This window comes from Hetaerina americana, unplaced genomic scaffold, assembly GCF_022747635.1.
Source record: "Hetaerina americana unplaced genomic scaffold, ioHetAmer1.1.p SCAF_5, whole genome shotgun sequence".
In the NCBI taxonomy this organism is placed as follows: Eukaryota; Metazoa; Arthropoda; class Insecta; order Odonata; family Calopterygidae; genus Hetaerina; species Hetaerina americana.
Genome location: NW_027287095.1, coordinates 2,342,579 through 2,486,757, shown reverse-complemented (window position 1 = coordinate 2,486,757; position 144,179 = coordinate 2,342,579). Strand labels below are relative to the sequence as shown.

At 36.8% G+C, this 144,179-nt stretch overlaps 4 protein-coding genes across 6 annotated transcripts; 2 read left to right on the top strand and 2 right to left on the bottom strand.

Annotated features, from left to right (window-relative positions):
- Positions 1 to 15,752: 15,752 nt before the first annotated feature.
- Positions 15,753 to 33,622, top strand: LOC139693695 (ATP-dependent RNA helicase DDX24). Of its 3 annotated transcripts, none has more exons than XM_071591942.1 (10): positions 15,753 to 15,991; positions 16,065 to 16,454; positions 16,655 to 16,799; positions 19,198 to 19,658; positions 21,298 to 21,443; positions 25,963 to 26,587; positions 26,771 to 26,888; positions 29,937 to 30,114; positions 33,111 to 33,265; positions 33,353 to 33,622. In XM_071591942.1, exons 1-10 carry the CDS (start codon positions 15,812 to 15,814, stop codon positions 33,445 to 33,447), a joined length of 2,493 nt encoding a protein of 830 aa, XP_071448043.1. In that variant the 5' UTR covers positions 15,753 to 15,811; the 3' UTR covers positions 33,448 to 33,622. The 3 variants fall into 3 exon arrangements, with proteins under 3 accessions (XP_071448043.1, XP_071448044.1, XP_071448042.1); XM_071591943.1 differs by having other exon boundaries at positions 19,195 to 19,658; positions 33,111 to 33,241; XM_071591941.1 differs by having other exon boundaries at positions 19,195 to 19,658.
- A 40,330-nt stretch (positions 33,623 to 73,952) lies between these two features.
- Positions 73,953 to 83,841, top strand: Vps28 (vacuolar protein sorting 28). Its single transcript, XM_071591955.1, has 6 exons — positions 73,953 to 74,141; positions 74,246 to 74,309; positions 74,383 to 74,578; positions 74,729 to 74,830; positions 74,953 to 75,150; positions 82,921 to 83,841. Exons 1-6 carry the CDS (start codon positions 74,111 to 74,113, stop codon positions 82,987 to 82,989), a joined length of 660 nt encoding a protein of 219 aa, XP_071448056.1. The 5' UTR covers positions 73,953 to 74,110; the 3' UTR covers positions 82,990 to 83,841.
- Positions 83,842 to 85,595: 1,754 nt separating this feature from the next.
- On the bottom strand, positions 85,596 to 121,858 carry VGAT (vesicular GABA transporter). The gene is made up of 4 exons (XM_071591661.1): positions 121,472 to 121,858; positions 96,199 to 97,386; positions 90,796 to 90,981; positions 85,596 to 88,143 (listed from the first exon to the last, which is right to left on the bottom strand). Exons 1-4 carry the CDS (start codon positions 121,856 to 121,858, stop codon positions 87,853 to 87,855), a joined length of 2,052 nt encoding a protein of 683 aa, XP_071447762.1. The 3' UTR covers positions 85,596 to 87,852.
- An 8,241-nt stretch (positions 121,859 to 130,099) lies between these two features.
- LOC139694260 (BSD domain-containing protein 1-like) lies at positions 130,100 to 142,157 on the bottom strand. The gene is made up of 8 exons (XM_071592716.1): positions 142,083 to 142,157; positions 141,810 to 141,855; positions 141,612 to 141,728; positions 141,171 to 141,326; positions 138,711 to 138,905; positions 135,800 to 135,959; positions 132,465 to 132,845; positions 130,100 to 130,860 (listed from the first exon to the last, which is right to left on the bottom strand). The coding sequence occupies exons 1-8, from the start codon at positions 142,091 to 142,093 to the stop codon at positions 130,736 to 130,738; spliced, it is 1,191 nt and encodes a 396-aa protein (XP_071448817.1). The 5' UTR covers positions 142,094 to 142,157; the 3' UTR covers positions 130,100 to 130,735.
- Between the last annotated feature and the right edge of the window lie 2,022 nt (positions 142,158 to 144,179).

Below are 144,179 nucleotides of genomic sequence, written 5' to 3'. Positions count from 1 at the left end.
GTGATATGCGCTATTTGACAACTTCGTACAGATACAAGTGCACTACAACAAGCTTTTGCTCATAACATAGAGAAAAAATTATTATAAAATAACTCCAATGATACCACTTAATTACCCATAGGGAAAAACAATACATTTCTTTTCAATTTATTCGTTAATGATCTTCCTTCCCGGCTCCTTTCCTCCCAAGTCCATGTCCTTCTCTAAGCTGATGATTGATTGCAAGAGTTACAAGCAAATTAATAATACTTCTGACTGTATTCACCTTCAACTTACCTTTAATCAAATTTCCCTATAGTGTGATACCTGGAAGCTTAACTTAAACCCTGGAAAATGCAGCATCATGACTCTTGCTCTGAGAAAAACCCCTGATATCCAACTACTCCCCTAACTCAACTCCCTTAAATAGAATAACAACCACGAAAGACCTTGGCGTTTTAACTGACCATAAACTAAATTACTCCGACCACATACAGACTGTAAAAAATAAAGCCATGTCCCTATTAGGCCTTCTTTATCGCTTCATAGAAATTAAAGATCCAATAGCACTCCATTCGTACTCCTCAACAATTGCCCTTCCCATGGTATCATATTGCTTCCTAATTTGGTTCACCTCATCCCCAACTAATCCTAAATCCCTCGATTGCATCTCTTATTTCTTTGCCAAAATAGTCAAACACTGAGCCCCACATTTCCGCAATATGTCCTCAAATGCTGTTCCGTCTTCTTTATCCATTTCCAGTCCCCAAAACCGCAGACTTAAATCTGATTTAATACTCCTTCACAACACCTATAACTCGACCATTGATTGTCCTGAACTGCTCGCTCTCTCTCTCTTCAACTTCAGGATACCAACTCTATCCACGCGCACCCACTCCCTACTCCATCTGCCTATTCATAGAATATCTCTCACCAAGCGCTCACCTTCACTATTTCGCCTCTCCTCCCTTCTAAATTCACTCCTTCACAATGTCCATCCTTTTAATTTATCATGCAATAATTTCACCACCCAAGCTTTATCCCACATTTCAACAAATTAAATTTTTCCCCGTTCCATGTTCGGTTCTCATTGTTTTTTTATGCTGTTATTGTATTTTGTCCTCTTTCATGTTTGTTATATTTTTCATTGTAAATAGGTGCTACTGCTGTATGTGAATAATGTTTTAAAATAAATAAATAAATGTTTAAAATTTTTATCGTAAATCGCTACTTCCGAAGGGCCGAGTTCAATTTTCAGAAGTCAGGGGACTTACTTTGATGGCTAGAGAAAATTTATGATTGTTATCAGCACTCGACAAATGGATATTTCTAATAAGCAACTCTTTTCTTGAAACTCATTTCCCCGACTGACCTGCCATCATCATCATCAGATGGACCACGTCTTTTCATCGGTCTTACCCGAATCAGAAACGAAATGTGGTTTCTAAAACGTCGATTAACACGATCCGCCTCGCCATAATAGAGTGGTCAATCAGTCATACAAAAGCTTTTGGTTACAAGCTTTTTCTTCAAAAGGTACATTGTAGTATTTAAAGCAGGTAACAAGCATAGTCTTCAATGAAGTATTACAATCAGCGGTCAACTCACTGAAATTACTAAATATCCCATAAAATTCAGACTATTTTGACAGACAGATATTGTCATGATAAAAGCACTCTTACTCCTTTAGGACTCTAACTACCAATTTTTCTACCATTCCTTAGGTCTGATGACTGAGAACACCAGAATATTCATTTAAATAACCTACATTAAGCAAGGAAGGTTGCTATTACACTAGCGGTAAATATGGTGTTCGATGATGCACAACCAGTGCTCCTTGATCTCAAACTCAAAATAAAATTAACTATAAAATCGATGCTACAAATATTTTTTCTCTATTCGTAAATAATAATTTATGCTAATTTATGTAATTTTTAATTTGTCATAATATCGTATTCCTTGTATAATTGCAGATATTTGGAACTATATATTCTGCACATTGGAATAATCTAAGATTATTTTTGACTTCCAAACTAACCGTTGTCCTTGTAATTGCATTGATTCTATTATGGCCAAATGGTTTGAGAATTTTCCGTTAAAATCAGTAACGCGCCCCCAGAATACCGTCGTTATAATTGAACCTGAAGTAAATTAACAAGGACTTTTTTTTTCTTTTTCGTCTACCGAGTGAAGACGTGCGAAATTGCATCTTATTGCAACGTGGGCAATCAAAGTCAATAAATTGCGAAAGATAATTTGGAAAAATAAGGCTGTACGTTCATCTTGTCAACTTTTATCTATCATCCGGGGTCTCCGAACAGCACATCCGTCCACTTCCCCGGCGTTTCCTCGGTGCGGGATATATCGCAGCGGGGCTGAGGACGGGGGGGGGAAGAGGGGGGAAGGTTGAGCGATGCGCACGAGTCCGGGCCGTGGATGGGCGGAGGTGAGGGTTGGGGGCGCGGACCTCGCGATGGCGGGGGTGCGGATGGGGGTGGAGGGAGGGTGTGGGAGTGACCGGTCGCACCCTTTCTCTCTTAAGAGGTAATTATCGGTTGGTCTGCGCATAAATACATCTCTCAATAGAAGCCCCTCCCCACCCCCCCTCCATGACGGCCGACGGAGATCTAACCTCGGCCGCCGCCACCCCTGCCCCGCCCCCCTCCCACCCACGCCTCCTCCTCCCCCTCGCGAGATAAGGAGTTCAAAGGAGGCGTCGGGTTGCACTCTTCCAGTCCGTCGTGACCGCAAGGGCCGCCTCCGGACACTCGCGGCAACGGACACTCAAACACACAAGGGGGAACGTGATTCCCTTCTAGTGTAATCTGCGTTCGAAGCACGTATATCACACATTAACGGAAACATTGGAGTCACAATGGCTAATAGTTGCCACGCAAAAGATTAAATAACTCTTGATGTACAATGAAACTAAATTTAAATAACATTACCGATAATCAGGAGTAAGTATTCGGCTTCTGTCTGGAGGATCCGGGTTGAAATCCTTGGCGATACCTATGGGTGACACAGTCTAAAACAATGGCGGAGAGGTCTCCAGAGCTCATAGGAAACCGAATGTTGGCACAGGTAAAAAGAACAGCCGCTCCCCAACTTGAATATGCCACTTTTACATATATTAAGGTTTATTTTGGGTGACCTATGATCTTCCCTACCAAAGCCAACTTTAAGTTGATTTCTTTGAATGATGGAATCGTATCAGCAACCGAATATGGGGGGAAAATATTCGAATGAGAAAGTGAATGTGAGTTGTTTTCACATGCGTGACATATCTCCGTGAACACCAGTATGCTCGGAGCATGTAAGGTCCAGCGCAGAAGAATTGTTATTTTAAACTAAAAATTTGCCAGAAAAAAACACCTTTTCCATTACAAATTGATATGAACAACGAATACGAGTATGAATTGCCATATGGTTATTAGAGAATATCATTTATAGCTCATTGCATGACATGTTTCTTACATGCGTATAACGCATGTAAGAAAATCAAGTGGAAATACGAGAGAAGGCTGAAAACTTATGCACACATCCGTGTAGACTACAAACAAAATGATCTTCAAAAGCACTCCTGGTGCATGTGGAAGTAACATTCCCCCTCAACATGTATGCGCAAGTTTGAGGTCGTTTCATTGTTCCAGTGTATTTCGAGAAGCGGAAGTGTGGAGACGTGTTCTAGTGCTATGTCAACGCGAGTTAAACAGCATGATGTTATCGAATTTTTAACTGTTGCTGAAAAAGTGACTCCTACTGAGATTCATCATTGTTTAAATGTTGTTAATGGTGACGATGCTGTTGTTAGGTCTTCTGTAAATCGACGGGCAGTAAAATTTTGTGGATGCGAACCTGGAAAAGCCATAGTTGTTGATGAAACACGCAGCGGACGTCCGATCACTACCACAGACGATATCCATCGCATACTCGTCGAAGATTTCATACAAAATGACTGGCGAATCACTCAAAAGCCTATCGCAAACCATATTGGAATATCCAAGTAATTAAGTTTGTCGTGCTTAAGGTAGCCTGGCGCCAATGATCTTGCAGCATGACAACGCTCGTCCGCACACCTCGCGCGCAACTGGAGAGACCGCGAAATCTGGAATTTGAACCGATTCTGCACCCACCTTATTCCCCCGATTTTATTCCTCAACTCAGGAGACACTTCAAGAGTAATCATTACAACTCGGACGATGAGGTGAAGGCAGCTGTCAAGTCCTGGATTCGAGAGAAGTGGGCGGAGTTTTTCATTGACGGAATAAAAAAACTTGTTACACGTTGGGAGAAATGTGTTAGCCTTAACGGTGACTATGTTCAAAAATAAATACTATATATGATTTTGAAACTTAATAATTGTACTTTAATGTACTTTTCGTCCAATCATGGTATTTGTTTTCGTTCGCATTCTACAAGCATGTGTGCATTACTTTTCAGCCTACCCTTGTATATTAGTCATACAAGAGACCTTCTTCACAACATAAATTGCTCAAATTTAGCGCTGATGAAGTAACAACAGCCCCATCTGACGTCTGACATCTGATGCATCTGCCTGAGTTCACGAGGGAATATATTTACGCACTAAGAGAAGGAACAGATTCTGTCGAGAAAACGATAGAAGAATTGCTTTTCCCATGCATAATTTGCAGTCACAATTGTGTAAAACTTTGAAAGCAATTAATCAATTCTTTCATACGTACAGACCCTTAAAACCGACCCTTTCTTGGTGTGCAAAGTCAAAAAATAAGAATTAAAGTTGCTTCAGGAAACTTAATTCCTTAAGCCAGTACGTTAGCCCCCGCACCATCTCGATCCCTCCATTTTCTCAGCATGACCAATCCAGCTAAGTATAACATTTTTCATTCAGGTCTATTATTGGTGAAGACAATCCACATTCTCTGCTTACCTACATTTCCCTCGCACTATCTCTCCTGGCGTTACTGAAAATGTTCTTCAGATTGCGGGAGAATGCCCTCCCGCATTCAGCCAAAATTCATGCTCATCCTGACATATCCAAGAGTGGCTTCTTTATACTAATGTGAGGAGAAGAATACTGACATACGATACCAGTATTACGGCCTTGAATAAATCATTTATTTGATATAATCTGAATACTTCCAGCATCCTCTCTGTCAGCATTCGCATTCCTTTCAATATCTTCAACTATCCTGTCATATTTCGATTGTATTTTTCCAAGCTATAGATACAAAATTATCCACTTGTTCAATTAAATCGAGGTTTACACTCACACTGCATTGTTCTTTCTATCCCCCTTATTGAGCACAAACACTTTAGTTTTTTTATGGTTGACCCCTCATTTGTGTATCCTCTGTTATCCCAATAAAATATCCAGGGCTTCCTGTGTCTCTTGTGACATTTAGGTCCGCAATAGGAGGGCAATCCCAGAAGTACCCGACCCAGCAAAGAAAACAAAAGTTTTGGAAAAAAATAAGTTCGATACCCTTTTTATAAAAAGAAATGTCTTGCTCCCCAAAAGAGCCATTAACTGTCGACATCACTACTTCACGGTTAAAAATCTTCGACCACCGAGCCATTTTTTCAAGTTTGCGAACAGAAAATAATCCGAGTGGGCTACATCTAGCGAATAGGGTGCATGAGGTAGCAATTCAAACTTTAATTCATAAACTTTGGCCATTGCAATAATAGGTTTGTGAGCTAGTGCATTGTCTTGATAAAACAACACTTTCTTCTTAGCCAAATGTGGCCACTTTTGCTTGATTTCTTCGCCCAAACGCTGCAATAAGTTCGCATAATACTCGCCGTTGATGGTTTTTCCTTTTTCAAGATAGTCAATGAAAATTATCCCACGCACATCCTAAAAAACCGACGTCTTGACCTTGCCTGCAGATTAAATGATTTTTGCCTTCTTTCGAGACGGTTCTCCCTTTTGAATCCATTGTTTTGATTGTTCTTTCGTCTCGGGTGTGAAGTAATGGACCCATGTTTCATCCATGGTTATGAAACGGCACAAAATTTCTGCTTTGTTGCTGTGAAACTTTGCTAAACACTCAATTGAAACATCTTCACAACACTGGTTTTGCTCGAGTGTGAGCAAGCGCGGCAGCCATCTTGTACACAGCTTTCTCATGTCCAAATTTTCAGTTAATATGTAATGTACCGCACTTTTTGAAATGCCTACTACATTTTATCAGCTATCTCGCACACTTTCAGTCGACGATCATCCAGCATCACTTTGTGGATTTTCTTCACTGTTTCTGGAGTCTTCACCTCATTTGGTCAACCAATGCAATGCTCGACAGCTCGTACGGCCTCGTTTAAACTCTACTACCCAATATTTTACTGTTATATATAAAGGAGCAGACTCACCCAGAGTGTAATCCAGTTCAGCTTTTATATTGTTCTGGCTGAGGCCTGTCAAATAAAAGCATTGTATCACATAACGATGACCAATTTTCTCCATTTTCACAAATTCACTGAAAACTATTGATGGCTCCCAAACAAATGCTAAACAATGCAGCGTCTTCAAACTTGAAACATATGCTTTATAAATTGCATACTTTCTGATACAGTGATATTTTTTTAAATAACTACCGCATCTCTAGGTCAGGCCGGGCATTTATGGGACCTCCCATGCACTGCGTCTTCGGCATGTAGATGAACGGGTCCATTCGCATCCCCATTCAATACAATTGCCTTATTCATATCTCACACATTTACCAATGAAAACATTTAACAGCAGTGGTACACGTAATTTTACGGTTCTTATTTCACATCATGCTTTTTTATGTCTTACACTCAAGGCTCCATTAAATCTTACATTCACCTCAATATTTTCATGTGTTACTTTAATAGCATTCAATAATTACTAACTTAAATTTTCTCAAAACCTACCACTACTTTCAAGTGGAAACAATGATTAGACACCATTTTTACGAATAATCGATTGCTATATTATTTTTTAGTTAATTCAAAAGAATTAGGGACATCGTAAATACTCTGGGCGACTATTATTTTTTTAAATAAATAATTACTAGCATAGACATTGTTCAAACACTAGCCGCTTGAATTCACTCGCCCTATATTCACGAATGCATAGATTTAATTGTTTTTTTTTCCACTTTTAAGCCATTGAAATGCTTTTTTCAGAATAATAAATAATATCAAACGGATGTAGAGTACCCCATAAGTACTTATACGGGCAAGAGTAAGGAAATTTATTTTTAATGTCAACTTATCGCCATTGTTTCTAATTTGTCATCTGATGCGCCTTGATGATTGAGTGACACAAAGAACATACATTTGTAAAGTAGCTTCAGTAATAGGTATATCGCCTGGATATGCGAAGCAATTAGCCTGTCGCTGCAGCCTTTGACTTCAGGGTTGGCTTCATAGGTGAAGGCAAAGCTTTAATATCTCTAAGACTTTTGAGGTTCACACTTTCAGGACAGGGGTGGCAGTCCCTTTTTCTGTGCTGCCTAAGGTTTCCAAGAGAGCACAAGTAGGCAGAAAATCACAAGCTTGGGTCTACCTGGCAGTGTCTAGAGACTTCACCCGAATTTGAACTCGGAATCCTTCGCTCAACCGCGAACTAATCTATCCATTGGGCTGAAAAAATAATTGAAGTATTAAAAAGTTTTTAATTTTCTTGGATTTATATTTATTTGTATACCACATCTTAATTGAACTCTCTCACACCTAGTCTTCCTTCCTTCTCCAATTACATATTCTTACTTGTCTTTACTTATTGTATGTTTGTCTTCATGCTTTTTATGTTTCAATCTTTCTTTTTCTTCACAAGTTTGTGGTGCCCTTTATTCCCATCCTGTTTCGCCGTGCATTCTCCAAACGATTGATTGCACCACTGCCCGAAGAACATTTCTATTCAAATACCATTTACAATACAGTTATTGTTAACAAATTGACCTGAGATAAATGAATGTACGCTGAATAGATGTACCTTATCTAAACAGTGGCAAAAAACTGGTTCTTTCACAGTCACTGCCAGACGTCCCGTGAAATACTTTGAGTAAACTGTGCCGTCTTTTAACGAATTTTATTCTTTGTGAATAATGATACCAATAAATATCACCAATAATTAATTTTCATATTGCAAATATTAGAGTCTAAAATAAAGTTAATATTCAGAATAGAAGCCAGACAAGGAATTGAGTTGATAACGATAATGGTGGAGATTATAGTGTGCTGAAGGAAGCTCTTGCATAGAGATAATCAGCCACCCATATATCTATTGATGTTGAGGCTACTGTTCCAGTGTATGGAATAATGTAATCACGACGAATACGTGGTCTGTACAATAAATGTGCGAATTGGGGCAATTTGGCGGCCATGATGAGAACTATAGGCGCCTATTAGCGGCTCTAGTTGCCTGAGACCCAATGAGCCGTCTGTGCTTGGCGGATCGTCGAGCTGTGCGCATGGTGCCGCTTATGTTAATTTCTGTTGTCTTTGTTTTTACTGTTTGCGAAAATGGAAATTGACGAATTCACGGAGCAACGAATCAACATCAAGTTTTTGGTGGAGTGTGGAAGAAGTTATCAAGATATTACTGAAATGTTGACAGCTGTTTGCCATGATAATGCTATGAAGAAAACATCCGTTTTCGAGTGGATTAAGCGATTAAAAGATGGCCGACAAGACGCCACGGATGACCCAAAGCCGGGACGACCTTCAACCACCTGTATTGACTACAACATTGATCGTGTGTGGACCCTTGTCCTTACCGATCGTCGACAAACTGACCGAATGATATCTAATGAACTGAATTTAGGAAAATCAACAGTGCACACTATTTTAACCGAGCATGATGGATGGATTCTTCACCATGACAATGCACCTGCTCATTCAGCATTGATTGTCCGCCAGTTTGTTAGCAAAAAATTCAATCACCATCCTTGATCATCCTCCTTATTCACTATACCTCGCCCTCTGCGACTTTTTCCTATTCCCAAAATGCAAAAATGTGATAAGGGTACATCGGTGGGAAGATGGGGGCACAATAAAGCGAGAAAACTAAAAAGCCTAACTGCCGAGGACTTCCAAGGGTGTTTAAGCAGTGGAAAAGAAGATGAAATAAGTGAATAGCAACGAATGGAGAGTACTTTGAAAAGGGACAAAATCGATGTAGATGAAATTTTGCAAAATAAAGTTTTTATGGCCTCAGTTCTTGTATTTATTGGACAGGGTAGTAGAGCATATGTTTCTTTCGATTTATGCAATGTGATTTAGTTTAATTATGCAATGTTCGCGTTAAAACAAAAATATCAATCGCCTGGGAGAGGCATTTCTTGCCTCATTGTCTATACACAACGCCCGTTAATCCCTCCCTGTTTATCGGACGTACGGCTTTGGGGCTTCAGGTGAGGGAGGGAGGGGAGCGAAAGGCTGGCGGGGAGGATAGCGAAGGAGAGTGGAGGGTCAGCGAGGGGGCGGGTCGAAAGAATGTAAATCTGCTGGAAGCAAATTGCGTGGGCATTAATTAGAGGCAGTTTCGGATATCGGAACAAAGAGATTATGATCGGGCTGTGACGTAATGGGTTTATTACCTGAGGTTGAATTAATATGTGTGTACACATGAAAATCCGTATAATATTAATATAGCAAGATTTCCCATTAGAGAGGGCGCCTTATCGATCAGAAAGCATTATCTTTCACGCAATTTTTTCCGAACTAAGAACGTTAGGTTATTCTCCTGACGATCTCCTGAGCATAATTTGTGTTTGATGATACAAGGTAATGACGGTATTGACCGTTGGTCATTGTTATTTTCAGTTCCTTGACCTCACAGTAATAGCCGTTGTCGGCCATCATTACCGTAACAGTGCAGAACTGAACGTGACATTTAGCATCCGTCTTGCTAACAGCACCGCAGAGACTTGGCTGACCGATGCTCCAGGTAATATTTTATGATTTTACTGTGTTTTTAATGGTATTCCTGTTCGTAATAGTGTTCGCAAAGAACAGCTCATGAAGCACAACACCAAAGAATAGCAATACCTTTTTGTCAATAATGGGTATGATTCAATATCTTGATCATCCAAGAATACAGTAAAGATTACAAGTGTGCGTGATAGGGCAACTCATGAAATACGAGCGAACTGCAACGTTTTCACTGATTTCTGTAACCATCGGAAAGAAGTCGTAGCAAAACTCATGCTAGAATACCAAAGATAATAGTGGAAATTATGAGTCGTCAGATTCAAGTGGATAAAAAAAGAAAGAAGGATGAACAAATGTAATGTAGAAGCATTTAATGGATCGAAAAGGTTGGAGTGCCAGAGGGCAGTTGAAAAATTAATGAGCGAGAACCGAGAGACGGGCTAAGTAGAAGTAAGATGAGAACATCTCCAAAAAGGGATATCGAAAGCTGGGAACGAAACTATAAGACAGATAAATACATAAAATGACAGCAAAACCATGGATTACCGATGAGATGATGAAGAAGGTAGATGAGAGAAGGAAATGAAAGAATGTAAACACAGAATTAGAAAGAATGAAGTGCAAAGAGTTGAAAAATAAACAAAATAAGGGGAAAGAAGCATGGAGCAGCTTGAGAATATGGAAAGTTTACAAAACAAAGGTGGAATGAATGCACTATATAGGGAGGTGAAAGAACTATTTGGAGATAAGAATAGAAAATCTGTGCAGACTGTCAAAGATAAAGTAGGACAATTAATTAATTGGTCAAGGGAAGATTCGAGGGAGATGGAAAGAATACAAAGAGGATCCATATAGCAAAGGTATTAGGCAAGTAAGTTTAGGCATATAATTGGAATATAACGGAAAGAGGGCAGCTTATGTCCAGAAATTCTAGATTGCGATATAAAAAGAAGATAAAGAGAATTTAAACCAATCTAGGCCATGATAAAAGATAACATCCCCGGGGGGCTGCTTACAGTTTTAGGGAAACGTGGAAAGAAGAGTTTTTTCTGGATTAATTTCTAGCATTTATGAAAGGGGCTTATGGCCGGAATATTTCATTTAGCTAGTGCCTAAAATCCTATTCCAAAACACGGAAAATCAGCGTATGTGATGGCTACAGAATAATGTCTTTTATTTCGCAAGCACCTAAAGTGGTTCTCAGGATCATCAACAAGAGATGATGATGAACAGGACAAATGATTACTTAAGGAATGATCAATTTGGGCTCAGGAAGTGGAGAAGCACACGTGCCATACTAATTATGGGATCACTAATAAAGAGGAACATCATAGAGTACAATCAGGACATATTTGTTTGTTTCCTAGATATACATGCGTTCGATGAAGTGAATTGGGTTGAATTAATGAATGTTTTAGAGAAGAGAGGAGTAATTATAGGGATGAGCGACTTATCAGCGAACTGTACATGTCTCAGACTGCTCAGTTGCGAGTGGCGGATGGAGAGCGGGAAAAGGCCGTGTTTAGAAGACGGTGAAGATAGGGGTGTCCATTATCCCCTGTCTTTCGACGTATAGGTGGAGGAAAAGGTAAAAGGGGCATGGGAAGAACTAGTAATAGGAATGAAAGTAGGCAGGGAATTATTGAAATCAGTTAGGTAAGCGATTGATCAAGCTTTAGTTAACCAGTTGGGCAAGAGCTTTCAAACGTTGAAGAGCACATTGAAAAGTCAGTGCAATAGGTATGGGATGACAATAAATATAAACAAAACAAAGGTTATGCGGTTTTTGAAAAAGATGAATGTTAAGTTAAATATTAAAGAAGCTGTTCATTGACTAGACCAGGTTGAACAGCTGATTGTGTTAGAAGTGTTCTGGTGCTCAAAGCAGGAGGACATAAGGAGAAGAATTGTGTTAGGCAAAGAAGCTATTACGTTGTTTTGTACGCAGGGAAAAAATGGTCGCTGAAGCAAGACGAAAGGCGTAGATTGGAGGAATTGAAATGTGGGTGTAGAGAAGGGTGGAATAGGTGAAACGAACAGAGAAGAAAATGAACAGGAAGTGCAACAATTTCAGAGTGTCAAAATTGTTGCATTGTAATGCACATTTAGCATTTGACTCCGGTAAAAGTTTCTGTCGCGGCATCTCCCGTAGTTTCTTGGCAAAAAAGAGTGCATGGGGAAGAAGGAGAGGGCAAGGTTGGGAGAAAACCAAAGGATGCAGGAAAGGCTGATGCAGAGTATTTTGATTGGTAATGGGATGCTTTGTCAACGATTTGAACCTCGAAGTGAAAAGTGAGATTAGGATGTTCAAGGGTGACTCGCGGATTTATCGGGAGATATTTGGGGATGAGAATCATGTAATACCAGAGAAGGATTTGGATTGCATTTCGAAATGGTGCACAAATGGGGGGTTTTCATTAAACCAAAACAAATGTTCTGAGGTGATTTTCTTTAAAATATCGACAGGATTTGTTTACAAACTAGCTGGAGTTGACTTAGAAGTAGTTACTACGGTAAAATACCTAGGTGCTACGTTCACCGAAGACTTAACTTGGGGGACCCACACACGTAAAATCTGGGGGCAAGCATATAAAAATTGGGATTTAATTGACCCATTATTGACAGAAGTGTTTCCAAGATCAAGGAACGTTGTCACCACGTTCTAGAAAGGCCTCATTTAGAATATGCATGTAGCGTGTGGGATCCGAGTGAAAAAGGCCTCATTCGGGAACTTGATAAGGTTTAACGCCGGGCAGCCCGTTTTGTTAAAAATTCTTACGATAAAAAGAAAAGCGTCACCAAAATGCTTATGGAGTTGGGTTGGGAATCATTAGAAGAGAGACGATCCAATGCAAGATTGAAATTATTAAATAAATTCAGTTCCGCATGTTTCAGCACCGAGGTCTCGCAAATTATTCGCACTCCAACATACATTTGTCGCTTGGATCGTGTATATAAAATTCGAGAAATGGATGCCAGAACTGACAGACTCAAGGACTCCTTCTTCCCACGGACAATACGGGATAGCAACTGCAGGGTTATAGATAACAAAAATTCCACTTGCCACCCACTGAGTCTAGGGAATAATTAGTTCTACTCAATTGCATGCACTTTCACTATCCTCGTGGGTTTTCTTGATAAAACCCTTCCCGCGTGATCGCATTGGATGTCATCAAAAAATGCAGTGCTCTTTACAGTATTGCTTGCTCTGCTTTGTTTGTTTTTAACTTTCCCCTTCCATCCCTCGTCTCTCTCTGTGGAGGGGGACCCTCCCACAGCCTGCAATGGTGTGTCCCCTACCTGCGTTCTTGGGGGAGGAGACCAGTGTATGTTGCATGTCTACGTGTCAGTGGAATTTCGCTTTCTTACTTTTTAAATTCTAGCTTGCACGTTATTTGATAAATGTTTGCCACTTTCTAAGGTGCATTCATTTCTTAGCTGATAGTATATGTATTTGCATGCGTGTAAGTTGAAAGGGTTTTTGCATGAATGTATGTGTAGGTGTAGGTTTTCCTGTAGGTGTAGGTTTGCATGGATGTGTTGATTTTGCATGTAGTTTTGTTCCTTTTTACGGGTAGTGACCGAACACCCACCGTCACTCGCCCTTACGGCGGCTTGCGGGGCATTATGTAGATGTACATAGATGTTGAATAATGCAGGGAAGGGAAGAAAATTAGGCAGGCGAGGTGAGAGGAGGTAAAGGATAGGCATATCGGATGGAACAGAGGGAGTTATAATGTTTGCGGAATTGAATACCACTTTAATATATTGTGGGGTGCCAGGTTTTGTCTTTTTGGGCGAAACTAAGAAATGTTGGGGTGTTAAATTTGTGTCCATTCAAAACCTACCTTACAAGGTGGACCACCAAACAATAAAATAGTTTTTTTAGATTGTTATCGTTAACATAACAACGTGTGCGAGGGCATCAAAGAGTCGTTTTTGAAATGGCTATGTCAGTATTACGATTATTCAGACAGAAATAAGATGCGATGTGGTGGATGTAACACCTTTTTAAAATGCAGTTTTCCGATAAATATATTTGTAATTTTTAATATTAGATTCTACTGTGAAGAATTATGAGCAATTTAATGAAAATATGACATCATTATTGTAAATAAATTGTCATATTTTTGAACGAATTCGTGAAAAGTTGGAAGTATACTCAATGAAAACTGGTATATTATTTTTTACATAATGTATATACACTTTGATTGCCTGCGTACGGTTATACTCACCGGGCCTCCCTACAACCATCACATAGATTAAGATATTGCATTTTCAAAAGAGATACAGGTTTTTGGAAAAAGGAGCTTGACCATTGTTGCTAAAATGTGTGTGCCGAGTAACCAATATAGAAGGAGTGGTCCCAAAGACTTTCAGTTTCCAATTGTGACTCCCCGGGGAAAGCCGTGACATCTGGAAAAAGTTTCTTTTCCCTACCCCTCATCCTCCACGGCACTCCACTAGTATCTGCCTTTCCCATCTACGGCGCATAGTCACCCTGACTTGATTTTTTTCGGAGACTGTCCTACTCTTCCATTTCTTCCCTTCCCTCCAACGACCTGAATTCCGTCTCTCCCCAGGGGATTTACTTCATTACTTCGTCATCCATTTCATGTATTGCCTCTTTCTAGTTACTTTATCCGCCACTTACTTTCATCAGGATTGAACCACGAAGATTTGTAAATACACTTTCTTCCACTGTCACCTAGACTTTTCTCTTCGTCCTTCGTATTTTTATTCCTGAAATTCCAAATGCCAATATTGCTCTCGGTTTTTGTTTTATTCATCTCTCGATACTTGCTCTAATGCAATAATTCCATGATACGATAAAGTTATATTATATTTCAGCTTCATAATTAACTTTACTGGGAACTAATGCATAGCATTTCTTATGTGAAAACACAAAACCACTCCAATATTTGACGCCTGTAACGCATGAAACGTAATTTATTCTTTGTGTATGCAACAATTTAGTCGCATTTAAGATTAAAAATTCACTTGAGGTGTATCTTAAGTTCCTCTGACATTACATACATCATTTTTATACACAACTAATAACAGAATAACATCCATGCACAACATGGCAATGTTAAGGTGTTAAACATACAGTGTATCGTCAACGCCTGGAGTAAATTCAGGTAAAAACACATTCTTAAGTTAATCTTCACAGCACTGACTCCCAGAAGTAAGTCAAGACTAAGCGACATAAAACTTTTATTTCTTTATTCCGCTAGTATCAATACTAGTAAACAATTTGTTATTTAAATAGGTTTTATTCTATGAAGGATATAAGAAGAATGCAAAAACTAAAATTGCATAGCTCCAGTTTACCATACTATTTCAGTTCTTTCGGTAATAATTAGTTGGTAGCATTAAAATTATGATTCTAAGCAGCGTTACGGTACCTAAATTCTTTGCATGTCTTAGAATGTCTTAGAATGTCTCAGAACTCTACTCTCAGTATTTAAACTGTCGTGCTGAATTGTCGAGCTCTTTCCCGAACGAAAACAGACACTTATCAGCTAATCTATATTCGATCATAATATGAGCCAAAACTCTCTTTTTTATCGATACTGTGCCTGGGTTTATAGACATTATTTTACTTAAAATTCAATTTATTTATCCGTAATTTTATTCTAGGTCGTAAATAAAATGACATCACTCCATCCAGTTATTGAGACTAGGAATTCTATTAAAAGAATCAAATACTGTACAAAAGACAAAAAGCGTACTCAGATATTCTAACGTCAACGCGTAAGTTATAAAAAACTATTTGTGCTCGAAGTAGCGGCTGCCCTTGCTCAGAGCGAACTCTCCCGCCACAGTTTTAAATGCCAGCTGCTAAAAGTAAAGTAGCATCGTAAATCCAGCGGGCGAACCTTAGTTTTCGTCCACGTGAGTTTGTTGTTGATCGCAATATATTGGTTTATATTAGAATAAAACAATGAAGAAATCTAAAACGGCAATGGCAAAAAAGAAGAAAACACTTTGGAAGTCAATTCCTATAGATGCAACTGCCTTAACTCCTGGAGCACTTGAAGGATTAATAGGAATCGAGGAGTTGTCCGATTACCAGTTAACGACGTCCAATGAATTTGAAGGAAGAATGATTACAGCGAACAGTGTAATTTTTATTTAAAAGTTTTTCATTTATTTGCAATTATTCAGATTTTATCCTTCATTTTTTGGCTTTGCAGGCTAAGAAACAGATGGTAACAACGAATGGAAAGAGGAAGATTGAAGATGCGACTACTGAAGTTCAGCCTAAAAAGAAACGAAAGAAAAAGGAAAATTCCAATTCAGCTGCTACAGATTACAAGGCAACGAAGACGAGGAAAAATACTGTACTAAATGTTTCAAAAAATACTTCCAAACAACCACCTAAAGCTAGAGGCAACATCAAAACTGAAAAATCTGAGCCAGTCTCAAATGCAGTCGTAGAAGATCCTTCATCTGATAAAGAAATTTCAGAAGATTATGACAATAATCTGAGAAGTGTTATGTCGGAATGGAATGATTTATTTGTTCCTGACCCTATCTTAAAAGCCTTGCATGAGTTGGGCTTTAAGGAACCCACCCAAATACAAGTAAGAAATTATTTTTAACTACCAAGATTTCTCTATTGAAGGGAAATAGTAAGCAATTCACGAAGTATTCCACGAGAAAAATTGATAATATCGATTTGTTGTAGATTTAACATGTAGAAAAATGGCCCCCTCGGTAGAAAAACGCCGTAGACTGCTGATATGTGAATTGAGCAAAAATAGCTTTAAACGTTATTCCTTAGATGCTGTCATTGCCTCCAGCAATCAAGGGAAGGAAGGATGTAATGGGTGCTGCTGAGACTGGCAGTGGAAAAACTTTGGCGTTTGGAATTCCAATACTTGCTGGAATAATGAATATCAAAAAGTTTTATAAAGCCCCCACGGAAGGTAAGTTTTGTATTTTGTTAACAATAAATCTTAACTCAAATAACAAATCCTCGACGGTAACTGGCAACAAACTTGTTCACCCCATTCATGATTTTATTTCGGAGTTATTTTCAATAAATTTATTATTTCCTTCTTTCCAAGCGATAACCAGGTATCTCATTAATTTATTGTCGATCTCAAAGTATTCATTTGATTGGTGCAAAGTTATCAGCTTCATTGATAGTAAAGTTTTGAAATTGTTTGAGTTTTATCTAGCATTGTAATGAAATATATTTTCCTCGATAAAGGTAATTAATATGATTTCCAACACTTGGCCTCTTCGTCTCTTTGCGGTCCCTAAGACTGCACCATTATTTTTATATTGGTTTCATTTCTGTCTTCACCATTAGGATTCCTCCATCGTATTGCAAGACACTCCTCATTGTTGCCACATTTCCAAATAATAATCTTTAGTCGTGAATTTTCATTCGTGAAGCCTTGGTGAGTGATCCTGTAGTACCAGCTACCACTCCATAAGTCTCCTTCTTTTGCTCATTTCACTCACACCTAACATGTCTAATCCCATTCTAAGTATTTGTATCTTCAAATTTGATAACCTCTCACTTCACCAGACATTTCAAGTTCGCATTATAAATCATTTGGCACATTTACTTGATGAACTATCTCAAATATATCTTTATTGAAATCAATAAAAGAAAAAGAGAAGAATGGGTCTGGTGCTGTTTTTGGATAGTAATATGGTTTCCCATAGACTCTCTCCTTTGGGTAATTGGACAGTCTATTGCTTGGCATCAGCCACTCACCAAATGATGGCTTTTTCTAGGATTTTGTCGAAAGGTTGGGTCATCTTACCATAGGAACTCCTAGACCTCCGAGTGCCATCACTTTTTGTCTGATTTATTGTTCAGTGATATCCACTTCATCAGTTAACCTCTTCATCTAGAGGTGAAGCCACGCAAATACTCTCATATCATGAATTTTACAAGAAATGATATCTTACCCCACTTAAGGGCATTTCAGTTCAACTTATCAAAGTTATACTATTTCCGGTCAAAGAAATTGTTTTCTTTAAAAAAACGGTTTAATATTGATACCATTCAAATAGAAAATCAAGATAATTTTTATGAAAAAATGTTATTGTTCCTGAAGTATCCTGTTTAACAGTGCATATGTTTTACATTCAGATTTTGTGAGTCATGCCCTTAAATTTCTGTTTTCCATGTCAGGCAAGTCTGGTTTCTCATTTCCGAAGTCTTTGTCGCATTAATGATGGTAATAATTGTTATTGATCATTAGCCAGATGAATTGATCTCATCAATTTGTTAACTTACCACATTTACCAACCCAAACTGTGGTTTGATAGGTGAGGGTAGAGCTCACCTAACCTAATTACTGGTGAAATTTGCAGATTATTGTAGGGAAGCCAGTTCTAAAACTAAATACAATTGCATTGCGTATCAATTATGTGTAACAGTTATTAAACACTTAACTCCAAATGCCATCAAAGTTATGAGTCATGAATTCTTCCGACTAATAAAAAGGCTTCACTCTTGCCCATTTTTTAAATATATTTTTTTAAATTATTTTAATTTTTCTTCAGTTGAAAGATCTGGCCTTAGAGACATTTTTATTTTGTTTTTTTGCATAGTTTAGTAGCTCATATGTGTTTCCATTGTTTGCCATACTTCCAGTTGTATAGCATTCTTAGAGCATGCTATTTTAACAATTGCACTTTTATTGAATTTGGAGATCAGCTCACAGTATGCCATAGCTGACGTGTCTTCAAAAGATGCCTAATACACATTAATCATTCCTGGCACATTTGGCATCAATTTCCAAAGTAGGTATAAAATTTGGCTGATATTTACACATAAGTGGTCAATATGGATATCCCAAGACAGCTTTTGTGCAACTGAAAACCCAATGGTTGATAAACTCACACTATTTCATTTGGTGTTTAAGTCCAAAAGTGAATCTTTATGTTCTGCTTTTGTTTAAAAATAATTTATAGCTAGTGAGCCACTCATGGGCTGAATTTAAAACATCATTAGCGGTTTGTCACGTCCTGCTTTTGTTGGAGTGAATTAATGTTTAATTGTTTGCGTATAAATTAATTATGTTACTGGGGATATCATTTATGTATACTATAAATAAGAAATGTCAATGCACATTCATTGCTCCTTGATATTATTGTCAATTGATTACCCTCTTGCTATTCGTATCTCACTAATTTTCACCTATATATCTTTGGAAAGTAGTTTCAAAAGTTCTGTATTGTCTTAATTTCTATTAGTATTTTCCTGCTACTCCTGCATGCTGAGAAGTAGGTAAACTCGAATATTAAGTGATGACATGCATTTATTTTACACTTCATCTGTTTGTTTACTGCTTCCAGAAGAAAATGAGGATGGACTGGAAAATAAGAGTCCTGGAGTCCAAGAACAAGATGTGAATTTTGAGGAAAAAGAAGACACTGAAAAGAAAGCTGAAATGGGGACTGACGGTGATGGGAGTGGTGGTGATGAAGAGTCCATGTCAGATGAAGATGGCAGCAATGTTAGAGAGTTAGAGAGTGAAGCTGATGATGAAGAGGGTGACGATATCGAAGAGCCAGGAAGTGAGGAGGAGGAAGATATTGATTTCACAATTGAAGAAGACAATCGAAAGAATGAGAATGCTGAAAATCAGTTGCGTTGTGTGAAAGTTTTAGAAAATGTGGATATACCAGGGTCTGCTAAAAGGTCAAACATTTCTCAGCCAGAAAATAGATTATGGGCACTTGTTCTAGCTCCAACTCGTGAGTTGGCCATACAAGTTTATCGGCATCTAATGGCTGCTGGTAAATATACTGGCATCAAGGTCAGTATAAAATTTATCCTGGATTCTTGTTTCCAACCAATCTTTCATTTATTGGGTATCCATCATCCACAGCAATCCAAACAAAATATTCTCATCACCATTCTAAAAGAAATCTAACATTTTATGTGTCTATTATCTCAGTACTCCAAACCTTGATTGGTAATGAAATTTAAAATTTTGTACATAATGACATTGTTTGGATAACTTCAAACATTTTCTGCCCTTTTAATTATTATCAAGCAATTAATTGATTGATGTCATCTCTGTATCCTTTCATGATGCCATTGGGCCATTCCCTGGTATTATAGTAGATGTGAGTGAATGGTATCTCTTTGATACTTGGACTGTTGCAATTTTTTTACAGTCTTCAATGACATGATCAATTTTGGGTAACCAAAATAAGATTTTCTAATGCATTTAATTTAGCAGTATTCCAGTAAGACCGACTTTTGGTCGTAATGGTACTCTGGGACTATGATGCCTAGCCTCTTGTTGCCAAAAAAGCATTATAATTTTTTTATGGGTAACAGAGGGTTTCCAGTATTGCACAAGTCAAGCTGTAAGAGAGCTCTCTGTCTTGTTCACTCGTTGTCAGATGAGTTTAAATTCATTATGAAAGGTATTTCAAACAAATGACACAGTTCAAGCGTAAAATTGTGGAAATCCTACTCGGTGAAAGAAGACCTGAAGAAGTTAAACCTGGAAAAGCAAAGTGTCTACTTTAATCATGAAGTATTTCAAAGCGTTTACACATTATCAAAGAAAAAAAATGCTCACTTAAAGGCAGTTTCAATAGTTGCGGTTGTGCGATGTTATTACAACTTCATATGTTATGTTTTTATATCCATGTAATATTAACTTTATATAACATTCTCAGAAGTTTTATAGAAGTGCTTTTGACTGATGTCAGTACTTAAAAGTATGTTTCTATGCAGTCAAGACATTTCTTCTGAGCCTCCAGCATCAAGTAAGATCAAAACAAAATAGCTTCATCATCACGGTGTACGCATCATTTCTGCAATTGGTCAAGGCAAAAGATGGGATTGTAGGTAGGATGAGGGTCAGTAAACCAAGGAGTATCATCATGTGATACCAAACTGAACAGAAGCCTCATATAGAGATCATCCTACGTAATAAGGGTGACTAAATAAATCTGGCATCATCACTTTTGTTATTGTTTTAATGACTTTCTGGTTGCATTTTAGATATTAATAAATTCGGCCTATTGTTTGCACCTGGTTAGCAAGGATAGATTTAGTTTGAGGTTTTATTTCAGTTCATTTTAAGAGAACTATACACTTCGTATTTGTTGCCTTCATCTTCAGAATTCGATTTCCACCTCCCATTGCCTCTATTGAATCCTCTTCAAAATTAGTGGAAACAGGTTCATATGTTTGTCTGCATGGTGTCATTCTTTTTAGTCTGACTGTAATATTTCTCCCATCATTCCTTGTAGCCTTCTGTGAAAATTCTTATGGAGGGTCGTGTCCTCAGAATTCCACAGGACTTGAAAATGTTCAAGTTAACGTATTATTTATGCATTGCTTAGAATGCTGAAATTTTATTTTTCAAAAAAAATATGTTTTTCTCATTGTTATTGGAGTGCATTAAAAAAAATAATATCCAAATATTTTTATAGATGGCCGTTTTAGTTGGAGGTATGGCACAACAGAAGCAGGAGAGGATGCTTCGTCGTTGTCCAGAAGTGGTGGTTGCAACACCTGGGAGGTTGTGGGAGCTGATCAAAGATGGCAATGCTCATTTGTCCACTGTGGACCAAATAAGGTAGGGATGCAATCCAGACCACCAGTTGAGTTATACAAAAATGTTCATATAAGATATTATTGAAAATGCAAAGTACATGTACAATTGTGTTGCAAACAGCAAATGAGGAAATGCAGGCTTAATTACTCACAAGATAATCTTAGCCAAGGTATTTTCACATCAACATTAACCAGTACATCACTGTGTTGAGTAAACTCTCTAGTTTCATATGGGGCAATCTAAACTTAGTTGGCCGAATTTTTCAATGACCATCATTACTTGGGTAAATTCACTCCAGTTTTAACTTAAATAACCAATGTACCCAGGCAACTGTTTGCATCACAGAATGTAACTGATTGCCAATGCTATCTTATGCCCCATTTGCCTACCCACATCAAAAAAACCATAAACACAGTAATCAACCCGTAGGTCAGTTTGGTAGGTGATTGTAGAGTTCACCCAGTACTAAGCCCGACGGCGTGTGCAATTTACCCATCAGGATTGGGGGCCAGTTCCTTTCCCTGTGCCGGTTATGGTTTCCCAGGAAGATCTGGTACCTGAAAAATCACATACCTTGGGTCAAGCTGCAGATGCCCAGAGAGGTTTGCCCAGGAATCGAACCCGGGCCCTCTGGTCAGTAGTCAAACGCTCTACCCCTGGACTATCGTGACCCATATCTATCCACTTACAGTCATTATTTAAATCACCAAATATCAGTCAATATGCTAAGTTTATAATGTTTAATTTGTTGCTCATGTAATGCCCATTCAGAAACTTGTGCCCATTTAGCCATTTTTTGCAAAATTTTATGAGATGGAAATAAAGCTTATTTTCTCTAATTCGAAGAAACTGTAGGAGATGCTGTGGCAGTAACTTTTAATGGAGTGATCTGGTAATGCATATTACAATGCAACAAGTTTTTAAGGTAAAAATCATTTGCCTTGACCAGGATTTGATCCCTTGATGTCCAGCCGAATGCTTTAAGCTGCTGAGGCTTCCTCGCACTCCCTCTTATTCTCTATTTTAGTATTCAATTTTTTTCCACTTTGATTAAGAATTTATTTTTCTGGCACTGTCATATTTGAACTAGCAACATTTTACTGTATAGAGGTACCATGGTAATTAAAACAAACGATGAAGTACTGGGTATGGTATGGCAGGCATCCCATGAAGGTATGAAAGATGGATGCAAAGCATTTCGATTGGCAATGGTATGTTGAAGACTGATGGATGGGAGAATGTTAGGCAAACAAGGTAGGAATAGGATAGGCATGTTGAATTGAATGAAGGGAGGAAGTAGGTATGCAGAACTGAAGAAGTGTATTTTATAGTGTCTGGTTATGTTTTGTTGGGGGCATAGATTTCAAAGTTTAGAGAGAAGTATTAAAAGGATCTGTTGTGTATGTATAATGTTGGTATTGCTACAGATGTAACAATGTGAATAAGATCAATGTTCTAGTTCCTAATGTTGAATTAAGTTCAAAAAGGGAATTAAAATAAAGTTATGTTGAAAACAGCTACTTTACAAACTCATTATCAAATAGAATGTGCCAAACCTTAACAATTATTGTAATTTACCTGATTTATTTAAAGGTAGGAGAAGTCAATTCTGTACACAGACAAACTTGTTCTTCTGATTTGAAGTCTGTTTGTGTGTATATTTTTTTATATAATTGCAATGCGTATGCTAATTGTGTCAATTACATCATTTTCCTTACACTTCTTTTGTTAGACAAACATATTACAATAAATAAATTTTCTAATGACCTACTGGTTGGTAATAGTAGCTAAACAGTGGATGGTAGGAATGAGAAAAGGTAGAATGTCTTTGTGCCATATGACAAGGGTAAAGATCTGATCTTCTGCATACAAAATATGCATTGAGAGACAAATTAGCAGGGAGGAAATTCTATCAACATGCAATGTTACATCAGGAAAACATATCGGTTTAGAATGTGCAAGTTGGAAGGTTGAAGATGAGGTGCATATGTACAAAGTTTGTCACAAAAGTAGCCGGACTTATTTTACCTCAGAAAGACGAACAGACAGGCACCGGTTTCTCTGGCTGGGTTCGAGGAAGGGGAGTCTCAGGAATGGCTGGAGGCCAATGGCAGTTGGCTCCCAGCCTTTGTGAATCATTCGTTTGCAAAACCTCTATAATGTGAACTCATTGTTCTCCATCATGAACCAGTTATTGGATCAGTGCTACACCATCAAATTTTGTCTGAAACTGGGAAAGACTCATGACAAGTTAAGGGCAGCTAATGGTGATAACGCCATGGGTAGATCGGTTGTTTTTGCATCACATAGTTGTTTGGGGAGAGTGAAGAAGATGTTGAGAACTCCCAAACGTTTATGTTGCCCTTGAACCTCCAAAAGTGGCAAAAGTCTTGCAGGAGTGAAGGCTTTATTAGACAGGGATCACAGATTAAGTGTTTGCATGGTTTCTGATGAACTTGGTATCCCTGAAAGTGATGCGTGTCAACTTTTGACCAAAACATGGGCATGAGAAAGGTGTGTGTGAAGTTGGTGCAGAGAGTCCTCTCCAACGAACAAAAGAAAACTGGCATGCAGATCTGGCAAGAGCTTCTCGACCATGTGAGTGAGGATTCAAATTTTTTAGACCAAGCCCCAGCAGACTTCTTCCTCTTCCCCACCCCATCCGTGCCATAAGGATGCCACCAGAGTTTGGTGGAAGCATTACTACTGGCTGTGATGAGGGAGCTTAGCAGCATTCCGGGTGCTGCCTTCCAGAAGGCATGCAAGGGGTGGTAGTTGTGTATAGATGCACAAGGGTGCTGCTTCAAAGACTAATGAGTGAATTTTTCAATTCTGGAAATAAATATTTTTTTAGTGACTCAGTCCTAATGCTTTTGGGGCAGACCTTGTAGATGGTGTTAAGAATATTTTCACATTAGATATGCTCATGAAAACATGTCTGTGTAATGTTGTGGATGAATGTTATAATCACAAAATTATTGTAAATAATTTTCATTCGTTGTCACCTGGTATTATTTATTGAGCACAGCATTCATAACCATTTCACCTGAATGTAAATCTCCAGTGTCAAAAGTGACCTGAATTTTTTATGTGGGGAGATTGTGACTGTACCTAGAGTCATGGCCTTTCATCCTGAGGGTCGGGGTTTGAAACATTCTGGTGGTGAATTTTTCAATTGCACATGCCCCAATCCTAGTGAAATGCCAATACTTTTGCACCTTTTGTTAAAAGTAGGCCAGTTTTGCCACAAGTACCCTCTCAACCCTTCCTCTTTTTCTTAAAAATTGAGATCTACCAACTTCTCCTGGTGGGGAATGGTAGAGATCACCCCGGCCACTGATTACCATTCCTTACTACAGGGTCCGTACAATAAGTATCGGGACTGGTTCCAAAAATAAAATTTATTGCAGTTATCATTACAATTACTTAATATTCTTCAAAATATATTCCTCCTCCATGGATACACTTAGTTTGGTGCGTCTGCCATTTGTCAAAAGCCCGCTGAAAGTTAGTTTCTGTAAAACTGTTGAGAGCCTTGGTCATCGCCACTTGAACCGCCTCGATGGAGCGAACCAATATCCTTTGAGCTATACCATGAGAGATATACCATTGTCGAGAAAATCTTCATCTCCCTGGATGCAGTCCAAAATTTCTTGCGAAATTTCCACCTGCGATAGTTTTTGTTCCTCGCTCAAGACTTGCAGCACCAGGTTTCCGCACACTTTCCTCATCGCAAGATCCTCTGTTACAATGCTGTGGATGGTTCCGACTGAAAGGCCGGTCTCCTCACTGATAAGGGCGCCTGTCAAGAGTCCAAAACATTTTTCACTTTGGCCACCTGAGCATCAGTGCGAGTGGTCGTCGGGCATCCAATGCGGTGCTTATCTTCGATGAGCTCCCGGCCTTCCTTAAACATTTTGTGCCCCTCAAAAACTCTTGTGTGGCTTTAGGCATCATGCCCATAAGCCTCTTTAATGGGATCATGGGTCTCCACCGCGGATTTTCCGAGTTTAACGCAATACTCCACAGCGTAGCGTTGTTTGATGGTGCGCTCCATACTGGTGTGACGACACCACAAGCAATTACACGTCACAAAAATCCACCTCCTGTCTCAACACATACCTGGAGGCAACTGAACTAAAGTGCGCCTGAGTGGTGGGGGACCCCTCTACCGAGACAACCGGTCAGACCCTCATCCACTGCTCCATTGAGGTTACAGCGAACCAGTCACGATACTTATTGTACAGACCCTGTAACTTGTATTTAAAGATTCCTAAAATACAACCAGAGCTGAGAAATGGCTTCTGGCATCATCTTCAAATATGTTTTCTGCCCCCCCCCCCCTTCCCGACATGATCATATAGTGGATTATCAAAATGCTACATTTTTTGCCAGAAAAGAAAAAATACTTTGTTCTTCAACATGTATCCCAAATATATGTGGAAGAACAAAGTATTTTCTTTTCCGATATGAATCTTTTCCAAAAAGTGACCCCTCAAACCACTCTATACATTTCTGCCTTTTCATATTTAAATTTCAGATTCCTTGCTGTTGATGAAACTGACAGAATGCTAGAGGCTGGCCACTTTCAGGAACTGAAGGACTTACTTCATCGTATAAATGAGGGTGCTTCTAAGCATCGTCGTCAAAACTTTGTGTTCTCTGCCACTCTGTCATTGGTGCATGAGTTGCCATGGAGGAAGAAGTTCAAGAAGAAGCAGACCCCAGGACAGAAGCTTCACTCATTGGGACAACTTATTGGATTGAAAGATCCAAAAATTGTGGATGTGACTCCAGAGGGTGCAACAGCTACCGGGCTAGTCGAAACTCGTCTCATGTCTTCCTCACTCCTCGACCGAGATATCAGACTTGTCTCAGTCCTTGAATACCTTGCTCACTCCCCCTTCTCTAGCACAGGATCCTTGCCCAAAACAATTGTGTTCTGCAACAGTGTCGGTGGTGTTCGGAGACTTAATGGAGTTCTCGCAGCTCTAAAACTTTCACCCATAACTCTCCATTCTGGGATGCTACAGAAACAAAGACTTCGAAGCTTAGAGAAGTTTTCCAAGGGTGGGATTCTTCTGGCCACCGACGTAGCTGCAAGGGGTCTTGATCTGCCGCAGGTGGATCATGTCATACATTTCCAAGTGCCTCATACCTCAGAGGTAAGTTGTTGTTGGCATCTCGTCTGAAGTGGTGGCCTTCCAGTGAGGAAGTTTATTTAAGTTTCTTATAATTGAGGGTTAGAGGAAAAGGGAACTGGCTTCTCTATGCATATATCACTGACATTTTAATGGTGTATATGGACAAAATAATGTAACAACTGATTAACTTCATTCCACACATAGACCTATGTACATAGAAGTGGCAGAACTGCTCGAGGGAAAAGAGAGGGCCTCTCAGTGCTTTTAGTGGAGCCAAAAGAAGTCCCCTTCTACAACCGCCTCTGCAGGACTTTGGGGAAAGGTAAATATAGCAAAGAGTTGAAGTTTTGAATATATTATCAAATTCTTTTACTGTCTCATATTTTTCAGATATTTTCTTTTGTAATAACAACTTAAGTGCATAAATCATTGGCATATGCCCAATTATGAACACCCAGAAATAACTATTTCTTATTTCAACATTGCGTCCAATTATAATTGCAGAAACATTTCCAATCCTTGTCTTCCATTCGGTCTTTGGATTTGCATATGCTCTTTATATATCCAATACAATCTACGAATATGCTCTTCAGATGTTTAGAACCTGTTTTTTTACTGATAATCACCTGCGATGACCTACATCTATTTTAGACCCTGCTAGCAAACAGGGTGTGTGGTTGGTGGTGAAGGTAATTAGTTTGCAATGAAGCTATTATCTACTCATACTACATAGTGAGCTGTATCATTTACAATGTAATATGAAAAGTGGATAAAATATAGAATGTAGACTAATTAGTCTGATGAATTCTAGGTGTCTTCAACAATTATTCTGCTCCCTTACCATTCTCAGAAAATTGGCATTTTAAATCTGTAGCTTCTACAGTGTTCCTCTAATCTTAAGTTTGTTATCCTGATAATTGACTCTAATGAACAGTTATTACTTAAATGCCAGTTCTTCTTCCCTTGTTCAGTACTTACTGTTATTTTACCATAATAACAGCTTCTCTACCGATTAAATCCTATCTTTTCTATAATATATTTATTTCCTACTATTCCCTTGCTGAAACACCAGGCATGCTGAGTAATAAAATCATAAAATTTCTCTGTTGAGGATTGCTTCAGTCATACTCCCAGCTGGGAGTAAATGATCCCTCCACAGCCATGGTGCCCTCCTCTGGTTAAGATTTTCTTGGAATGCATTTTCTGGGTTGATTACTCTTCTCAGAATATCACAGCATCTCTCATTGGTACCTCTGAAATACATTTAAGGAATTTCCCCCTGCATGTGGATACCCTCCTATTTTGATATGTTTCTATTGGGATTGTTGAACTTTTCTTGGAATAGCATATTCAGCTTCTAGTTTTTCTTAAAATGAATTTTGGCAACTAACCTTTCCATCACTTCATGGTTGACGTTTTTACTATCTGTTTTCATATTTCTCTGTCTTGTGAAACATTCAAAACAGCACCATACTCATCTGTTTTTAATGCCAAAAACATGCTAAAGAGAACTGCAATATTGAGCTAGGCAATGGAAATATTGACTAAGAGTTATTATGGCAAGGATAGACATGTCTTCTTAATTTTGAGTGTGAGATTTTGCCAATGTGGTCTATGACTTATGAGGTTGCTAGAGCATTAGCATCCCAGTGACTACGTTCAATGTCAAGAATATCATATGAGCTGTGCTTCTCCAAGTCTTTATCTGAATCAGAGGATGCCTATGGATAAATGTGCCTTTAAGAAATGGAGGATTACTGCAGAAGTAACTGTTTGGTCATCCCATGATTTTTCCAAAGAAACTGCGGGAGATGCCCTAACAGTAACTTTTAACGGAGTCATCTGCTAATGTGCATTTCAATGCAACCATTTCATAGGGTAAAAATCATTCGCCTTGACTGGGATTCGAACCCAGATCCCTCAATATCCGGTCAAGTGCTTTAGCCAGTTAAGCTATCGAGGCATCCTCTTAAACTCTGAAATTTTTGGGCTTTTTTTTGGGCAGTTAAAAGTTACTGTTGCGGCATCTCCCGCAGTTTTTTTGGAATTTGTAAAGGTATAAATAGCATAAGTTTTTAAAAGTTGGCTTTAACCTCGTGGACTGTGGCATGTTGCGCACGACTACAAATGCCTGTGACATTGTATGTATGGTATTTCGTCACAACGTCTTGTTCCTTTAAAAGCCCAAAAATTTCAGAGTTTAAGAGGACGGCTCGATAGCTTAACTGGCTAAAGCACTCGACTGGATATTGAGGGACCCGTGTTCGAATCCCAGTCAAGGTGAATGATTTTTACACTCAGAAATTGTTGCATTGAATCCCATGGTTTTGGATGTATGAAGAAATCAATAAATTGTACAAATTTATCATTGAGCATTCTTCTGAACATTTGGCATAGGATGCAAAGAGAATAAGAGAGTCAGCAGCGGAAGAAATTTTGGTTTTTTGTGATTTCTTTGTTAATGCCGCAGATGAAAAATCTTGCCATTCTTTGGTGAACTAATGTCAAGAGATAGATACAGATATGTATATATTGTGAATGCTACATTTCTCAGGCTATAAGGAATATAAAAATTGTAAGCAGCATTTTGGAGTCTATTTGACTCTATGCTACATTCATGAAGGCACACTCTTCAACTGTAAATTTAGGCATAGATGAAAGTCCCATTATTCAAAATAAGGTCATCTTTTAGACAATATATTCCTTTGAAAAGGAGCCAATTTGGAATAAAGACCTTTGTAATTTGCGACAGCAAGACAGGATATGTCCTTGATTTTTAGGTGTATATAGAATCAGAGGGCAATATAGTGTGACGAAGTCAATATTTAGGAAAATCCAGAGATATACTGTACTTTGAAGGAATCGTATATGGAATAAGACCATATATGATTCCATATATGGGCCATATATGGACCATATATGGGCTTGTATGTTGATAACTGGTGCGTATCAATCATTGAGTTCAATCCTTAGGGGTAAGAGCTGTATACCTGAGAATGCTCCATCTTAAGAATAAATTGCGATGGGCATGTACTTCATTCAGCATTTTGCATCAGTAAATCTCTGATGAGTATGCACAATGTTTTTAGTTGGTAAATTTGTGATATATATCTGGATTTTGTGGGAAAAGGGTTAATGGCAATGTGTTTTGGTAGCTAAAATTGGAATATTATTTGTATTTCCTTACAAATGTATTTATAGCCCAGGTGATATTGCATTGATTCCTTGTATGAACTATTACTCTGTTTTCAGCTTTCCGCATCAGATGCTAAATGTACATGTGCATTCATGTGTGAATGAATTTCTTTGGTTTACTTCAAACAGTAATTTTTCTGCTATTTATTTGTTCATTTTGACTCTTTTTTTTAAGATAGTGGCCTTCCTCTCTTTCCCCTCGATGATCATTTGATCACGAGGGTTAAAGAGAGGGTGCGAATAGCACGAGACATCGACTTCCTTGAACATCAATCACGTAGATCTGGTGCAGAGGAAGGTTGGCTGCATAAAACAGCAGAGGAAGCTGATATTGTGCTTGATGAAGATTATGTGTATCCTTGGCAAATCAAAAAGTTATTTCTATGTTAAAAGGTGACAAAATATATCCGAGGGTGGGTTTGAGGGTATAGCTCATCTCACATGTTTTAAAATTCATGCATCAGAATGGGAGCTGAGGTCATTTATTTGTGGTGCCTGTAGTTCCCAAGGAGATCTAATAACCCAAAAATCACTCTTTGTAGGTGAAACTAAGGATATTAATTAGCAGGGGAGTCCCTGTGCCTATGGACTCAGTAGTGGTACTATTTAGGGGGAGGCAACCGACAGCTGAGGTCATTTGCACCGTAAGGGATGAACAGGAAAGGATGATGGGTGGAGAGAAACCCATCGGCATTAGCCTACTCTTTACGAAAGGTGCCAAGGGGTCTGCAGCTTAACTTCCCATCTGACGGACGGCATACTCACTCAAAGTGCCCTCCACAAAGCAAGCAAGTTAGGATCGAGATACCACTGAAAAATATTCAACACCACCGGGATTTGAACCTGGGCCCTTTAAGTGGGAAGCCATTACAATAGCCACCGCACCTTTCGATCCCTTCTGTGGACTTAGTATCCATGGTCTTGGCTTAGAGATATTAAATGGAAAATTCAAAAATATTATAAATTTTATCTGTAAAGCGGTGATTAATAAGTAAATCACATGTTTTGTAGCTTATTAAAGTTTTGAACCTATTTATCATTCTATTGGCCACTTATGCACTACAAGTAAGCACCAGCATTATGTCTTGATATATTGTGTAAAGATTCTTGATAAGTCCTCAAAGAAATAACCTCCTGAGGTGTGGATAAAATAAATAATTTTGATGATGAGAATAACAGGAAGACAAGAAAGAGATGTAACCATAGGAGAAGGAAGAGAGAAAGACGAGGAAAGAAGAAGAATAGATGTACAGAGATGAAAAAGTGAAGGAAGCATGTAGAACAGGAAAAGGAATGTAGGATGAGCCCTGCGGAAATTCAAGCCTACAAAGGCAATATAGCACTCATATTCATGAAGTGAACACAATGGTGGTTTGGGAGTGACTAAATATTTGAGAGGCTGGACCCCACCCGCTGAATCCTTGCTGGTTCCTGCAAAGCCTTGTGCCAAGTTTGCCACTCAGAAAAATGTCCAATAAAATGTTTATAGGTAGTTGTTATAAAAGAGGTAATTGAAAAGTGATAAAATGGCTTTTTTGAAAGAGCAGAGCATGACACAATCGTCTGTGCTATGTGTTACTTCAAAAACCCATTCCTGATGTAGGATGTCATTTAGATGCAGAATTACAGTGATATGGGACTAGAGGATGACATAAAGCAAAGGAATTATTTAACATGTACAAGACTGTTGTGAGACTTGTTTTCAAAATTGGAATTATCTTGCTAAATTAAAATCAAGGGAGCAATGGGGAATCGGGTATCTACTATACTCCTTGGACATATGACTTTTGGCCTTTTCCGTGCTTATAAATAGGGTGAACCTCAATAAGGGCAGTTATTTCATCGGATGGTTGAGGTGTTTTGCACCATAGGTTGGTCCCTTACAATGTACTCATAAATGAAAGTAGATCATCTGAGATCATCTGCTAATTCCATTCGGTTGAGTGATTCAAACAAGAGTGCAAGAGGTAAATTTTGCATTTAAAAATGTACCCATATCATTACACCACATCTCCTTGCCAATATTTATCACTCAGATCTCATAATAATGTGATTATTACATGTTCTAGACTGTACATGGCCTGAACATTTCAGCATAAAGTAAAAACACTTATTTCTAATGAAGTGCCTCAGTCTTCGAGCATAATGTAAAAATATTGGCAAACACAAATTCACCTGTAGAGGAGATAAGTTGCATCTTGAAATGGTGAGAGAGGAACATGATATCAAAAGGACTGATAGTATAGCATAGAAGCCAAAGGCAGATGGTGGGATGTCTAATTTGAGATTTTTGAGGCAAAAATATAGAACTCATCAAATCGGAATGATAAAACTTTACCAGAAAATATAATAAGCTAGCACATACGAAAAGGTTTCGATAAATTTTCATCCAACGGTAACATAAATTATTGTGAATATTTGTGATGAAATTTTATAACTTCATCTTAATTTTGCAAAATTAAACCAAAATAGAGGTAGTGAACATATGCTTGTCTCATAATCTACAACAAGTGTTTCACGTTGTAATATAAACTCTGTTGAAACTCTTTTTACCCTGCATCGTGATGTAAATGTGTTGGGGGTTGCTTATTTTCTTCCAGATTTTTTGCTCATTTTTCTCAGCCTTTCCTTTAACAGCTTTCAACCTGTGACCATTACAAAAATGATAGATACATACTGCAATCTTATAAGTTTGAATAAATTAGTGATTTTAAAACTGTTTTCAATATAAATTACCTATTGTGCTAAAATTTTATCACTTTAAAATTTCAACAGCCTAATTCTCTGAAAACTAAGGTACACCAGATAACAGCTGCATTAATTTGAATCATCCCTTTATATCAACGCCTGACCGCTTAACCTATTAGCAATGATTAAGTAAATTTCCAATATCTCAAGCATTGACTCAATTCATATTAAATCACAGCACGAGAAAGATAGGGAAATACCAGGTTTTGACAATGCCATCAGAGGAACCTATTCTATTCTAAGCTGAGAACAGATGGGGAAAACTGAAATTATATGGAACCAAATTTTACTTCATTCATTTACAATTCTGGTATCAATAGAACAATATGATTAGTATTGGCGGAAAGGAAATTTATATGTATTAAAAACATTTGTAGAGAATACTTTTAATTGCCTCCAAAATTTAAAAAAGTGATGAAAATAACTTATATGTAAAAATAATTCTGAATTAGAACTGCTGTGGTGTGAATTCTAAGAGGTTACTGAATAACCTACATTTTTTCCATTGTAATGGATATAGGGGTGATATATGGATACATGATTCAAAAATGCAATTCCCTCTATCTTTATCTAAGGCATTTGTCCTTGAACACAGGATCAGATCAAAAAAATACATTACAGTAAATTCAAATGTTAAAAAGGATTTAGAAGCTAAGAAGAAAGAATTGAATGTATTACTAAGAAGAACTCTGTTCCCTGCTGGATTTTCACCAAAATATCCTACAGTGAAAGGTACTCCTGAAGATTCACTATTTGGTAGGTTAAACTGGCATATTTAATTTTAAGAAATATCCATGTGGTACATATTGAAAAATTAATGCATTTTTATTTCTTCCTCTGAAGGTACAACAAAAAATGAGCCTGTGCAAGTGATCAAATCAATAATTCAGCAAAAAAAACAAAAAGGAAACAGAGCAAAACAAAGAAGAGGAAAGTAAAAGCAAACACTAGTGCACAAGTGCCAAATTAAAGGCCACTTTCTCTTGCATGTGAAACGTATACCAATATGCTCAGTAAGGTGACTTTTAATGCAATGTCAATTTAATTATTACACACACTTATAATATATGCCTGTGGACAGTTGGATTATTTTCTTTTTATCTTGTTTTCTGATACTTAATGTACAATTCATATTATTAATAAAAATATTATAAATAGCCTTGTAATTATTTCAACATAAGTGTTTTCATGTATTGCATAGTCTTCATCATTGCTTTCTTCTGTTGTTGCTGAATGTGTTTTTCCTGCAGCTCTTTGACCTTGGACATGAGCATTTCTTTGTATTGATCATGAATACTGATGTCAGTACTTCTGGCATATTTCATTATTTGTCCATCAGAATTTTTTTTGATTTTTTTAAGGCTGAAAATGTTCAATATTATTATAAGCTTTTCTTATAAAATATCTGAGAATACAAATTACACAATGCAATAAATTATTAGTATGCATGCTTTTTATTCTCTATTATTATGTAGGCAAAGTTTTCAAGAGAACATTGTTTTCTTTCAAAGCTGTTAAACTTATATAGGCATGGAATAACCGCTTTGCAGTTATAAACTTTTGCTGCAAATCATTTTAGTTATATACTAATTTTAAGTAAGAGGGCTTACTGTTAGCTTATACAAATGTTCCAGGGAGGATGTAGGCAAGGGGAAACCCAGAGAGTGTGAGAGAATTAATTAGTTGAACAATTCAGGTGATCTGAAACTTAATTTCTCATATTTTGAAGGATGATGTACATTTTCTGTATTTTTTTACTTGGTAATTACCCTTAGTCAAAGAATTATATGCATTCCTTGCACTCAAAATAAGTATATAAATTCAATTAAGCAGCGTGGCCAGTGGGACAGGAAACTATAAAATACCACATTTGGGAATAATATGCCAGTTTAATTTACTGAAAGACAGGATATTTTCAAGGCATATGAAACAATTATTTCTAAGATGAAATCAGCTACAAACACTGATGCAATATTATGATAACATTTCCATTTGCAAGTACTTTGTATCATTCAGCTTCATTGAAATTCTAAATGCATTTTCAGAAATCTAAGTTTTTTCATTAGTTTTATCTTAGGTTTAACATAGGCTGAATGAAATTTGTTTTATTAAATGGTTTGAATATCTTATATCTAATCCAGGTTATTTTTTTATTGCCGCCAGAAACTTGGAAAAAAACCTTTGAATGGCATGTGGCAATGTCAAGTAACACTAAAAATAGGTTCACCTAACCTTTAATTACACCATGTAAGATAACATCCTAAATTCAAAGAACTGCTGAAAATGCCATTATAGTTATGAGTTGCTCACTGGCGGGCATCTGTATTCAATAATTTCACTCTAAAAATCATTTACCTTGACCAGGATTTGAACCTTGGTTCCTCATTCAATGAACTGGCAATGGCACGCACTTACCTGGACATACAGGGATCCAGTTTCAAATCCCAGTCCCAGTGAATGATTTTTATTTTGTCATATAATGCTAATCCAATTCTCACACTTTTAAAACCTATTACTAATATTATGATGCATAGATGAAAGTGTACCTGTTAAGTATAATATTATTTGCAAGTATTATTTAGGAAGTCAGGGAATTGTTTACAAAATCCTGGATCTCCTGGGGAACTTAAGTGATATGATTTGCCAACCACTCTATGATAAATTTACATGAACATGCTTCAGTGTACTTCTCTTTTTACACAAAAACATGGTTATCAGTTGTGCTCGAATTTAGTGTAGTCAAAATTGGAATTCAACTTGACACACAGGTATATGAAGACCTCAATTTTTAGTCTCAGTAGTGGAAAAAAATTGCAGGAAAGAATGAATTGAAATATATTCTAAAATATTATTTCCATAAATATTCACTATTTGGATGTTAACATGCATAACTATCAACTTATAATTTAGTTAAATTGTCATTTTCAGCATGAAAGCCTGAATATTTGAATTTTGAAAGTGATTTTGTTGTTCCCTTATTTAATAATTAATTTATCTTTAAAGTAAAATTATTATTTTTTTCCACGAGTAAGCCATAACATTCCAAAATTATGTCATATGTTTACATACCTCTCCTTTATTGCCTGGTTATTTTTAGACTGAATGATTAACGTGTTGGATAAGTATTTGTGGCACTTTTCAAACCTTTTCATAAGGTCATTTTGCCTTTCCAAGCATTCAGCCAAATCCTTATTTTGGCTCTCAATGTATCTGATACAGTTGTCCTTATTGAGAATCCTAAAGTATTTGTATTCATGATTATACTTTTCTTTGCCATGGAGCACATTCAAAAAAATATATATTTTAAAATAGGTACCTGCTATATTCTACCCTGAAATCCGTGGCAGCTTCTGTAGTTAAATTCAACATGTGGTCACTCAGATCTCTGAGACATTCTACCTTTCTGCTGGTGTGCCTTTGAAATAGTTTCTGCAATGAATTTCCAATGGATGTATACTTCCTCTCTGATTTAAATATACATTATTTAAAGATTCAAATTCAATAGGGGTCTATAGAGGCGATAATGTATGGCAAAGGAAAATCACATCTTTCCTATTTAAAAAAATGTACTTCTGGCATGATGAATAGAAATAAATATAGAAAAATGGGAATAAATAAATAAACAATTTAAGCAATAAGATATATGTTACTACATAGATGTAAAGAATTATTAGGAGCTCCTGTGATGTTTGCTGATTGTTAATCAATGTGTATAGCTAGTGATGTTACATAGACACATGAATGGTGAACTATGAATTCTGATTCATGCCTCAGACTCAGAGGGATGACAGCAAATAGCAATTACGAAAAGTCAGAAATTATTGTCTCCTCAAAAAAATCAGGAAAAAGGTGGAATTTTTACTGTAGAATATGGTGTGCAAATCCATAATAAGAATGATTTTCCTTTTAGTTGTGCCACCTGTTCATATTTAACAGAGAGAAAATGTTCCTGCCTTATTTTGTGGAAGCTACCATCACTGAGTAAATGAAAAAAACTATTTCTCATAATGATATTAAACTGGTCAGTATAATAAGTATCAGGAAAAGTTTCGGACAGATTTTCTTCCGTTGCTACAATCCCTGGAAAGTCTTCAATGTACATCCCTTGAGCATCAACACATTTTTGCCTGCAGTTTCCCATGACTCAAAGGCTCCCTGGTAGGCAGATTCCCGAAGGTCCTAAAAGGTAGGCATGCAAGCTTCTTTGATGGCACTTGGGGTCCCATGTTGGTGTCCTTCGATGGATAATTTTGGGGAATAGGAAATAATCTGCTGGTGTTAAGTCAGGACTGTAAGGGGGTTGGAGAATCGTTGCATTGCTGTTGCAGAAAGTCTTCGCCAGCAGACACTCGACTCTTCTCTTGGTCATCTGTCAAGACCTTTGGGATGAGCTTAGCACAGATATTTTGCTATGCCAAATTTTCAGTAGTAGTGGTCTTATCTGCCATCTTATTCTGTCAGTCCTGCCATCTTATCAATGCCAATACACTGCGATCATGCCCACACATAACCGAGGTTCTGAATTCAGCACTTCAAGCACACATCAGGAAAAAATTGTTACTGATGCTATTAATACACACTTTGTATTACTATGGCAGAGGTTTGACACTACATCATCTTTGGATGAAGATGGACTGAAATTTCTTCAAGGCCCAGGACATTGGTGTTGAAACCTAGGTCATTTTAATAAAAATCAAAGTAGATGTCCCAATTTTCCTCCAGTTCATGCTTAGTAGTACATATCAGCCATCACATGTCAGTAGTCCCAGCAAAAACCAAATCTATAGAAGGGCCAACATTGGCAATATGCATTGGCATACTCAGCAGTGAGGGATGATTGAATATAAGTATCTGCCAATTCAGATACTAAAAATTCATCAGGAAAATAGGTCAAATAACAGTATGTTTACGAGTAAAACTCCAGAAATGGGACTTAAAAATTGAAATTCTATCCTAGATTCCACTGTTTTGGAGCAGAAGTACATTAGATTGCTTTTCTATCCATCATTTCTGATCCCAAGTATTCATGTGTGAGAGGGGAGGGAAAGAGGAAAGGGACAATTGGTGAATGGACCAGGGGGTGAGAGGATGGTGGCTATAAGGTGGTTCAGCCCAGAAGATCTGAACCATTTTATGCACCATCTCATATGTTCTCACCTCTAAACTGCTTGTGGAATTAGTGAGGGATTCAATCACCGAAATAGGGAAGCAGTGTGAGTTGGGATGGGATAATTAAAGAAGATGGGAGATTTAGTGGAGTAGCAGTGATTACTCATGCTGAGGGAAAAGGTGGCAGTGCATTTACCCAAGTAGAAGGAAAGACAGAAGTAACAGGAAAGGCAGTATATAATATTTAAAATTCAAAAGCGAGCCGTACGCCTAATTGTCAAAGCAGAGCATAACGCTCCTTGTCGTCCATTATTCCATAAATTGAACATTTTGCCTTTGCCATGTATTTATATCTATGTATTACTAGTGTACACTTTTGTAAACCTTTCAATGTATGACATAAATTGTGGTATTCACCACTGTGGGACCAGGTCTAAAAATGATCTGCACCGAACTTACGTAAGAACTAGAACCACCGCACTAGGCCCTAAATCTATGGGTCTCCTTATGTTTAATAAGCTAAATGAGGACCTGAAATCCAGCACAAACATTTGTCTATTTAAAAGGAAATGGAGAGCTTTTCTTCAAAGTAATTTGTTCTATTCTATTAGGAATTTCATGGAACATGAAACTTAGAATAGGTATATGTATTACATTGTGTATTATTGTATATATTATTGTATTAATACAATATGTGTCACAATGTTTGCATAAATTGTATGTCAAATAAAGTACGTGAAACTATTACCTATAATTATATTTAACTATCATATGTGATATCTAATGCCTTGATGTGTCTTGACGTGCCTTGTTATATTTAATATAATATGTCTTTTTAATGCCTTAACATGTCTTGACATGCCTAGTCATATATAGCCTTGACGTGTCGTATACTATGTGTACAATTTTTTGTATGATGCAGTCTCTGGACAAATAAACTCATTATTATTATTATAATATTTTTTTAAGATCAGGTGGCGAAGGAATGAATCTTAGGTTGGAATTTGGTAATCAGGGAAGTGGCAGGTTGAAGAAGATGGCAGCATTTGCAGTGTTGGCAGTTGCATGGTGCGGAGAAGAGATGGGGGTCACGGGTGGTCTTGTGGATTTGAAGATGTCGCACAAGTTCTATGGACATTTAAATGAAACAGAGGGACAATTTGGAATTAGGGAATGATTAGGTTAAGTTCACATATTATATGTTTTATTGTGTGGGTTCCAGGGAAGGAAGTGGTGATTAGGTTAGGGCAGTTTGGGCAGTTTGTCTGTTTTGGGACAAAGAGTGTATTGGGTTGAAGGCTTGACAATTTTATAATGTTTTATGGCATCGTCATTTGACATATTTATTTAACAAAGCAGCCAGAAATGGCCCAAGGGCTTTTACATCGACTGACAAGCAATACATTTAATATACATAAAAAAGGGAGGGCAAGAACAATAATGAAAATCAACTAAATAAATGTCAGGAACAACTGTAAGACAGCAGGAGAGCACATATATGAGCAGAGAGGACTAAATGACTATCTGGTGTTTTAAGGAAGGTGAAAGCGGTGAGTGAGGAAGAGAGGTCCAGGGAAGGATACTGAATGCTTAGGGAAGTAAATGAAGTAGGGAGTTGATGGAATAGGGAACGTTGGGAGATCAAAAGATGGAATTTTGGAATCTGCATCAGATTCAAGTTATGTGTTGGTCAAGGGGGAACATGTATTGAGAAGAGAGGAAGATGGTCATTGGTTCGGGGAGTTCCATTGAAGATGGTAAGTAAGAATTGCTTATTAGATAGCAATCAATGGCCATAGAGATGGGAAATACCAAGGGATGAGAGAGTGAAGTCACGGATTGTGTTTTTGAGGGAAGGGATGTGAGGATGGGTAATGGCAACAAATAAATTAAGAGGTCTGTTGAGTAACTCTAAAGTAGTTGGGCAGGTGGTCGACCAGATTTGTGAATGGTATTCTAAAATTGGGAGGACACAACCAAAAAACACCATTCGAAGGGCAAGAGGATCACGAACATCAGTGTGGTGATAAAGCAGTCCAATTATTGCCACCGCTTCTCTGACAATCCTTTTAAAGTGCTTGCGAGGGAAAGGAACTGGTTCACATACCCTGATGTGTGAATTTTACACGCTGACAGGCTTAGCACTGGACTTAGTTTTTACGTGAAACTCATTTTTGTTTCCTGTGCATGCCTGAATGCAGCGATTGTTGGAACTAGGGATTGCCATAAAGTTTTCTGTGAAATTCTGTCTGCAGTGGAAATATTTCCTATGGTAAAGACAACCTTGGGTGATGATTGCTTGTTAGAACGCCAAGCCTATCAGTGGCACAAGTTCTTTTCAGAAGGCTATGAAGAGGTCAGTGATGTAGTCCATGCTGAACGGCCATCAACAGCCACCACGGCCAAGAAGTGACATGTGTGAGATAGCTTTCAAACTCAGACCATCACATATACATACACACACGTATATTAGTGACCTCTTATGATGTGAAGAATTGCTGAATAAAACCATTATGTGTAATATAATGAATGAAGGTGGTGAGGAACTCCTCTCTTGAAATTCAAAATTATGTCAATAATCTCCGTGAGCTCATCCACTTAAAAATTCTTATATTCTGGAAGAAAATGCTGAAATATTTGTATTCAGTTCATTAGTGTATGTTGAACTGGATCAAAGAAATGAGGCAACAAAATGGTCACACAAAACCTGAAAAAAAAACAACTTTTATCTTGAAAAACTGGAGTCAGATACCATGGAGCTAATTACTGGCCACCATGATTAAGGCAATAAAATATGTTTGGAACAGTGTTACATCAAGTCCCATAAGAATACCATATTAGTACAGCTCTGCAGACCTTTGTATCCAAGTAAACTAATATTCAGTGAAGACATAGGTACAAAATGTATATTTTTAGCTAATTATTGTTAGATATATTTTGACTTACTTTCAATGTCATTCCAAAATCTAAGAAAGGATCCAATTTGGAATTTAAGTCATATTGTTGATTGTTTTCTTCGCATTCAATGCCTGTAAAGTAAGTGGTTTAATTATGTTTCATATATTTTGCTATTAATAGATTTTGACAGTGGAAAAAATATATTGATTGATGAATGCTAAGCTGTTTTTGGTTTAAATTTGCTGTCATACAGAGAAAAACAAGCAAGTTCAGTGCATAATTTAGGTCTCAAAGTTTTTATTAGGACAAAAGTTACAAAACTTAGTAATAGAAAACTAATTTTGATTATATTTTTTGCTATGTCAGGGTATAAAATAACTTCTACTGGCTAGCTAATTTTTAAAATGTTCTTAAAGTGAATGAAACACCAAACAGAAGGAGAGTTTTAGCAGCCACTCCATAAGAAAAAGTTTCTAATTTAATTCCCATAATACTTAGAGTAGCTGTGATGAAAACTGATTTGATGGCTAATTGCTAATCTCTTATGGGTAATTGCTATGTTATAACTATCATGCAACACAAAAGCACAGTACACCACCCAAATGTTAGTTTGATAGATTAGAGCCCACCATTACTAGGGTAATAGAAGTTGTTGACTGACAGTCAAAGTCATTTGCACCATTAGGGATGGATGGGATAGGAGGAAGGGTGGAGATAAAGCCGGCATCAGCATTAGCCTACTCTTAACAAAAGACACCAAGGGGTCGACAGCTTAACGTCCCTTCTGATGGACAGTGTATTCACTCCCTTAAGATGAAGTTATAAAATCTCTCCACAAAGCATCTCAAGTAGGGACTGGGATACTGTTGAAAAATATCTGCCACGTCCAGGATTTGAACCCAGGTCCTCTGGGTGAGAAGCCAGTATATTAGCCACTGCACCAAACCTATCTCCCTAACACGAAGGCTAGGTTTCTCCAGGAATCAAACCCAAGCCCAGAAATTTACCCACTGGACTGCCATACCTCTTATCATACAGCTGTGCAGATAAAATGGAAATAAATCAACCAGTCAGAGTTAGTAAAATTCATAATTCAAACTAGGGTAAAGCCTTACTGCTTCAAAATTCAAGAACCTGAGTAAATTGGTCTTCGAGCTATTCAGGATCTTAAAAATCTTACAGTTCAATTAAAACCATGTTGCATTTTTATCAGTTCATTAAAATGCTTGACAAAATCATATGGACATTCTACCAATTTCATATTTGTCCCTATCATTAGAAAAGAAGTACCTGCTGCTTCAAAAACTCTGTAAAAATATATTAAAGTAAATACCTCTCCGCAGATGAGAATCAGCAAGCTGTGGACAAGTTCACCGACCTAAGGCCATTAAATCTGCATAACTACTGATTTAGGATCAGATATTGAAACTATCTTTTTTAAATTTTCTATTTCTTCCTCTAACCTGAATCTTGACAGTGGAGTGTCCCTAGTAGATCACTCTGCTTCTTGAGATGTGGTGAGATTCTCTTCAATCATCACTCACAGAAAGGAATCCATCAATGATTTCGTGTTAAGCTAGGTCTTTCATTCTTTTTCAATTAGCATTCTCCAAGATAGCACATTCATCTTATATTTTTTCAAGAATGATTATTAATGATAAGGGGAGGCAACTGACAGCTTAGGTCATTTGCATCATGAGTGATAGGTGAGTTCATTGTTAAGCATTGATGTTCAGGGAATGGAGGAAGGGGAATGAAACCTGACATCAGCCTCAACTAAGTATGTCAATGATTAGTATTCATTTGCTTAATGCATTTTCCTTCAGACATGGGCTTTTCCTTGAATTATGGCTAGTGAATTGTGCCACATTGGTTTTGTAAAAAAACAATTGCATCAAGAAAGACACAACTTATGCATGGTAAAAGGAAAGAAAATTATTGGTTACCATCAAAATTGAAAACAATAATATGCTCATGAAATCTAATATCTTTACCAATCCCACATTGTTTCCAGTGAAAAGAATACTTTGGTCACTTTTGACATTGAATTTTATTTCATCACAGGTTGCTAATCAGTTGGGATCCACCTAGGGTATTAGTGTTTTGATGAAGTGATTCAGATTTTAGCAGATTGAATTAATACTCTCGTATGACCTGAACCTTAGGTTTATACTAAAAACCAAAGCACTACTACAGGCATAGGGTGTTCAAATTATATGCAATATTAATTTCGACTTTCAGAAAATTTATATCATGTTCCCCTTGATGATCTTCTAATATGCGAGAATTCATTTTATCTTTCATTACCATAAGCTGTACACAAGAGAGGTTCAAGCTTTGGACAAAGATCACTGTAGTGCTGCTCTTCCTATGCTGAGTCTGGAATCATAGTGCTCAGCATAAAGCCTACAAATATTAGCTGGTGTGGATAATCATTCAATCTGGCCCACCTGTTAGCAGCAATTTAATATTAGAATCTCATTTTATATTTAAAATTAATGATATGCTTCCATAACAGAGAAAACCATAAAAATTGGTTACTGGTTATTCATATTCAAGCATATACTTTTGAATTCAAGGCCATGCTAAAATCTACTTCCAGTCCTCAAGTACTTTTCGAGGCAATTACATGGACTGTAACACGAGAGGGTTGGTTACCACTGTTCTAGAACATAAAGGTTGATTAATTGCAAATTCAGTTATCACATTAATGATAGCATGAGTACAGAAAGAAGTAATCTAGTATGGTCATACCCATTGAAAATAAATATCATCAAGTAGTTTCATAAACTTATGGGCATTGATTCTATGGAAATATCCTTAATGGTCAAATTTTTATTAAGGGAATATATGGGTCAAGAGCTTTTCAAGTTCTCTTGGCATGCATATTTGTCCTAAAACAACTATAAGGTTCATGGATGCCATTTACAGATATAACTATCAGTTAATGCCTCAATGTACTCAAAGAATAATAGGTTTGACCTTGATTTCCATAAACCCTTATGGCCACCTGAGGAGCCAAACCATTGATTTAGGTACTACCAGTATATATATATATATATATATATATATATATATATATATATATATATATATATATATATATATATATATAATACATATATATATACATATATATATACATATATACATAAACACAGTAATCAACCCGAAGGTCGGTTTGGTAGGTGATGGTAGAATTCACCCAGGCTTGCCCAGGCATTGAACCTGGGACCCTCCGGTCAGTAGTCAAACATTCTACCCCCTGGACTACGGCGACCCACCTATATATAATGTGTGTGTGAATATATATAATATGTATATATATATATTATTTTCTATTATATATTATACATATATATATATATATATACATACACATACATATACATATAATGGGTCGTGGTAGTCCAGTGGGTAGAGTGGTAGACTGCTGACCAGAGGGTCCCGGGTTCGATTCTCGGGCAAGGCACTCTGGGCACCTGCAGCTCCACCCAAGCTAAAGTGATTTTTCGGGTACCAGGTCTTCCTGGGAAACCATAACCGGCACAGGGAAAGGAACTGGCCCCGCTACCCTGATGTGCAAATTTTCATACACCGTATAGGGCTTAGTACTGGGTGATCTCTACCATCACCTAATAAACCGACCTTCGGGTTGATTACTGTGTTCATGGTTTTACATATACATACACACACACACACACACACACACATATATATATATATATATATATATTTGTCCCCTCCCCGGACTACAACCTTGACGTGATGGAAGGGCTTGCGCGTTCCGATGACCCCTAGAGCTGTGCTGGCGGGAGTAATAATAATTGCTCCTGGTAGGGTCACCCATGCCAGATAGGCCGAAGGTTAGGAGCCAGATGAAAGGTAGTCCACGCAGCGTCTGTTCCTCAGTGAGGCGGCTGCAATGGCGTCTGACCCCAGTGGGGCGGCCAGTAAGTGATGCTGTCACGTTAAAAACACTATTGAGGAAGGCAACGGTAAACCACCTCAATTATCATTCCCAAGATTTAAATGATGGACAATACAGAGATTTTGAGTCCTGGCAACTATGGGGCTCGGCCCAATCGGCCGTGTGTCATGCCCAGCAGCGGGGGAGGCAAGGCTTCCGCGGTCGTCATCCCACGAAACCCTTGCAAGGGAAAACCGGCAGCAGCAGGGCATATACTGTAGCCATTACAATAAATGGCTTGTTTACACAAGAGGGATTTAGAGACATTGAAGCAGAAAATGATATGTACATTGACCTTGCAGAATTACGCCATTAAAAGAAAAATTAATGTCTTTATAAAACCTTTTTTGAATTATACAAGGTAATTTATACAGATTTTTCTTGTGCAAGTCAGCCAAAGCATGGAACTATGTATAGTCACCTGTGGGCTGGTCAAGTTGACTTTTCCTTTTACTATTATGGAAATCCAATTGAGCATCACATACTATATGTGCTTTGGAATGTGGCACTTGTTCCTTCTTCAAGCAAGCTAAACCCTTCACGTTTCCATTTCTGGAGATTGAATATACTTTCTGTTTTTCCTGGCCATTATGGCTTTTTCCACTACTCTCTGCTGACTTCAAGTTGATATGATTTTCTGATTGCATAAATTCAACATCTTGATTATTTTGTTCAGCTTATAGGAAATAAAAGAGATAAAGAAAGCTGAATTATTGACCTAATAATTTTACATTTATGGCATATAATCCAATTATGTACATATTTCATGTGTATTTTTCAAACTTCAATCAGGATCGCAGACCTAAATAAGAGCAATACAGTTCTCTAAACAAATTTGTGCATACTGCAGGTCCCATCTTTAATGAACATTCTTTGGGAAGTTATTCAGGCAATAGATATAATAAAAGTATGACCGACATTAGACTGGAAAGCACCTAACAGGTGTAAAATTATCATGCCATGCCAATGTCAACATGCCTTCTTCCTTTATTCAGCCTCTCTTACACAATCAATTTTCCAAACCCAGTCCCTATTAATTCTGCAGTTAGCATTCAGCATTTCCATTCAGTTTCTCACCTTTATAAGTTACCATAGCCACCCCAATTTGTCTTAATTCTACTTTTATGGGAGGTAAAAGAATAATGCTGATCCAGCTCACAACTAGTCAACAAATTTGTTAACTCTCCATGTGCACTATCTAAGAGCAATCATAATATTCTACAGAACATTTAGAGTTAATAAATTTCACCATTTTGCACATCATCAGGTACTAGGTTGAGACATTCATTTGTAGTATGTGTAAAATGCAAGACTCTTCATGATGTATTATCTCCTTAATTTTCAGTCAGAATTATTTTTAATTGAAACTCATTCAGGACCCACTCAAAATTTATTGACTCTCCTTAAAATTTTAAAATCAAATGAAAGAATGGTATGAATGAATGGTGATAAGCAAGTGATAGAAATTGTTTATGCAAGAACAAATGAATGAATAAAGAGATTGGCAGGGAACGGAATAGTTGGGACAGCAGCTACAAATCAATTGAATACTGTTGACCTGTGATGATATTGTGAAGATGTACAGAGAATCTACTGCCTATTTGAAGATTTTCCAGGACCCAAACCACTCAGCACTGAACTAGCTGATTGGCTATGCTGTAGAATCACTCCATGTTATATTTTTGCTTTGCTAGGTAATTAGTATCTAACTTAAATACTTGTACAATACCTAACTTTAAGTACCTTACCTTTACTGCTTGGCAAAGTTGTCTTGGTTGTTGATGTAAACTCGGAAATCAATTTGTTAAGTTCTATTTCTTCTTGCGATTCATGTTTTGGGTTCTCTGAAGCTGGGCCAGGAATTTCTTTCTCTGAATAGAACATATGTAGGTTTTCCGGCAAACTCTTAAGCCTCTTTATGGGTCTATTTTCATTAGTGAGCAGCAATCCTCCTTGGCTTGTGCCCATGTCCTGCTTTGGGTTTCTGCATTTGTATCCTTGAGGCTTTGTTTTGTCACTTAAAGGAAAATGATCGCTGCATCCCAAAATCTTGTCTTTGTCAAAAGAATTCTTGATTGATATACATTCATTTTGTTTATTATCCTTTAGCATTTTATAGTTGAAATAGCTTCCCCTCTTTTTTGTAACATTTTTGCTGTCTAAAATGCTCTCCTTTCCTGGCAAAGATTTGCTAAAAGTGGAAATATTTGCATTTTCATTTGTCACCAAAGATGGGGGAATGATGTCTTCATCATCTGATATAAGTATCTCTGATTTGCTGCTGTCAGAGAATTTTTCCAAATTAGGTGAAATGTTAAATCCATTAGTTGCACAGACATTTTTTCCAGCACTTTTATGTGAAACAGGAGGAGATGCTGAAGTTGTTACACTCTTTGAAGGTTCATAATGAGTATGTTTTCCATCCACATTGTTATGGAAATCTGAGCTTAGCTCTTCATTTTTTGCTGAATGTTTTCTTTTTAATTCATTTGCAGCTGATTGATATTGATCCTCATTTGGAATTCTTTCTGTTGACCTTCGGCAATAATTATCAGTCACAAATTCATTATTTCTATCCAGATGTGAACTGTTTTTCAAGCCCAATGAATCAGCACCAGTGTTTTGCTTAATGAAGGATTTAGTTGAACTATTTACACATTCTATTTCATGAGCCCTAACATTTTCAAATGATAAGGTATATTTGGCAGGCAATTCATTCATTTCATTAATTTGGGGTATCATTTCTTTGGACATAAGATCCAGATTTTTATCCTTTAAAATTAAATTATTGTCATTAGTGTTTGGACCACAGTTGGCATGATTTGATTCCATGCATGTTTCTTTCACAGGAATAACTGATTCTGAGGAGGTGTTGACTTCAGGAATAGTTGAGATTTTTGCTTCTAAAAATGTTTTTCTTGGTCCATCAGTTACATTGCTTATGACTTCTCCTTCTTGAAAGTTGCTTTCCTTTTCTACCACTAAGTCATTTTGTGGAGGAGAGTGTTCAAGTAAGGTCTTTTTTGATATAGCCTTTGATTTTCTTCTGTTATGCTCTCTTTTTCCTTTAATTGGGGCTCCTTTTCTTCCATAAGCATTCCTTTTTGCTCTTTTTTTAGGTTGCTTATTTACTGTACTAATATCATCACTGCTGCTTTCTGAAAAATCTTTTTGATCAACGCAGAGACCTTTTCTAGCATTTGAGCTGCCATTCCTACACCTCTTTCTATTCATGCTCAAATTCATACCTGTGTCCACATTGGAATGATCTAGTAATGTCCTAACTGTTTGATTGAGTTTGTCACCCAATTTTCTACCTGAAATTTTGTTTCTCTGGTATGTATGCAGAATATTTTTGGGCATAGGTTGTTCTTTAACAGCATGATCCTTAAGCCAACTTAGTTCACTTTCAGTCCCACTCACCCAGTTACCAATTACTGGTATAATTGGATTAGCTGTGTCCCTTACTTTCACTCCCATCTGTTCTGATTTATTTGTTTTTGGGGGCTCACATGCAACAATTTCACCATCCCTCAAGCTTTGTCCAATTGGAGCAACCAATGTATTATCCAAAATGTTGAACAGCTTCTTCTTACTAGACAGTCTTTTATTCTCTACTTTGTTTTGTGGATAGCTTCTCTTGCCACTTTTATCTATTGACCCCAGTTCAAATTTACCCTTGATTTCATTATGCTGTGGAATGTTACTGCATTCCTGAATAACTTTATGTTCTAGGCATTTTTCAGATTCTATATTTTGTAAACTTGTATTTTTCTGGTGCCTGTTGCTCTTCTCTTGAGAATTTGATTCAACTTTATTGTTTAGTTCACTTCCTCCAAGTTTAATCCAACTTGGAGTAGAATCTGTGTCACTTAACTCGGAAAGTGTTTTTATATTAGGTTTGGAACAGCCAAGTAACAATTTATCTCTCTCTGATTTTTGCAAATTCTCTGTTGTTTGTGGTAAATGATCTTCACCAATGGAATTTGATTTATTACCTTGAGATCGTACTTCAAATTTTTCCCTCTGGCTTCTTACAGTGGCACTTTCAAGTTTTTCTTGAGGCTGATCATCTTTCATCTCAGCATCTAACATTAATGCTTGATTTTTATTGAGTTGTTCATTACCTTTGGAAATAATCCTTTTCTGGCTTCTAAGTACCCTTTTATTTTCTAATTCCAAACAAAAATTACTATTAGATGTTGTACTGTCAGTAGCATCTGGAATTGCTCTCTCGTGTAGAGTGTTTTCATTTTGTTTCACTCTTGGGTCTGGAGTGCTTTTGTGTGGTTGTATTGAGTCCTGATCATCTATTTTTTCACTCTTTCTCCCGTCTTCCTCTCTAAGTTCATCAAAATTTAGTGAACTATACACAGATGTATTTACAGTACCAAATCCTGTGTCTTTACTGGCAGAGCTTTTGCCAGATCCATCTTGGAGTAACTCTCTAACACTGCATGAATCAGTCTGTAAATGAACAAATTTTAAGTATTAATTTGTACATATATGACTATGTGCCAACCATTGTAGAAATCATGCAATAATAATAATACATTTATTTGTCCGGAGATTTGTTGCATATTCATACATACATAAATATAGGACACGTCAGATATAAATTTCACAATTTTAGAAGAGATACAATATATATATATATATATATATATATATATATATATATATATATATATACACATGCATACCAATGCACTAGTATAATTACATATTAATTGTTTAAGCCAGAATTGATGCATAGCGACAATTCAAGGTATTCATTTACAGAATAGAACATATTATTTTTTAAAAGGTTAAACAGCTTTTTCTTGAAAACAGGTACTTCTGTTTCATACTTGATTTCATGGAGAAGTTTATTGAATAACCTTAAACCCATTGCTTTGGGCCCATGGGCAGTATAGTGTGTCCTGACAAATGGTTGGTGCAGGTCATTGCAGGTTCTTGTATAGTGACTATGGTAATTGTGGTTGGACTTGTACTGGGAAATATTACCCTTTGCATGTAAGATGACATTAAATATATATATGCAAGGTACTGGTAATAAACCAAGTCTTTTGAAGAGAGGTTTACATGGTGCATGGCAAGGAGTATTGCTCATAATACGTATAATCCTCTTTTGGATTTTGAAGATTATGCCCACATGGGGAGAGGAACCCCAGAAGAGGATACTGAAAGTAACACGAGAATAAAATTCACCATAGTAAATGGATAGAAGGACCTCTAAATTTACAGAATATCTAATATTTCTAATAAGGAAGCATAGGGAGCTTAACTTGCTACGTAATTTGAAAATTTGTTCCTCCCTAGACATGTTTCTATGCAGGATTACTCCCAGGAATTGGGTACTGGAAGTTTGGGGAATGCTCACACCTTCTACATCTACTGAGATTGCAGATGAAACTTTCATTTTATTAGTAAAATAAATCAGGCTGGACTTATTTATATTGGGTTTTAGAAAGTTATGAAGACACCATTCATTGAAAATCTGAGCTACTTCAGCTGCTCTTTCTGTCAAACTGTCTACTTAGGAGGCTGACACAATGATATTTGTATCATCAGCATACAGTATTGGGTCTATCCCCTTAATGAACTTAAGCTTGTCTGGGAGATCATTGATATAGATTAAAAATAAAATAGGACCAAGTACAGAACTCTGGGGAACACCCAGTGTTACTTCTCTACCAGGGGAAACAAATTTGGAGCCATTTCTTGAGAGCTCAACATTCTGATGCTGTTCACTTAGATAAGATTCAATCCATTTGTAGGGCGTGCCTCTTATACCATAGCATTTCAGTTTATATAGGAGTAACTGATGATTGACGAAGTCAAAAGCTTAACTGAAATTGAAAAATAATCCTGAAGTTTCAGTTCTATTATCCAATCCTGAAAGTATTTGATTCACCATGTGATATGTGGCTGTTGTAGTGGACCTTGTTTTCATAAATCCATGTTGAGATGTGGATAATAGGTTATATATCTCAAGATATGATACAAGACATTGATAAAAACCATTTAAAATATTTTCCCCAACTGGTTCAACAGGGATATTGGTCTATAAGAATTCATTGCCATTTTGCAACCTTTCCCTTTGTATATTGGCACAATTTTTGCTGATTTAAGAGGGCTTGGGCAAATTCCAGTTTTTAGGGATTCATTAATTAAGAACAGCAGCTGATCCTTAATAGCATTAAACGAACTTTTTATGACTATCCCTGGGATGTCATCTAATCCAGGACTAAATTTGTTAAGGAATTTATTGATTATGTTGGTCAGTTCCATGGCTGAACATGGGAATATATATAATGAATTGCATGAGTTAGGAATTTGAGAATAATTAGCTGAATTGACTGAAACTGTGGGATTTTGATGGGATAAGTAGAAATCATTCAGAATGGAGGCCATTTTAGAGTAATCTGATATAGCATTACCAGCGGAGTCCTGCAATTGAAGATCTTGTACATTATGTGGACCCTTGGATTCGTTAATAATTTTCCAAATCTCTCTAGATTTATTGTCTGCATTGGTAAGTCTAAGGCTGTTGAAAGATTTTTTGGCACGCTGTAAGGTTTGGCAATAACTTTTCTTGAGTACTGAGTATTCTTGGTGATCTGCTAGATTTGATTTACTTTTGTAATACACTGCGGCATCTTTCATTTTCTTCGAAAGCCAGCGGATTTCATCGGAGACCCACTGACTTTTGTAGTTAACAGAAGAGCTATTGTTTTTGTATGCTTCAGGACATGGGGAAAGCAGATTTCAAAGTAATGTAGATACGTGGAATAGAAATATTCAAAGCTAAGGTCAAAGGACTTCAAGGAAAACAAATCTGACCAATCATGGGAATTTAATAAGTCACAAAAGGCGATCATATTCTGATCAGAGAAATACCTTTTGTAGTATTTTTTACTTTCTTTGGATGTAGACACAGCAATTGTAGAAAGAAGTGGGTAGTGATCTGATAGGTGGGCATTAATGGTATTTGTTTGTACTAGTTCAAGGTCAATATTAGTTAGTACATTATCTAAAACTGTTTGCGAACTAGCACTCACTCTAGTAGGTTCACTGTTGTTAGCATTGATGTTGAATGACGTTAGTAAATCCATGATTTCCTTTTTAGCTTTAGAATCGGCCATAAAATTACAATTAAAGTCACCTGTAATTATTATACAATGTTCATGGATTAACCTATGGATCATTTCCAAGAGTTTCGTCAGTTTGGTCAGGAAAACGCAAAAGTCACTCTTCGGCGAACGATAAATAGACAGCACATAAAAAACAGTAGTATCCATTTTGAAGCAGGCTTCACAGCATTCAAATGATTGTTCTTCATTGAGAAATTCGTATGGGTAACCAATGGGAATACAGGGAAAACATTCAGACAGTAGAATTAAAACACCACCATTTTTGTGAACTGTCCGGCAAAAGGCACTAGTGATGACATACCCAGGCACATGAAGAGAGTCAAGTTCACTCGCATTTAACCAATGCTCGTTGACACAGATCACATGGGGTTGGTACTCGTTTACTAGAACCTCGAGGTCCAGTAATTTATTGCATATGCACTGGATGTATATGTGCAAGAGCTTCAAATAACGGGTTATCCTTCGGGCGCTGGTGGGAGGCGTGCAATGTTTTTTTTAAATTAATTACTCTATTGAGTCAAAAGTTTATTACCTTTGTAGGATTAATAGTTGTTAACATGTAATATCTGAGGCAATAATACACCTCTATATTATGTGCCAATCATTTTCCAATATAGTGCACTAATTTCTAAGCTATAAATATAAATAGCGTAAATAGTTTTCACCAAGCCAAAGCAGGGTTCTGTGAGGAATGAATAGATTGATCGGAAACAGTAACTTGGAGAGTTACATGTACTACAAACCAATTCTCAGATTGATTACCCATAGTGGAGGATTTTAACCAATAAAATTTTGCTTTAAAAATGTTTGAATGAAATGTTATTGTTAAAAAAAAGGTTATATGCTCTAGGAGATTTATGAAGACTATCATGACTTGGCATACTCATTGATATTATTATTAGGAGTAACAATAAATGTGCTTCATTTTGTTGACTTGTGGCCTAATGCCTGTTGCATACAGTGCAATTAGTGGAGACTTCATAGGCATATGCATCTAGATGTGTGCCATCCGCATGGCGAAGAATAAAGCTACAATGAAAATGGCTGGTGGATGAGAAAAAGATTTAAGGGATTGGATTATGAGTTGTAAATTTCTTGCTATTTGTTACACACGTAGTTCATGGAAAAAGAGGTGTCCCTAAGCCTTTTGGTTTTAGATATGCACTTCGCATGTCTCATCTCAGGGTGTTTGAATCAGATCCTCTTATGCCCTTCAGAATATTTAACCTGAAACCCTGTACATGGCACTTATGCTTGAATGAAATAATTTCAATTTAATAGAATATAAGATACTAGTATAATACAAATTGCAGTGAATTCCAAAAAAATCTTGTTTTTGTTAGCAGGGGAGCCAATCTTTGGATTTCATACTTTGTAATTATCATCATCAGTCCTTCAAACCTAAGATTGGTTGACTGCAGGCAGCCCTTGATTCTCTCCTCTACCATACTAATCTTTTATGTCCTGGTATTTCTTCTGTCCTACATCTCTGTTTATTTGGTTGATACATTTGTCTCTAGGCCTTCCCATCTGATTCTTCTTTTTCTTTCAGAGCAACATATGGTCTTTTCCTCTAGTATTCCTCTGTGCACTACTTTGCAAGTATCTGTCCAATTATTTCTCCGCATTTACCTCCACCAACATTTTTCAAAGGCTTTAATTCTCCTCAGATCTACTTTTTCTATGGCTCATGTCTCTGATCCACACACTGCCACACTCCACATGAATATTTCTACAAACTGTTTCTTGTTTTTAGTCGTATCTCCTTTCAGCCTAGGAGCTGCCTAATTATCATAAATTCTTTCTTAGACTGAACTATTCTGACATTGAAATCCATTGAGTTTCTTCCATCCCTTGTCATGGTGCTTCCAAGGTAGAGGAATGCTTCCACTTGTACTATTTTCTCTCCTGCCAGCATCAGAGGAACAAATCAGTGAAGAAAAACACAGCAGAGTATACAAGTTCAAATGTGGTAACTGCAACTCGAGCCAAATTGGAAAAACAGGATGGAATTTCTAAACAAGGGCCAAGGAACATATGTCATACCTAGCAAACAACCATTCTACCTCCTACCTTGCGAAGTACCTCATAGATCATAAACACATTAGCGATTGCAAGCACATGATCCTACTCAGGGAAAATAATGATCCAAGACTTGATACACTTGGACAGCTAATTCTTATCGGTCAAACCTCTCCTCATTAAACGTTACTATTGGGAAATTGTGCTCTCTTTGGACACCCCTGCTCAAACCGTTCTCTTCTAAATCCAACCTAGATGCACTATGCCAACCTTCATTTACCCCATGCATTGACAACATATTACTTGCCATCATTTCCCAAAACAAACCTCCCTCTTCCTCTCCAATGAACCCCAACTTACCCTCTCCATAACTCCATGCATCCAGTGCTACATAACCAAGTGAAAACTTGACAGATGCTTTGTAAAAATTGCCAGATGATGGCACACTGTATCAAAACTGGTCACAGTAAATTTATATTGGTGGGTAATATCAGAGTGCTTTTCTATCCTATGGATGAAGGAGTTCCACAAAGTTGTATCATCCACCATTCCATGCCACATATCTTTATTCATTTATTTCATCCATATTTTTTTCTCAGCTGTGTTTCCACCTCTGGCCCTTTATCACTCTCCACTCTCGATTTAAGGTGTATAAACTAGTTTTCAGATGGTAGAGTTTCACTATAGGTGCTCTTCAAATATTTATTTTTTTCTCATATTCTCTTTGCTCTGCCAATGATCATACCCTTCCTTCCAGTCCTCATTTGGTCTCTTCACTTGGAGAAAGAACTATGTCATCTGTAAAGAGCATGCTCCATAATGGTCTGCCCCTCATAATTCCTGCAGCATAACCCTTTTCTCTCAGGCAACCCCACACCTCTTTTCTTGGCACTCTTATCATGCACCTTTTCGAAGTCTATAAAAACTGTGTAGAGCTATATACTTCCATTTCTCTAAACATGTTTTTCCCTCACTGCATTTGGGCAAATACTGCATGTGTTGCTTGCATAAAACCAAACTTATTCCCTCCAACCTCTGTCTTCTGCTCTATTATTTCTTCAATAACTCTTTCACAGATCTCTATTATGAACTGATACCAATACACTCTTCCACCGCATATTTGACAATCTTTTTTGCTTCCATAATATTTCAATTAAAGTTTTGGAGTTTTAACGGTGACAACTGTTATACAACTGTAACTATGTACATTTACATGGCACACATCTGGAAAAATCCGCACCTGTTCCTAAAGGCTCTAAAGGTAAAGGACTATGGGATATTGACAATAAGTTATCTTTACGTAGCAATTTTCAATATTATAAAATATTTGATGATGAAACGTTATTTTCTCAGAATTATTTTCATTGTCATGACAATTCTTTGAAGAAATCATTAATTTTCAAGACAACTTAATTTTCATTTCTATCAGCTAGTCTAACTTCAGTAATAAATTACTGCCATGATCAAATAAATATATGTGACTAGTTTGTATTACCTCAGGTGTCCTAGATGGAGACTTTCCTATAGACTGCAATCTGCTCAACCCGTTTTTTTTGCCACTTGGGCTAACTACTATTTCCAATGGTTTGAAAGGACTCTTCCTATTTGATTTTAACAACTGATGAAATGTTTTCTCTTCTGACTGGAAACCTGAAAAGTGGCCATTAAAACAAAATTATTCATGAGAATTCTCATAGATAATTATCTGGAGACTGTCATTAATGCATAAATTATTAATTTAAAAATTAATATCATCCATTCTGATCTTGCCATTTGAATTTTGCCAGAAGTCCTCAGTGAAAAAAAAACAAGTTTTCATTAAATGACCATAAAAGCAAAGATTATCTCTGAGTTTGAGATCTGTAATATGTACTAATCTAGATCATGCATCTATTAATACACAAAAACGTTTCATGCCATTCTCTTTTGGGTTACACAAAGTCAAAATAGGCTGATTTTAATTTGAATATTTCAGGAACCCCTCTTTTACTAATGTCTTTCATACTGCCCTGTCCTTCTGTATTGTCTTACTGAACATTAGTCATGCAGGTACTCTGTTTCCAACATTCTCTTTCAAATTCATACACTAAATTATTAGTCACACCCACATTCTGTTTCATACATTCTCTTCCATTCCTGAGGCTCCTGATATTCTTTCTAAACAAGCACTCTTCCAAACACTTGTAAGTGCAATAATTGCCTAACAGTTTATGCCTAATTCACTGCAAACTGCACTGCAAATTTCCATTTCCACACAATAAATATAAAAACTTTTCACGTGCAACACTTGAGTCACCATAACGATCACGTCAGGGTCACCAATATTGTGGGAGTGCCGGAAATTATTTTAGCGCAGGCGGTGCTAGGAAATACTAATAAAGCACATATAAAGCATTTGAATGAACAGAAGATTTATTCTGAGTTCTGTGGATAAAAGACCAAGGTCAACGCGGTAAGATATATGCCATGGGCGCCACGTGCACAAGAGGGATGAGAGCTCGGCTGGGGTTGAGGCGTGACTGCTTCCGCATGGGTCAAAATGCCTCCTCGTGGGTCGTGCCTAGGGTGACACCTCGTGGCATACCCCTGAATTGCACAAACAAATGAACCGCTACATCAACAAATGAACCGCCTAACAGTACATAGGCTACTGCACAAGCTGATTCTGGTGAAAACTAATGGTAAAGCAGGAATGGCTTAGGTGACACCAGTGATGTTCATAGTGTTGAGGGATGATTAACAAACTGCTGTAAATCAGATATTAAACATTTAGAAAGACTGAAAAAAAGCATGTTCTTAGGCAATGAGAATCTAGGAAATAATTGGAAATCCCTCTAAGCCATGAACTCAAGACATACTTTTTTCATGCTAGCAATCAACGAAATTTCTCCATCATCATTCCTCCTAGGGTCAACGAATGGCGCTTCCTCCAAACTTTCTGTCTCACAGTGCACTGGTGCAGAACAATCTACAATAATTACTCTTTAAATACCAATTTAAATACAAATGCTGCACAGTCTAGGAGGTCCTAATTCATACTTCCATGCATGCATTTTAGGCCTCTGCCATCGGGCAAGTACAATTAGTGCACTGGCACAACAGGACACAAGATATATGAATACAATTTGCATTACTTTATTTCTGTGCTGGGAAATCTGGTATGGAAGTGCTATTATGTGAATGGGAAGGATTAGGTCTCATTGACAAAAATAAATACTTCCTAAAAAATACGCAGGTTAGATTGATCCAACTTATCAATATTGGCTGTAGTCTACCACATTCTTTCATGAAAGATAACTCCTTCAGTATAGAATACACATAAATTTATTCCAGAAAAATCCAAAATTGCAAAACTGGAATAATATGACAAAACCCAAACTTTAACTATTATTTATTTATTTCATGGGTTGTGATGGCAATTGATTTACCAATTACTGATGGATAATTTTTAAATGAAATCAATGTAACAAGATTTTAGTCATATCATGAGTCATAGAGCCATGAGAAAGGCGCAACTATAATATAAAAATGTGTTAAAATTGATCTACTCACCTTAACAACTGATCTAACTCAATGGTATTGACTCAAGACGGCAAATCTGCCATTAAGTATCATATACATACAAATACATAGGTACACATGTAGTTCAAAATGAAGAAAGTTTTTAAATGTCATCACAAGAACTCTGAATTTGTTCGCTTGTTCGAAAACATGACTTTGTACTTTTACTAAAATTTATTTTCCTCGAGGCAACATTAATAGATTGGGAAGAAATATTGAATGACGTATATATTTCCTTAAAATATCAAGACAAAATAAAATAAATTAGGAATAAAATTTCTTGAAATGTCAGCTCTATTAATTGGTCTCAAGTGGTTTCATTCTGCAAACGTTTCAAAATATTTTGTGAACTGCGGGCAAAGAGGCAACTATTGATTCTGATAGTACATTTAGAATACACAACTAGGAAAATAATACAGTCAAACAATGATTAAAGTTGAATAAGGTCACTTATATCGTTTTCTCTTTCTGAACCACACAGCATCCACGTTCTAATATCACCTTTGTATACTATATATGCTAAATTGACTTGTTCTAACATAGTACCTTTTGGCCTGCTACTAGAGGAATGACCACATTTTTCAGATTCTTTCCTCAGCTGCTCACTTCCACTGCCAGTATAGGTTGTTCTTCTAATGGGTTTAACCTCTTCTTTAGGTTTTTTATTGAGCTTATGCTCAACTAGAGACACCATAGAACTTTTAGAAGTCAAACTCCCATGAGACTGCTTTCAAATTGAATAAAAAGGATCATAAAGCATGAGTGTCAGAGGTACAAAATCCTTGGGTAACAAATAAAAATGTAGAACTCTAATCTATTATTACCTTTCCTGTATCTCACCACTCCTTATATATGAATATCAAATTTTCCAGCACATATTTATAGTCGTCCAATGTGTAAATAACCTTGCACTTCCTCCTTTTACTCCTCTCCCAGGGCCTTAACCAAATATATCCAAGCAAGTGGGGGGAGTATTCACCTTCATATCAGAGAATCACAAACCCCAGGCATCTCCAAGATGTGTGAATCGTGTGTGCCATAGGGCTAAATACTAGGAGAGCTCTATCCCAACTATCAAATCAGCTAGCAAATTGAATGAGGCCATGGTTGTAGCAACTGTACATAATTATCCAAATGTGCATTGTGTGCTCAATTCTTCTCCATACCTACATTTCAGATGCCTCCAATCCAACTTCATTCTCTTGCCTCAGCCTGGATTTATGATCTACTAGTATGCAGTGTTATGCTCCTTATTTAAGTATTTACAAGTATTTTCTTTTAATTTGATTGAAGCATACCTCATTATTTCTCATCTTTCATATTTGTACTTGGCTCATGCAGTTCTCTTGCTAATGTCCTATTACTAAACATATTTTCCTCCACAATACTGCCCAGATACATAACATTTTCGACCCATTGTAGTTTAATGTTTAACTTAGCCTTCCTGCTTCTTGCAAATCTTATTACTTTGATTTTCTTGTGAATATTCTTAACCCCTACTTTCCATATTCCCTTTGTAAACCAAAAAATAATAACTGTGATCCTTTGGTTTTCTAGCAATTGCTTGATAATCTACAAACCTGTCTTAATCACTTCATCACTACCTTTTATTTCTTCCCCCTTCCCATGCAGGCCAGTAGACTGGGGACTAGGATGGGCGGTCCCCAACCTTGATTAATTTTGGCTCATTCTAGCATGATTTTAGAGAAGAATAAGAATATGTATGAATGCATGTATAAAATTAAGGTTTTTTTTCTGTGCACTTGCTGAGAATTGAGTTGCAAATGGGCTTTCTGCACAAAACATGCACAGAGAAAGTCAATCAGTCCTTCTGTTATCTGTTTTATATCCACTAGAGTATCATGTGAAAACAGCTGCACTGATTTGATGGAAACTTCCATTTATTTAGGACATGGTACTCTACAAAGGATAGGCTTTAGGCTTTACCAAGAAATAACTCATAAACAGTGACTTCTAAATACTACCTTTGATGCATGTGAAATCAATCTCACTTTTCTATAGTCTTTACCTACAGCTAACTTTCCCTTTACTGGGATGGGAGATAATATTGACCTGCCATGGTCTTCCAGCCAAATTCCTCTCTCATAATTGCTATTCATTAGACCATTGAAACTTTCTTCTCCAATTCCCCTATGTTCTGAGTAGTTCTACCAGGATGTCACCAATCCCCTTGGTCTTATTTGATTTTATTTGCTTTAATGGCCTTTATATCTTGTAATCAAGCAAGCCTAGGACCCACACTATCCTCACCATCATATTCCCTATGTCCAATCTTGTTGGGCCAAGATGTTGACTATGTAGCTCCTGTGTATTCTTTCCATCTTGCTTCAATCTCTCTTTGATTGATTGATTTCTCTGCTCTAGCTTTGATATTGTGTGTGTGTGTGTGTAATTCCTTCCAATTTCTTCATTCAATGTTATCCAAATATTTTAATTACCAAGATTCAAAATAGTTAAGTGCTCAAATTATATGAATAAGCTGAAATATTTTCAAAAATCTATGCACTCATATATGTATGGTTCATCAGAAATTTTGCATGCCAAACTTTAGTAGTTAATAAGTATTGTTAATCATCCGACATTTTGGTAAAGCTGAGGCTTAAATGCCCACTGTTTTGCTACACCAGAAGCATTCTGTGGATCAACGTTGTCAAAAATTTGGTACTTCAGTAGAAAATCAATTATTCACTTTCTAAGAAGCTCATTGCAATTTAAGATGCAATTCAACCACAAAATATGAAGCAAAAATCAAAATTTCTCCCACACTCAATTTATATGTATTTTTGCTGAGTTAGAAGTAGCATCTTTTGAAGTTCTGATATGCTTTTAGAGAAAAAGAACATAATCCTCATGGTAGATATAGTAACTATGGTCCCATCCCAAATCTTCATTATTTTTCCCTTCAAACCTAGGTACATATCAATATTTCTCTCACTAGTATGCACTCTATACACTGGATTAATTTCTGTAGGTCTTACAATTCAGCCGAGTAATATTCCTAAATATGTAAATATAGTTTTCATTTATTAAAATCTTAAATTAGGTAGTGGGTGAATTAACTTGGTAGAAATTGATCATATTAAAAAATGAAGTAACTTTGTTTACTATATGAAAAGTAAATACTTGCTTGAAAAAATTAAAAGCTATTCTAACAAAATGATAAAAAAAGTCAATATTTAAATTTAATTTAATTTCCTGACTTGATTTAAATAAAGAGTATTATTAGCAAGATAAAATATTTAGTAATCACACATTATAATATGAAATCACGGAGCTGAAATTTGGCTAGATAATGGAACTTTCTATTGAAGTCATGGTCAGTAAATTAAATTTAGTATGAAAATTGAATTTTGTTCACCATTTTATTATAATCAAATCAAGCATTTTCACAAAAGCTACCTAAAGACACTATCCTCTTTAATGAAAAAATATTATTTACCCGGTTAAGATCTGCCACTGATGACTTTTTATAACTTTTCCCTGATGATATATTTTGTTTCTAGAAAGAAAGATTTAATATTAATGAATCATTTATTATGCGTATTAAGATTAACAAGAGGAAATACTTTCAATAAAACTTGCAATCAATGCCATTTAAGTATTGAGACTCATTGTCTCAACATGATGAGACTAACTAGCATTAATGTTTAATTACCTTTTTTTACAGTCTTTGTTTCACATGTATGTACATATAGCATTTTGAAAACATCCTCATGTAGAAAGCAAGAGGTTCCTTAATAGATATAAAGAGATTTGGTAGTCCAGGGGTTGAGCATTGGGCTACTGGCTGGAAGGGGCCAGGTTTGATTACCAGACATTCGCTTTAAAATTCACTTTATATTATTTTTCATTTATTTGATTTATTTAATTTGGTACCCTGCAAGTCATTGCTGGGGTGTGTGGCAGGGGGTGACAACACAGCAGACTAGATTTGACCCGAATATGTCCGAATATGGTCGGAAAATATATTTCTGATCCCTCATAGTTCGTGGGAAAAATGACATTTTGAATCTATTTGTTCAACACTTAATCTCTCCAATTTTATTGACACGATCTCTCCAACCATAATACGATGGGGGTAATATTGTATTTTCATTATTACTATTATTACCATATTATTACTGTATTACTACTATTTTTGGTCGCGGTAGTCTAGTGGTAGAGCATTGGACTACTGACCAGAGGGCCCAGGTTCAATTCCCGGGCAAGCCACTCTGGGCACCCTCAGCTCCAACCAAGCTGTGTGATTCTTCTAGTACCAGATCTTCCTGGAAAAACAGCCAGCACAGGGAAAGGAATTACCCCCCTACCCTGATGTGTGAATTCTACCTGCGTCAAGCTTAGTATTTATGGGTGATGCTTGCACCTACCGAAACGACCTTTGGCACATGCACAAAATTAAGAGCTACGGTACTGGAGTGGCCACTTAAGCCATGGACCAGCTTCATACAAGGGTAGGTCCTGATGATAGCAATTTAGTAAATGTGGAGACATAGTTAGCTATGGAATGTATCACAGATATATTATCATAGAGCATTTGCTTTTTTGGAAAAATAGGGATGAACAGTTTTCATCTATATTGCGCAAACAGGATTTCATAATAAATAAATGAGAAGTATCATCATGATTAAATACATCCTTGACTCAACTAGAGATTTGGCTGCTCACTCAAGGGACAATGGTAAATATTTAGCAAACTTAATTAATTGTCTCATAATAAATATAGTGAGAAGTTATTTTATGCTGTTTATTCCTCCTTCAATTGGGGATCTATCCTTCTTGAATTTAGAATCACATCTTCAGATAAAAGAGAAAGTTGAATTCAAAGCTGCTGTGCTTTAGATTAAAATCTTTCAGCTACCATCATCTGCTTCATTTAGTGGTGGGAAATTTCTACTAACAAAAAGGAAATTATTTAAAAGTAAATGATTACCTCCTAGATTTGGAATGAGCTCATTCACCTCTGAAAAAAATACAGCAGGAAATTTTCAACGTTTTTGTACAGTTCACACCCAACATTAGAAGGTGTGTGTCTACCTAGAATTAGTCTCATAGACTTGATGTGTGCATGAATCTGAGTTAGAGGGAAGGGTCATTCTGCCCCAGATATACTCTGACCAAACTTTCATTTTGTGAGGAATCTGGAGGTTAAAGATGATGGCCTTTTTAATTGAAAATGATTTTGAAGATTCTAATTATCAAGAATCTTCTAAATCAATGAATGTATGAGTTATATTTAAATTTGGCTTTCTTGTTTTTTAAAAAAACAATGAGCCATGTAAAAAAAGCAGCTATGTTAAATGGGGCAGAGATTCCTACAGGTCTCAATTTTTAGATAATTATAACTATGGCTACACTAGGGTGAACAATCATCATGGATGCCATAGAAAATTAGAGAGACAATGTTTTCAATTTCCAAAACATAATTGTAATAGTAAATAAATGACTGGAGATAGAACTAGAAACATTGTAAAATTGAGGGAGACACAAAGTTCAGGAAACATGGAATCGGTTATTTAGAAATGCCATTCAAGCAAGTAATTAATGGTAATACTAGTAATATGTTTTTTTGTTTCCATCAGTTACATGAATTTGAAAAAATTGACCTTGAATCAATGAAAAGTATGTTACATTGGCAACTTAATCAAAATATAAATGTACACATATTTATATCTTTACTCCATATATTTATAACTAGAGGAGTGCAAGCATAAATTCTATGGTGTATGCCATGTGACTGAAGAAGAAAATGGCTGATAATAGTCTACAATGACAGATTAGAAACAGACTACGACTATGCTGAGATAAGAAAAAAATATATCTATGCATGCATGAGTTGACATAAGCTTAAGCTTAATAGTACATTCAAGTAGCAATACACCATTGGCTAGATGTACTAATATATATTAAAAATACACTGCCAGCTAAAGAAGTAAGAACACAAGTTAAAGAATCTTTCTGAAAATAATCATTTTAACTGTTGTATCTTACCAAACTGTATGAGTGATTTTCTGGAAAAAGCCTTTCAATAAGCATTTTAATTTTTCCAAGATGTCTCATTGAAAAAGTAATCAAAATCATATTCCCTTCAAAATTAGATGGGTATGTAAATACTACATGACAGGGCTGAAGTAGCATTATGCAAAACTCGCAGGCATCTTCTTCTTTTCCCCCTGGAAGCTAGAGATGAATTTTTCATTATTTCTCTTAAGTCAATTTTGTATGCTTTAATACTAAAGAAGCAGTTCAGTTCATTCGGGTGGTATTAAATACATGCACCTTTTTAAAGTATCTATGTATTATGAACGTGTTTCAGATTATTGGCATCTAAAATTGAAAAAACATGCAAAATACACTTTAAATTAGCTCAAATACTAATAACCATCACAAATATATTTTATTATTTTCCGACCAGATATATGCACTAGGTCCCCCACAACACACTGTGTTCACATACCTAACCCCCAGCATAAGCATTGATGTATCAATAATTCCATGTTAATTCATCCATAAAAATTATTTACTAAAACCTACCTACTCCAATATTCATTAAATTTGATATGCTGTGTACTGTTGTTGTTGTACCATAATTCTGCACAATTACAGAATTATTAGACTAATATTATTTTGGTTCTAGGAGCCACAAATTCTGTAAAATAAACCAAAAATGTCATGCCCATTGTTTTCATGGCTAGTTGTACTGACATGGAATGCCCATTGGTGTAAATTCAAAGAGAGAAAGTGGTGGACAGGTAAACCATTAAATTGCATTGGCTATGCAGGATTAGCAATGATGCGTAGAGACATTAGATTGGGTTATTTGTAATTATTGGTGCTCTTCAACAGATATTCAGTGGAAATATCTACTGACATGGGAAAAGCTGGAGGTAAGAATTAGTGGGGAACTGGCTAAATCATATTTGCAAATGTTAAACTTTAATAGGCCAATCTGCTGTCATTACTAAGCTTATTACAGAACCAGTGTGGCAGATAAGGACTTAAAATCAATCATAAAAAATTAGGGAAATGAGTTTTTTTGTATTAGAAGTTGAACTTTAAAGTTGGAGGGCATAAACTAGAGCAGGTAGAACATGATATATTGAGGATGTCTTTTGGAAGAAAATGGACACAGTATTAAGGTCATTAAAATAAGGATTGCATTAGGTAAAAAGCTTTCACGAAGAGAAGAGAGCTAATGACTGCAATTACAGGTTAAGATTTAAAGGAAAAATTTCTTTAAAGTTTCTGTGACTCTAAAATTAAATCATTGAGGCAAGAGGTTAATGATAGATCCAAGACTTTTGAGATATGGGTGTGGAGAAGAATGGTAAAAAGCATGAAATAAAACAGAAAATAAAACTCTAACCATGGCAGAAGAACAGAGAAGGTTCTTAGGAGAAATTTGAAGGAAGCAGAACAATGGATGCAAGATATAGGGCCAATAGAATGTAGAACACAGTAGTAGAGGGGAGAATGTTGAATACACAAAGTAGAAGGGGAAAAGGTTATGAATATTGGATGAGATGGTGGGACGTAGGCACTATAGGGTGTTAGAGAACTGTATATAGTGATATGTGGTTTTTAGGGTATTTAGAATCATGTTAGGTTCGGTTTAGAGGTGCAGTTGAGCTTACTCTCTGCACATATGAAAACACCTTGACCTCTAAACTACTGCTAATAACACATTCATATAATTTTTATTGCAAACAGATCATCACATGGCCACACTTTCTCTTTTCAGAATGCAATAGGAATTTTACAAGTCAGGACATTTCATTTCTCATAACAAGGATGACCATGGACTTGGCATACAAACTTTCTGTCTGTAGCAGTTACAAGTAACTGTTTCATTTTTCCTGTGTTTGTTCAGAGTTTAGGTCACTGTCACACTTTTTTTGTGGCTTATAATTTTGTTTTCCCAATTTAGGGACTCATTTATTTGGCAGTCCAAAGGTATCATAATAGCATTGTTTTGTCAATTGATTTCAACAGTATTAGTAGCAAGTGAATAGAAATTGGAAGATCTTCTGTTTTTGCAACAGTCAAATACCTGATGGACTTCATTAGTATGCTAGTTGAAGTGAAGAGTGAAACGAATTACACTTTGTGCATATTCAAACACTTGAACTCATTAAGAAACAGTCCCCACTCGAGAGATTATCCCCACAACCAGAATAACAAAGAGAGAATTAAATTTTAGATGTTCAACAATGATTACATATTATCATGGGCTTTCTACAGTTTTAATTTGTTTGGCCTACATGGTTTATTTCTTTGGCATTCTACTATTTCTACCAGTCTCCATCTAAAAAGCCAATTCTCTTCCTACCTTTTCCATTCTTACCTAATGTTCTCTCCTCTATCAATGCTGAATGAACTTTCTGTGTCTTATTCATTCACTATTTCTTTGCTTTGCTTGAATTTCGCTCAACAACTTCCTCTCTTCCCCAACATATGTAAAATAACATCCTTTGTCTCTTTTCTCCCAATGTTCTTTCTTCATTCTTCTGCATACCCATATCTCCAATGTTTGTATTTTCCACTCTTCCTTTTGTCTCAAAGACCATATTTCAGAACCATCTTGCCATTCCCTTCAAATTATAGTATACAGGTCCTGTATTCTTAGGTGCCTGTAGTTAAAGCCCTCCTCTTTGCAAAAACTTCACACACCAACACAATTCATCTCCTGATGCCTCTACTCATATGTCCACATCACCCTCAATTTCTCAGATTAAACCTATGCTCTAATCAACACTGATTGAGATATTCTGCCTTTCTGCTCAACTGATGCTTAATCACCAGCAAAAAACTGACTTAACCAGCTCCCCACCCATTTTTGTTTCAAAATGAAACACATACCATATCCCTATCATATTATTCAAAAGCGATGAAGATAACAGCCACCTTGTCTTACTTCCCAGCTTAGACCTACCAATCCTGATTCTCCTTCATCTACCCTCAAGTATATTGTCTTATTTATATACAAAAAGGTTTGAATAAGCTACATATCTCCCCAATCTACTCCTATAATCAGAAATACTTTCATTATATTTTCCACTTTATCCTGTTTGAAGCCCCCTCTGAGTCAATTAAGCATGCCAAGTCATCATGTTTATATTCTATTTCCCTTTAATATTCTCAGTACTGCAGTGACATCATATAGCCCCCCCCCCCATTCTTAAACCCAAACGATCTCATAGATAGCCATTTGCATTATTACACAATCTTCTATTGATGATTCTCAGTGATACTTTGTCCACATGTGAAATTAAACAGTAAGTTAGCTCCTACAAGGGTCATAGTCAAATTATGGTCCTCATATAGCCCTCACATTCCACCGTTATTATTCTCTTTTTTGGAATGTTGATCAAAATTGACCTTAAATTTCACATATAGATTGAAAACAATCCTTAATCACATTTACCCTTAAATTTTACTGTAATTTAAAGAGAATATTATTTAGACCTACTGGCTTGTTTAATTCAATGACGCTCTATTCCTCTCAGTAACTTGTGTTCCTGAACCAAAGCATCCCTCATCTATTTAGAGTTTCATTTCTCTATCCAGGTTTACTGAACTATTCTCTTTATTTTAAATGTTTTCTATATATTATTTCCACGTTTCCTGACTCTCTTGTGATTCCTTTACTAACTGAACTTCCTTCTCTCATTGAGCTAGTAAAGTTTTTCCTTTGGTATATCCTGGCATTTCTTTTGCCTTCTGATGGAGAACATTCACGTTTTATTTTCAAAAGAATTTCTCCAACTGGCACACTCCTCAAGACATGCTTTTCTCCTTCTATCCGAGTTCATATCCTACCACTTCCTTCTCTCTTTGTCATCTGCCTATTCATCTCTCCTATTAACCAGAGCTTCCTAACTGTTTTCATGTTTACTCTTCCTATTGTTTCATCTCCAGCTCTTTTATTCCTTGTTCAAGGCGCAACCTTCTTTTCTCCACCAACCTATCCCCTCTTGGATTCTCATTAAGTGCTTCATAGTGCTCTTTCAGTTTTATTCTTATTGAATCATCAAACAACCATTTCTCACCCTTCTCCCCATTTTGAATTTTAAATGCTTTCACAACAACTAAACATTGGTTTAAAACTTTATCCACCACCAAGAAGCAGTGTGAATTGGTGATGTTCTTACTTAACCTAAGCCAAACAATACTGTGATGTTGCTGGTACTTTCCCCTAGATCCTAGCTATCTCTGCACCTAGCTGGTGGTGTTTGAATTTGGCGTTAGTTTGTATTAAGCCCTTCCTCCTATTGACTCTCCTCCCTACCATTATAAGTTACTTTGTAACTAATCCCTTCATCTCAATTCACACACAACTAGCACATGTGCCCTTACTTCTTGATTTTTATTTTATAATGCTTTAATTTTCCTGTTTTCAAAATCATCCTGATGTACATGTTTTGTTTCTAACGGTTACAACTCTTCTGCCTTTCTTTCTTCCATTAGCTTGGCTGCCCAAGAATATTTTGAGATGACCACAGAGGCTTTGCCTCCCCAATTCCAAGCATGACATCCACCCTTATTGGCTGTTCCCTTGTAGGTTGCTATTAATGTGCCAGGATTCATTGTCCTTAATTTACCAACCATTTTATTGGCATTAAAAATAATTGAGGTGATTCCCCAATGCTTTCATCTATAGTATTTTTATTATAGCAGTAGAAATCAAAATAGCCACTCCATTTTTGTTGGATTCCTTTGCAGTTACCTCACTTAAGTAGAGATGCTTTGTGGACAACATTTAATCTGGTGGCTACTCTTTGATTTACCTGGCATGGGCGATTCTAACGAGAACAATCATCATTGCTCTCACAAGTACAGCTAAGGGGTCTTTACAACATGCAACCCTTTCCATCATGTAAAGTTACATGGAGAGGGGTATTTAGAGATATTACACTTTATTTTTTATCATTCTTTCATTTATTATGACCATATTAATGGTAATTTCATAGATTTGTTTCTGTTTGTGTTAATTTGAAAATAATTCGAACATTTGGGGTACGTAAGAAATGCTTTCAAAGCCATTTGTTAAAAACGCCTTTCCTGTATACTCAATTGCTAAAATACCCTATACTTACTGGAAATGGCATAACATTCTGCAGGGTAACTTTGTTCACAGAGTGACTTTCAACTGTCAGTGTTTCCCAAAATCCAGGCATTATCTGACTTCCGTAAATTGATCTAGAATATAGTGATTCTTGGGAGCACACAATTGACACACTTTTACTTCCAAGATTGAAATCAATCCAGAATTCTTCACAATTAGGATCCTGTTCATGTAATGAACCAAAACCATCACAAATATGCCAAGAAATGTTAATAAATACATCAATGAAGAAAATAACAGAATTGCATACCTCAGGTTTCTCCAGTTCACATTTCCCAATCACCGCTTTCAAGCAAGGTAGAGAAAAAACAAGTGTGTCATTTTTCAGGGACTTATTAAATTTCATGAGGAATTTCCTGCAATCCTGAAAGTTACAGTGATCCAATGTTCCAATTAATCCAATGATTCATAAGAAGTCACAAGAATATCAAATATTGCACATTTTTCTTCAAAAACTTAGATTAGAGCAGCAGAATTAAAAGAATTCATCAAGTAAAATGGCTATCCTTCAACCTTCACAATTCCTTACTCCCATTGCTTACTACTAACCATGATAGAAAATTTTATGAGCTTCAAACAGCATTTGTCAAAAATATTCATTTAGTCACAAAAAATATCAGGGTGTAAGATTATGATCTCCCTCTTTAGCTGTCTTGACACTAAACTGTGTTCACAATTTTAAAATGCACTCTTTATGATGCATAGTATTGTAAGCAAGCCTAGCTTTAAAATTAGTATTATCTCTTCAAAGCAAGCTTTCATCACTAATAGGCAATTATTAGCTAATTATTATTAATTTGGTATACCAGTTAAGGTTTTGGATGGCATACAGGCTAGCCACAACTACATTTCTAAGCACGTGACATGACACAATATGACCTCCTGCAATAAACCCTTTTTCAATATTAAATGTTTCCTGCCTTCCTTGATTCCATCTCACGTGCCTATTATTTTCCCTCCAGTACCTGATTCAGTAGCATGCCTTATTTTTCTAACCAGCTAAATTTTCTACGCTTCATTTTCTCATCCATCTTCCCTTATTTGTTCTCTTAAATTTGATATAACATACATTTCATGAGCACTCAATGTTTACCTGAATCTACATCCACTCTATGGACTTTGATATGAATACACATTTCCTAAATTTGTGTCCAGGCACAATAGAAACTGATATTTTCCTGAGTCCCTCAGTAATGTCCATGCATATGTATTTATGGCTGTTGTGGTATTTAAACCAGATAATAGTTTATAACTGATCATCCTTTGGCTCCTTCTCTTTAAACTATGCTTAACTTCTGTTTACAAATTTTAAACTGGAATTTACACGCTTAAACAGAGTTCAAATCATGAGTAGACCCTGTGTAAATATTGAACGTGGTTTCCCATTCCCATCTTCAATAGCGTTTTTAGAGTGACATAGTCACATTAAATTGCCAGTCATTGATGTCAGATACCCTTACCTCAAATAGGAACAGAAGATCTTTGACTACCTTTCATCTGGCTCCTACTCTTACATATCCTGTCTGGGTGACCTATTTGGTATAGGCCACGACAAAATAAATTTAAGTTAAAACCTACCTGAGTGGTAGGATTTTACTAGAAATTTCCGAAAATAATACTTTCACTATGAAGATGCCATAGTGACAGTTTCAATATTTTTTTTCTTCCAATGTAGTTGAGATGCAAGATTGTTGAAATCATGAGTAACCCATGATTCCTTGCAAAAAATGGAAGACAACTCATAAAAAAGAAAGTTTAGTTTGTCATTCCATGACTTACGAATAACTCACATTATAAACATGAGCTAAGGAAATTTTATCCTAGAGACAAGTGATTTGTGGTGCTGAAATATTCTGGATTAAGTTCCTGTTAACTAAGCTTATAATAGTCACCAATTTTATTCCATGGAAAGTGTGTTCAATTAAAAGAGGCCATAAATAGTTGGTAGCAAACATTTTCAGAATTTAAAATACCATTGCTTGGAGCTATTATCAGGATCTATATGTAATATTTATAAATTATTGAGTAGCCTTTCTTATTCAAATATTTTTCTCTTAAACACTATATAAACTCTAAAGAGTAATATTTAGAGTGAATGTCTTCTGAGAAAATTAATACACCAAAGCACAGGACAAAGGGCAGTGGAAAGATGAATTGTATTCTTCATTTAATAAACATGAATTTCCACAAAGTTGAGCCGGGAACAATTGAATACATCAAAGCACTTTCATTCAACTTAGAAGCTTACATGCTATTAGCAATTGTGCCTAATTGGCTTTCAATTGAAAATTCTTATTGAAATGAAATTTCTTACTGCTGTATCCTCATAGTGTGTAACATGAATTTAAGTCATACAGGTTACATTGTTGTATGTTGCTTCTGGATGATGTACAGGCATTGCAAAGAAATTCGTTGGCATTAATGGAATGAAAAAGGAATGGAAGAGAATGGTTTGTAAATTAATATTTAAAAGACAAAAGTGATGAGAGTGAATGATAGAGGGTGTATAAATGGCACAATAAATGGAGCAACGATTGAGCAAGTTGAAAAATAAATATCTGGAAAGTATGGTAACCAAAAACTTGAAGAATGATACAGGAAATAGAATGAGAATGGCCATGGCAGAGGAAGCAATCAATCAAATGAAAAGGTTAATGTGGAGTAGTCTTGAACTGGAGCTGAGTAAGAAAATAAGTACCACCTGTAGAACGTAATGATACATGGATGTGAAATAAGTACCTCGATTAAAAGAAGGAAAGACAGAATCAAGGTGTGTTAGAGGTAAGCTTGGGGTAGTAGTAGTAGTTATTAGGGGAGGCGACGGACAGCTAAGGTCATTTGCACCATAGGGAATGGACAGGAAAGGATGAAGGGTGGAGAGAAACCTGGCGTCGGCATTAGCCTACTCTTTACAAAAGGCGTCAAGGGGTGCACTGTTTAACGTCCAATCCGACGGACGACGTACTCACTCAAAGTGCCCTCCACAAAGCACCTCAAGTAGGGATCGAGATACCTCTGAAAATATTCAACACCACCAGGATTTGAACCCGTGCCCTCAGGGTGGGAAGCCAGTATGTTAGCCTCCGCACCATCTCGATCCCCGTAAGCTTGGGTTGGAAAGAATAAGATGGATTGAAAGGGTGAAGAATGAGGAGGCGCTGAAGAAGATTGAAGAAGAGAGAACTCTCCTCAATGCAATCCAGAATAGGAGAGGAAACTGGATAGGTCATTACAAGATGAAAAGGAATTTTAAAAGAGTCTTTGAGGCTACAAGGGAAGAAAAAAGAGAAGAGGAAGAAGGATATGGAGAATATTGGATGAAATCAAGGATGGAAAAAGAAACAAATGATCAGGCGAAGGACAGGGACAGATGGAGAAGAAAATTGGGTGTGGGACCTGCCATGCAGCATAGAACAAGATAATAATGACACTGCACTATGTAAATAATTTTTCAGAAAATTGCTGTCAGAAATAATTCGGATTAAACAAGATTAAAAATTTAACATAAGTATTATTGAAGAAGGATTTACAATTATTACAAAAAACTATTAAAATTATTAGGCCTTACCGGTTCAAAGTCTTTTATAGTTAAAAATGGAGTTATTAATGCATTGCTGTCATTGAGCCATTTCTTTGCCAAGGTTTTTCTTTCTTCCAATGAAGTATACCGGAACATGGACTCAATAAGATTTGCTTGAGTTTCATAATCTCCACAGGAGTATAAGAGCTTACTCAGCTTTTCACTGATGAATGTAATGCATATTTTATATTCATGTGTCATAAAATATATTTTCAATTGTCATTTGATCAAATGTTAGCTATATTAAAAATTTTATTCCTAAAGGACAACACTTACATTTTAAAGTCATCCCTTACTTTGTATCTTAACTTTCTGTCATTATTTTCTAGGACAAAATTCAATACTTTCAGAAATTCTTTTCTGTCGGTAATATTCAGTTCAGGGCAAGTAACTATATCAAGTAATGCATTTGATACGTATATAAATATAATATTGAAAGACTCAGATTGCTTCTTCGTCAGTGCCTACAGCATGAAAGAGAAAATTATAGGTAGATACTTAATCAAAGTATATATACTGATATAGCAGTAATGTGTCCATAGCACCTATGCAGAGGTACCAGCAGATTGAACTTAAAGAAGGCAAAAGCCCAACAAAGCTTCCTCTTTAATTACTATCATCTCATTTCCATCACTCCTTTTCTGTGGAAGTCATTTCCATTGATACCATATTCATGGCAGGTTTTAACAGACAGGTATAACAAAACTTGAATTATTTTATAATTAAAATTTGTGAGAGCATGGAAAATCTATGGAGCTGATTGCTTCTCATTGTTATATCATTCCCGCTGGATTCCATGCAGTGAGTGCTCAAAAATAAACTGAAGGAACTTACAATGAGTGCATCAATTGCTTTTAAGCATGTATCTTTAAAATCTGGAACATTTTTCTTCAAGACATTCAATAAATTGTCATAACATTCACCAAGTAATATGTGACATTGCATATCATGATCTCCGGTTATATCCTAAAGAAATTAACTTTATTACCACAGTAAAACCAAGATATGCAAAGGGAATAATGGTATCAAAATGATTTCAATAAATTACCACACGTGATTCATATATGCACACAAGCACTTCGAAAATACTCTTCAACACTTTAGCTTCTTCTGGTCCCTTGAGGTAAAGAAATCATATTTATTCATATATATTATATTTCTACTGGCACAAAAATGTAATAAAATGTTAGGTAAAGGTAAATAAATTAATCTAAAGACATTTTGGTGAGGGAGATTAATATTTTGCTAGTAAATATTTACTCTGCTAATATTATAAAATGTTCTGGTTTTTCTCACATATTATACATGAGGTGTAATTACGATACGCCACCTTTTTATTTTATCAATTGTGAGAACATAGAACTCTTCAAAACAATCATTATGGCACTTACCTCTTTTGATGATACAAATATCTCATGTAATTTAATAAGACTCTTAATATCAACCGCAGATTTTTTTAAATTTGCATGAATTACATCTAAAAGCTCACGAAGAGAATTCTCAGCTGGTGTGATAAACATCATAATGGTATCTATAAGTGAGAAAATGTCCCTCTTTGTATATATTTGCTAAAAACCTGGGTAAAATCCTATATTAATTAAATATTAAGTCTTTAGCATCTAATGATATTGTTATTGATACGGATATCATGTCGTATTAAAAACATACAATAAAATGCTCCGTATTTTAAATCAAGGAGTAATCCAGTATCTCTTATGCAAAAATCATAGTTGTTATTCAAAAAGAGAAAATGAATGAAAACGTTCACATCACGTTAATGTCATCTATTGCAAATAAAACAACATCATAGTCACTAACGCTTATCTTAAATAAAAGCTATAGTTGAATAGACACGCCGAGGTAGGTTAGCAGCTACTTCCGATGAATTAACACAATTAAGTTGCTGAAGTAACGAACCCTCTAGTTTTCAATATGGCGCGTTTCGTTACTAGAGGCCGCAAACATCTAGTTCAGCGACATCTCATTATAGATATGTGAACATTGCGAGAAATGAGTCAGCTGTGAGCGTAAATTGAAGCCAATAAATGTACATTCTTATTAGTTCTGTTGTGTGATGTCAAGTGGTTCACCCTGCATTCTTTATCAGTTTTGATTTTATTTGGAGTTGAAAGCGGAAGTTGATTTGGTTTGTTCCATTATGTCAGCCTTAAGTGGAATGTCCTCCCAGGGTTCGTAATAAATATGGGCAAATAGCAGTATTTACTGGTTTTAAGGCAAAGTTTTGCAATTAAAGTTTTATTTTTTACTCAAGAGTTTCTATTATCTTTAACAGACGCGAACAGGCCTGAGCTTTATGAAGAAGTTAAATTATATCGAAATGCCAGGGAAAGAGAAAAGTGAGTTCAATGAAATACGAGCTTCTTAAAACATACCGCCTTGGACCTATTGACATTAGATGTTTACCTTTAGGTACGACAACTTGGCTGATTTGTATGCTGTAATAAACACAATGCAACATCTGGAGAAAGCGTATATTCGCGACTGTGTTACACCTAAAGAGTATACAGCTGCATGTTCGAAGCTTCTAGTTCAGTACAAGGCTGCATTTAACCAAGTACAAGGCGAAGGATTCGCCACGGTAGAAGCATTCGTCAAAAAATATAGGGTAAGTTCATTTGGGAGTTAATTTCCCCAATTGAAAATATTGTTGTGAGCATTCGCCGATTTCGTGATTTTAACCAATAATTGTCATGAAATGTGCATTTGTAACTAAATGAAGGCCGTCGTAAATGTTGTGCATATCATTTGTTTACAGTTGGATTGCCCAGCAGCATTGGAAAGAATCAAGGAAGATCGCCCAATTACAATCAAAGATGATAAAGGAAACACAAGTAAATGTATTGCGGATATTGTTTCGGTAAGATAGGTTGTAATATTTCCAAAGCCATGCTTGGTAACTCTTATTAGTTTTTAATTGCTCCATGTCGTCTTCATGTACGCATCTTTACTCTATAGATGTAATGTTTTGTTTCCTCGTAGCTATTCATTACCATCATGGATAAGCTACGACTAGAAATTAAAGCGATGGATGAACTGCAACCAGATTTAAGGGATCTCTCCGATACCATGGCCAGACTGAGCATATTACCATCAGACTTTGAAGGTCGTGAAAAAGTAGCATCGTGGCTGAGTACCCTTTCAACAATGCATGCTTCAGACGAGCTCTCAGAATCACAGGTAGGTGTTTTCTTAACTTTATAGAGTGAAATGATGTTACATGGTATTTCCATATACATGGTACCTTCGTGGTGTGAATTTCCCCCTTCAGGCTCGGCAGTAGTAAATAAATGATATGTTTAATTCGCCCCAAGATTAGGAATGTAGAGATATAAGGCATGTCAAGAGTTAGTACAAAGTCAATTAGAAAATTATTATATTTTGACGTAGATTCTTACAGAAAAATAATGGATTTGAGTAGGCATTCTTGGATTGTAAGAACCTTTATATTGTGTAAAGGCTTTCACCTTCATTTTCAATAAAGAGGTGCTCTTGAAGACTAAGCTCTTTGGGAAGATTATTATATCCCTGGAGATCTATTTGTTTCAGACCACAGTTTTCCTGGTTCGATTGAAAGATGGATGAAGGTCTCATTGTTGCCTTGTATCATACTTATGTATGCACTTTCTTGAACATTAGGTGAACACAAAGAAAGTTAGTAAATATATGTAAGCAAGAAACAGGTAATATCAAAGACTTTGCATTTCCATGGGAAAGACATCATTTCTGTTGACTAGTTTTGGTACACTGTATCATCAGCTGTGCGTGTAGCAGATGATGCCGCAGTGTAGCGAAACTAGTGAACAGTAATAGATTCTTTCATGTGGAAACACAAAGTCAGTGATTCTTTATTCATGCTTAAATGGACTTCCACAAAGTATCGTCCTCGAAGATCTCTCAAAATAGGTTGCATACTAGGATATACAAACTATGATCAACATAGGAATCATTAATTTACATTCAATATTAACTGTATGTATCTCTTTTGAATTTTAAAAATATTCAAGGCTTGGGCTGATGAACCCCTCATTAGATTGAATAGATCTGATAAGGAGCTGGATGGAGCCGAGTTTCATAGCTGAGGAGTATTTTTTTAGGGGGTATATTTGAGTATTACTTTAGCATACCTTTTCCAAGATACATGAGTAGAAATGGTGACACCAAGGAGTGTAGAGCAGTGAACTTGGGGTATGCTTCCCCCACCAAAATCAACTGCTATAATCTTAGTTTTCTTATTATTATTGGAAGAGTAGATCAGATGTGATTTATTAACATTGAATGATTAGCATTTTACTCAGTTTTTAAACCATTTAGAAATAAAGTTAGCTGAAAATCATAATAAAAAAGGATGAACCTTGTGGGGTACTTTGAGTCATAATTTTTGGAAGAAGAATTTTATCACTGTTGGAAATAAGGGAAACAGGTTGGCTTCTTTTGATGAGATAAGATTTTAACCGAGAGTGATGTCTTGTGCCAAGGGAGTAGAGCTTCAGGAGAATCTTATGGTTGACATTACTGAATGCTTTTGAGGAATCATAGAACAATCTTACAGCTTAAATTTTATTCTTGCTGGCGGATCTGTTTACCAAACCCATGCAGGAAATGTGACTGCAAATTATTTGTCTCCAAATATGTTAGTAGCTTTTTATAGTATACTTGTTGAAATTTTTTACTAAATTAATTAAAAATGGATATTAGCCCTTAGGATCTGAATTCATAAACACAGCCTTTTTTGTACTTGATAATAACAGTAGATATCTTCAAGGAGTCAGTGATAACTCCTTGCAGTGGCAAACTTGTAAGTAGGAATGATAGGGAGAATTTTATGACAAACTAATTGGATAATCATTATTTCATTAGTACTCACCCAGAATTGAAAACCAGATGTGAACATAATATTAGTCAGGAGGAAAGTTGGTGGTAGGAGTAAATAAAGGACAGGCACAATGCAACAATTTCAGAGTGTAAAAATCATTCGCCTTGACTGGGATCCCTCAATATCCGGTCGAGTGCTTTAGCCACTTAAGCTATCGAGGCGTCCTCTTAAACTCGGAAATTTTTCTCATCTGTATCTGGCACCTGTGTTTGCAACTGTTTATAAAAGGGTTGATGAGTTTAAATGTAGCCATGCAACCACAAATAATGAACATTGTTTGGGACGTCCAGTGGAAGTGACTTCCTCTGAAATTAATGACAGAATCCATAGCATGGTTTTGAGTGTTCTGTCAGTCAAATTTTGCACGGCAAATTGGATGTGAAATAAATCTCAACAAAGGGAATGCCACTGTTGCTCTTGATGGAGAATAAATGTTACTGTGTGGTTGAATCTGAGGTTAGTTTGGCAATATCCGTCGCAACCCTGATGAGTTTTTGTGTTGATACATAACTGTGGGCTAAATATGAATACCTTAATGTACCCCCGAGACAAAGGTACAGTTGAAACAGTGGGTTTCTAAAGATGATAAAAATGGCCAAAAAATTGATGGCCACAGTTTTTTGGAATGCACGTGGAATCATCTTCATCGATTACTTGCCAGAAGAACAAATACCTAATGGTGAGTATTATGCATTGTTATTGCATCAGTTGAGTGGATAAATGAGCAAAATACATGCTCCTTTGGCATAGAAAAAATTCTCTCTCGTCAATATAAAGTAGGGGTGAATTCCTGTACAGTTTTTATGGCACAATTCACAGAATTAAGGTTCGAATTATTGCAACATCTACCATACAAGGTCTGTTCAAAAAGTATCATGAATTTTGACTTTCCGCAGGTTACTTATATTTGATTTTCGATTTTTTTGTGGCATTATGTTGGTACTTATGTCGCTCACTTATGCCAAATATTTTGGTCATTTTGAACGTCCAGTTTATTGTTGACTGCTGTTTTGCTTCGATGTGTTTTGGCTTGTCTTCAATTTTTGCCTGTTCCAAAAAATGGATCAAAGAATCTGTGTCAAATTTTGTGTATTATAAACAAAATTAAGTGCGTGGACGCATTTCAAATGTTGACTGTGAGATATAGAGAAGCTACCTTGGACCTAAGCAATGATTATCGGTGGTACCAAATGTTTTCAGAGGGTCACGAAGATTTGAACAATGAAGAGCGTGCTGGATGCCCGAGCACGTCAACAGCAGACGAAAACATTGATGAACTGAAGAAAATAGTATTGGCCAATCGCCGAATCATCGTTAGAGAAATTGCTGAGACCCTAAATGGCTCGTGCCATTCGATTTTTACCTATGATTTTGGCATGACACGGGTCGCCGCGAAATTTTTAACAAAATTGCTCAATTTTTAACAAAAACAGCAATGCATTAACGTGGCTAATGAGATGTTGGACTCTGTTCCCAATGACCCAAATTTGCTCCAGAGGGTCATAACTGGTGACAAATCATGGGTTTATGGTTATGGTGTGGAAACTAAAGCTCAATCATGGAAGCTGCAGCATGAGCAAAGACCGAAAAAAGCATGCCAAGTTTGGTCGAATGTGAAAGTTCATCTTACAGCTTTTCTTCGATTGCAGGGATGTGGTGCATCTTGCATGGAGTTCTTGTCACAGGGTAGAGCAGTAAATAAGGAATATTGCCTGCAAGTTATGCACAATTCGCGCATAGAAATTCGCCTCAAATGCCCAGATTTGTGGAAGAACAAATATTGGCTCTTGCACTATGACAACGCCCCTGCTGACACATCATTATTTGTGCGCGAATTTATGGCCAAAAAACAACACACAAATGATGCCGCAGCCACCGTATTCCCCAGATCTGGCCCCCAGTGACTTTTTCTCATTCCCGAAACTGAAGAGACCCATGAAAGGACGACGCTACGCTACGATTGACGAGATAAAAACTGCATCAAAGGAGCTGAACAAGTTCACAAAAATGATTTTTTGAAGTGCTTCAAGGATTGGAAAAACGTTGGCACAAGTGTCTAATATCTAATGGGGATTACTTTGAAGGGGACAAAATTTTTGAAAAAACACAAAAGTCACGATACTTTTTGGGCAGACCTCGTATATCAAAGATCAAGTCCCCAGTGACTTTATTATATTTCCAGACTTGAAAAGATGGCTCTACTGTAAGCGATTCCAATAAAATGGAATACAGGATCAGCACCAGCACAGATGCCTCTTTTGAGGACATTGTAAAATCCTACTTTTTGGACTACTTAAAAAAGAAAGAGAAATGCTTAGAAAAGTGTATCATGCTGAAAGTAGATCATGTTGAAAATTAAAACAAAATCTGCCCAAAATAATTTGTTTTTCCTCTTTTGCTTAAGGATGTATATGGATGACCCACATAGAAGTAAAAGCTAAACCAACAAACTTGGTCATTGTTCAGGTCTAAATGCCACTGAGCAATCATACTGAGAGAGAAGTTAACAGGTTGTGCCAGCAATTAAGGGTGGTAATAGTAGTGGGCAGTCCTGGAAGGATGCATTTTATAATGATGGAGGATTGGAATACGATGATATGTAAAGGAAGAGATTGAAGTGAGGTAAGAGATAGGTTTAGGCACAAGGGATAACCACAGAGAAAAAGCAACAGAGTTCTGTAGGAGTCAAGGGTTAATGATAATGACCCAAGTACTTATTTGTAATTTATAAGTAATAATTTAATCGCCAAAGTAGGCATGGATATACAAGGAAAATGCCAGTTTTGTTTCCAGAAGAGGAGAAGTACATGTGATACCACTGCAATAGTGAGGCCACCAATAGAAAGTAACTTTATCAGATATAATGAGAATATATTTTTTTGTGCTACAGATTTCAAGGAAGAGTTAAATGGAGTAACTTGGTTAAATTAATAAACATAATAGATGATAGGAGTAGATTGGAGGGAAAGGAAGTTAGGAAATTTAGCTGCAAGCTGTACATGTTTCTGACTGCTCAGGTGTGTGGCTGATGGAGAGTCAGGATGAGCAGTGTTGGGATGAGAAGTAAAATGGGTGTTCATTATCACCCGTGATTTTCAATATATACTTTGGCACTTTTGCTTTTCAGCATTTATTTCAATGTGTATGTGGAGGAAATGGTGAAAGGCATGAGGGCAACTTCAGATTGGTATGAAAATTAGAGGGGAATCCATGAAATAGGTTAGATTTGGGAATGATCAAGCTTAAATTTGTCGAATAAAATGTTTTGAGGCATCACTATGTGGAAGGGATTCGTACCGGAAAAGAAAAAACTTTGTTCTTCCACATATATTTTATTATGCGTGACCTACGAGGTAATCCCAGAAGTACTCGACCCAACAAAGAGGAAAAAAATTTATTTATTTTTCAACATAATCTCCTTTCAGCTGTATAGACTTTTCCCAGCGATGTTCAATAAGTTTGATAAACTTTTTATATAAAGAACTGCTTTGCTCCTCAAAATAGCCATTAACTGTCGACATCTCCTCTTCACGGTTAGAAAATCTTTGACCACTGAGCCATTTTTTTCAAGTTTGTGAGCAGAAAATAATCCGAGGGGGCTAAATCTGGTGAGTAGGGTGCATGAGGGAGCAATTCAAACTTTAATTCATGAATTTTGGCCGTCGTAATAACGGATTTGTGAGCTGGTGCATTGTCTTGATGAAGCAACACTTCCTTCTTAGACAAATGCAGCCGCTTTTGATTGATTTCTTCGCTCAAATGTTGCAATAAGTTCGCATAATACTCACCATTGATAGTTTTTCCTTTTTCAAGAGTGTCAATGGATATTATCCACGCGCATCCCAAAAAACCGACGCCATGACCTTGCCTGGGGATGAAACGGTCTTTGCCTTCTTTCGAGACGGTTCTCCCTTTTGAATCCATTGTTTTGATCATCTCAGGTGTGAAATAGTGGACCCAAGTTTCATCCATGGTTATGAAATGGTGCAAAAATTCTGCTTTGTTGCTGTGAAACTTTGCTAAACACTCAATTGAAACATCTTCACGACACTGGTTTTGCTTGAGTGTGAGCAAACGCGGCAGCCATCTTGCACACAGCTTTCTCATGTTCAAATTTTCAGTTAAAATGCGATGTATCGCACTTTTTGAAATGCCTACTATGTCTGCTAGCTCGTGCACATACGTGCAGTGGACGATCATTTAGTATCACTTTTTGGATTTTCTTCACCGTTTCTGGAGTCGTTACCTCATTTGGTCAACCAATGCGATGCTCTTCTTGACAGCTGGTATGGCCTTGTTTAAACCTGCTACCCAATATTTTACTGTTGTAAACAAAGGAGCAGACTCACCCAGAGTGTAATCCAGTTCAGCTTTTATATTGATCGGGCTGAGACCTTTCAAATAGAAGTATTATATCGCATAACGATGACCAATTTTCTCGATTTTCACAAATTCACTGAAAACGTTCACTATTGACGGCTGCCAAACAAATACTAAAGGATGTAGTGTCTTCAAACTTGAAAGATATGCTTTATAAATTGCATAATTTCTGATACAGTGATAATCTTCAAACAACTACCACCATCTCTAGGGCAGGCCGAGTACTTCTTGGCCTTCCCATGTACGTTTCAGCTTACAAATTCATCATCAGGTGAAGTACAGAGGACACACAGAATAAAACTAGCCTTCTATAATAAAGACAACTTAAGGAACCCTTTTATCAAACAGAAAGGGCAAAATTCCCATCGTGGAAAACAGTGGAGTCTATAAATTGCATTTTGAGTGCTCTGCTATTTACATTGGACAAACTGGGAGGAAATTCCGTTAACATCTGAAAGAACAAATGCTTGTTTCAAGAACAGAAATCCTTCTTCCCATTTTGCTTAGCACCCACTGGGTAATAACCACACAAGTGACTTTGTTTCTGAGATTGTACTTTGTATCTGATGATGACTTTGTCGAAACCTAGGTCATGCATAATAAAATATATGTGCAAAACAAGGTATTTTCTTTTCTGATTTAATTTGTCGGTCAGCCAAGGGCTACAGCCATTTCTGAGCACATTAGAAAATCAATTTGATAGGTGTAAGATGAAGATTTATTGAACAAAATGAAGGTTGAGGTTTTTATGGAGGAGGAAGGCTAAGTTAAGTGTTAAAATTGGAGGGCAAAAAATTAAGCAATTGGAACACTTTACCCATCCTAGGTACTTAGACCAAAATGGTCAAAGTAGTGGGGACATCGGAAGAAGAATTGCTCAAGGCAAAGTTGTTTTCACAAGGAGAGAGTTGATGGCAGGGATATTGAGTGCGTAATTGAGAAAAGATGAGTGAAAATTTTTATATGGAGTGTATTTGTGTACAATGCAGAAACATTGTTGCTGAATCAAGAAGGCAGGAGTAGATTGGAGGCTTACTACCAGAAGTAGATTGGAGGATATACTACCAGTGTGGTATTATGAGTGATTAGTGGGGTGCAATCAGATAGTCATTTAGCCTAGTCAAATTTAGTTCATATTTTTAAGCTGGTTATTAAATGAAAAGGAAGTGATATATATATATATATATATATATATATATATATATATATATATATATATATATATATATATATATATATATATACATATATATATATATATATACATATATATATACACATATACATATATACATATATATACATATATACATATATATACACATATACATATATATACATATATACATATATACATATATACATATATATATATATATATATATATATCTTATTCATTAAAGTTATTTGTACATTTTGTATGTGTTGTATTTCCTTGACTTGACAAGATAATTTGAGTTGATTGTTGCATAGACGATTTTTGACAACACTTAACAGCATCCTCCAGGTTTCTGTTACATGCCTATCCCTGTTAAAGTGTTAGAAATTGAAATTTCCCAAAGATGGTTGTATTCGTAGAATCAGTGATTCCCTGTAAATAACCATATTCCTTTAAAAGTTATTCTGATTTTTATAAATATGCAATATCATTTAATATTATTGGATAATAATAAAGAATTTTTGTCTATTTTTAGGTTCGCCAGCTAATATTTGACCTAGAGTCTTCATACAATGCCTTCAATCGTATACTTCACCAGAGTTAAGAAACTTTATCGTTTCAATAGAAAATGGGCCTGGAATTTTTGTTCTTCCATGAGAAGATTTAATTTTTTTTCAGCCGCAAGAAAATTTGTGATCATATACATTTGAATGCAGGGATAACACTAATCTACTTCATAAAGACTTTTTAACGATAAAGAATTTGAACATAGTATGCTTTCATGCATACTGAAAAATATGTGCACGCTGCATAACTCTATTTCTATCATGCATTTTTAAATTTAACTCTGCATTCTGAGGTTTCACAAGTAATAGATGATGTATGTGGCATATGAAAGGAGAACATTATAACATGATTGCCTGTAATCATATACAGAAGTTTCGTGTATAAGAAAGTGAATCCATGTTACCTGCAACAGCTGTTTTTGTAAATTATTGTCACCACACCACAGGTTCTCCACACTCTTCATATGCACTGGTGATTTTCAATTTAGAGTGGCAGTGGTAGCTGATGGTAATTCATTTACTTATGATCCATCAGTATCATATTTTTATAAACTTTATATTTTATGTTAAATGTTAACCCAACCTCCTGACTAATAAGTGCTGACCATTTTCTATCTGTGCTGAAATGTTTCTCAAGTCTTGGCGTAATCTTTTGTAAGTTGTCTCTTTAGAATTTATGGAAAAGCATTTATTCATTTTAAATATTCCAGGAGATGAGGTATTAGAAATCATACAAGATAATGTACATACTGTAAATAAATGCTAATTTTCTGAGTATTTGGGTTGGTTTGTGGACCATTCTCAAATGTTTGATTGACTTCTTCTTTTTCTGTAACCCACTGTGTAAATCGTCTGTAAATTAGATGTATCAATAAATTGTACACACATGATTTTTTGTCTAATTCATTTTTGAAGAACATTTGAATTGGTAAATTTATTAACAATTCTTGGCATGAAAATTAATATGTAAAGATAATTTTGATTAATTGGTGTAATGGATTTTTGCTCGGAAATAATATTAGAATATTTCTTTTGAGTATTATGATTAATTTCACTGTTCCATTCATTATCAGGCTGTTTGTAGGGTTGAAGTCCATGTGTAAGGGAGATAGAGTAGATTATGAAAAAGCAGAAAAGGCTACTATATCATGCCATATATAAGACCAATATCATTTTATCACAATAGTTAATCATATCCTAACTTATGGTGAATCAAGAAGCACCCATTGTTGGTGAAGTAATTCTTGATTAGAACGATTTTTCATGTAGAGGTGAATAATACCCATTTGCCTCTGCCCATAGTTTTATGTTTTGTGTTCAATGTTTAAGGATAAAAAAATCAGTCTGAGTAAGCTGTAATGAGATAAGCAATTAATATTAAAGTAGCATTATCTATTAATTGTTGCAAAGTTATACCAAACCACATGAATAAAAAACACTACCTTGGTTTCAAAACCTTCGCACCATCATCAAGTGCTGACCAGGTGGTGCCAAAATAGTGAAACCCAGACTTATAGTTTTTGCAAGTCTGCAATGAATAATAATTTGTAATGAAAAATAGCATTAAGTTACTGAACAAGTTTCTCTTGGTAATAATACATAAGTTACTGTGTATGGTGTAATTATTGCCTTACCTAAGAACATTCATAGTGATGAAAAGGTATAATGACCATGGTGCAATTATGTTCATAGTTTGTTCTTGACACATTCTCATGATGTGTGTTTGTGCAAGATTTGTTCTTTTTGCATAATGAGGATGTAAGTAACTTTAAATAATAGATTGGATTTACTTTGAGGATACATTTTTGTTTAATTTGTGGTGTAGCAAACCAATGCCTTTGATGGCAGTTTGATACATGTAAAAGAGTAAAAATAAAAGCATCATATAGTTTTAGGCAAAGTAATCTTTATTGACAAATTTATCAGCAGCAATTTCCTAATTGGACTCATTATTCTCTAGTAAACATGTATTCACATAGTATGGCTATGTTAAAAGCTGTAGATTTCACTTGTATCTTAAAGTGAAAGGAGTAAAAACATTTTCCAGAGTTTTGCTACTGCAAATTTATTTTTTTTCCATAATAGGGAAATTGCCACTCAAAACAGTGGATGTAAAGGAAAAGGTTGCCTCTGTGAGTATGTTGGTTATTCACCAACTGACTAGGCACTTTCACATTTGTAAACATACTCAGTTTCAATATCATACTACCAAAACATACCTACTTCAAAATCCAAACAATCATCTTATTTATTTTAACTGCAAAATAATGCCAACAGTTTTTTGGTACAATCTGAATTTTTTCAGACCTCATAAGAAAACATTCCTTTCTAGTCAAAAGACCTATACATGAATTAAACTCTTATTACAATTCATTCTCAAGTAATTTGCATCAAGAACTCAATCTAACTATGAGTAAAAATATTTGTAACATGTGTTAAATAAATACAAAATGGTAATATTTTCTTGGAATTAATTTCACATCATTTCATTGAACATTCCATAAACACTCTATAGCAATAACATGAACAACAAAAATATTTTTACAGCCTAAATACCAGTGGTTTTGTCACTGTCCAATGGAAGACGAGTCATAATCTTGTTCTATATTACACACATATATATATATATATATATATATATATATATATATATATATATATATATATATGTTTTCTTAGAGGAACCCATTGGGTTTTATTCACCATGAATATGTGTATATAAATATTTGACATTGGAAGACATGGTATTGTAAATGAACAGTTAACTTACACTGTCAAAAATTTAAAAGACCTTTGTAATTTTTGAAGTTCATTCTATAGAATGATATACGTCCCAGCACCCTAATGGCATAACATTTATCTGACAATGGAAGACAATGTTTTGGAAGACAATCAGAGACATTAATTTAATTCATTATACTTTTTGGAAGACATCTTCATTCTTAAACTATTTTATACTGTATATGGAAGACATGCTCAATAACATATGAGCTTTATTTGGTTATCACGGTTACTGGTCATGACAAGCCTAATAATTTGGCCATTTATATTAATGCCATGTCATTAAATAACTTAGCAAGTCCAAACCAGAGAGTATCAATTCATACCAAAGCAATAGCTGGAAGCTATACAGTTCCATTCTTTATTTTTTTATATTGCTAAATATACGTAAAAAATTATAATTTTTCTGGTAAAAATCCCAGGTGATTACTTTTAAGTAATTACATATTTTGGATTATAGTTATAGTTTTCTAAAATTGTGAAAATTTCCTCGTAGGTTTTAAGTTGTACATGCAAAAACATGAAAACACAGGCTAAGTTAGAGAATGGATGGTGTCATGATTATAAAAGTGAAGCCTTGTTTTGTGCATTGGCCATGCTCTTCTTAATGCAATGTGAGCATTCACATTATGTGGCAAATGACACTCGTTATTGTAGTTCAATATAAGCCTCACAAAAGCAAGACATTCTATCATCAATGGAATCTTTCCATTTCATCCTTTTTAGCTGTTTATTGGAAGCATTAACTGCTATGATTGTTCATTCAAAAAGGCAAATTTCACATTTAAAATGGCTTCACTATTTCTGTGTGTTGTCATGCTATATGACTCCATGAATGCTCTGACTTAATCTATGTATGGATTCCAACAGGCATTCAGGATGAAAAAAATAAGATCAGGTTGAACATCACTCAGGAGTTCCAACCTTTCACCCATTTTGATTTTAGAAAAAACAAAATTTTGTTGAAAGTGAACTGAATCATTTTCTTCTAAAGGAGGTATCAAGTACATGAGGCCAACTATAAAAAAACATTTAAGCTCTGATCAAGTATCTGCATGCTTATTTGATATTTTTGCAGAATCCATTTAACTGATTTTATCAAAAGAATGGACTGCATGTGCATACCAACTAGTTTATATGACTCTCTCTCATTCAGAGGTGTTATAGAATGGTTCAAGTTCTATATACAAGTCAAATATGATTTACATACTTTTCCTACAATGCATTTCCCTCAGATATTAAAAACTACTTTTGTATAGCTATGTAGTCAGAATTATCTCAACATTTGTGGGAACACAGACAGTTAATGTAGTTAGATACAGACTTATGAACACTTAGTAACAAATGAAGGCATTACAGTTATTGCAATTTCCTCTCATGTACATTGCCATTAAATTCCAGTAATTGGCCAAGCACAAAGATTGACTAGATTTTAAAATTAACTCAAAACTTTTATTGGTGAAAGTTGTATTTCTTGATTCCCGTATGGAAAGCATTTACCACAGAAAAAACCGAGCTTGTCTTTTGATGGTGGACTTTTGAAACATGATCTGAGTCATATTCATAGCCTTGAATAATATTGTTTTGGCAAATTCCAAAATATATGATAAGCTAAAATCTGATTTTCATATTTGCTGGAAACATGCTTTGGAAAATTTAGTAAAATACCACTATATTAAAAAAATGCTGCATTAAAAATTAACATGAAAACATTATTTTCAAAAGATGATATTATAAAAAATATTTCACAATGAAATTATTTGCGTATGTGATATTTGGCCTTTTAGGTCATCTTTACAATTTTTATCAACAAATAGAAACATTTGAATAGTAAAAATATGTCTGTTGATGCATGGAAGACTAATAAAATGCTGTTGGAGATTTTCTTCAGTTTTTCCCAGGATTTTTAAATTACCAGATCATATCATGAAAACTTCGCTTGGTCAAGTTCTGGAGTGATACTGTTTGAGTTTGTGTTAATACTTTCATATTGGGAACTAAATTATTACTGTCAATTTACAAATGTACATAGCTCCTTTTCACATGCCCCAGCTATTCCAAATTCTATTTTTTTAATCCTTCTCTACCTTTTAACTCCAGATTCCTATATGCCATTTTATTTAAAAGGGGAGGCCTATTTCAAAAGCCCTGATGAGAGCTGAACCAGAATCCCAGACACCAATGATGCCAAAAATACAACCAAGTGCAATAACAAACCAGTCGTAGGCCACAGTTGATTGAGAGAGGGTTGGTCGCTTAAGTTTGAGATGAAAAACACAAGGCCAGATGAAAGAGAGCATGGTTCCAGTGAAGCTACCGATGAATCCCATAAGAATGGCAAAGTGGGGCACTGAGACTGCAAGCAGGACGGTGAAAACCACAACACCCACTCGAAAGGCAAGTCCCCACACCTGTTGGGATAAAAGGAAATTAGGCGTCAACTAATAGATTATCATGAGTTTCATAGTGCCAATGCCCTTTGAAATATCACAATATATTCTAAAGGAGGTCTCTTTCAAGCAAAATAGATAAACTGGATTCAGATAATGGTGGAGGCTCCTGACAGCCTTTAATGAGGATGGCTTCGATGCATGCAATTGATTTTGCAGCAAAACCCCTTGTGAATTTCATAAAGGTATTTTTGTTTGTTCAAGTATTCTGGTTACCTTACTTTCCGTTTGCATAAATATAGTGCCCCATTAACAATGACTCTCATCAGATTTGAATGATATAATTTATTAATTCACAACGCTGTAGGTGTATGTGTATCAATCCATACACCTACAGTATCTCATGCTTGGTTAATATAATTGACCAGACCTAATAAGTGATTAATCCTTCAATATCATCTCTCATATTTGATCCTTGTAGCTCAGTATTAAGTGAGGGATATGAAACTTTAGAGAAGAGGTGAACATCAAATTCTTTGGGGTATGTGAGAAATTCTGTGTTCGTTTTTATGGTTGAGTGGGTTTTGATTTTGGGATATTTCCTCCTAAATCAGTCTCAGGTGCAGTAGTGGCATGTAAGTTAAAATGTTTGGTAGACTGAGGAAAATTTATGAGAATGGTACCTAAAATTTGAGGATATGATAGTTTATTTTTTTTTAAATTGGTGTTTAATATTAATATTAAACATGGAGTAAATGGCTATTGTTTCAGAGAGCTATTTTCAATTCATAGTATCAGGGCTGCATGTTGAAAAACATTACATAGTTCATGATGGGTCCATATTCATTTAAAGGAGTCTAGCTTACTGAGAGGTATTCTGAAATCATTTTTTTTCCTAGGCTCTCCTCCAGATTCATAACCTTACAAATTTCTAGACGTGTCCTAAACCAGTCAAGACCAGCCGCAGCAACTTCTCTGCCAAGAGTGAAATTTTAACGCCCTCTTGTTCGATTTTTGAATTTATTACTCTGAGTTGATGTGGACATCGCTTCATTTAACTTAACATTTGAACTACTATAATGTTTCAATTTTCAAAAGATATTGAATATAATAATCTTACTTCCAAGTACCTTGCATAATTAATTCCCCTCTTGTACACAGTTTTATTGGTAACAATGGAGAATACCCACATTGTAATTTAAAAATAGATAAAATAGCCACATACTCATCTCCTTCCCTTGATCTTTGGGATTATCTCAGTGAAATGGTGGAAACTAGGTTTCTTTGTGGTCTATAATTTTTTGGGAAGAAAATTTAATATCACCTGTTTGTAAAGAGCATAATGGAAACCCTTCTGCAAAGTATCTTCAATCAAAGAGGACATGGTTAGAACTAAGATGTATTTATAAAGTTTTATTGAAATTCTAGGCTTTGTTTAGTATCCTTTTAGATAAAAAGATAAAAAAGATTAGTTATTTGCTTTGCAAAGTATCAAATCAAATAATAGAATACTTTGCGATAAAAATACAAATGCACAGTCATTTTAATTTTAGCTATCCCTATTTGCATTGAATCCAAATCCTGGACACCCTTTGATGCTGCATTGTATTCAGTAATTGTTGACACTCCATGAATAATAATTCTGCTTAGTTTCACATTGTCTGAGCTATGTTGTGTCTCTTTCCCTAGTTAACTTGTTTCTTTCACTAAAATGGCCAAAGAAAGAATGAAATCCAGTAAGATTCACTGCAGACCAAGTAACTACAAGTAGTAGAAGCAATGGCACAAGTTTACAGCTAGCCTTAAGATATGACTGTAATGACACTGCTGCCATGGTGTCCTACTGCAAAGTCTTAACTCTACCCCTACCACTGCATGTACTGGTAGCAGTCATGAATGGAGTAATCTGGCTCAATGCATTCTAGGGACAAGTACTCGTGCTGCCCACTATTATTTAATGGGATATTTCCCATATAAGTGGGAGCCAACCAGAATTTAACATGTTATTGATGTTTCCTTCTGCAGAGTTGCTGTTCCAGTTTTTATCATGCAAAAGTTAAAAACCGTATGCATAAATACGAGAATGACTTTCTAAGAAAAGTACAAGGACAGTACTATACTGAGGAATTTTCTGTGCAAATTTTGAAATCTGTGCAAAAATTTTCTGTGCAAGAATTTTCTGTGTGTTGCAGTTATCTCTCTTGGGGTCAAAATGAATAATAACCAAAGTAGCTGGTCTCTTTTTTTCTAACATACAAGCAGATGTCCAAAAGAAGTTATAGAAGTTATTTGGAATTAATGACTTCATAATGACTAGTCTTGCCAATTTTCTCTGTGAACACAAAAAGCAATAATTGAAAGGATATGACTGACAAAAGCCATGCTGAAAGTGAGGAACTTTTAAGAAAAATACATCTCTTGATTTCTAATGTGACCCACAGCAATCTCATTACTGAGAATAGTAAAAATGCTCACCAAAATTGACAAATTTTATTTTGATAAATTATATCAATTCTTCTCATAAAAACCATAATTACTCTTGGTGTACCCTTGATATTAATCATGCAAGTTGCAAAAAGTTTCACGGGGTATTCTTTTTTATAGAAGTTGGCTGGTCTTGCTGATCAAGAACAAGTAATTTTGGTATTGTGCATTTTGTTGTTTCATGCATACCTTCAGTTCTCCATCTTTCTCCCATATTGAAGGAAACAGGGTGGTTGGGCGTTCCCTGAAAAATGACTTCTCCAGTAATTCACAAGCAGCATAATATGGCAGTGGGTAGGAAAGTAATGCTTTCACCACCAAGAAGAAGTTAACCAATCCCTTGAATCCTTGAGAGTGCAAGTTGTTTGTGATCACCTGTGAGAGAAAATATAAAGAGGTAAAATATTAAATGAAGTTACATAAGCTTTTATCCTCTTTGTACATCAAATAGAACCATTTACATAGGTAGAAGACATCCTCATTTAAGTAGGTATATCACATTTTTGAGAGAGGTTAGTAAACCTAATGAAGTCAATCTTAGAAAGTCTCCTTAGAATGGAAAATAATAGCATTTAGTAGTATCAGTAGCAGAAGCAAAAGTACAGTTTTGAATGCTAGGTAAGGAGGATGGGGTTAGGGTTTATGCCATAGGTCTTTGCCAAAGAGAAATTTGGGAAGAACAATGGCAAAATTTCTTAAAATAAACAAGATCTTTGGATAAAAAAGAAGGGAAGGTGTCCTGTTATGTCTCAGCATGCCACCTGACCTCTCATATTATCCCAGATCCATGATATGTGCAGTATTGTTATAGACATAGAAATATCAAGCTGAGAAATCGCAGAGGGAGTTTTAGTATGACAAAGGGAGTCACTTAATACTCTAACTGGCTTTTATAATTACATTACAAAAGAGAATTAACTCCTGCTATGCAAATTATTACCATCCAATTTCCGTGCTCTCAGTGTTTTCAGAAGTTTTTAAAAATTCTTTAATTATGATAATCATCATCAGTATATCAATCATAAGATTGGTTTACTGTAATCCTCCATTCTTTTGATTTGAATGCTAGGCTGTATCTTCTAAGGAAACTAATTTGGTTGTTTCCCGTTGCCTTCTACATATCAGTACTGTGTCCGATTCCATGACTTTCACTTTCACCCACAGCTGTAGCAGTTGATAATGAAGCGATTTTCTTGATCTGTGCTATCAGTGCCTTATGGTGAAACTGATGCCTTTCATCAACATTAGAGGGTAGTTTCTGTTGTGGAAGTCACTTTTCTCATTGGCTCAATCCAGGAAATCATAATTACAATTTTTTCAAAGCTGAAAATTTTTGGTGCATTTTAGAATCAATCCAGCAACCATCACCTCCATAATAGTCAGACTTGTCCCTACCATTTCTTCCCTTCAATATGACTATGACATCCATCACAATGGTGATGGTCATGGAGAGGATTACAAACTGACTATCTGTCAATGCAATGAATCAGGGTTTCATTGGATTACATTTGATTGGAAAATTGAACATACGTTTTAAAAATCTCTAATCATCATTCCCATGCGATTTAATTATTATTTCTTTATATAATTGTATGATTTATTCGTTATTTCTTTAATAAAAAATGTTCACTAGGAAAACCAATAGCAAGGGCATGAAAACCAATATGAAAACCTAAGGGATTTATATAATGCACTCTTCTACTTATAGTGGAATGCATGAGTATGTATACTTATTAGGTTGTCATAAGTCTATTTTTGTTGACCAGGTGTTAAATTTGGTCTGAGTAACTATTAATAGTGAATTGCCCCTTCATTCTTGAAGCTTAACTCAGAGCTTGTATAAAACCAATATTTAACAATGGCTCTTAATGGATTTTTTGTAACAATAGTAATGTGCCCTACAGTACACAGGTACAGATATAATGTACATACATTGTTTTTGTAGATATAACTGATCCATGAGTAAGATTTTCATAGCGTGCAGAGTATTCAGAAAAATATTCAGGCAAACGAATGAAGAAGGCACCTGATGTGAGCTGATTTTATTTGCCAGCAGTTATCTAAGAAGAAGCAAAAAATCAATGGAGGTCTCATTTAATTGGGCATGGATAAATATTCAGTAAAAGTTCAACAAATGTCACCCAGAACATGCTCAGAAATGAACAAATTGATATATATTCTATGTAATTATTTCATCTCAAAATTGATATTTATATGCAAAATTGTATATAGTGTCTGAATATATGTAATGCATATAAATAGCTAATAAAGATTTAAATATCAAGATTAAAATGCTGAAGTAATTTAGTACAAGAACTGACAGTGACCACAATATGGTGGTTAGTGAACATGAGCTTAAGATAAAAATCTGAGAGAGAAAGAGTGTAGGAAATGAAATTTTAGCATTTTGAAAAAAGGGGGAGAAGTTAAACCATCTCAAGGAAAAAAAATCAAATTGTATTTAAAATCAAAAGAGAAAGACACATGATGTAGGAATGGCTTGGACAACTATCAAGGACCAACTCCTAAATGCACCAAAAAAGTGTTTGTAAGAGAAACACACAGCCAAGAAGGGAGTAGAGCACTAATGAGATCACTGATATGTTTAATCAAAGAAGGAAATGTTAAAATGGCAACACACAAGGTGGACATAGAAAGTATAGAAAGATTTGCAATAAAATTACCAGATAGTGGTAAAATTAACCGGTAGTAGTATAATAAAGGTTTTTGGGTGAAAAAATGCTAAGTTTATTAATTTAGTGATCATGAATTTTCTTAAAATAGAGCCGCAAGTAATTGATTTCAAAATTAACATAGTTTTGTGGTGGACATAGCAACTTGTGAAGCCATATTGATGAGGTTGATATTTTTAAGGAGGCTTTAGAGGAGATTGAATGAGTGAACTGAGAAATCTTAGGTTATAGAGTATTGCTATGGTACGGGAGCCTGAATGTAATCAAATTCCTTATTCAATTTTCCAGTACATGAAATGTGATTTCAACCACTTGCATGAATTTGCCTCAGAGATACATTTTTACGAAATAAGGATGGCATTTATAAAGAGTGCATATTCATTGAATTTTTTTTGAGATTCTGAAATAATATATGTAATATTTTATCCCCCAAACTTCCCTTTTTTGAGCTTTCCTTTTATTGTTATGTTGTCTATTCAGTTAGTATAATGGATAGTGGGTTTCTATCTCATTTAAGGTCTCATTTATAACTCTTTGCGCCCTTTTGATATAATTTGATATTTCAAGTAGGTTGGTTGTGCCCCGTTATCGCAGCTTGTTTACCAGAAGGTATACTGAAAAGTTAGACTATATCATATACTAATAACACTGTTCAGATTTCTCTTTTATGCACCTACATATGATACTAACTCAGAAACTTAAGACAGATTAGAAATCAATTGTTTACTTAGGTAAGAATTAGTGCCATTTAGGAAGAGGGTGGTTTAAAGGATATGCTTTCCAGTGGGTTATATTGCTGTAGCTGAAGGGCTGTATAATAGATGTAAGAGGAAAAAATTCAAAGAGCTTTTGTTTTCAATCCATGGAAAAATTAAATTGGGCGCACACTATCATATTTTGACTGCAGTACTTCAATTTTTCTTATTTTTACATGAATATATTATGTGTTGGTAAGTTATTTCACAATGTGCATTTGAATTGTGGCAATATTATATTTAAATTCAGGTAACCTAAAATAAATAAGTTATAAATATCTTGTCTTTTCAAGACTTTATGAAAGTAATCCAAATCTTATTAGTCTCATACCCAATATGTGAATGCCAGAACTAAATACTAGCATAATTTGCACCTGACAAAAAATGTTTAAATTTCAAATCGTTGAGTAATTTTCCTCCAATTCTCCATTAATTTAGTTCCCAATTATTAAAAGGGATGCAGTATCCTAGTGAAATTCAATAACAGCTGATCAGCTATTAAATTTGCTAGATTTCTGCAACTGCTGAGTTTTGCTAATTGAAATTTATGAATAGATACAAAAATGGAGCAATATGTATCAAATGTGAATCAAGCAAATTTATTTGCATGTAATTGGAAAAATTTATGTAAATTAATTTACCAGTTATATTTTGAGGAGAACTGCATGCAACCATACATTGTAAAATTCTAAAGGCATATTTCATGGAAATATGAAGAATTGTTCAATGTTTTCATAATTTGGCATGATCATAAATGTTATAGAGCAGTCCTCAAACTCATAGCTACATTTGAATTTTGGTGTTATGTAAACAATAGCATCGTTGCCATTCAAATCATGATAAAAAGCTGATAAGGTTTCCAACATTACCAGTCTTTGTTAATTAAATGGATAGTGGCATTTTCTCCTACCATTATCTCCAATCACCTCTAACCCGGCAAATGGTTCATCCTCACAGGCCAATGGAATCCAAATCCTTTGCCTGTGCTGCCTATGATTTCTCAGGAAGTTCTGGTGCTCAAAAAATTACACAGCTTGGGTGAATCTGAGAGTGCCTAGAGATAAGTGCTTGGGAATCAAACCCAGGTCCTCTGATCAGTAATAATTATTCTAAAAAGTCGATTCCTGCAGATACTGGAATTGTTTTTTTTTAATTTGCTCTGTAGTTATTGCTGTCATATACAACTTCATTTGCTTAAAAAATAATTGGAGATAAATCATTTGTGCCAAAAAAAATTTTAAATATGTTGAATGGAATTTTAATAGCTAAAAATGAGCCATCTTTATAGGAAAAACCTCAGTAATGATTATGCATTTGATTATTTTCTGTTTTGAGAAGAGCATGTTAATGGCTTTTTCATGACTGTAATTTCCAAATTAGTGACCAGCATCTAGAGCTATTGGGATTGCTTTGTCCCAATAAGTCGTACTATTGAACTAACAAAAAAGATTGTGGTGTTAATAAAGGTAGGATTTTATTCAATAATTATTATTGTAGAAATATCAAAGGAGATCATAGGATTCAATTGCATGCCCTTAGGGTGGACCGATGACCATTTTCCTTTTTCATATATATGAATTTCATTGCCTTATTACCATGATTTTCACTCATGTGATATTAAAAGTAAAATTTATTAAATAGCCAAAAATGAAGATTTAATTGTTTGGTATAAAGGTAAAAATGTTTGCAAAAAATAGCGAAATGCATATTGCAGTTTGATTATCCCTTAATCAGCGCTTAATACTTGAAAGGCATGCATAGTTGCAGCATAAAAAGAGGTGCCACTTCTCCATTTACTACTCTATATGACCAAAGTCATCTGTTCGCTGTATTATTCACTGTAGGAGTAACTACTTTATCATGGTCCATGTTTCATAATGCCTTAGATCAATTCTTTATAAACAGTCATCACGGTCACTTTACATTTTTTTCCTAATTAGATGAGATATGATTTTGAAACGTTTTGGAAATAAAACTATGTTGACGAAGTTAGTTTTATATAGTTAGTTTTTTATACACATATGTCGAAAATCCTCTCTCCTAGTACTGGAGCCAATTGACTTGAACTGATAAATCTTACACCATGATGTATTATTAACGTTTTGGGTATTAGGGATGAATTAAAAGTAGAAAAGTTTTGATACCTGCTGTGTGTCATCCTGGAATGTTAAGAAACAAAAATATCCAAAGAATGACTTGAATAAAGCTGCTGCAACGTGGGATCTCGATAGCATCCGTGAAAAGGTTGATGGGTCTTCGAGTGAACCTTCCAGTGTGGGGAGGAAGATCTGTGATGTGTAGCTGAAGACGATGACTCCAAGCGAAATGGGGAAGTTCTTCAGATCCAGGGACCACTTGACCTTGCCCCATCCCCAATCGCCGATTTGCAGCAGGCAGTAGCCGAGAATTACTGCGTTAATAACCAGATGTACGATGGTGCACCAGAAGGACAGCATCGATACCGCATGCAGGCTCTTGAGGAACGCCAACGGCACCAACAGGATCCCGCAGGCGAGCATCCACGACCTCGTGTCCATCCCCCCACCGGTTCGGACCACCACCACCACGGCGCCCCCGGAGTCATCCTCCGGCTGCTCTTGAGTCGTGGTAGCTGTTGGAGGGAAGGCTCCGATCATCAAGTCCCCGACTACGACCACGTACAGGATGCACGTCATCAGTAGCTCTATAATCTGCGCAGCGTTCACCACCCTCACGCCCCACAGAGGACCGAATACCTCCCGGGCGATGCCCACGTAACTGTCGCGAACTCTGACCTTGACCGTGCGCTTTTCCTGGCAGGTGCGACGCACCACGCCCCCTCCCGCCGCGACCCCCTGTTGTTGCTCTTGCTGCTGTTGTTCGACAGAAGTGGCGTTGGGGATGGGGGGAGGCGGAGGCCTCGATGGCGGGATGCCGTCCGCCAGGAAGGGGTTGGTGGGATTTGTCGACGGGGCGGTTGGAGCCGTGAACGGGTTGCCCCCGCCGTACTGCCCCGGAGCCGCCGCCGACCCCTGTTCGTCTCCCCAACCCGTCTGCTCCCCTCCTCCGCCGCCCCACTGCTCGGTTTGACCCCAGTTGGCGTCCCAACTCTGCGCTTCTCCCCCTTGGACGTCCCCCGTCTCGGCGTACGCTGGGGGCCCGGTAACCCCGTCGACCTGAGGAGCCGCCCCGGCCCCCCACTGGTCCTCCCCGTCCACTTCCACATCTTCGTAGAGGCAGTCGACGAGGATCTTGCCTGTGTAGCAGCAGATGTGCGCAACGCCGATCATGGCTGCAATAGCCCAGTATCCTCCCCGCAGTACGGCGAACGGAAGGGACACGATGAACATTCCCTGGAAAGAGAGGACATAAGTTCTCCAAGTATTCCGTGCTTGAGGTGCTTAATTCAACATGTGGAGCATAGTAACTTTGTTCCATATGTACGCCTTCCTCTGGAAAATGTATGTCGAAGAATATTGCTTGATTTTTATCTACTGAAGCGTATTAGTTACATCTTATTTTGACATAAGATCTTTATAGGTTCATATAGAAAAGATTATTATATGCGAGACAGATTCCACAAATTGGATCAGTTCAACTTTCAAGGCGTGAATAGTAAATTCATAGTCACCTTTCAATTGGAAATATTCTTAAAGATACATTCAGTGATACGGTGTACGTATCGTACATACATGTAAACTAATTTGAAGACATGAGCACCCATTGTTATTTAATTCATTCTTCTAGTTATTTGTGGCGTTCTTCATTATTCGGAGTAATATGGGAATTGTACCATCGATTACCTAAAATAATGTGCGCAACTCTAATTCTATGGTCGACTGAGCACACGGAATGCGAACCAATTAATTTTTTACATAATCTTTTGGAATTCTCTTTCTCGAAAATAATTTTCTTTTTTTTAGTTCATTAGGCTTCTATACGTTTTGCACCTAATTTTACGAGCCAAATCAAATTACTAAAAACTCGCAAGATATTCAACAATAATATTATGCTATCTAAATCGAAGTTAGGTCGATACTGGCCTCTGCAATATTAGTATCGGCTAGGTGTTAGTACGGTTTTATTGACGCAAGGCATTCCAAAAAGTGATGTTCTTTCGAAATATGTGCAAATTAAGGGAGAATTATTACTCTTTTCTAATTTGGCTATCACAATACATCCATGTATGGGGTATCCATAGTCATATAAACATCTTTATTCATAGCGATAAAACCATTTCAAGAAAGTTAATCAGAATATTTAATCATTTTTTTATTTATTTCTGTGTTCTCCGCTGGTTACGGTCATGGATGTGTGTGGTAATGCCGCAAGCTCTGAGTACGCATCATTGCTGTAGTGATCTCATGAATATTTTTGAGAAGATGCACTCCTCGTAAACTTTTGAAAAAGGATTGTTTTGCTTTCTGGCAATGAGTGAGGATTTATAGATTGAATTAATATTCCTGGGAACATTGAAAGTTGGGGTAGTATTTATGCATTTTCTAAATTATCAAATACATTCCTCAGTTACAATGACCATTCAATTTCCTAAAATCTGATGTGGCAAATGAACTTACAAGAAAATTAAGTAATTTCAACAGAAATGAAGTAATTTAATTCAACATACGATCAAAATTTGTAAATATTCTCTTTGTTACCATTGAATAGTATAAAAAACATCATGACCGGATTATTTTCGAATATACTTTTTTTAAGAAAGAACAGATAGTAGCAATTTTTCAATGGATAACATTTATTGTACGACCGGATTTCCATGTATTACATCATATATAGGGATAAAACTTGAAGATGATGTAATACACTGAAACCCGGTCGTACATATCAAATATAGTAGAAAATCGCTGCTATCCGTTCTTTATTATGTTCGAATTCCACCACACCACGCCTGAAACTATTCAATTCATTCTTTTTTTAAGCGCATTTTTGAAGCATTGTTTTATCAAGTTGTTTTGTTAATTCGATTTTGAAAGGATTTTAACGTTTATTCCGAGTTTTTTCATTACTATGGAGAGTGTAGAGTATGATTCAATGTTCCACTGGTATTACAGCGCGTGCCTTCAGGAGTGAAATAATTCTGCTTATTATTCGCTTCTGGATAAGTTCTAGGCTAGGCAAGGGAGACGCTGAGGACCAAAATGCTCTGAACGGTAAAACCAACATCAAACGGAATTAAACGCTAATTACATTGTTATAAATATTCGTTTGAGTTATTTCCTAAAATAAAGCCTCATTAGAATTTTTTGGCACTTTCGGCAAGTGTGGCTATTTCGTAAACGAAAAGAGCTTTCGGAAATCACCATGTAAGCCGGATGAAAGTGAATGAAATATTTCTTTGAAAATTGAACCAGTAAATTTAGCATTTTTAAAGTTTAGTGTGAGGAGACTAATCGGTTTGTCTTGTCATATGATGACTTTTTGTTGTCGTTTTTATCCATTTGATGGTAAAATTAGTAAAAATACAACAAAAAACGTTATCAATTTTTTAATTGGCCACGCCCAATGAAATATGGTATTATCGATTATATTGATATTTCTATCAAAAATACTTTTTATAATCAAGTATTACTTAGATTAGCATTATTTCAGCGGCCACTACGCAACACGTAGGACGTCTGTGTACGTCTTTAAAATATTTATCACCCAAACGGAATGTTCCCTCCAGTTTACGGATGTTCATTTATTTTTGTAGCAATAAATTATGAGAAATTCCGTTAAAATATACTCAAAGTAATTGACGCATACTCTAAGAAGTGAGCAAACAATTCCAGGCAATTCTCCTAACATCATAATTGCGCAAGGTGAGAAATGAACGTCTTTAAGTTGGAGAGATAGCGCTTTCCTAAAGAGAATATCGCACCACGCAGGTGCTTCGATGGCACGAAACAAGATCTGCTTCACGCAGTCATTATGCCAAAATAGGATCCATCAAGCGACGGTGTTGAGAATCCTGTTAGAATGGGTACCTGCAAATGGGGCCGTGGAATAAACTGCCGAGCGCTCTTAAAGGGGCTTGAGAAGATGGCGATGGTATTGACCCGGTAATGAAAAGCGAGAAAAGTGGCATGAGGGAGGATGAGAGAAAGTGATGATAGGGAAGAGGTGTGTGGGAAGTGAAAGAGATAGATAGATGGACAATTTGGACGAAACCGTGACCACAATCCTTAACCGGCCAAATCTTTCCTGTCGCTGATGGAAAAAAGTAGAGGCAGAGTAACGGTGGTAGAAGACTTAGAAAAGGTGAGAAGAGGCGAGCGCATTGATTCATCCCGAAAATGAAAAAAGGAGGAGGAAATGGGGGCGTTGCAGATGGAGGGAAAGGACATCAAAGAATTAATTTTTAGGAGATGAAATTTGGACCGTCCGATCCCCTCATCTTTGAGTTCAGACCGCCGAGCCCTCGCCGAAGACCACGAGCGTGGGGAAGTAAATCGGAACGAGACAAGAGGAGACGGTGGTGGTTTTGGGGGAGTCAAGGAAGGATTTGAGGATGGAGGGGAGGGGGAAAATGCGGGGAGGAGGAAGGAGCGAGGGGAATAGGATGCCGTTGATCAATACCGGAGAGAGAGGAACCGTTGCGCGATGCAAACGTACGTAGCCTGTTGCTGCGACATGGTGCTCGTGGTGTATGCTGCACCACGCGCGGAAGGAACTTTGAGTCTTCCTCTAGGGCGGTTCGTGACGGTCAAAAAAATCTTGGTATTTATGGAGGTCAGTCTTCAATCAGGAATAAGGCCAAAGAGCGTTGATGGTGTCAGTACAAGACCAAAAACAACTTTATTTTAGGTCAATCGTGGACGCTTTCCTTGTTCTTTTGTGAAAGTCGATAACGGACGCTGCCAAACTTGATTAGCGTGTGTATGTACACAAACATACAAACACACACATATTATGTATATATTTATGTAAATGAATAATTGATTAATACTAAATTCCACTACATAATATGGTTCTGGGCATAATTAATAACCCCAAGACCCGAATTTAGACTACACTGTTAAAATTTATTGTGCAGTTGGAAATCAGGTCAGAAAATTTTGTTACGAAAAATCTACTTGTCAAAATTATATTGACGCAGAATGACTTTGAAAAAATTCAGAGGGCATATTTGGCTATTAGCATGAATATGTCTCATGTGTTGTGCATGTAGAAAGTTTAATTTAGAGAAACAACCAACTGGCACATCATGGATTTTTGAGGACTTCGGCATAGTTTATTTGAACTTTGAATTGCTGTAAAAATCAAATTGATTATAAAAATGGATGAATCATATGTGTAGACAGACCATTCCTAGCACTAAACCTGGTTCTCTCTTGACGCAAAGCCGTGGATTTATGGGGTCGCAGACGCTGCACATAGTGTATAGCCAGAGGATTCTCTGTCTGAACTTATTATGGTTGTTGACGTTTTAGCATAGATAAATTGATCGGGGTCAAGCGAGTGTTAAAGTCGAACGGGCAGGGAACAAATGGCAGTACGTGTACACAGCATGTACGTGTATGCAATTGTTTCCACGCCCGTCAAATCGTACGATTTCCCTCCGCTGCATTCTGACCGACATCGTTCGTGAGCTCGTCGTGTACAGGTCCATCAGCTTTACTCTATTTAACTTTCCCAAATTTTGATGTAATGAGTTCAATGTCATATATTATTGATTTTACTGTCTTTAATACGAGCTATGGACCTATTTTGTATGTACTAGGACTCTCCAGAAAATTACATACGTTTTTAAATATAATACGAGCCTAGTGGAAAGGCAACGACTTGTTATATGCATTTGAAAGGCACATTCTTAAATTATTTTTCTACAGTCTCCAGTCAATTTGAGGCGTTTATCATGACGATGCACAAGCTTTTCAATTCCGTCTCTGAACAAATCTGCAGTCGTATACTACCTTGATCAAAAAGTTCCCGGAATAACCACCGTGTGCCGCTCCCATCGTTCCGATTTGAGTTCTGTTTTTTTTGTTAAATTGGTACATCTGTTGTTGATATTCCCCTTAAATCTTAGTGTCATAACTTGACATTTGCAAAAGTTACGGTCGGTTTTCGGTATGTCCATCAGTGCTTCCTGCGATTTTTCCATTACTTCCTCTCGGCTGCTAAAAACGCGTTCCCCGTAATGGTTTTTTAACTCGATTGAACAGAAAGAAGTCACAGGGAGCCAAATCAGGTGAATTCGGTGGCTGTTGGATGGTATTTGTTGCATTTTTCGTCAAAAAATTACGAATAATGATAGCACTGTGCGACGGTGCGTTATCATGGTGCAAAATCCACGAGTTTTCTGCCCACATTTCTGGTCTCTTTCGGCGAATTGCTTCACGCAAACGTCTCATAACGCCCAAATAATACTCTTTGTTTACTGTCTGGCCTTCTGGCAAAAATTCATGATGCACTACACCGTTGTAATCCATGAAAACCGTCAGCATTGCCTTCTTTTTTGACTGAAAACGACGTGGTTTTTTTGGTCTCGGCTCATTTGGTGAACGCCATTCACTTGCCTGATGCCTGGATTGCGTGTCGTACTCATAAACCCACGTCTCGTCTCCAGTAATGATCCTTTTGATGAATGTGGGATCGGATTCAGCCTCGCAAATCATGTCTTTTGCGACGTCAACACGGTCTCTTTTTTGCATGAAATTGAGGTCTTTTGCTGCTACACGACGGAAACCCAAATCATTAACCACAATGTCTTGGGCGGATCCATAGGCAATGTTCAAGTCCTCCGCTATTTCTCTGATGGTTAATTTGCGGATATTGACCAACATTTCTTTTACTTTATCAATTTTTTCACCGACTTTCGATGTCGATGGTCTGCCACTGCGTTCATCATCTTCGATTGACTCACGACCACTTCTGAACCGCTCGTGCCACTGGTAAACGACCGTTTTTTTTAGAGAATCGTTGCCGAAACACTTTTCCAACATTTCCAACGTCCGTGCGCCACTAAATCCGTTTTTTACGCAAAATTTAATACAAGTTCGTTGTTGCAAATTTAAATCCATTTCTGAAATTGTAAAAAATCGCCAACACACACAGAGATAGATGTACTCTTGGCTACGTAACTTTTGCAAATGTCAAGTTATGACACTAAGATTTAAAGGGAATATCAACAACAGATGTACCAATTTAACAAAAAAAACAGAACTCAAATCGGAACGATGGGAGCGCCACACGGTGGTTATTCCGGGAACTTTTTGATCAAGGTAGTATTTTAACCTCTTGTTTACAACAGCATTCAATTCTGCGTCACTGTGAGAGTATTGTGTGGCAAAACACGTCTCCATTGCTGGAAATAGATGGTAATTGCATAAAATGGCGATTATCACGAATTTTTTCGTGGATTTTCACCGTCAGTTCATCTGTCACAATGTCAGGTCGACCACAGCTGCCCTCATCGTGAATATTGGCGTGGGCATTTCTAAAGTGAATGGACCACTGCCTCACTTCGCCATCTCTCATTATTTCGTCTCCGTACAATTCAAAAAGATGCGTATGAATTTCAATTGGCTGGTGGTTTTTTGGTTGTGAAAACCTAATCTCAGATCGCAATTTGCAACTCGCGGGATTTTCTATTGCAGCACACATTTTAATAGTTTCCAGTGAGCAAAATAGAAGAATCACAGTCTGCACACCACCACAGCTGGATGCGCACTGTAAGTTTAGGGGACGTTTAGATACCAAGAGGTGGCTTTAGCTCTACCCACCGCTGCCCTAGACCGAAATGTAAGGTACTGTGTGGACAGACATCGTAATTTATTTTATTCTACTTATGGCCTTGACCGATTAGGTCATTTCACAACATTCATCAAGTCCCATGCCAACAATTATTTCACATCATTGCGGATGTAGAATTCTTATATCTGACCCGTCTGTTAGTGTAGGACTGTTTCACCCAAAATAGTTTTATATAATTAATTACCCTTCAAATATAATCATTTTTCCGTTTTCAGAGTTAGACGTGTAAGTGGGTACTATTTTCAGCCGCAATAATTTTTACTCCGAATACGATTGTATATGTGTATCAGGGAGAAAATCATTATGGTAGGATTTTCTTTTCAGTAGTTTTTTTTGCAATTACTAATAGATATTCTCTTGTTTTAGAAGATAAGTTAATTAAGATTCTTAATTTATACCAAATCTCAATGAATCAGTGATTACATACTTGTATAACACGTATGGATCCTTAGTTGCAATTTTTCTGGCATTTTAGTTTTTGTGGTTTAACTTAAATATCTAAATTCCTATATCCGTTTCGTTGTTAGCAGAGTCGTACAATTGTGCTAAATGCAACCAATTTCTTTAATTTTCTCCCTAATCCTTACTGTATTTCCTATTCCAGTTACATGCATTCATTGATTCATCTCGTATTTCTTGTTTATCCTTCATTCTTCCCATATCTCACGTTATAGCGAAGTGCTTCCATGTATAGTTTCACATTCTCTGATTTTTTATAATAGAAGTTTCCCTGCAAGGTTTTAGAAGAAATGTATATATCCCAAACATATCTATATCCAAACATTTTAAAATTGACTCAGTGGACGAAGTAAAACGAATAGATATTATGGCTATAAGGGGAAAGTAACATAATTCTAAATGACTAGGTATCTGATTATAAAAAGGTTATTTTTATTTCATTATCATTTTCATAATTCTAAGATTTTCTTGTAGAAGCATTATTCTCTTCTCTCGATTCTTCCACGCCTCCAAAGTTTCCATGCCTCGCTTCACGTATTTCGTTTGTAGCCTTTATCTGCATCTGTTACCGTACAAAATTCATACAAATCTATTTGTTTTTGGCTTTCATAATTTTGAAAGTCATCTCTCTAGCCACTCTCTTCGATATTCCCTCGCGGTTACCGATATGCAGTCTTTGCTCAAAAGTGTTCGCTCCCAGTGGAGTCTTGACACCCGCTCCCGACGACTTCTATCTGGGGTGGAGAGGTCTCGACGGTAGACCCAATTTGTGTTGACCCATCGACCCCGTTTTCCCGTGATTCATTAGGTGTTTGCTTAGTGTCGCCGGGAGGACCCTCGGAAATTATCTACCCATGTCTTGGGGCCTCGAGCAGTTGCCTTCCCTTCTTCCCAAGCGCCTCCACGTCTGAGAGTGATAGCGGCACCCAAGTGATGAAGAAGGGATGTCGCAAAGCTGCGGGTGGGACTCACTTGGATTGGGTCAGGGTGAATGTTGGGGAATAGGAGGTGGAAGAAAAAGGCTCGGAGAAGAAATTAGGTCGCTCGTGTGCCACAAGGAGTCGCAAGGTTATTTATTCCTTGGCGAAGCTGCGGCGAGAATCAGCAAGAGAAAAGATTCAGAGCTCCCGAGAACCATTGCACCATACCATTTCATTTTAAATTCGTGTTTGATGCTTAATTTTTGATATTCATAATTTTTTTTAAGCATTTACCATAAGCATAATCAAATTCTCAAAAATAAAAACCCTTAAATTTATATAAATTAATAAATGCCTAAATTTATGATCTGATGATGATGAAGTGATACAATAATTGTATTTGAAAGGCCTCAGCCCGACCAATATAAAAGCTCAACTGGATTGCACTCTGGGTGAGTCTGCTCCTTCGTTTACAAGAGTAAAATATTGGGTAGCAGAGATTGAACGAGGCCGTGCGAGCTGTCAAAACGAGCATCGCATTGTTTGACAAAATGAAGCGGCGACTCCAGAAACGGTGGAGAAAATCCACAAATTGATACTGGATGATCGTCGACTGAAAGTGTGCGAGCTAGCAGATATAGTAGACATTTCAAACAGTGCGGTACAATGCATATTGACTTAAAATTTGGACGTGAAAAAACGGTGTGCAAGATGGGTGTCACGTTTGCTCATGCTCGAGCAAAACCAGTGTCGTGAAGATGTTTCAAATGAGTGTTTCGCAAAGGTTCACAACAACAAAGCAGAATTTTTGCGAAGAAGTAGAATTCAACAGATTCAGACGAGATGTAGTGGAAATTCGTCATTTTGAGAAAAAAATGTGCACTTTTACACAGAATTTTCGCATAAATATGTGTAAAAGTGTAAATTTGTTTCTCATAAAGTTTTGTGATGTTTGAAATCTGATCTTCGTGGTTGGATGTAAATATGCTGTTATTATACAATTCTATCCAATGAAAATTTGGGATAAAGTTTTATGTTTATATGTTTACCATTTGTATTTTAATATTATCGTCAAGATTGGGTACATACGTATGTAGAATCCAATACCGCTATAGTACTATTATTTATTACCGATATAATTTAGATACAATACTAAATCGTCGATATTAATTACATATTTTCATAGCTCGCTGCGGAAAATTTTGGCCGTTAATTGATCCTTTCAAATAGTAACAGCCATAAATATCTTTAAAATTAAAAGTAATATCAGTAACGGGGTGTAAAACATCTAAAATTCTCAAACAGACAACCGTGCCTCCGACTAAAAATGCCCTTCATACCTCGATTTGTTCCATTTCTACACCATACATTGAAGAATACTATCTTGTAGTAAACAGTTTATTATTAATCGTTATTCAAAGCATTAAGTATAATTAGGCAGCAGTCGCATAACATATGTTTCCGGTGAATGCAATGGATACCTCAACATCACGGCATTGACAATTACATATATTCTATGGGTTTAAGAGAAATATCTCCGTCTCTAGACATAAATGGGAGCCATGATCAAAAGATCGTTGAAAAAATATTTTAAGAAAGACCGAAGACATGAAAAATAATTTTCCCTTGAATGATCCGCCGAATTCCGTAGGAGAGAAAGCCCAAAGAACTTTTCCAGCCAAATTTATTCGGAGGACTGTAGTTGTAGTCGTCGGAACCCCAGAGTGGTGAGAGGAGAAGATAGGTTGGGTTCCTACCCTTCAACAGCGCAGCGCCAAAATCATGGGGGTGGACGGAAAACGAGTGGGTTTTTTACGAGGGATTACTGGCGCGAGGCCACGGCTTTTATGACCACGTGCCCGATCTTTCTCTCGAAGAAGAGCAATTATTCGATGGCGGGTGCGGAAAAGAGAGTGTGAGTGGAGCTTCAAATAGTTTTCATGTTGATGCTCGGACATCTGCACTTGTTCACCTTCGCTCAAACCACTATACGCAGATGAAAACGTAGCACTCAGATATAGGCAGCGCATATTTTATTTCCTTATTCTCTTCTTATTACATTTTTCCCGAGTGTTGCATATTTTTAAAAAATACATAATTACTCAATTTCTTCGTATTTATTTAAGGAATTTAGACGCCAAGAAAACGTTCGTGGTTTTCTCGGGAAACACTTTGAAACTGCTACATCCTTTTTTAAGAGCTTGCTCGTCTTGTACGCCATTCTGTCTCGCCGTTTAACTTATGGGGATATTTAAAAAATAGTAATACTAGTAAATCATGTAAGTTATGCAAAATATTGTTTGATCCCGCATCAACTTTGCTTTAGTGAATTTTTTATGATATTTTCACATACTCTACTCGATGCATATAAGTCGGATGAATATTTTTGAGCACGAAAAAGTCTATTCAACGCGTTAGTTTGGTTTTATTGGTTTTCAAACACGCTAATTATCTTTTTTTATTTCGTCTGCATGCTGTGCCTCTTCTCTCAGAAAATATGATTTTTTAAATATGTTTTATCCACTGATACACATATTCTCTAAATACTTTTTATATCCCCTTCTTTCTTCAGGTAACTATCATTTGGCCTGACCTGATGCGACACACCTCCTCCCGATATCCTGTGTCACGTGGAACAGACATCCGAAATACACGTACCCACTTTTGGGCTTTGAGTTGGAAATCGCATTGGACGCTTTCCCATCGACCTCTGTTGGATGAAAATGGTGCACTATGATGCGCTCGGTTCCTCCCTTATAAGAATTAGAAATAATTAAACCGCAAATCTGCATGCAACATGATTTTTCAGTGCCCCCGCAAGAACCGCAGTTTCCTTCTCGTATCGAAAATTCACAGGTTTGCATATTTTTGGTACGATGGACGAGCATTTCGCTGGGCAAATGTCTTCTTAGGTGATGCATCTGTGGGTGAATCCGCTACTAAGTAAGGAGCTAATAAGTGAACCTACAAGCGTTACTATGATATAGATAATTTCATTCTTCTTCGGATAAAACCTTTTTTTCCTGCAGAAATTTGCTATCATATGGAAACACGTTTGTGTACTTTGACAGCAATGCCGTACGAAACATCACCTGTTTTATTTCGACGGTTTGGCTATAACGGGAAGAGCAGTTATCTCGTAATCAGTGATTAAAGTAATGCTCTTGCTTGTGTCCTAAGCGTCCTTCCATGTGCACTCCATTTTAGAAGCCCGTGCAGAACGACTCAATTGCTTCCCCCATCACTTGCGGGCATCTCATTTACTGTTCGATCTAAAAAGCTCATGCATGGCGCATATGAAAGCTCTTCAAAGCGTCATGCGTTGAAGACATTGTAGTTTGCTTTCGTTTGGCTTCAAATGTAAGAACAGGGAATATTATTCAGAGCTTTCTAATTCTTCATTTAAAATGTGCAAGTTTTCAATTAAGACACCGAGAGGGAAAAAAATTTCACCTGTTTTGACATGAAAATATTAAAGGATACAGTTTCAGACTTTGCTGTGTGGAATTTCATTTTGAAGGTGGTAACAGAAAAAATCGACAGAATGGCTTTTGTTGACTTATGACCATGGTTTCGATCCTGTGGACTTTTTCTGAGGCAACTCATGGTCCTTCATTAGAATGGTGATTTGAAGAAAATACGTTCTGCGCTTTGCCACTCTCCATCATTCTTTAAAAAAAATGAATGAATTTTTCTTTGAACCATATGCATCTATCTTGAAATTGCAAATTGTATTCAGTCACGCGTTGTGCAGAGCATCTTCCATCTTCTAGTCTTAACTCACACGAAATTCTAGTCAAGAGGAAATAGGAAGTTAAAAATATTGTCCAAATGAGTGCATCATTAACGTTATCCTTGCGAAAATACAATGGTCAACTAAGTAAACCTTGCTTGTATTTCCAAAATAGTAGAACATTTTCCAACTGAACACCACGTGATATGTTGCTTCTTTTCTATACACTTGACGTGAGAAATTAAGGTCTCCTAAGTCGGATGAAGAGAAGCAGAAAATGTGTGGTAACTTATTCCCTCTCGCCAAAAGAATAGGTAAGGTTGGTAATGAGACATCTCTGTGGTAACGGTGTACAAGTTAGTAAATGGACCCTGCTCAGTAACCTTTCCACTTTCTTCATTTAACTCATCGAAAAGTGCTGGTATTGTCGATAAAAATTGTGTGTGGTAATGAGACATCTCTGTGGTAACGGTGTACAAGTTAGTAAATGGACCCTGCTCAGTAACCTTTCCACTTTCTTCATTTAACTCATCGAAAAGCGCTGGTATTGTCGATAAAAATGTCTTTGTTTTGCACATTTTGATATGCATTCACTTATACATAGATTCAACTATCAATTTTTTATGCAATTTTTTATTCAATCTTTTATGCAATATATTCATACATAAATTATATATTCGCATGAACCTTATCCATTCTTGTCTTTATTAATTCAAATCGTAAAGGCGAACGAATGTGAAGCAGAATATGCCACACTCAATTGGCAAGGATTAATTAGGTGCGGTACTTAATCCTCTATCCAAGTATCAATTTAGTAACATCATGCCATTTGTATCGAATATCGAAAATTACGTAACCCTTGGCGCAATTCGACTCGGTAGCCCTCAGTCAAGGCGATCTATGACGATTAAGCACCCCGCGGAAAAAGCGAAGTATTGATCGAAACCGCAGCTATGCGCAGCTATTTTCCACTCAGATCGTCACAACAGAAAATCATCTACTCACTAATACCAGACCAGATCGATTTCAGACTTTCGGAGGAATAGGGAAGAAGCACCACAAGCAATCCATCCTAGAAGCGCATCCCCAAAAATCTGACCCCCTTCTCCCAAATAAAAACTGAAGTTATTCTATTTTGTCTAAGACTTCTACTCACCAAAGCAAACTCGAATAGCGGCGTCCATCAAGCTCATTTAATCTTGAAATGAGGCCGAATCGTTCATTATTCCTCCAAATTCCTATTACAATGGGAGATTGCGAGAAATAAAAAAATACGCAATAGTATGAGTAAAAGTCAGAACTCAGCAGCATCGGATTTTTACGGAATTTGACTCAGTCTAACGCCATGTATCCACCCACCCACCTTTCTTACTCACTTTTATTTATCTTCTGTTTTCCAATTGACCATACTTTCAAAAAGGTGAATGATCCCCTCTGCTTTGTGTAATCCGTTAGAACATCTGTTGCTTTCTCAGCTTCGTTTCCAATCCTGTCAATAATGTGTTATTAAACATAAATTGGAAATTATTTTCCTTATAATATTTCCCTAGACATATACATAAAATAATCAATAACAGCAGTGACCACAAATGCCAGTCAAACCAACGCCGTGAGTGTTGCCCTTTTACACCCTCCACAGGATCACCCCAGGAGACGGGGAAGCAATTTATTTGCATAGACTGCTGGAGAAAATCCGATTTCTGAGACCTTTCCTTCTCGACCTCACTTTAATCGTCTAAATCTCACTCATTAGCTCTCGGGAACTTCTTGAACCAACTCGTATTTTCATTGCTTTGAATTTATTGCTGAGAATCATATACTGCCGTTTATCATTTAAGGATCAAGATGTAATTTTACCTTGCACATAAAGTAGTTTCACGATAAACAGCAGATATCAGCGGCAATATTTAGTTTTTTTGCCTTAAATTCTCTCTTAATTTGACTTCTAATTTCATCATAATTACGTATCTTTATACTAATCATGCTCTTCTTTTGATTTGCTATTTGGCGTCTTTTTTGCCTATGTTTCTAGAGGTTTGGCAAGCTCTAGTGAAGTGATATTGTTATGCTTACGTATAATGTTTGAATATAGTAGTCTTGAAGCTATTTTCCTTCATGTCTTTTTACAGCTGGGTTTTTAGAATCGCATTCACTCCCTATCTTAGATGTGTGATTTGAATATCACTCTGAATATCACTGATTCCCATGAAATTTATTTAACGACAAAAGCCTAATGAGTTCTTCACTCCATAGAGTTTTCAATAGCCTGACTTTACTTCTTCGTACGACACCTTCATTTTTAATTCACTTAGACCATTAACATTTCACCATTCTTCCGTAATTAGCACTGTCCTTGCTCTTAATCGTAATTTATTATTAACAGTTAATATATTTGCACAAAACTTTACAAACTTAGACGTCATGTTTAAGTTTCACTGATGTCTGTTATCAATGAAGGCTTGCGTTATTAGCTGTCTTAGTTAGTCTTTCTCGGGATTTTTTTATCAACATTCTTAAAGTTTTTTTTTAAACCTAGTTTCCTGAAAACGATGCCTTCTTCCCTTGTGCCATCTACTCGTTTCCTTTGAAAGTAAAATAATTATTACAACAATAGTTTTCAACTAAATGAATGAGATTTTACACTGAATTCTTCTTTCTCATTGGTGATTGCACATGGCTCTGCCAGTAGCAATGAAAAAAGAATCCTAAATACTAAAGAGGAGCTTTGTGGCGCCCTTATTACATGTACTATATTTTTAATTATTATCTTTTGAAATATAGTTATACCACTAATTATCAATATGAATTATTTTACAAAGATCACAAAGTTGGCACAAAATCTATGAACACGATAAAAGAAAATAACGGATAGGTAAGTGCTCTCGGCATATAGCAGATAACTTGTGAGTTGCTGATTTCGAAGCACGCTTATCGCTAGAAACCGGCTCAGAGCGGAACGGAACATTTCCAATAGGATTTTTATTTTAGCCAAGCTGTACTCACATTTGCGACGATCTGAACTGAACTCAGGACAGAATGAATGACTCTTCACTCCAACGGAAAGTTTCTTTCCGTTCTCTCCCTTCCATATGCATTCGCCATTGTGGACGAATCGGTGGCATTGCTAACATTTTGGAAGCTTCCGAAAAAGTAGTATTCTTATTGTACACCCTCAAATAATGATCTCCTGGGAAAGGACGCAATCTGGGGATTTTGGCAGTGAAATGTTCACAATAGAAAACTGGTGGCGTTGGCAATTATTTTGTATATCATGCGTAAAAAACACGTAATTTATAAACGGAAACCTGGGTTCTTTAAAATGTGTTTTTTTTGTTTTAATATCATCTGGGGTCGATTTACTTTTTTGAGGCACACGGACTACGAGGCTCCTAGAAATCTGCTTCTATGTCCAAAATTCGGAATTTGTCTCTCCTTTTGTGTTGCACAAGCCTTTCCAAGTTAACTCAGCTGTTGGCTGAGTTGATGCTTCGGTCCCGTTGAAAAAGCTGGAAACCTTTCAGCACATTTCCATTCGCTAATTACTGAAAATCAGTTGGATCATCCAAGTAACCCGGTAATGGCATGCTCTGCCGAGATTTTTTTATCGGCTGACTATACCAGGCCAAGTTTGCCTCTCAATCCGAATCCAGTATGAAATACATTTGGGAATAAAACTCCGCATGCTCACAGATTCACTTCTGACGTATCAAATTGTCTATGATTACTCTCAGTTAAACTGTTTTTTTAAATTTTAATCTGCTTTACGTATTTTATACGTCGAGGTGTTTATATTTATTGCGCTTAACATCCACTGCTGCTCTCTGTGAGCGTTTCGGAGTATTGAAAAATTTAAATGGCTAATAATTGCAGGCAATCTTAATTATGATTAATAATTATTTTCGTACAGGTAAGCAATTGTATTTTAATCAAGATTTTTCCATATTTTTTCCTTACGTAATTAACACATTTTTTGCATTTTAATCAAAAATACGTTTTTATGTTATTTTTTTCTAAGGATGAATAATATTTTCATATTCGTTAGACGCTCCAGTACTTTTAAATAAGGACAACACGTACTTGGCTTTCCGCAGTACCTTTTTATATCTCGTCGACCCGGGTTTTGTTGCGACGCGCACACATAATGACGTAGCGTGGTCACCAAACCTGGGTCGTACAAAATTAAAAAAGCTACGGAAAACCAAGTGAGTGTTCTGCTTATTCAGCATCAAGCAATCTCACCAAGTGACGCCTGATACTGTTAATTAACTTGACTTACGTTCGAACTTTTATTACTTCCCCAATTGTAATCGACAGGTTCATATGTTATGCATGATGTTAGGCTATTATTCACAGAGACTGGATGCTTTCTCTATATCCCACCACTTTTTCAACAATTTTCTAGGTTATAATTCTTACACATATCAAAGCCCTGAGAGTATATTTTGTTGAGATCTACATACAATTTGCAATCTTTCTGTGTCTACGCATTTTTTCTGTGCTTCGAGAACTGCTCAATGGATGAAGACGCCAGTATAATAAACCACCTGCAACACACAACAGCACGACTAATTTCATAACTTGCAGGATGCTCACTCTTTACTGACTTGCTCACAAAGGTGAAAGGTGACAAATTCACCCCTAAATGAGAAAATTCATAGGAAATTATGCGTGGTCTTGCCTTCCATTTGGCCAAACCATTCTTAATACTGATGAAGTATGGCGCCAACTACTGCTCCGTATTTTTAACAATGGAATAAATTTACTGAAACATTAACGAAATTACATTAGGTAAATGGTAATTTTAGACCACTTTGAAGAAACTATGATTCCTTGTGATTAGGAAAGTGTAGAGATACTCAATATTGCACAGAGTTTCCAGCCAAATAATTTCTTGCAATCATCTCAATGGATATATAGACCGATGTGGTATATTACATACGTAAACTGGACGACTTGGTATGCAGTTCAATGCACCGATTTCAGGGTGCATAAATCATTTGCCTTGACCGGGATCCCGGTCAATTCGAACGATTTTTAAACTCAGAAATTGTTGCATTGAAATGCATAGAAGTGGATAACTCCGTTAAAAGTTACTTCTGCGGTATCTCTCGCAGTTTCTTGGAATTTGGACGACTTGATGTTATTTCGTGTCCTAGAATTTTAAAATTTTGCAAAATGTAGCTTACGAGAATTCTGTTCTTTGATCACTAATTTCCATTAGTTTAATTTTAGAATACCCCTATCCCACGCTTTCCTCTCTAACAAAATATCGAGTCCGAGTCAGGGCAGTTAGGGCTCCAGGGCTAAAAATTAAGTTCTCTTACATTTTGTAGGGTTCATAATCATTTTAACTGTTCTGAGAGTCTCACTTATTATTATCCTTACATGTATAACGATGCAAAGATCTCAGGGCATGAGATGCGGTCCTTCGGACGTTTAGAATGCCCATTGCCAATATGTACCTGTCTTAATTGCTATATTGCAATGAAAACTTCCAGGGTGTCAAAATTATATCCAATACATATGGATCGCCTTTTATCACTTTTCCAATTAAGATTGAAGTGTCACATTTTATATATAGGATATATGCCAAAAGTAATCCATTTAAATTTCCCGCACAAATCCTATTGGTTGGAGTGAAATTAAATGACTTGGAGTAGGTAGGAAAAACACTCAGCTTTGCCGCGAAACCAGTCTCAGTGCTCTCCAAGCTGTGGAAGCGGCAGGAGATCAGTTATTGTAAACCTATGCGCGTCGACCATTTCACTAAAATAATGGAATCGAAGATCGGGAAACGTTACGCGATTACTAAGTTTTGCACTAAACTGACAAAAATCTCTTGAGGAGACTAACAAAATGATTCCTGAGGCTTACTTTGGGGGACTCTGCTCTGTCCCAATCACAAGTTTCGAGGTGGTTAAAGGCCTTTAAGGAGGGCCGCGAAGAGGGCCACGACGAACAACGCTCTGGGCGGCCGTCAACCAGCAAAACCGACAACAATGTGGCTCGTTTTCGGCAATTGTTGGACTCTGACCGTCGATTGAGTATCAATGTATTGAACTTATAATGTTGTGTTTTGCATTGTTACTAAAGATTTAGCAAAGAGGCAAATGTGCGCCAAGCTCGTGTCCAAGGTGTTGTCAGACGACTAAACGGCCAACCGGGCGGGAATTTCAAGTGAATTTTTGAATCCCAGTCAAGGCGAATGATTTTTACACTCTGAAATTGTTGCATTGAAATGCATATTAGCGGATGACTCCGTTAAAAGTTACTGTTGCGGCATCTCCCGCAGTTTCTTTGGAATTTGTCAAAGTGAAAACACCATAAGTGTTTAAAGTTGGCTTTAACCTCGTGGACTGTGGCGCCTCGCGCACGACTACGAATGCCTGTGACATTGTATGTACGGTATTTCGTCACAACATCTTGTTCCTTTAAAAGCCCCAAAATTTCAGAGTTTAAGAGGACGCCTCGGTAGCTTAAGTGGCTAAAGCACTCGACCGGATATTGAGGGATCTGGGTTCGAATCCCAGTCAAGGCGAATGATTTTTACACTCTGAAATTGTTGCATTGAAATGAACCTGATTCTTTGGAAAACATCATCACTGGTAATGAAACCTGGCTCCATGAATACGATCCAGAAACCAATCGCCAAAGCTCTGAGTGGCACACCGACCGGTCCCCCAAGCCCAAAAAGGTAAGAATGAACAAATCAAAAGTGAAAAAATGCTCATTGTCTTTTTCTACAGGAAAGGAGTGGTCCATAAGGAGTTTTTTCCTCAAGGATAGACAGGTAACGCTGCTTACTACGTGTAGGTGCTGAAAACACTCCGAAAAAGGGTCATCAGGGCTAGAAAAAATATCTCCGCTGTCTGGCAACTCCATCACGACGACGCGCCTTGGCACGAGGCGCTACGAGTCCGCGAGTTCCTGACCAAATGCCAAATTCCAACCCTGCTCCACCTCCCTTATATTCCTGACGTCCCCCCAGCAGACTTCTTTTTGTTCCCTCGGATCAAGGCAGCCCATAAAGGAACCCGTTTTTCGTCCATAGAATAGATCCAATCAGCCGTGACGAAGACCTTGCGAGAGGTCCCAGAAGACGCCTTCCAGGGTGCGTACCGGTCATGGCAGAATCGCTGGAAAAAATGTGTAGAGGCCCAAGGACAGTACTTTGGAAAATTTTAAGTGTTTGTGCAAATATGTGGAGTAATTTCCCTGAGAAAATAAGTGTATTACTTTCAGAACGCGCGCTGTAGAACAAAGGTTTGTTATGTGAAGTACGGAGGCACCATGGAAAGTTGGTAGGTGGTAACTTGATGGATTTATCACAAGGAAAGGAAGGATAAAATATTGAGTAATCCACAAAAATGGGGGAAGAGAACATTTTCAGTAGCATGAAGTAGGGTGGAAAATATGAATAAAGAGTATATGGTGATAAAAAGTAAAATACGTAATTGAATCTCATCCCTTATTTGGTTTGTTCCAAGGAAGTAATTTAGAACTTTAGATATCTAAGTGATATCAAAAATGATGTAAGGTTGAATAAAATGGCTAAGGGTAGTGAACATTAAAAAATAATTGTTTATTAAAAGTAGAAATGATTTGATTTTTAATGTAGAAATAGTTTGAGTTTTCATTAACTCATAGTTTTATACATGCCCAACTTGAACTAAAAATTATTTCAACAAAATTGAATATATTAGAATATCAAATATGAATCCAGGATTTCTACCACTAAACATGCTTTTGTTCATCGTATGGATCTACAACTGCCTTTTTCGTTCAAACAGGTATGAATTTGTATTTCTCGCAACACTTCCGCGTGGACTTACTTGTAATGTTTTATTAATATTGATTTTCATCCCATACCTGTCGCACTGAATTTCCAATTCACTCAGCAATGCTTGCAACCCCTTGGCTGACTGACAAACTAAAGCTTGGTTTTCGGCGAACCTAACTGATTTTACGAATTCCCCGCCCACTTTCATTCCTACCTCCAGTTCTTCCCATGCCTCTTTAACCATTTCCTCTACATACAGGTTGAACAGCAACGGTGATAATGGGCAACCCTGCCTTACACCTCTTCCTAACACTGCCCATCCGGACTCCCCGTTTCCCACTCGCACCTGAGCAGTCTGAGACATGTACATGTTGCGGATCAGCCTCCTGTCCCTCCAATATATTCCTATTTTCTTCAATATACTCATTAGTTTTTCCCAATTCACTCTATCAAACGCTTTTTCGAAATCTACGAGACAGGCAAATACCTCCTGGTTGTATTCTATATTCCTCTCGATTAATAATCTCATTACTGCAATGGCATCACGCGTACCTCTCCCCTTGCTAAACCCAAACTAATCATCCCCTAAGTAATCATTTGCCCTACTCTCTATCCTTTTGTTCATGATCCTGAGAACAACTTTTGCTGCGTGGGATTTAACTTATTGTCCTGTAGTACTCACATGATGTAGCCTTTACCTTTTTCGGAATAGGAACTAACACTGATCTCACAAAGTCTTCCCGCCAGATTCCTTCCTCATAGACACTACGAATCAGCCCATATAGCCTCTTCCTACCACATTTCCCTAAACATTTCAGTAGTTCCGCAGGAATGTTATCCACCCCCACGGCCTTATTCAGCTTCATCTCTCTTAATGCCCTTTCTATCTCCTCGTCGAGTATGCCTGGACCTAAGCTATCTTCCTCTACGTCATGTTCCTTTTCTATGTCTAACTTTGTTGGTCTAAGTTCTTTACTATACAGTTCTTCTATATATTCCTTCCATCTCTCTTGGATCTTTCCTGTGTCAACTATTATCTTACCCGCCTTATCTCTAACTGTTAGCATAGATCTCCCTTTCTTACTTCCCGATAAAGATTTAACTTTGCTGTACAGCGCACCAATTTCACCCTTTCTCTGCAAACTTTCCATATCCTCACACTGCGTCTTCCACCATTTTTCCCTTGCCTTATTTGTTGCCCGCCTCAATTTATTTTTTGATTCTTTGTACTTCATTTTGCCTATTTCTGTATTTACATTTTTCCATTTTCTCCTCTCATTCATCTTTGTAATCACATCATCCGTGATCCATGGTTTCCCATTCCTTTTCGCGTTCACGGTTCCAATAGCGCCTTTCGCGGCTTTAGATAACCCTTTCTTGATACTTTCCCATTTTTCTTCGATAGAACATAGCACTTTACCATCCTCCATAATTTCCTCTACAGCCTGTTGGCACTCCTTCCTTTTTAATCAATTAAATTCTACGTTCCATTTTCTAACCCGCCGCCCCTGCCTTATGTTTTTGAAACGGCCGCTACATTTCATGACAACTGAATTGTGGTCAGAGTCTGCATCCGCTTCCTAAGCCTGTGCCTAACCAGAATATAATCTAGCTGATTCCTCTCTGAGTCACCTGGCATTTTCCATGCATACCTGCGTCTTTTGTGGTGTCTAAACCAAGTGTTGGTAATGGCTAACCCCTGTCTCCTGCAGAACTCAACTGCTTCCTCCCCGCGGTCATTCCTCGTGCCTAAACCATAGTCCCCCAACTCGTCACCATCTCTGTTCCCATTCTAACTAACTTGGTCTTCTTATCCTGCGTCTTCTGTCCTGCTGCTGCCGGTTTTCCCTTGCAAGGGTTTCGTCGGATGACGACCGCGGAAGCCTTAACTCCCCCGCTCACGGGCACGACACTCAGCCGATTGAGCCGAGCCCCGTAATTGCCAGGATTCAAAATGTCTTTAGTGACCATCATATTTATCTTGGGAATGATAATTGAGGTGGTTTACCGTTGCCTTCCTCAATAGTGTTTTTAATGTGACACCATCACTTACTGGCCGCCCCACTGGGGTCAGACGCCATTGCAGCCACCTCACTGAGGAACAGACGCTGCGTGGACTACCTTTCCTCTGGCTCCTAACCTTCGACTTATCTGGCATGGGTGACCTTACCAGGAGCAATTATTATTACTCCCGCCAGCACAGCTCTAGGGGTCATCGGAACGCACAAGCCCTCCCATCAAGGTTGTAGTCCGGGGAGGGATATATATACGATATATATATCGTATATATATATATCCCTCCCCGGGGTATATATATATATATATATTTATTTATTTATTTATTTATTTATATTTATAATATTGGTGACTATCAAACGACAATATATATGCCGAAGAGCATCCGTTCAGAAAAAAATAACTTAATTTATCGCTCCCAGGGTTGCGGATTCCATGAATAAAAGTGACTAATTCGATTTTGGGCTTGATTGGAGTAACTATTAAATAAAGGAGAATGGGGCCCATTTTTGTTACTTGGAGGGGGGGGAAAATTACTATAATCTTATATTTCTGATTCTCGCATTCTCGCTGGAATTTTTCAGTCCGCCCCATCTCCATGATTCTTCTGCCATAATGCATGCTTAGTTATTTTTAATGTTAGCATTAGAGGTTTTTTTGTTGGCAATTTAAAGATTTTATGCTTAAAGTTACCATACCACCATGGGAAAGGCATATAGCTGTATTAATAATGCCCTTGGCTACTAGCAGCATCCATAATTTAATAAAGGTTAAGGGTTCTTGTATTTGCAGAAAATGAGGAATTTTGCAGTTTCCGGATAATTCTTCAATTATTTCCCGGTAAAATATTTATTGGACTGATCATTTCTGAAAAAAACAGTCACTAAATACCATGGATTGGACCCCTCCATCGTATTAACTTGTCTTATAAATCGTTTTTCACATTTCTTACTTCGTATTCTCTTACACGTCTACCCACACATATCTATCTACCACATCCCCGTAGTGAACGTGAACATTGAACGAGAAGGCTATCTCTTTTATCTAATATTCCCGCTCGATATAAATTTCGATGCAATACTCAATTTTTATTTTTATCAAAAATAACAGACGGATTTTATTAAAAGTTCAAGTTCAAGACGAACGAACTATTTTCATGCTACACTCAAATTGGAAGACACGGGAAAGTTTTTATTTGAGACTATAAAAAGCTTTTTACTTTTGGACCAATTATTGAAAAAATAAGTGAGAAAACGAAATTCATTCTTCAAATGATTTCCAAGTATACTTTACATCAATGCCAAAATCTCTGACCTCCTTGTGAAATTCCATTTACTCTCACAAAATCGAAAATATAGGAGACGTTCTTTTAACCAGTAAAGACATTTAATCGTCTTTAGACATGCATTTGGCATGCCATTTTTTCACAAAATATTTATTTGTAGACCGTAAGGAGGTGCAAAAAATTGTGAAAAATAATACAAATACATATTTTTGGCGGCATGTTTTATATAAATTCTGCTATAGATATGTTATTGATTTGAAATGGGGGAATCTTGAAGTAGAAAAAAATTCAGTTTTGTGATAAAATTGAAATGAAAACAGCTGTATTTCGTAAGTGCATTAGACTTTTAGAACGAACTTTCATGATCATTTTATACACGAATAAGAAATAGTAAAGGCTCAATAATTCAAATCTACTGTTGAATCTCTTCAACATATTTTACCCCAAATAGCTAATATAGTAAATGTAGATACTTGATTGATTGCAAAATAGTGTTTCCGCGTAAACATGTAATACGCGACCCTTTAATGAATCCAATTTATTCTATTTATGCCATCATGGCATATCCACCTGCTTGTTGACAAATCAGAAGTAAATTACATTAAATGAAGGAATTTGAACGTACTTAGTTACCTCATCGTACTTAGTTATACCTCATGCTGAGAGAATTAGATTTTTTCAAAAAGATTTCAACTGAGAATTTGGAATGTCAGCTTTCATGGAAAAAGCTCTGTGGAAATAGCTATTTTGCAATGTGTAACAACATATTAAATAAATGTTATATTTGTTAACATTTCCAAATGAAAGATGAATATAAATAAATAGCACTGACGTTAAAACTGAATGAGAGAAGCAATCTTAATGTTTATGACATCTTGCACATTTAAGTTGATTCTAAAACCGAGGTAGTTATAGAAAGGAGCAATATTGAATTATTGTTTATGCAAATTATAATAAATAGGAATGTTTGAATGAAATATCAGATTACAAGTTGATGAATTGAGATTCTATATGCAATTACAAATTATTTCAACATAAGATTAAATTAACTAACTTATATCAATAGTTAGGTGATGTGATAAAGAGAAATTGGCATGAGCGATATTGGATTGTTCAATTTATGTGTAGCAATTGAATCTCTAAAAAACCTCGAATCTCAAAGTGGCTGCTTACAATCTTTTAAGCACAGATATGATTGGCATTTAATAAGAATCATGTGTTTGAAAATTATTAACATGCATAGTGTTTTTTAATTTGATTCTGCAAAAACGTCAAACAGGTGCCCATGAAATATTCAATCTTAAATCGGAGATAGGTCATTAAAACTAAGCAATTTAATGTTTTAGATGCCAGTAAAGGTCGTGATTTAGGTGAAATAATTGCCTGACACTCGGAAAACCCAACTCTTCAGGCTGGATTCCTGGCCGAAGACTTCGTTCCCATGGACCATGGTTTTCCGAGAGATAGTGGAGGAAGCATGCGTGCTCACCTGGATGGCATTCGTCACGTTCCATGCGGCCTGCCACTCGGTGATCCTGTACTTGACTTCCCCCGGCCTCCCCCCCTCCATCCCGTGCCCGCACTCGTCCATGCTGAAGCCCCTCCTCGGCCCACCCTCCCCCCCGCCCATGTGCGACATCTCCGTGTACTCCTGCGGCCCCCCACCGCCCGCCCCCCCGCCGCCGCCGCCTCCCTCGCCCCCCCCGTGCCCACCCCCCATCCCGGAGGCTATCCGCGCGAACTTGGCGAAGTTGATCTTCTCGGAGAGGCTGGCGGAGCCGTCTTCTCCCGCCGGGAGCCGCGAGCGGAAGTTTTCCCACGCCGCGCCCGCGCTCTGCTTGAGCCCTATCGGGGGACGGATGTCGAAGCGCGGCATTTTGCCTCTCCCGCTTCTCCTCTCCTCTTCGATGCGATCCCCTCGAACGAAAGCCCACTCCTCCTCCGATGCGCTGTGCAACACACACACACTCTCGCGAGAGTGAGGCGGTGATTTCTCGTGAGGCGTCGAAAGAACCACTGGTCTTCCTCCCTTTTATCCGACCCTTTTCCTACCTCTCTCTCTCTCTCCCTACGACCCCGTAGGTCGGTTTAGACCCTTCCCCTCCTATCCCTACTCAACGGCTCGCGTTGCAAGGCATCCCACTCGGATCGAAACCACTCCCCCTTCTTCTATTCCACCTCCGACGTCCGGGGGATGGGGAGGGGCAGCCGTCTAGCGACACGCCGATGGCATACCCGTCTTCAAGGGGGTGATCCCACTGTTTGCTGGTCCCCCAGGATGCACCACGGGCATCAAAAGGTCGTCCGCGATAAAGTGACCATCTCGGAATAGTCGTCGCTGAAGACTGCAATATCTACCCCTTAACAGCCTCTTTAACCTCGCGCCATTACCCCCACCAAAAAAATGGCCCTTCGGCTCGATTCCGAACGTGTAATACTTTCCTGCCTACGTCTGCGTCTTCTCGTCCACTAAGTCTCGTAACCCTTTTGACACTCAAAGATTTGTTCACCCTTAATGCCTATCTATATGGTGCGGCTACGATTGAAGCTAGAGGCAAAAATCAAGACTCCTGGTTTGCACACGAGAGAAATCAGTGATACTCTTCGAAAGCTGAAACCACAAAGGGATCACGGTCCATCGGTGGTCCTCTTAATCAGAAGTGGTCCGTTCGGGGAGCGTCTCACCTCACCTCCTGGTCGTGTCACGTATCGCGGTCAGTCGCGTCGTCCCTTCCCCCAGTTAATGGTCTCCCGTCGGTCACAAAGTCCGTCTCGACAGTCAAAGGAGTCGTCCGTCAGTCGGTCTGTCCCGTTTGTCCTGTCGGTCGGCCGCTCGCCGAGAGAATGAGGCCCCTGCCGGAGAAAGGCTGGCTCTCTCTCTCTCCCGCCGATCAATCCCCTGCTTCACGCCGCCCCTTTCTCTCCCGCCCCCTCACCCCACACCCTAGTACCCTAGCCCCCTCGTGAGCCACCCTTTTCGGCGCCCGACCTCCGCCCCTCTCTCTCCCCGGTCCCCACCTCCGTCCCGCCACCCCTCTCTCCCATCACCCGCAGACGCCAGCGCCGCCCACGGGAGGCTGGGGACACGCTCTTATCCTTGTGAGGGATGTGACTATATTGGGTCCATTCGCGTGGTAATGGCCGGCGAAGGACCTTCGCATTCCCCTCTTGCAAATAGGATAACGATAACGATCGACAGGGTGGAAATGAGGTTGGACGGAGAGGTGCAGCTCCGAATTTTGTCGTGAAACTTGTCCCAGCATTGCAAAGATCCACTGGGTGAGCCACCGCGCCCAGGAGTTTTGGGCCTGAGAAAATAAACGCTCTCACGCTTGCATGAGTAGGGACAGGAGCAAAAATTGATTGGTTCTGTGGTGTCTGCCGGGGAATTTTCCTGCGAGAAACCCAAAAATAATTCACCCATACCCTAAAACGATTTTCCAGCTATTGGTTTTGATCGACGCTAAGGTATATAATTAAAAGAGTAAAGTTACTGCAATTTTTTGGAATCCAGAGCTACTAAAAAGGAATCCGAGAAATCTTAACTGACTGCCGATGGCCTATCGATCTAAATCCGGTTTTGCATGCGGGTCGTCATGATACCAAGCGTATAAAATGGAGATCGTCTGCTTTTATAAATATATATGAACCATATCGTTTTATGGAACGCCTCCGTCCAAGTGATAACATTTTGCTTTAAGGAGCATCCCCCTTAAACCGATCATCGGCCGATTTAAGAGTATTGGAAGGGAGACAACGGTGCAGCTCCCTCGCTTGTGTCGGTTGTGGGTGAAAAGACAGCACCAGGCTCTCTCTTCTCCCTCTAAATTGATCACTATGTGTTATGAGTTCGGCATTCGATTACTATCCACGTCTCTCTGCTACAAAAGAGTTGTCCAAAGGGAATTGTTGGTGAAATTAATAACACTCAAAGCTAATCAATTGTTTCGAAATAAGACGTATGAAACTGGTACATGGACAATTTATAATAATACTTGCATTTGGTGTGGGGTGACTACCCATTTGAGCATACAACATGGCAGATTTATACTGTCGAAAATACCATAGAGGAATTGGATCTAAAATAGGTCCTACACGATGAAATAAAACTAATTTTTATTGGCTTGTCTTTCCGCCATTTTTAGAATGATTGAATTATTTTGTAAAAGAGCTTCACAACACCAAGTATATTAAACTATTGCAGTTAGAATCTGATAATTGCGACGTCAACATCAATATTAAACCATAATTTTCTTACTTGTAAATATTTATTATTCGCATAAAACTAATATGTTCGTTTAAATAAAGCACACATCACCACTTAAGATTCTTCAGGTTGCATTCTTCGCTGAATTATTATTCGGGCAATATTTGGTCGTGATCTCTAGTCGGCCAGTGTAATGGTACGAAAACTTCGAATAGGTAATGTTTTGGTAAATTATCGCTCCATCACTGTGTTCCGACACGACTTACAAAGAGAGGTGTGATCTCCAGGCTGCGTTTTTAAAGAAAATGCCTCCGGTAGCGAGAGGTAGTCTGGAATGGATTATATAGCAGTTTCACCACAATGCTGGTATATAAATCATAATTATATTTCATACAAAACTACCCTAAAGAGTTAGTCATGGAATCTTTTTTTGTTCCTAAACACTCGGGCAAGTGTTTTAATGAGAATTTTCCCAATATTGAAAAATTTTAGAGGGTAATTATTGAAGTACCTCGGTACTTAATGGTGTAATTACATACATTTTTAGCAATTAGGCAGAGGTAAAATTGATCTGTAAGTTCTGAGGCGCACGCTTTCTGTTTCTATTTTCAAAAAATGGTTTGAATTAACTGTAGCTACGATTTGTAAAAATTACCAAATGGCTGTAAGCTGGATTTAAGCTACATTTTAAACCGTCCTCTTAGCAGTGCATTAACTTCAATAATTGGGAAATGTAAATTCTCTTGGTGGGTCAGTATATTGCAGCATAAGAGCATAAAAATATAGTTAAGAGATTAATCAAGAAACTCAACCAGATTTAATCGAACCCACTGGCCATAAATACGCATCTATGCGCCATTTCTTTCAGACGAATTGACATAGTCATCTACATGTTTCGTGATTTTCTGAAGGTGGCCATGTAAGATTTTTTTCGCAAAGCTTTTCGAATTCAAGACAACTCGAATGGGGATTGACATAAAAATATAAAAAAAATAAATTCTTTATGATATCACGATGAATATGTGGAACTTGCAATATGTTATTATTAGTTTGAATCGTGGAGCATTTATTGCATATAAGTGTCTTTCTTTGTTGCCGGCATATCTTTGAATTTCCATGATCGACTGCACCCTAAGGCGCTGTGTACAATATTTTTTCATAAAACATTATGGTGTGGTGTGCCTTCTAGTCCTGTGGACATCGATCTAATATGTGCCTTACGGGATTGCCACATTTCCTCAAGTTTTAGGCGTTCTATGTTAATTCAAATAACCTAAATGGTGAGACCAGACACTAGATGGACGCGTTTGTTTCGTTAAATTTTTTCTGAATCCCTAATTTGCCTAAGTTGCACCGCATAGTTAAGTGCCCATTCTTCAAATAAACCGTACATAAGTTTATTGAATACGCTCCTACGTATTTGAACGTAAACGAGAGAGAAGTGCGAGTGAAGTAGTCGTTCGCAAATTACGCGAAAGACGGAGTTAATGGGGAAGGTGGTCGTTTCTCACGCTTCCATTCCACTTCCTAGGGGGTCTTGAGAGAGCGGAGAAACGGAGGGAAGGCGATTGAGGAAAGTGCTCGACTCCATTTGCTTACTTTTTGTTTCGCTTCTTTCCCTTCATTCTCTCGTTCCTCCCCATGCATTAGTGATCAGGTAGCGAAGGGGATTAGGGAGATTAGGGGTGGAAGAGGTGACACTGCGAACGGAACGGGGCGCAATCCCTCCCTAAGACGGTTGAGGACAAAAGCCTTGACTTGTTTAATTCGACATGAGGCCTAATGTCTCTCGGAATCCATAATGTGACCGCCACATCAACTGAAGAGGCTCGACGCGGTATTTCTTCAGTTTACATTCTCTACATACTTTTAAGACAACCCATCTACTTGAGGTCGTCCTTCCTTAGTTTCAGTGGCATTTTGATCATTACCTGGGAATTCTTTTTATTTAGAATACCTCTCGGCTACGGAACGTGCGTGTAGGTTTCTGAAGATCCTAACTTATTTAAATGCACCCTCAATTTTGGTCATTATAAGTGGGGAATACTATGATTGTGTCAATAATTATGAGAAACCAAAATTGAAATGATTCATGCACTGCATTTGCCCTGATGACGGCAGTTCAAGCAGTGGGAAGAGTTCAAATTACTTTGTAAATGGTGTTCTGACGAAAAAGTAATTTTTTCGGAAGAGAAGTTACTTTCATTCTGTCGAAATCTTCCCATCAAACAGAAATGCTCCGATTGATTTCTGATTAGCGAAAAAATAATTATTATTAGGGTTTAACTTTTTAAAATGTTGTGTAGAAGTAAAGATTGGGAAAGAAAATACTTTGAAGCAGGTATGGAATGAATGTTGAATTTTTTGATACCAACGAAGTTCTCATTGTAAATTACCTTTGTAACGGAAGGGATTTCTTTCTGAAGGAGTGTTGTGTAACAGAAGGAAATCCTGGTGATTTCAGTACAAGGTGCACACTTTATTTAGAGTGCGCTGTTTCTGTGATTCTTTCATCAATTAATGACTCCAAACATCTTTCCTGCTGATTGATTAGCCATAAATTCATGAGGTGCATATCATATTACCTTTACCAAGAACACACTAGTGTACTGGAGAATAATATATTTTAGTAAAACGCCCTGGCAAGGTTAATATGCTCTTTAAAATCAAAATGTTGTATTTGCAAGAAACCTAGTAAATTCCCATCATTTAGTAAATACATGAAATGGAAAATACATATTTTGCTTCTTAGATTTCAAACTCAGTGATTACATTCCAATGGAATATTATAGTGATATTAGCCACTCACCTATTTGTGAGGGGATCATTTGTGTACGCATTATATTTTCCCCAGGTTTCTCATGCCAATCATTTTAATATTCACAGAAAATTGCATTTCTCTATTTCAAAAGCATGCAGTAGTGCCTTAATACATTTGCTCCTCACTTTAAATCACACAATGAGGATTTATTTTTTTCTTAGTCAGTGAGAAAAAACTATAGCTACAATAATTAAGCTTGTATAAGATTAGTATCAAATAATGTACATGCCTTTTTGATGATAGGTTCACAAATTCTAAGGGGTCTCATCCATTGCTTCATCCTCAGCCTAGCCTGATTCTTACATGCAATTAAATAATAATGTTTACGTTCGATTTGGGTAATTTTGAGCCATTTTGTAAGAGAAAAAACAGTGAACAAAAAGCAAAATTAAATATTTTGAAAAAACTACTTTTTAAGAAGAAAACAAAGAAATAATGGATGGACCAAATCACCTAACTGAGTGGAAGGCCATCTAAATGTTCTTTTCCTTGGCTTTTGCATAAAATAAAATGATCTAACTACAAGATGGGAGACAACCATGAAATAACAACAGAAAAAATGATGGGGTGCATATATTTTTTAGATGAAAAAATGGAATATGCTTGGATATTTTGTGTGCTATGAGCCTTTATTTTCAAATGGAAGACTAAATCTAATGACAAGGATAAATCATTTTACTTCAATGGCTTATTGCTTTAGCATTCATAAGAGGTTTGAATGCAACAAAAACATAGACAAAAGAGATAAAGGCTATGAATCAAAGGACCAAACAGGATTCTGTGAACTAGAAAACTTGAAACTCTCAAACTAGAAAAGTTATTTTGTAAGCAAAGTTCGCAAACCCGTTATTGTTAAAGAAAAAAGACAAAATGCTGAGGGCAGGGGAGAGCAGAAGAGGAGAAAAAAGGTCTTTGTAAATAGTGTTTTTGTAATATTGCACTCTTGCCTGTGCAGTCTGTCACATGAACAGGTTGCAGATAAGTCTCCTATCCCTCCAATTTACTCTTATTTTATGGAATACATTCATTAATTCTACCAAATGCACTCTGTCAAACAACTTTTCAAAATCTACAAAATGGACCATTACATCCTGATTGTATTCTATGTTCCTATTGATAAGTGGCCTCACTACTACTATGGCATCAACTGTGCCTCTTCCCTTCCTGAACCCAAACTGATCATCACCAAAGCAACTATTTACCCTGTTCTCCTTCCTCTCATTGACGATTCTGAGAACCACTTTAGCTGCATAGAAATCAAGCTTATTGTACTTTATTAATTTATTCAGTTTTAGTCCAAAAACAGCACATTTTGGCCTTTACATCGAACTATTAACAACGATAACAATGGTCACATTTACAAACACCCGTTTTTTACTGTATTCCTTCCATATTGCTGCCTTTCCCTTTTTGGGATACAAACTAAAATTGATCTGATGGAGTCTCCCTGCCAAATTAATCCCTCATAAATGCTATGAATTAATCCATAAAAATTCTTCCTTCTCCACTTTCATAGGCTTTTAAGTAGTTCTGTAGGAATTTTACCAATCCCCATGGCCTTATTTGATTTCAATTCCTTCAATGCCATTTCTATCTTGCTATCAAGTAAGCCTGGACCTAAGCTATCCTCATCTGTCACATTCTCTTTCTACGTCTAACCCAGATGGTCTAATGTCTTTAGCATACAGTTCTAATACATGCCTTCCATTTCTCTAGTTTTGGTCCAACTAATATTTTTACTGACTTATTTTTGATAGTTTTAAATTATTTTCCCTTCTTACTTCCTGACATGGTTTTAACCTTCCTGCATAGTGCACTGATTCCGCCCATCCTCTGGAAACTTTCCATATCCTCACACTGCATTTTCTACATTTCTTTTGCTCTATTTGCTCACTCCTCAATTCATTTAGACTCTTTATACTACCTTCTACCAAACTCTATGTTTACATTCTTCAATTTTCTTCTTTTTTCTAATCATCTCATCCATAACCCATGGTTTCCTTGTCCTTTCTCCACTAATAGCTCCCATCATTTCATTTACAGCCCTCAATTTACCTTTTTTGACATGTTCACATTTATTCCGTATAGTAACCAACTCCCTGTCCTCACACTTAATTATTTAGGATGCCTGCTGATACTCCTTTCTTGTCATTCTAGTTCATTCTTCCAAATCCCATTTCCTAAGCTTCTTCCCTGTTTTATCTTTTTAAATCAGATGCTACACTTCATTGCAACAAAATTATTGTTTGAGTCCACATCTGCTCCCAGGAAACTGTGTAAATTAATCACACTGTTTTTAAAACTGTGCCTGACCATTCTTTAGCCTGATATCAATAATGCAGCTCTAAAACAATTATATTTCCTCTCTCCATTTCTCGCTTTATATTCTCCAATTCTCCTACCCTCATCATTGTCCTAACATTCAAAGTTCCCATTCTAACTAATTTGGTCCTCTTCTGTGCTCCAACTGTTATTTTCGTTAAGCAATGATTTCTTGAGATGACGACCCCATAAGCCTTTTCTTTCCCTCCCCCCCACCACTACCAGGCGTGAAACATGGCTGATTTGGCCAAGTCCTTTTGCTAAGTTGCTAGGAATCATTTTCTCTAGAGTGCCCATCATACAATTCTAGGGATAAGTAACTGAGGTGGTTTCCAGTTTCTTTCATCAACAGTGTGTTTGATGGGACAGTATCACTCAATGGCCAATCCACTCCTAGAGCTGTGCTCGCCTAAGCAATTATCTTTTCTCCCGCCTGTACAGCCCTTGGGATCATCAGAATGAGCAAGCCCTGCCCTTCCACAAAGTATAGGTTGTAGTCCACGGGAAGGGGAAAGAAATGTACCACAATTTAAATATCATTAAGTTAATTTGCTCATTGGAAGTAGAATATAATCTTTTGAAGTATTAAAAGAAAAGAACAATTAAAAAATAGAAGCATTAAAAAATAGAGCAATTAAAAATATAGAACCGAAAATCCAAAACATTCACAATTGAGAATACCATATAAATTACTTCACCATTGGCAGTTTAATTATTTATGCACCATGAGGAAGGACATTTTATGATAACATTAAAATTAAGACAAATTAAAAATGTATTTCCCTTTTATTTTTCTTCATATGTATATCACACGAATGTTGATGTAAAGATACATTCAATCATTATAATACAAGGATATCTGAAGCTCTTATAAAATTCAATCTATGAACATGATTTAAACAAGTAACTGCACCTCATAAAATAACTTTAACTTGAACTTCACAAACATGTTTAATGAACACATCAACAGCCACCATTCCCATCATTCCATTCTTTTGACAGGAAAGAAGAATTGTATGATACAATAAAATTTCATATTAATGTAAAGGATGTGAAAGTGTTTTAAAAGAGCCATGGATACAACCAGAATATACAGAAAGAGTCTGTCAGGAGGCAAACTTAGATGTCTTTAGCTCAAGCACGTAGATGAAATGCAAAAACAATTATTATACTCCTACAAATATGTATATGACACTATTTATACATAACTAAATCTTGAGACAATTTCCTTGAGGATACTGAATGACCAGCAAGTGTTTCCCCCTACACGAACATTCCCAGAACTTCTTCAGAGTGAAGCAATGACTTCAGACATTACTTTCAATTTGTTTTTGAAAGATAACATTATAATTTGATGAGGCTAGTATCTTGATCACGTGTTTGAACACTAGCTCAAAATGCAATCAACCGGTGGTGGGAGTTTCAACACACTTGCTGGGCAAGCCTGTATCAGTGCTTGCTGGTTCCGCCAGGTTACTAGGAACATCTTCAAGATCGAATTCCTTTTCCCAATCGCCATCAGTGCTCTCTGTGAGAAAAGAGAGCATAATGCTAATGAGAATTTTACAGGACAAAAAAAATGTACATTTTTTATTTGACAGCATTACTATTTGCTTTTCGGATGGATACCTATAATATACAATCACAAACACGACACACAATGGACAAGGCCAAGCAATGCAAAAAGGACAACGGCTGATAACAAAAATCATCATCCATGGCACACATAAAGTACATACATAATACATATAACTCATAGTAGTAGTTTTGAGGGGAGGCGACCGACAGCTAAGGTCATTTGCGCCATAGGAGATGGACAGGAAAGGATGAAGGGTGGAGAGAAACCCGGCGTCGGCATTAGCCTACTCTTTACGAAAGGCGCCAAGGGGTCCGCAGTTTAACGTCCCATCCGACGGACGGCGTACTCACTCAAAGTGCCCTCCACAAAGCACCTCAAGTAGGGATCGAGATACCTCTGAAAAATATTCAACACCGCCGGGATTTGAACCCGCGCCCTCACGGTGGGAAGCCAGTACGTTAGCCCCCGCACCATCTCGATCCCTATATAACTCATTCCAACATTTTAAACCTACTTTATTTCAATAGCAGTACCTTACATTTCCATTTACATTTCATTGAGTTACAATTGATATATAACTTACAAATTATTTCATGAGTATTAAACCCGATTACGGTGACTAATCCTAAAGAGATTACTCATTGTGACAGTTAAACTGTAAAAACAGAACATAAGTTATTAAATTTAAAACATATGATCCTTATTGCATATTGTGACAGCCAGAAACAAAGGCAGTCTCATCACTTTCAAGAGACAAAATGTTTGAAAGAAGATTGCTGAGTTCACTCTCTTGTTGAACATGCATATAAAATAGCTATCACAAATGCTAGGTGCAGAGGAAGGCCAAGGATGAACTATGGAGAGCAGGTAACGGAAAAAGCTGGTGCATGAAACTATGAGGGAATGAAGAGATTGACACGGAACAGGATAGCTTGGAGATCTGCTAAAAACCAATCCTCAGATTGATAACCTTAGATGATGAATACATAGCTAAAAAATGAATCAAGGAAACAAATCTCAAAATTAGCCTAGCATTAAACATCAACAGCGATCCATACATTCATAGAGATATATTAGATTGCATTGTTTAAGCTGTTTATGCACGAGATATTTACTTCAAATTAAGAAATAATTAATTTTTATACAATAGAGCAGATCATGAGTAAAGCAAGTGAATTAAGTTAAATAAAGCTTTATGAAATAATATCTCGGCTACAATAAAATTTTTCCGGAGGAAGTATGAAATACTTTTTAACTACTAAGTAAATGACATTACCAGAATTTCAGAAGAGGGAAACCTGGCATCAGCATTAAACCCACTTTAATAAATGGTAACAAATGGTCCACTGCATTATGTTATGCAGCGAAATCGCATTTGATGGATGCAGTATCGTTATTGAAGTGCTATCTAGATGGTTCATAAAACCATCAAAAGTCTCATTACCACGGAGAGTTTTTTAGCCAGGCCACCCGCATGAAAAGCAGCACAGTACTGATCTAATCTAAATGATAAAATTGTGGGTGCAAAATGCATACAAGCATAATATGCTAACCTTTATCTCCTGAAGAGGTTGAAGATGCAGGAAAGCTGCCCTCTCCATGTCCTTCAATCAGCACCATGTCCTTCCTCTCCTTAATCCTCATTAGGTTAAGATTCTCGCCAACCTTGACTAATGCCTCCCCCCCTTTGGAGGCTGTGTTCTTCTTGGAGGGGCTGCTTGCTTGGTAGTGATTGGTATCCACAAGCAAGGAGCCATCCTCCAAGCTTCCCTCAAGCCCCCCTGATCCTTCCTTGGCCTTCCTCTCATCTGCTTCCCTTGCCTTCCTCCTCTCCGCCTCTTCTCGACACTCCTTCTCATACTCGGACAGCAACCTGGCCTGCTCCTCCTCAGATATCTCCACATCTACTCCAAAACTTTCATTTTCTTGAAATGCTTTTCACAATGCAAATGAAATTATTTACATAAGCTCATAACGTGAGGGAACTCAAAAAAAAGTATGCTATCGGCTAAAAGGCACCGAAGAAGGATGTGAACATTTAACATTTACATTCATGCCACATTCAGCACAATTAAAATATACAGGGTTCGTCTGGAAAATGTGTACTGACTCCTGGGCTGGGCGCGCCGCTCCAGGCGCGCCCAGCACCACTCTGACGGACTGCGAACCTCCACGCTTCGACCCACGCACGGAACGCGATGCCGAAGTTTTTGGAGCAGCGTTATTCCATCAAATTTGCGGTAAAGCTTGGGAAATCGTCTACCGAAACTGTCGGTATGATTAACCAGGCTTACGGGGAGTCAGCCATGTCCAGAAACATGATCTTTCGGTGGCACAAGATGTTCGTGGAGGGCAGAGAAGAGGTCGACGACGAGTCTTAGAGAGGTTCCCGATGATGCCTTCGCGGGAGCGTTCCAGGAATGGGAACGCCGCTGGAACAAGTGTATCGACTCACAAGGGTCCTATTTTGAGGAATATTAGCTTAAGATATGTAAAAGTGTAGTAAATTTTTTTTCCTGAGCTCAGTACACTTATTTTCCGGACGAACCCTGTGGTACCAAATGGATTTACAGCCACAACGTAATATTTTAATTTTATGCACAGTACTACAAAAATGTGCGCTCATCATTCATCCTCATCAATCTATACATCAACCATGAAAGAGAATGTAGGTCCCTGCTTTCATTATTTGTTCTTCTTTTTGTATCTATTGGCACAAAGTACAATAACAGTCGCTGAATGCATATTTGTTGCAGCACCCACAATATGTAATCTCAATATTGTGTGGCATGGCTGTAGGTCTGCAAAGTCGAGCAAAACTGAGTAAAAAAGGAAGCAGTTAAGCAGTTCATGAAACAGAATATATATTTCTAAATTCATTACGAAAAGTGACTCTTGAGGATTAACTGCAAGTTAAAGCGCTTTGGAAATGGACAGCATTAGAGTGCATTGCATTTCACATAAATTTCAAACTTTCATCTTCAACAGTCTGGAACGTCATTTTGAATTTTTAAAGTAAGTTTAACTACATGTGAGAAAAAACACAGATTCACATAGTATATTCTCAGAAATATGGAAAAAAAATCGTTCGATTGATTTATTCAAAGTGGCTGAATTAATGTGTTCCTAACTAAAGCATTCTGCGCCAAAGCTTTATGCAAAAAGACATTTATTGCAGAGTGAGGTTTTTTATGCATTACTTACCTTTGAAGGTGATGATAGTACTAGTAAATATCATTACAAAATACATTTACAAACTTTACAAATCTTCCCACATTATTTTCAACTATAGATGTATCATAGTAACCAACTAAAAAGTTCACATACCACGTTTAACCAGTCTTTCATTTTTGGCCCAAAAGTGATATTCTCAGCTCTGCAATTTGGTGCAGTTGCATTACAGTTGCATTAAGCATTACATGCCAAATTGCATGCTTAAGATAGAGCAGTGGTATTACATGTTATGGACTCAGTAATAAAATACCATTTTCACTATTTGCATATTTACCTCATGCTGAAAACCCATGGGAATTTTTCAACAAACATGAATTGTATCAATAGCCATGAAATGTGTATACATGGAAATCCATCATATGCATAAATACTAATATATTTTATAGTCTTTATCAAGACTCGTTAACGACTCTTTGTGTAAAAAAATCATCCATATTCACAAATCTTAAAAATCATAGAGGGTTGCAAAGAAGATGCAACACAAAAATAATCCATCTAAATTCCATGGAAATAAAAAAAAGAAGCAACAGAATGTCATGGAGTTCAAAATCAAGACATCTGTTAGCATATTTTGTGGACCTGCTACCAAAATAAGCCCAAAAATAAATTGAGAACACCCATATCTTAATTATTTACCAGCAAAGATGCATTTTTACAGGACAGCATGCAAAAGTTACACCAATCAAAAAGATGTTTTATGCTTTCTGAAGATTAAGGGTCATTCAGGACAGGATGCTCTCTCTTAGGATGAATTTCACCAAAAATCACATTGTCCAAAAATTGAATTAATACAATACTAAAGATCATACTAAACAAAATGAAAACAGAGGTGAGCAAGTAATACAAAATGAATTATCTATTTCACCTTGCCAGTATGATATTTATATTTTGGAAAGGAAACTATTCTTTTCAAGTTAAGCAGGGTGGATAATGCACTTTTCACTATACATGGACGAAAAGCAAGCTGTGGCAAAGAGAAATCAAGGTAACAGACAAGTATATGCTAAAAAAAATACTTTATGCAAAGCCCACCTAAAGCTTATTTTTAAGCAGCATTCTTTCCTTTAACAAAGCCTAATTAGTTATTCCATTGTATATTGTATTTTTAATTGATATTTTGCAAATAACTGGATAGAATTCAAAATCTTCCCATCTAATTAATTTAAAGGAAATTTTATTTGCCTAACACAGGTTGCTAAGACTTTCCAAAAGTTAATAAATATTAAGAAAAAGGGAGAATTTGGTCTGTCTTAAATTTCCCATTATTTCTCTTTTTGTCCAGGAGAGTTTTTAAAGTAAAAATTCTGAATTATTCCATCTATTTTTATCCTACTATACCAAAATGTAACCTTCTTTCTCCTGATTCATTTGTAACTGCATAGATTGATTGACAAATATGAATTTTTTTTATCAAGAGTCTTGATATTTCCGAAAAACTAACCTGGTCACGCAACTTCAACACCTTAGTGTAACCTCAAAATATTATTTTATCAAGATGTGTTTTCAAAGCCATTAGCAACTTTTTGGAGAGTTAATTCATAATAATTTAGCAATAGAAAAATAATCAACACCCTTATGCACTGATAGGTTAAACTTTTTAAGAGATAAGAAAAAAGGCCTTAGGATGATGTTTTCTTTCGGTAAGCACACTCACCATGATCCCAATTTTGAGACTCCACTTTCACAGCTTCATTCTCTTTCATGTTCTTTGCCCGTTCCAATTCTCTCTTCCTCTTGGCTTCCTTCCTGGCTTCTTCATCTTCTAACAAGGCCTTGCGGAATAAATATCGATGCCAAAATAAGCAATGGGACACCTGAGAAAGGAGTCAACATTTATCAATATATCTTAATATCATAGCTCACAAGTAGATATAATATGAATAATCTAGATCATAAATAACGAGTTTGATCAAACCATGGAAATATAACCTAGTTTTATGTACAATAACACCTCTTTCAGAAACAATCCATTTTCCACAGTTCATTAATCCTCATTAGAAATCTATTCTTAAGAACTATTATAAGTCAAACATGGTTCCATTAGATTGTTCACATGAAATATGTATTCATATTTCAAATTCACTATTTTATATTGAATATAAAAATGGAAGGTGAAAAAGTCCAAGGAAACATGTAAGATGGCTTTCAAAGGAAGCTTGCTGAGTCTTCTGATGTTGATAGGGTATTACTTGAGGACAGGTGGCGTGACATAAAATATGGAATACAGGATGGGGCAAATAAGGAAGTAGGATGAATGAAAACAGTTAAAGAGGAAGGAAAGAATTACAGAGTAAGAACAGGATTTGGCAGAGAAAAGAAGAAAATACAAAATGCAGGAACCAAAGAAAATTTAAACCTTAAAAAAACAGAAGAAATATGATTAGTTCTAAATCAAGACAAGGATGAATATGGTTGGAAAGTTTATATTAATACATGCAAGATGGCATATTACAGGAAAAAATTGACACACCCAATAAAAATGAGAGAAGTCACTTAAAGACCTTCAATTCAGAGTGTAAAAGGCATCAGCTCAATAATTCAGCGGTGTTTTGAATTTCAAGGTACATGAACATTTAAGAAGTTTAGGAGATTAAACTCTCACTTCCCCTTTTGGTAAACATTTGTTGTGCAGAACTACAATAACTTGGTACCAAATATCTAGCATGTGCATACATAGGGCTTTAAAATGAATACACCGAAACAAATAAACAAGTAATATCACATGATGATTTAATTATCAACCTTTGCAACAAAAAATTACTTCCACAACTTGCCACTACTCAGCCATTTCTTCAAAAACAATAATTCTAACTCCCATTTCTTCTCCTCCATGGCCCACCCACTTCTACCAACATCCCATTACAATGGAAAACAAAACTGAGCTCCCTTTCAGGTAGTACCTGTTTTATAAATACATTCATATTAAATTACTTCTATCCTGTGGGAATTTTGCTAGTATCCCATCATGCGCCTCCTCGGGTGGTGAATCTGGGAATGCACACCAAGTATGGTCTGTGTTAGGGAAAGAAATAGCTGGACCAGACCAAAACTGTCTAGTACTGATACCTTGTAGTTTAAATTGGATTGCTGAGTGGATAAGGGAAGAAAATCCTAACTGAAAATTAATTGGTCCTCCTTAGTTGCATTTGAGCATGATAATTCCTCCAACCTATGAAAAGAATATTACTATTGAACCTTTACAAATTCTTTATGTACAACATGGATTCATAGATAACGAGCCTGGATAGAAAACGAGAAATATTAAGGAAAAAGAAAAAAAAATGCAGATGATTGCCACGTGAATGTACAAACCATGCACAGAAGTAGAGATTGAGAGTATCAAATACATAGTTCATGTGTTTGCCCAGTATGTAGTAAGATGGGAGGGAATGCATAGATCAGTGGGTCATTCAGATTTGGAATATTTCCTTTCCCAATTTCATTCCAGTACATAGAGTGAAATGCCCTCCCCGTGATGGAGTGAACTAATTGCACTATAGTCATTTCATTTTAAATAAGTGATTTCTAAACCAAAACTTTAAGCAAATTTTCAGGGTTGCAGCCAGAAACCTTTAAAATTATGGAATAATTTTACCTTTTAGGTGACCATTTATGGCAATGTCCCTCTGAATGGGAAGTACTACAATAAAATGCCTGACCACTGAACTGAAAACAAAACAAAACTGGAATGAAATAATTCTGCTCTAACAACGTTTATTCATTGAAGTTGCATCCCATCTGCTCCTATACTATAATTTGTTAGACACCTTATGCATAAATAATTTATTTTTACCAAAGCTGTTTTGTAAAATTAAATCCCTCCTCCCATAAATGATATATTCAAACTTACTATTTTCACACTAAGTTCCCAAAAAATTGGTATGACAAAATTCTCTGGTCTTGAATAATAGGGGCTAAAAAATAACTTATGGCTATTAAAAGAAAAACAAACTCAAGTGTACAAAACCGTATGGTTTATTTTGCCAGCTGTGTTAAAAGCAAAGCAGAAAACGATCTGCAAAGGCAGTTTAGAAAGAAAGTCTCATAAGGGGTAAGAGAGAATACAAAAAACCATAGTAAACAACTAGAAGTTTAGCTTGACTGGCAAGGGCAGTGCACAACTAATACTAATCCCTCCCATCTTGTGACACTCATTCACATATGGAACCATTTCCTTACCTTTACTGCATGATGTTTCCCAGGAAGATTTGTTAACCAAAAATTACAAATACCCTCCTGTGTTATTTCATTTCATAAAATTCTAAAGCAACAAGGATATGAAAATTAGTGGATATTTTTTCTCAATAAAAACAATGATGTTGAACTCAAATTTCTCATCAAAGGCTTAAAAATAATTTCAGAAGGTCTTTCTGGATTTGATAACTTCACTCTGAACTTATTATCCACACCCAAAAGGTATAAGTGTCATGCTTGTTAACCTTTATTCATGTAAAGATGCATTCAAATCTGATTCAGTTGCGTTACATCCCCCATTAGATATGGTGTTCTCCACGAAATACATGATTTCAAGTTTCCTGGATTTCATCAAAATAATTCTCACTCACCTCATTAGGGACCAAGTGGTTGTACTGCTCATGAAGGCGTGGACATGCTGCCATGAGAGCCGAGAGTTTCTCTGGGGCCATTATGCCCTCACCATCTCCCTCCCCAACCACACCAAGCCATGCTTCATACTCTCTTGCCTCTATTGGGTCCACAAGGAAAGTTGCTGGATCAGCAGTTAGGGTAAACAGTCTGGCCTGGAAGATTAAAGTATCGGCATTTCACAACAGGAATTCAGCTATTTCTACAAAATGACAGCATTTAGGGATACTCAAATGTCCCCCTGTACACTTTTTTCCTTAATTACCTCATACATCAGAATACGTAATTATTTAAAGGCATTTTTAAACTTACAAGATATTTACTCTGATAATGAAGGGAATTTTATACACATTCATTTTTGCAAATTCAAATAAGGTAGCCTCAGAGAGAGAGAGAAAAGTAATGCATATAGTGTGAAATGAAATCTCCAATACAAATTATATACTTTTTAGTTGGCAAGTTGCATTTAAATTCAATTGGATATTATTGAAGCTTCTAAAGATGAATGTCATGCACAGAGTTAATCAGCTTTTGATCAACGAATATGAGCTGTGAGTGTTTATTTTTGCATATCTCATTATGGACAATTTCAATGGAACTGAATGATTTGGGATTTTCCTTGTTTTAGAAAGAACTTTTAATTCTTCCTCAGGAATTCCCAGATAATCAATTTGGTATTTCTTTACATGGGAAACAAAATGATTATGGAGCCAGCTCATTGTGATAACTCAATTAAACTCTGAAATTGTTGAGTCATTATAAGATAGAGAGAGGTTAATTATTATCTTCCTCATAGTTTAAGGCAGTTAATATATCCCATGGCAACACTCATCAACCTGTGGCTACAATAACCATTAGCACAGAAATGTATATGTACATATCCTTCTTTGCTGACTTTTCATCTAACAACTTTGGATTCACTTCATACAGCTTACATATTTTCCGCCAAAGCTCTAAGTACAGGACCATTTCATCTGTGTTGTACATCTGTGAGTATTGCAAATCATAATCAGTGCCAGCAAATGCTCTGTAAATGGTTCAACAGCCTCACAATCAGCACCCATGATTACCTTTATTATAAATATAATGCCTCTTCCTAAACTCCCACAGCCAACCACTTCTTGCAGCGAAGCTATGCAAGCACATACAAGCATTTAGTGTATGTTTTATGCTGAATTTTGTAATTTAGTGTCACACATTTCTATTCCACATGATCATCTATGCACATTCCACCTCAGGACAGCCTTTTCCTATCTTCTCCTCGTCCGGAATCATACATTTCTGAGCCTGCCTTTCCATTTTATGGAAATTCAATTCAATAATAAGAGCAAATCAAAGAACCTTAGTCTTCTTGTTCTTCAGATTGGTTATGGTGTCATGTGATATCAAACTCCCAATAGGAACCTCGGTATTATATTTATAAAAAAAAAAACTTCTCCTTGTTTAATGCTAAGAGTTAGATTTTTAGATGACTACCACTTTTCTTTGGTGCTATTGTCAAAAGTTATGTGAGCCTTTTTTATCAGAAGATCTCATGACCATTAAATGATCAAGGATCTTCTGATCCTTGAAAATTTGAGAGATCAAATGGAAAGAATTGGCCATCTATTTCAAGCAAGAACTGCATCAGCATGTGACATTTAGTTGAGCACATGAAATGTTTCATGTAACAAGAGTTTATTCATTGTTTTAAATGTGCAGCTGGAATAGAGACTGAAATATTACATTTTTTATCATTATTCATAGAAACATCCAAGTGGAACGTATTGTTTGGGAGAGTACAGCAGTGCTCCCTCTCATACACATGAATAAGCCACCCTCAGTTCACGGCTGGGATATGAATGGCTTATGCAGAATTCGGGGTTAGCTAGGTTAAGATTTACTGCATTAAAAGCTTCTACTTTGATGTTTCTTCCTGTCAATTTTTTTAAATAATGGAAAGATGCTCTTCATTACCTCGGGCAACAAAACATCTGACCCATTGAAAGACTTCTATTGGTTCTGGACACCGCACCCACCACACTTTGTCACCCTATGCTAAGATCACAGTCTGTCAGGACAGGATTAGACAAAATCACATGGCAACACAGTACCCATAAACTTGGATGGAATCAAACACATAAGTTAATGAATAAATAGCATATGGACCCAACAAGATGCCCATCAACAGCTTGAGTTCATGAAAATATCCCCTGTTTATAGAATCCAAGTGGGCATATAGATAACTAAATGTGATAAAAATCAATTGTTTTTTAAATAATGAGCATCAACTAAATAGTGTAGTTCGAAAGTATACTATTAATAACTTTGAGATAACCATGAAAACATGCGGTTTAAACTGCGGCTTTATAATGTTTACATAACTCTACTACTATTTCAGAAATTTAATCAACATTTTAATTCTGCGATTTTCAATCTACCTGAACTCGGTCTATGACAATCGGCTCTGATCCTTGAATAACCATTGCTTCTTCGTCCTCATCTTCAGGAACAGGGTTGAGCACAGTAGAAACTTGGCCAAGGAAAGATGAAATGCTTCTCTTAACAGTACTAGCAGTGGAATCGGAGTCCTCTAACTGAAATCATTAATGCAAATTTAGCGAAAGAAATAGTTCAAAATCTAAAAAAAAATAATTCAGAGCTGGATTTTGATGATTTGGATCGAAAGTTGTTTCCAAATCCAACAACATCCTAAAAGGGTGAGACTATACATTCTTTATTTTACACCCTTTACTTTTGGCTACACAAAAATATATTTCGCAAAGTACTAGCAATTCTGTTATTGCTATTACACGAAACGCATTATCATATACACACGGATCCCTTAAATTCGTATTTTGCTACGTCACGTTCACACTCACATTAAGTTTGTCTTTTATTACCGATGCTGTAGAAGAAACAACATTACTTGCTTCAATTGAAACAGCACTAGATATCTCATCTAGATCTCTTCGAACAAACTCTAGGACTTCAGCAGACTGAAAAGGAACAGCGAGTAATTAGTTTTCATTATCACTACAACATGCACAATATATCCTATATTTTGATTTCATGTTTACCTTGTTTTTCGCTGCTGTATACCAAGAACCCCACCATCCACCTCCACTGGAAAAATCACCACAAAAATTACCATACGAACATTTCAAACATTACAATGGGAAGAAAACATACATAATGAGATAAATCCATTATGGCATGCAGTTACGAGCAAATAATACTTCTATTGCCAAAAGCAAGGATTGTCAAGTGTATTTTGATAACTTTTAACGATACATAACATCGTAAAATACTCGTGAATTAAATTAATCAGGCGCTTCTCCATCAATGTTTACCTTCCTGCCATGACGTACAATCCTTGTTATTGTAAACAGTTGTTGCCCGACCTTCCATTAGCTTTCTTGGATAAGTTTAGTTTCACAACACGATTGCGAGAGAGCGCTAGTTTACCATCAATCACCGGGAAGTATGATCACGCTTTTAAGGATCTGACTAAGGAGACTATAAAAGCGTTAAGGTTTTCATCTAAATATTTACTTTCGTTCATTTCCTGGCGGAATTTCACATTCACCGTAACTTGCTTTTGGCTAAAGAGCCCAGAATAACGTAATCCAGCAACATAATGGCTCTTCTGATTGTTTTTCCGTCGTCATTCTCATCCGTGAAATTTTTTTGACCATTTGAATATGATGTCAAATATTAATCAATATGGTAACATTCACCGATTCAGTATCACATCTCTCTCCACTTTATCTAAAAGTTGAAGAAAGTAGAACACACTAATAGTAATTATTTTTGGTCGGTTTCTGTGACTGTTACAAATAGTGATTTGCGTTAAATTTGTAACCAGATGATAATAATCATAATTCGGACTCATTTTGTGAAAGCTGTTTATGTAACAAAACATTAGGCTTTATTTTATTTCATTAATGTGGAAAGAAAATGTTGAGTTTACTTCTACAAATCGTAAGTTAAATTGACGTAGTTTATCTTACAATTGTTACTAAAGACGGATTATGGACGTTTTTAACTAAAACAAATTTTATTTCAGCCAACCTAATTATGATTTAATCTGTCACTTTGAATTTTATAATTGTTTTTGTTATGCTCTGTTTAACTCATGGAAACTAAGACCAAGTCACATTTATTTAGTACTAAGCTATTCAATTAATTTTTTTTAAATCAATACCTGTCTCCTGCTCTTCAATCTTCCCAATTCAACCTTGACCACATGTAATAACATATTTTCCTCTATACACTGATTTCTTTACCTCACTTTATCTCATCTCATGTTTTGGTATACACTACCATTATTTCTTGGTCTTTCTCTTGTACCTACCCTTACTTTTTATGTTAATGGCAAGGCCAATGCATCTCAATGTTTTCTATTCTGTGTATTTATAAAACATGTAGTCTTTTCTTTGTCTTGTCATCTTCTTTTAATTTGAAGACTTTTTTTATTGACTTTTATGTAAAATGGTGTCAGTGATAGTTCACAGCCTTATCTAACTTATTTATTTTTACTTCTCTTTTGCTGTCATTACTTGTTTTCATTATTACAACCTGGTTTTACGGAGATGATAGATTATCCTTCTGTGGTTATGAACCATTTTAAGTTCTTTTTACTCATTCCCTTTCAAATTGAATGTGTCAATTGCCTTCTACAAGCAAGTGCACAAATACACATGGTTTGTTTTTCAATCAATTGCCATAAACATGTTTCTTAACTCCATTGCTCTTCTTATTTTCCTGAATTTAAATTGATTTCCCTTCCATCCATCTTTGATTGGCATTGATGTTTAAATGTATGAGTCTCCAGGGGTTGGTGCTCATGGCATCTCCTTGTTCTTGTTTTCTTTCAAATCATGATAATTACACTTTTATTTCAGTCTTCTGGCAATATTTAACAATTTATGCATTTAAAAATCATATAAAAATTTAGCTGTGTTTGACCATTCTGAACAGGTGACAATAGTTTAGGACACGGCAATTAGAAAATTAATGATAATTTTTCCTTGTTTTTCTTCACATATTTTTATTGCCTTCATGGAATTTTCCAATTGAAATTCTCTATCAAAATCAGTCAAATAGTTCTAGTCTTTATTTTCCATCTAGCTCTTTTATTACCCCCTCTGCGTGGTTCACCAAGCATGTCAAATCATCAGTGATGAGTTCCATTTTCAGTGCACCATATGCCTAACATATATGGCTAATTTATAATGCAATAGGGCCTCCTTATGTAGAATCATCAACTGACTGGGAGAGCTAAGTCCCATTCCAGGAGTTTTGCACCTCGATAATGTTCCTCTCTTGCCCTATATTACTAGATTGTTATTCATGCATTTGTATTAACCCTTGGTTCTATTAAACATGGCCGTAATATAACAAATGCGTAAAATCCGAAGGTTGATTTGATATTCTAGGATGAAGCT

Bases quoted from the DNA above. Each gene is read 5' to 3' on its own strand.
- Vps28 (XM_071591955.1), top strand. From the start codon at position 74,111: ATGTCAGCCTTAAGTGGAATGTCCTCCCAGG. The intron at 74,142-74,245 runs GTTCGTAATAAA...TATCTTTAACAG, and splicing joins AAGTGGAATGTCCTCCCAGG to ACGCGAACAGGCCTGAGCTT. The intron at 74,831-74,952 runs GTAAGATAGGTT...GTTTCCTCGTAG, and splicing joins GTATTGCGGATATTGTTTCG to CTATTCATTACCATCATGGA.
- LOC139693695 (XM_071591941.1), top strand. From the start codon at position 15,812: ATGAAGAAATCTAAAACGGCAATGGCAAAAAAGAAGAAAACACTTTGG. The intron at 15,992-16,064 runs GTAATTTTTATT...TTGGCTTTGCAG, and splicing joins GAATGATTACAGCGAACAGT to GCTAAGAAACAGATGGTAAC. The intron at 30,115-33,110 runs GTATCCTTGGCA...ACACAGGATCAG, and splicing joins GTGCTTGATGAAGATTATGT to ATCAAAAAAATACATTACAG.
- LOC139694260 (XM_071592716.1), bottom strand. The intron at 141,327-141,611 runs GTGAGTGTGAAC...TAATGATTTCAG, and splicing joins TAATAAAAGACAAACTTAAT to TTAGAGGACTCCGATTCCAC. The intron at 130,861-132,464 runs GTTAGCATATTA...CTTTTCTCACAG, and splicing joins AACCTCTTCAGGAGATAAAG to AGAGCACTGATGGCGATTGG.
- VGAT (XM_071591661.1), bottom strand. From the start codon at position 121,858: ATGCCGCGCTTCGACATCCGTCCCCCGATAGGGCTCAAGCAGAGCGCG. The intron at 90,982-96,198 runs GTATCAAAACTT...TTTCTCTCACAG, and splicing joins TCCAGGATGACACACAGCAG to GTGATCACAAACAACTTGCA. The intron at 88,144-90,795 runs GTATGCATGAAA...TTATCCCAACAG, and splicing joins AGAAAGATGGAGAACTGAAG to GTGTGGGGACTTGCCTTTCG.